At 43.6% G+C, this 102,630-nt stretch overlaps 1 protein-coding gene across 1 annotated transcript; it reads left to right on the top strand.

Annotated features, from left to right (window-relative positions):
- Positions 1-50,490: 50,490 nt before the first annotated feature.
- LOC141015066 (heparan sulfate glucosamine 3-O-sulfotransferase 3A1-like) lies at positions 50,491-85,798 on the top strand. The gene is made up of 2 exons (XM_073488969.1): positions 50,491-51,256; positions 83,445-85,798. Exons 1-2 carry the CDS (start codon positions 50,703-50,705, stop codon positions 84,064-84,066), a joined length of 1,176 nt encoding a protein of 391 aa, XP_073345070.1. The 5' UTR covers positions 50,491-50,702; the 3' UTR covers positions 84,067-85,798.
- The last annotated feature ends 16,832 nt before the right edge of the window (positions 85,799-102,630 follow it).

Genomic DNA, 102,630 nt, shown 5'->3' with positions numbered 1-102,630 from the left:
GACAGGAAGAAAATCAAGCGTAGCCTGAATGATATTTATAACAGCTGAAATCCATTCAGCTCCTCCATTTTCAGGACTGTGGTATTATATCTGCTGGCTCATTGACCCACTGTGTATAAAACAGTAATAAAATGCAGTCATCCTTGATTATACTGTGTGTTTGTTAGGTTATTGTCAGTATTTTATTTTATTTCACCTTTATTTTATCAGGAAGTCCCATTAAGATCAAGATCACTTTTACAAGAGAGACCTGCAGATAGCAGCTGCATCAAAGTCACAACATTATAAAATACAACATAAAAAACATATATGGTAATGTTATGAGTAATACCTGTACCTTTCCAACTGTGACAACTCAAAATATCTGTTGTGAATAAGAACTATCGCTTGTTAAACATATAACATTTGCTGTTAGAAATACTGTTTCTGCTCTTTTCACTGCTGGTTAACATTTAATTTTGTAAAAGTTTAATAATTTATCATGTATTATCCACAGTACAGGCACTGTGAGCCACTGAAACAGCAAAAGAAACCCTGCTTTTCCTCAATCCAAAACTGCTGCATGTTATTGTAATGATTTGATAATATAGTTACAAGAGGAAGCGAATGTCTTTTCCAGCAAAGCTCCTTTTAATGACTTTTTAACACCTGGGGGAACTTCAATCACTTATGCTGAATTTAAAATGTGTTTACTTGTAACAAACACCAGTTGGAGTTTTATTTTCCAGAAGTCGGGCTGCCAGAAGACCTCTGTCGCTGACCAATAAATCTGAGTAGAAGATGGGATTCATTTAATTCGAAATTGCCGTCTAATTCAATGTCTGGCCTTTTGCCTCCTGCCCTTGTGCGTCCTCTGACTAGCCCAGCTGTTTGGCCGGTTATTTATGTGTACGATCATCTTGTTGGCCCCGGCTGCCAGGGCCAACAGGATGGAAACCTTCTGATTAATACTCTCTCCACTGCTTTCACTCTGCAGCCTTTGCTTTATTGAAACAAAGATAATAAAACTGTATGATTGTCTGTTTCGGTGCGGTGTCTCATTTCCTCGTACAATAAACATTTGACCGAGCCAGGAGGGTGATTATTATGCCCCTCTGATTGTAGAGATCATTTTCAATATATATAAACAAACAATCCTCGTTGTTTATTTCCTAATTAAAATCAGGTAATCCAATTTTGCGGCTGTCGCGTACCATACAAGTGCGGTTCGTTCAGTTTTTAATATGAACAGAATCAAACGTTTTATGAATGCTCGTGAGGCAGATATCCTTTACAATCACAGGTGTTGTCAAACCACGGCGCAATCCGACCCGAGCATCCAATTCTCCTGATTCATCTCATTCATTCCAGTCTACTGCCGGCTCCTCCTTCCCCCCGCTAAGATTACATGGTGTAATCTTCACGCACCATCAAGATGCAGCGGCTGATGAATGCCAGCAATACACACAAGGCCATCCAGATCCAGCGCAAGAGCACCTTTATTACAGGAGATAACCGTTATGTGCTGTTCTACAAGATTTCATTCCGCAATGACCCGGTCAACCTCTTTGGGGTCTGGTTGTAATGCGAGTGCTGAAAAGGAGTTTTATTGCTCGGTTTTACACTGTATTATTTCATTCTCGGGCACTGCTGCTGCTACTGTTATTATTTATTTCCAGGGTACTGTTACTGAAGTTTTGGATGTTCTGCGTTTGCTTCATTGAGCTCCTCTGGTGCTGCAGAAAATACAGTTTTCCTGAGGGTAGGATCAAACCTGCCAAGTTTATGGCTGTGCAGGGCACTGTGTCAAACCATAATCTTTTGTATAGCAATCTGTAGGCGACCACTACAGATGATTGACATCCTTAACAGAATGTCAGGGCCTCACATTAACAGACAGGCTCATTCATGAGTACGCAGCCTCCCCCCTCGTCCTCCTCTGGACTGGAATGGAATAATATTTGTTTATTGCATCAAGGACTAGTTTATCCCCTGCCAATGTGTGTGAGTTGTGTAATAGCTTGGGGGAATCAATTCCAAGGAACCAGCCATCCTTTTTTCCTGCTGCCTGACCAGTCGTCTGGCAGCTTGGACTAATGCATTTCTGCTGTGTAATTTGGTGTGTTTTATTCCTTCGTTTATTAATTTGAAGGCGGAAAAATACAAGTTGTAATTGAAGGTTTGTGATGAAATACCATCGGAGATATATTAGACGTCTTTGCATCCAAATGTATCGCCAAATTTTTAAATGAATTTCAAGAAAAAGTGCAAAAGAAAATACAAATGAATGCTTAGATCAACGATTATTTGGAGTTGGTTCATTGTGAGAGGCATTTCTCCAGTTTCTCCTGACGGAAAACCATTCAACTATCGCAGAAGATGAGGACACAACAAGATGACGCATTTGAAAGAGCATCAGTTGAACCAGGCTCGATTTTTCACATAAAAACAAAGGATGACTCGCAGTACAGTGGAAGCACATCTGCCATCACGCAACCACAACAGGAAGAGGCATTGTTTTCCCCGGTAGCTCTCTGCAGGTAAGGTGGAACAACAACAACAACAACAACAACAACAAGGTAAAACAAGACAGGCTGTCACTCAGTGGAGACCGGCAGTGTTGTGTTGCAGTCTGTTCCCCCGCTGATATGTTTCCCCTGACGAGCAGGACTTCAAATTGTGACTCTTATGGTTGTTTTTTGCTTCGGACAGCAGCCAGGCTGTCAGCGGTAGCCATGTTGCTAACACTGTCTTTATGACAGTGGAAACAGGGAAACACTAGGATGGGGAAAGTTGACCCACTTCAAAGTGCAATGAAAACACAATTATGTAAATACACTAACACTACTTCTTATCATTGAGTTTGTGAGTCATTCTCCTAAAGTCAGGAAGCTCCACTTGTCTGGATAATTTGCAAGCTGCACACCAGCGAGTAAAGACAAAGCCAACCTTGCTTTTAATGCCTTCTGTCCATAAGGTGGACCAAAAGCCAGGACCTGAAGAACAGATGGACTAAAAGGAGTGGAATGGCTCCGTAACAATAGGAGGAGTTTTGTGAGGTCTATTCAACCCAGAGGGGGTCTTTGAAAGGATCTTTACAGTTGTTTCTAGCTCTGGTGGTGGTCTCAGTGTGAGGGGAGCCTTTTATCACGCTGCTTTCACTGCATCTTGAAAAAAAAAAAAATGAAATGGCTGTAAACATCCTCTCCAGAGAGAAACAAAGACACAAAAGGAGTCGAGGCTTGTATTGTGAGAGGGTGACGACATATAGTTTATCAGAGTAAAAAGCAGGCTGATGTCAGCGGGGAATGCGAGCCCTGTGGTGGCGTGGATGAGTCTGGAATTTTTGACTTAGAGGAAAACAATAGCCGACTTAACTTAAAGTATGTTTAGGCTGGGAATATCTCTAATAAATGAGCTTGAGAACATTTACTTAAGATTTTAAAAAATGGAGTGAAGACAGGAGTTTTACTTACACTAGATACGGGTCTGTTTTGTCCTCACAAAAATAACTAATGATCACTTAAAACACTTTGTTATCTCAACCGAACGGTTTCAAAAACAGCATATTTTACTTTCAAAGCGGGCGAAGACAAATAATTCTGAAGTGGAGAGCAGACGTCGGTAAGATTGATGGGCCAGCGCGGTGTTAGGGTCTCTGGCTGGTCTGGTTTACTGTGAAGCTGATGTGGCGAGAGGAAAGCAGGTCTCTTTAGCAATTTCAAGGGTCCAGGAATTTACCCAGTTTGCTGTTTAAAACCCAGCTTCTTGGCACTTAGTGGTGAAAAGGTGACATGTTGAATCAATTGAAGGGTACTTCGGGCCCCAGGTTGTGTAAGCAAAGTGCTGAAGGGTCATTAATAGCATTAATAAGAAAGGCCCTGTTACCCCATGAACACAGTCTGCTGCCCACATATGGCCCTCGCAAAAATGGCCAAATCATTTTTTACTCTAGTTTTACACGTCTCACACTGGGGGAACGCACTAAGCGCCTATAATGAGACAACCCCCCCTCCGAGGAAGCCCCAATAAATGGCGTGGTCAAGTAACGGAGGCCTCCCAGACCTGTCATCGCCCCAGTTCATCTGCTCTGATTTACAAGCACTGTCCCGGAGGCTTTAGTGCCATCACTAATCCCACAGGGACGACCATCTGAATGGCAGTGGAGTCAGACCTTCTAAAAAAAACACAGAAAGAGGCAGACAGCGCCGCATAACTCCGAGCAGAAACAGATGCAGAGACGCTCTCCTGTTTATAATTGATTTTCAAGGGCAGCATCTTGTTGTCATAGTTTGTCTAATGAGTCCCTGACTGGCGCCCTGGTGCTCGTCAACCACAGGGCGTCAGATGGAGCAGCCGTCCGCCACCCGACGGCACCACGCTGGAATACTGACATCACCCTGTGGAATTTCCATGTGGGACAGACTTTTAAAATCCTACACGACTTCTTTTTAAAAGGTATTATGAGTCAGCGAAGCATCCCAAACCTCCAGAGGAGGAGCCGTTGTCCTCCACAGCTGCCGGTTCAAGCTGGACAACAGGTATCTTCAGACCCCTATGGCCGCCAATGTTTATGTCTGAGATCACGGGTGTCTTTGTGGGCCTCCAAGGCTAAGCCTCTAATTGGCCATGGCTCATCAATCACAGAGAGCAAGCCCTTTCACCCAAAGTCTCATCCAAACAGCTAAGAGGAATGGGACCCGTGGAATGGACTCGATGCCTCCCAACGGCCTAAAAGTAGGTTTGGGAGGGGCGAGTGGTTTGTGAGAAAACCACACTTATTCCAAGTTGATGTCAAGCAATGTATGCGCCTGTCGTTTGTCTCTCCTGACGTGCCAAGACGACTTCCCCTTCACGTTAAACGAAGAAAATAAATAATACACGTGTCAGCCCAGTTTATGAACGTGGCGTGCTTCTTTAATAATGCATGAGATGCTCAGACGGGCACACATGCTGTGTTGACAGAATGCTGATCTAGATTGAATCTCATTACATCCGTTTTAATGTTAGCTTAAGGAAAACAGACAAACATCTGGCTTCACTTTGTTTCTTATTTGCCGTTTAAACTCGAGCTTGACCTCACGGTGAGAACGAGAGTGCCGCTTTCATTCTTTATTGTCTTGGTTTGGGGTGGCAGCGCCAGGCACGTAGGCGGAGAGCCATTTCATTTGGCGTCGGACAAGGTGACACTCTGCACTTCGTCTAAGACCCATAATCCAGAAGCAATGCTCCAGACGGGGTCAGAAGGGTCATAACAACTCCTCAAGCCATTGTGCAGCCATTATTTGGTTTGGCTGAACTCTCGAGGTCCAGGTTTTGGCCACAGCGTACCGCCGAGCCCACAAATTTGTCAAGAGGAGTTAGGAAAAGCACATGCGGCTTTTGGGGTCAGAGCAGATTCTCCACATTTCTTCACATCCAGAGACGGCATGCGCAACACTCAATGTGCTTTTCCCATTAGTCTGGGTGTGCTATTTATTTATTTATTCTTTCATTCCTTCATTCAATAGTTGATTTTCTCACACGTCAGGTAGCCTGTTTTTGTTTGTCCATGGGGAAACTTTGGCCGACGGAGGTCATGGAGGTTTTGATGAAGAACAAATCAAACAAAACTGGGTTACTGTGCTTCCATCTGCCGTATCATAAACACAAACACACGCACTCAACCTCCCTGAAGCCGGTCCATGTCCAATTCTCCTCAGTAACCGAGAGTAATCAGCTGTGTCATCCTCGTCATAAATCTCCAAGTACGGCGGTGGCTCCCAGCCCAGATGGGAATAGGCCTTGTTCAGTCGCACTTGCCTCCGAGTCGTAAATCCACGGCCGTCCTCGCAGGATCGGTTTCCTGCTTTTGTGCGTGTCTCCCAACAGAGGAGTACATGGGGGAGGCGAGGATATTGCGAGACCGCAGTCTCCTGAAGGAGTCAATTTGTAAAATGGACTGTCTCTTCCTCCCTGCTGAAATAATGTCAGGTTTGGAGGCATTTTTTTTAACCAATGGTTGCAGTTTTGGTGCCTGTAGCTGGAGGTTTGCGAATGAATGAATGGGAAAAACATGGACACGGACATTTCTGAATTAATAGTCTTCAAAAATGCTTTTAATTCCAGTTATGATCGTCTCCTCTGAGCCTTTGAGCCCTTCTGCTGAACTGAATTGCAGACATATGGTGAATCTATACGGATACAAAAACAGACAATACTTTTAAAACGTCGTTTGTATTGAAGAGCCGTCCCTACACTGTCTGACATTTATTGGTATGAGTGGGAAATCATTTCTGGTTGACCTAATCATAACAGTAACCTAATCCTGCTCTATACGGCTGCATTCACTGTAAATCCAGCTTACATTCCTGGGATTTGAGGTCTACGTTCATCACAAAACAAAATACAACCGGCTGTTAAACATAAGAAACAAAGCAAAGTTAATCCTGCTCTTAAATCATTTTCAAATATTTGACTCTGTGTGTCTTGGTAAGATCATTTTCTTCATTCTTCATCAAGTGTACATCCTCCATCCCACTTTCTCTTTTTAGATCCATGAGACAGCCTCCCTGCCGTACAAATTGGCTTGAGCCTACAATATATTTAACTTTTTATATCCCTGTCACACTGTCTCCGTAATGAATGTGAACCATCCCCCTTTTTTCTCTGAGAAAATGTTCTATTCTCAGTGGAAAAACCAGTTAGTTTTACACGCCGTGTGATAGCCTCAAGGCCAGAGGAGGACCTTCCAGACTGCAGGTCAGTGTGCATGGCTGGTTGGATGACAGAGTCTTGGCAGCTGTGGACTAAAGGGTCTTGCAAGGCGGAGAAATATGGAAAACATTCCTGGATGCCGCTCTTATCTGTGGGGACAAAGCTGTTCCACATTTTACCATAACAGTCTGGGCTGCTTGTACTGCGGTGGTGGTCTGCTCGTCATCTCTCTAACCCCCACCCAGCAGAACACGGGACGTTACACAGAGAGCGACAATCTGATGTGATAAGATTAAACTCTCCAATTACAGCCACCGTAATCCAGTTCAGGATGATAATAGCATTATTCAAATTATGACTATCACCTCATTAGATGCATCAGAATGAGGTTTTATTCAAACGATCAATTTTTGCTCGACCCAATCTGCAGAAAAGTATGTTTCTGCAAAACCACAGATAAGTTAAAGCTGATTGTTTCTTTCTGTTGCAACTTTACTTTTATTTTGGTTGAATTTTCTCGTTCTATCTTGTCACAACGATGTGCCAATGCTCTGGTTAGGTTTACGCACAAAAAAACACATGTAAAGGTGAGGAAAAAATCATGGTTTGTTAGCCACGATCAGAGATAGAGATGGCCTGACTTCCTGTGAAAAAAATGGTTTTGTCGCCACAAAAACAGCTGGAAATGTCTCCAGGTGTCCTAAACATCCAGTGGTGTGACTCACACTGCAGTCGGCCTTTTGGCAGTCTTGTTGGCCTGTAATAACGCCACCATCATCCCCTCCACCCAAAAATGAGTCTGAAAATGTCCGTGGATCGTATATTTCTGCTTGTGATTTAAAGCATGAGCTCAAACAGTTTTAAAGAAATTACATTTTGAAAGTAAACAAGAAAGAATAAAGAAGGAAAGATAAAAATATGACCGAGAAGCTCGCTCCATAACTGTAAGCCCTCCGACGCTGAATCCCCCCTCCCTTTTTTGGAAAGTGCCAGAATGACAAAGTGCACGAGAAAACCGCGGTGACAGAAAACGAGGGAATCCTATCAGTGCATGAATTTAATTACCACTCAGATGGCTCCACATAATGAGGAAAAGGTGGATGGTGTTAGAGACTTGCATAATTCATTTTGCTTTTCTCATTTAAAGCCGCTGCAGCCTCCTCACCGCCGCTCTGTATTTTCCTGCCCGGTGGTGCCACATTTCTCTGATCTATGATCAATAATTTCTTTTCAACCAAAAACATTTGCATAGCGGGGAAATTATCTGTGCAGTGTGCGCCGCTGAGAGGAGAAACTCGCAGAGCTATACAGGTGGTTGAATCAGCTTTCATGTTGTGCTCTCGTCCTCTCGCCTCCTAATTTTTCTTCTCCTGGCTGTAATAAATGGAGGAGCAGCGCCGCAGCCTGCCCACCACGGACGAGTCTGGAAGATCACTTATACCAGGTGCTTTTACGACGGCCCTGGGTGGGCAATAAATGAGACAAGGGGTCCCATTTCGTAATTAGGGAGTGATGTCATCCTGGTGAACCGAAACAATGACCAACAGCAACACATTTATGGAAGATGTGTAAAATAAATTAACTCAGGATTGAATTCATAAAGATGATGATGCAGCTCCGTGAAGCTTTAAGCTGCTGTTCTGTATGCTTTGACTCCCAACGGCTCCCATCAACGTCCCCACGGGAGGTAATTTCCAGTAAACAAACTCACATAAGCGAAGGATGTTACAAGACTTTGAACATGTTGCTCGTCTTCTCCGGTTTACAAGCATCAGCGATTCCATTAACCAGCATCACAACCATCTCTGCTCAGCTGTCCTTGACTGCTAAGACCAGCAATGCCCATAAACATTCAGCTCAGACGTCGGCTGACTGCATCTTTAGGCCGGCAGTGTGGGTAAAGGCGGACAACGCTGTTTTGCTAGCTCATTCTGACTGTCATAGAAAGGATTCATGATCTGCCACTTGAAAAGGTTAAGTTTGGGAAAAGTTACAAGAAGCCACTGTTGAATGTTGGCACCAGTGTAATAACGCTGTGCCTTTTTTTCATTTCAGTCCCGTTCCCAGTGCGTGGGAGACATGCTTCACATAGAAAAAGCTTTTGTAAGTGGCGATGTGCTGATCTCTATCCGAAGTGGGGAAACTTAAGCATGTGTGCTGCTGCCAAACCAAGCAATTATCTCTCATCCCTGAAGTCTTCTCTCTTGTAAAATCAAATCATGGTGAAAAGACTTCAGATAAAGAACACATTTCTTTCTGCTGCTCATCCATAGATGTACAGTGGAAGTAGACAGCAGACCCAAACATGCTGCCTGTTCAGTCCAATTGCTCGTTTGGCGCTAAAAAAGTTTCTAGCTTCCGTCTTTACTTCCTGCATATGAAGCAGTGTTTCTTCTGCAAGCTCCTGCACAGCCAAAAAACTTTACATTGTGACGACATGAAAGATTTAAATCACTCTTCTTAGCGAGGGGAAAGTTTTACAATTATAAAACTCTCACAGATCACAAATTAATAATAAAAAGAGTCAATCGATCTCGTTTGCAGCTCGAGGCGTTCTGTCAGAAGTTTTATAGATGACTCTTTTATGATGGTGGATCATCGGGAAAATGTCTTTTTGGACAAACACCGAACACCACTTGTGGGCTCTCTGCTCCCAGATTACAAACCGGACCAAAATGGAGGCTCGTTTGGAAACTTTTGGTGTTTCTGAGAACATCTTAGGCAAGAAATACGCCTGTAGTTGCTGAATCTGTCTGCATTTTAACTTGACAATGGTTAGTTTTGAGGTGTGAGCAATGTCCCATCTCTCAACAGTCATCTAAGTAAGTTCTCTCAACTCATCCTGGTGTGCTGAGCCAAACATCTACAACCACAGTGGACCATAAACAGCAGCAGTAAGACCATCCCACACACCATACCACACTTTATACAACTCATCAATCTTATCTAAAAATATCTCTCAGATGGGTTTTTAAGTCTTTGATCGAATAAACCGATGTTGTTGCTGTTTTTCTTCTGCAGGCCGACGTGAACAAACTTAGATTTCACAGTCAAATTTTAGAGAACAATCTCTCCGGCATCCAAAACATCCATGTTGTAAAACTATTGAGATAAATCACCAGCGAGCAGCGAACAGTGTTCACACATCAACAGAAGTTTAAATCAGTTTTTATAGCGATGTCTTTAACCAATTAGCACTAAAGAAAAGTTTCCAATTTCCAAACACCGCCGTGTGTAACCCTCCATGTGCTGTAACGTGTAAAGACTGTAGCACTGAAGCTGTGCGGCGGTCCATCTCCCTGAAGGTCTTTGTCTTTCAAAAGACCTCTGTGTTCATTTCACCTCAGTTACAGAGCGTTAAAGCTTTCATTAGGCTGGATTCCTGAGTTTTTTACAATAAACTACCGATCGCCAGGCGTTATGAGGCATGTGTCGCCACACTAAACATTTTACACGTGGTTTTCAGTGGCGTGTTTTGTGTGTAAATGTGCATGTTTGTGCATCTAAGGCGTAATGCGCACACCAGAAGAGAGAGAGTGTGTGTGTGTGTGTGTGTGTGTGTGTGTGTAGGATTGGTTGTTTGAAACTTGACCCCGAGGGGCCAGTTGGATTCATGAAGGGCCTCTTTCATGTCCCCTTTCCCATCCGGTGTCAGACTTGAATCGTCCTGCTCTGAATCAAGTGCTTCCTTATGCCAAATATTTACTCGGCTACTTAAGAATATTAAACAGGCGGCTCTGTGGAGGGGGGAGAAAACAACTGGCGATGTGTAGCGTTTATGTGTTACGGTGTCAATCAAACGCCTGCGACTCTCAACAGAAAAATAGACACTCTGTCATCTTGTTTTTCCTCATTCCCTTCGCAAATCTCCCCCCACCTGACCAGTCAGAGACGTCAAGTCGAAAACTCAGGAGGAAATCCATATGAAATCGCTTTAATACGTGCATACGCTATATCAGCCTCAGCATAACGAATCGCACTGATTTATTCCGACTTGATTCTGTTTCTTTTGAGGACATTTGTGCCAGGTGGGATAGTCATTATCCGGCATTTCGCAGGACAGTTACTCGGGCGGGGAGGAAGACGAGCGGGATAGATGGACATTCCAGGAATCCCCGGGATACTTTATAGGACTTGAGGAGCTGTTGTGACTGTTAAATATAAGTTTAACCGCCAGCATTCCTGCAAAAAACAACACACAGAAATAGATGCTGTGAATTAAGTAAAGCGGGAGGAGAGGGATGTCTGCAAATCCAGATGCCGAGAGGGGGAAGACATTTATTCTGGGTTTTTCCGAAGTTCAATATGTCAACGAGTCGCAGGAAGAACGTCGGACAACGTACGCAACGCACCGTGCTGTATGTTTTATCGTGCGTGTGCGTCTGTTTGTGTGTGTTCCTGACAGCATGTGCAACCTTCAGTGTGGACCCCCCCGTGCCTGTGATTACACATTTCTGTTGTCAGGTGTGCACACTTTGAAGGGCCCGTAAATACTGTAGCACTAATTTGATTTAAGCTAAAATGGAAAACATGTTTTGACCCCTCGATGAAAAACAGCTGTGTGCGAGATGTGGTAGCCAGGTTGAGAAGCCATCTTTTCAGTGTGTGTGTGTGTGTGTGTGTGTGTGTTTTGGGCACATTGTCTCCAGCTGGATACCTTTCAGCACAACGCAGACACGTGTGATAAGTCTGAGGCTTCTGTTACTCTTAGCGCTGATCATCCAGGCTAAGCTTTAAAGGATTGCCGACAGGTTGAGAAACACCTGCGCTTCACACCGGCTGGCTGCTCCCAACTTAATGAAGGAAAATGGAGCTGTGATTTATGAAGGATTCCTCTCATCTGCATTGCTGTGATACGTTTCGTATCCTTGAACTGGATAAAGACAAGTTTTTGCTTTAACTCATCATAACGGAGTAAATGTTGATTAGACGGCGTCGGTGTTAAACCTCACTTTCTGACACTACCTCAGATCGAAAGCCCAGATTCGAGTTATTTAACTAAACAGATCAGATTTGTTCATTACAGAGTGTATTTAAACCAACGCGCCGTGTGGGGGATTTTGCTGGCCTGTCCACAACCTCTCTGGGGAAGAATGACTCATATTTTTGTTAAGATGTGTTTTGACCTCTGCAGTTAAGTGTGAGGAACGTCAGTCGACACATGAAGTATTTTATTCCCTCACGACAAGTGTTTCTAATTACACCCAGAACCATCGCTGCTCTTCAGCTGCAGACGTACGAGAGCACGTTGATTTGTTTTCCCCCGAGGACTGTGTTTTTTTCTTTGGGATGGAAACAGAAGGTGATGCTTTTATTAACCTGTGTCATCATCGCTACATCTTTTCTTCTTCCTCGTTGCTTAAAAAGTAGTCGGGTGTCCGTGAACTGTATCTTATTTTTCAGCCGTTTTTTTGCAACATCTCCTGACATGAAGCGGTTGCCATTGCCAGATTCTTCCAGGAGGCTTTTTCCATAAACAAAGTGTTTACGGGCAGCTTTTCTTTGCTGAAAAGGAAAAACCCAAATCCAGAGGTCACGCGTGTCACGGCTTCGACAACAAAGCGGGGAACAGATTACATGTGGTATCTCAGAGAAGGCAAGTGAAACAAAACAGCTGCACATAATGGCACAAGGATCAAATTATAATATCCTTCTTTGGACGTTTTGTACAAACTAACAGTTTGTTTAGGAGCAATAAGGGATGGAGAAAGTGGATGGATGGGGTTCAACCGAGGGCAAACTTCTTCATGAATTGGTATCGTTGGAGTCTTTTTAATTAGGAAGTGCACTCTCTGACTGCAGCTGGAATTCGAGGCCAGTTTCCGGACACACTCCCATCATTAGGTGTTGGAGGAACCTCTGCCAGTGGTTTGGATCGCGTTCAAATGGAGGACTGGAGAGGTTTAGACAAGGAACCAAGAGGGTTTGGGGAGGCAGTTATGTTAAAGGCAGGAATGAGAGTGTGCTGAGGATGCTGACCATCCCTCCCACGCTGGTACCTTCTAGCACAAAGTATAATTGCCTTTAGGGAGGAAATCCAATTTAAAGGATAATATTGACAAGCGTAGAGAGGTTTTTTGGAGCTTGTGCCTATTTTTCTTCTTTTAAAGTACATCATAATTACTGGAGTCTGGACCAGGACTTATTTTCTAATACTAAAAACAAGTAGACGCAACTTTTATGACAATGAAAGTGATTTCTAAAGCCTTGAAAGTGTGTTCTTCAGTTTGTTTTTCCTTTAAAGCTGTTTTATATGAACAAATCATCTCCTTTGTGATGACACAGGGGAGCGTTTTAGTGTCGTTCAGCTCATTGTTTTGGTCGTGTGGCCTGCAACTTTGCTGCTTCGGTCTCACTGCTCTTATTGTTTTGAAAAAAAGATAAGATAAACCCACCTGCCTAACACAAAACTGCAGGCCGACACATTTAGCAGGTAGCTGACGAGCATGGTGCAACATTTATTAGCTAATGAGGCAGATATTTCCCTCAGGAGGTGGTGGAGTGATAAACAGAGCTGCTCGTCCCTTGGCCACAAACCAGACTTCAAAATGATGCTAATGTTGACTTGTGTGTCAGCAGAGAGTGTACACGCTAACGGGTTAGCCATAACAACTTTATATGTGAAAATATGCAGTGGTAAATATATGTATAATCTACTTTTACTTGTACTTTTGATGCTTAAGTACATTTAATATCAGATACTTCGAGACTTTTACTCAAGTACTCTTTGTCTGGGCGACTTTCCCTTTAACCAAAGTCATATTTTAACACAATATCTTTACTTTTACTCAAGTATGACTTCTGGGTACTTTTTACAACACTGAAAACATGCCAGTGTTGTGTTTTCAGCTTGTTCTGCGGCTGGCAAGTGGTAAAAAACACAAAAAACAACGGATTTAAAGGTCTTAAAGTGAGATTTTCTGTCTGTTTTGATTATAAAGCAGGTCTATGTGCTGCATAAATACTGTTAAAACATCAAAACGCTTACTCCCGAGCTTGTATCCAGAAACTGTGCCTTTAAACGCGCTGTCAGGACTTCTGTGAGGTTGTGATGTCACAACTATACAGTCAGCGCCCTCAGTTTGGCCGTGGTTGCAGAACTTATGCAAAAACACGTGGGGCGATGTCTGTTCAGGCCTTTGAGAGCTGACCAATCAGAACAGACTTCGCTTTACAGGAAAAAGAGACAGGCACAGAGGGTGAATAGAGGTGCTGCAGCAATGGAGACTACATTTTCCTGTAGACACCCAAAATAAAAGCATGAACCCGAAAATGAGCATAATATGAGATTATCAAGTTTTTTCCTCCTGTCCTTTCCTCCTGTCCTCATGCTCGGGATTCGTGCATCTGCCGTTTGAGCTGACTGTGTCAGATAACGATTATGCTCCACGGACGCCGCATGCATGCTAAACGCTCAGCGCATCCTCACGCCGGTGAGTCTCCACCACCCCGGTTATTCCATCCAGCTCATGAATAACTCAGCCACTTTTTCTCATGTTTAATTCAGTCTCAGAAAAGCTGTTGACACATGCTTTATGCCAACTGCCCATTGCGTTTATTACACTTTTATCACCACTTTGAGAGGAAATGAAGTGTTGCAGCGTGTTCAAGGTGTGATCGTTACAAAACAACTCTGTCAGCAATGGGAATTCCTACCTGCTCTTTCTGCTGGCTTATTGGAATCATGCTATATTAGATCTAATTGGCTCGTGTGAAAACTGCTTGTGTGTGTTTCCAGACACATGAGCTTGTAAAAATTGCCTCTCCCTCTTGTGTCTCCTACCTGCTGTAAAAATGTCCCACGGAAGATGGAAAGCTGAGCGAAATCCTGTTTTAAAAAAACGAAGCATTTTTTAAGATTAAATGATAGCGTCGGCACTTGTCTTCACGTGTGCACGGGTGTGCTTAGCTGCAGCCGTGGAGACGCAGCTAACGTATAGATATTGTTCTGCCTGGGTGGGCAGAGGACCTGGAGGTAATCTCTGTCACGCAGCTGCCACCGGCGGCGGATAAACTAGCGCCGGTTAAACGATGGTTGAACCCGAGTGTAGGGGATTTGTCTGTGACACAGGTGTCATATTTAATACCCTCATATATCAATAATTGGCTGGAGGAGAGCAGGAAGGAGCCATATGTGCAGGAAGGGCTCAGACAGATCCCTGAAGATAATCTTGTGTACATTTAAAAGCCCATGTGCCATTAGTCGGTTGGCTCTCAATGGGGGCAACAATGAAATAACTCCACACCACATGGAGCCAGCACTTACTCTCATGAGGCCAATAAGATTGTTTATCGCTGTGTGACCTTTCACCTCACAGGCAAATAGCAATGAGTGAAAATAATGGGAGTTATAATGAAGACAAGATCCCCCTAGATGCTATTCTTTTTTCTATATCCCCCATACCGCCTTTATGATAATGAAACGCACATTTTATCTAACGTGTGTCGACTCGATTCACTTACAGATATGGAAAAAAAATGAAAGTGTGAAGTAAAAAAACACACAGAGCTGTAAATCTCTCTCAGCGATGCATCAGTAATGACCTCAAAAAGTCCGCTGGAGTCGGGATGACGGCGTAAGGTCGACTACGCAGGGAGGAAATCGGCTCCTTTCACGCGGTTGTCTTTAGATCTGATATCACAAACATTTAATAGCATGTAACGGTGGTATCTTCCTGAAACGTACACTGTATTTGCCATATTCTTGGACAACACTTTGTTATCACTCAGAGACTAATTACACTTTCGATTCCCCCTCCTCCTTTCTCGCAGCTCTCTCCTTTCCAAACCACACATCCATCTCCTATTTCATGGACAGTTATACACACACACACGCACACACACACACACACACACACACACACACACAGTGTTAAACGCCCCTTATTTTTCCTTATCTGTCTTCTGAGCCGAAGCCGCTGCACCTCCCCAGCCACACTGCAGTCAGATGTCTGGCTGCCTCCGACGCTCCTGCCATTTCTCTCACTAATTTAAAGCTACTGTATGGATTCCTTCAATGTCCCCGGGCAGATTTCCCTCTTCTCACTCTCCCCCAAATCAATCAATCATGCTTAATTGCTCAATTACTCCAGTGAAAAGCTAAAGGAAGGGGAGAAGGAGAGGACATTTTGTCAGCTTGGACTGCTCAGTCTCCTTTGGTAAACAGACGCAGGCTGGAGTGATAAAGTATGTCCTCCTAGAGGACGTCAGGGGATGAGCGCCACTAATTAATCCAAACATTAGGCAAGCGGGAGCTTTTCACATGCATCAGACTGTCTCTCAGACCTGCTGAACAACAGGCTCAATACAGCACACTGTAGGACCACAATGTCCTGAAGTTATGAAGACAGGATTAAAGGAAAAGTTGGCACATTTTTGGAGATGAGAAGATCAACACTACTTGTTTTTATGTGCAGAGCTGGAGGCAGGAGGTGAATAGCTTAGCTGAGCATAAAGACTGAAAGCAGGCAAAGTTTAAAAAAGAGAAACCTCAAGGTTGTCGGCCAATCAGCGGAGACTCCAGGACGTCACTGCACCTGGCTGCTGTTTGCACACAAATATATACAGCAACTTTCTCCACATAAAAGCACGACTTTTAATAAAAAAACAAGATTCATTGTTTTAATTTGTAAAATTTAGAGTCTCCAGGCCAGTTGTTTCCTCCTGCATCCAGGCTTTATGCTCAGCTAAGGCAATCACCTCCTGGCTCTAGGTTCGTCCTGATCATACTCACACTCCTTGTCAAATTTGTGGTTGAGATTTCAAAATGCTGCAACATCTCTAAAAAGAATACAGAGAGGGCACAAAACATGAGCAGTCAGACAACAGGAAGGATATTAAAGAAGTTTTTTTAAAGCAAAGTTAACTTGTAATTGAATTAGTGAACTACACTATTATAATTTATAACCATTCCTACTTCAACATTAACTTTCTCTGTTTGCTTGACAAGAATCAGGAGTGATTTGATTTTAAGTTATGTTAATTAAAATACATAAATTACGTAAGCTGTGAGACAGAACTAGTTATTTTAGCCCAAAGTATGATATTTTCCGAAACCTAACCAAACCATGACCACAAATATCAGGCCAAAAGTCAAAGTATGTCATTATTTTTTAACTGTTTGTAGGCAAGCTTTATTTTGCATAAAGTATGATTGCTAACTTGAATACTTAACGCTCCTGATAAAGCTGCCGTATTTGACTAGTTGGGAGTAAGAACGTGTTGTGAAAACTGACAGAAATGATGTAAGAAACTACAAACATTGAACCAAAGTTGTAAAAAATGAGAATTATCTTTTAATGTCAGTGCTGGAGTTTCACCAGACACCACTTGAAACATCCAAAAACAACTTTTTTTTAATCATTTATTACCAGGAAATGATCCCAGAGTCCAGACAATAAAACATCAATGAGCTCATGTTGCGCACACAAATGTTGGAGCAGACCAAACTCTTCTTTCTTGTTCTTGTCTTCTGGGAGACAAATATTTTGAAACTCAAACTTAGCAGTGTTGCATGAAGTTTCGTGATTGTTCACTCAAACTGTCATCAGACACAAATGTTGTCACGGAGGAGATTGCATCAAGGAACAGCTGCGAAAGCTAAGCAGCTGGGCCTCCGCCTGAGTGCAGACGTTATTGCGGGCGTCGGGCCGCCGTGTCGGGCCCGAGTCCTCCCGCGGTTTGATGAGCCCGTTAGTTCTTGTGCATGGCTGCCCCTCGCTCTGCCGAGCTGGCACCCCCGGGCCGCGAGTCTAATGAGACGCTGGCACTTGCTGTTATTAATGACCACATCCCCTCAGTCATAAAAGTGACACTTCCAAGATAAGCATCCTCCATGGCAACGAGGTCATTCAACTCATCAGTGATACTGGGTGGCTGTGTGTGTGTGTGTGTGTGTGTGTGTTTGTCTTTCTGTTCTGCTAAGTGTTACGATGCTGCGTACTGCAGTGAATTACACACTGCTCTGCTTTGCTTATTTAATCCTTAATTTGCATACAGCATACGCTCATTTGTCATATTCCCATTAAAATCAGAAAACACAAGCTTTTCCCAACAGAACCTCCTCAGCGAGTAAATCGACGGGAATGCGCATGTCCTTGTCTGTTGCTCTCATCTAGACAGACCCATATTAATCCTTTGGGTGATATGATTTATCCCCCGTCTGTCCTTCGCTCCACACTAAGTGGAAGATACATTGGACTCGGGGTAGGATTTTAAGCTGCCTTTCTCTAAAAACGCCCTTTCCTCTTAGTCCCTCGGTTCAGCATCTGTTCTCCAGGGTGAAACAAAACAAGGAGAGGAGGAGCGGAGAGGATCGGAGAGATGACAGAAGAGCGAGAGTATGAGGCATTAGAGGAATTGTCAAGAGCTGGATGGGGAAAATGAGCATTTATTCATCGGGGTGGGAGGGTCATGAAAACAGTTTTTGTACCCTGAAACTCGTCTATTCAATACATGACACAGGGAAGAAGAGAAAACATCACACTGGACTACAAGCGGAGTATAATTCTTGTCCGTTCAGGAACAAATTAAGTGTCTTGGATGGCGTCCAGGAGTCCTCCTGCACTCTGCGATTGCAGCGCTTGTTAATTGATTTTCAGCCAGGCACGACGTCAAGAAAAAATTACGCAACAGGATTAGGGCCAACAAGGGGCCTGGGGGCGCTCGCGGTTGTAGGTGGAGAGACCTCCAATTAAATCTCTTCTCGGCAGAGTGGAGTTTGAGTTTGGTTGGTGCTGTTAATAATATAGTGTCTTTTATTTTTGTCCAGTTTGTATGCATCATAGATGAGGAGGAGAATAAGCAGCCCAGTCGCTGAAATGTTGGTATTTTTACATTTCTGCAAATCACAGATACGTTAAACTTATTCATACCACATTAACATGTTCTTGTAATGTCAAAGCTGAAGGACCTGGGGGAGAAAAAAACAGAAACATGGGCACAAACACATGTTTGATGTTGTGAAAGGAGATTTTATTTTATTTTTTTAACCAAACAATGTTTTCCTTAACCTGTCAAAGTATTTTTGGTACTTAAAGCAAGCATTTCTGGCACCTAAACCTAGACAGTGACAAAAAACTGTCTAGATACAGAAAAAATAAAGAACTGTGTGTGTAAATAATAAGGGAACAGTATTGGTGACAAAATCAGGTGTTTTAAGCCAAAACATGATTATTTTCCTAAACCTAACCAAGTGGGTTTTGTGCCCCAACGTAACGTACATTGCCATACTGCTTATTTTCAGAAGAGAAACACCCTCCAGGCTCAGCAGTGTTTGCTCCTCACACGTTAGATCCATGGACATGTTAGGAGCTAGGATGGAGGGAGAAAAAAGAGGCGAGGAGAGGAGGAAAGTGAAATTGAGAAGAGGATGAGCTATGAGATGTCTTTAGTCTGGCTGCTATTATCATCATCTGTTCAGTGGTCATTACCACCTTGGGAGTCTGCTGTCTGGACCAAAACCACTGATGGAGGGGGCCAACGGAGCAGCTGCAGACAGAGCTCATCCCACCTCTGCAGGCTGCCACTTACCAACGGGCGGAGGAAGAGGAGGAGATGGAAGAACAGTCGAAGTGGAGCCGAAAAAGGAGAAGAAAAATGCGAGGACGAGGAGAGGGAAGGTGTAAAAGAGAACAGGTTCACCGGATTTGAACTAATCACACCTACACTAGCTGTCAGCAAATAACGGGAGGAGGAGGACAAGGAGGAGGAAGGTGAAATTAAAGAGTCATAACGGAGCAGCGGGGAGGGAGAACATATAGGAGGGGAGGTGAGAACGAAGAAGGAGGAAGAATCACGAGGAAGAAAATTACATTAGGGGATGGCTCCATTGTGTTTGAACGCATCACGCCTACGCAAGCTTTTAGCAATCAACAAGAGGAAGAGCTAAATGGTTGGAGCGGAGGAGGAGATAAAATGGAACGAGGAGAAAAGAGGCCGAGTAGGAAAAACTGTCCAGTGTTTTTGTGCTTAGTTGAATATTCCTGACTTTTACAGACACCGGATCACTGTGACTTTCTCGTCCGCTGATGATAGCATGAGAACGGATGGTCTGTGAAATACAAATTATACTGAAACACTGTGATCAACATCGTCCTGTTTCTGCCAAATTGCCCTGTCTGAACTGCAGCAGGTCGGCGAAGTGTAAGCTAAAACTGTCCTGTTCATCTGTCTTCATGAGTGTAATGAAAATGTCAGGGCGTCATAATGCTTTTGGGTTGGACCGAGTACTAAGAGGATGTAATTAAGGTTAAAAAAGAGAGATGACGTGATTTGCATGACATTTTGTTCAAGTACAGCAGCATGTAGCCTCACAGTCCAGCCTGATGAACTCAAGTACCGATTCATCAACTCCACCACCTACGTATGTGTTCATTTGAATTCAATTAAACCGAATTTTATCAAACTATCATATAAAAGTGGGTATAAAAGTGGATGTTACATGTTGTGAACTCAACCCAGTCGCAAAACACAAGTTTGATGAAACACAGAAAAGAAAGGTACTTGGTTGAGGTTGGGCAACACAACTACTTTCAAGAAAAATACTTGGTGTTAAATTTACAACAAAGCAGCTTGCTTTGGCCTTGAGTCTCTACATTACTTCTGTAACTTCTGATACTGTTCATACAAGTCACATGTCGTGTTGTATTTCCCCTCACCTCCTACAGCTGTAACGACTCCAACAAAACGTAATATTGGTCTTCTCTGCTTTGCTTTTCACCCTATAAGGTTGTTTTCCTTGGGAGAACGGACTGCACATGTGATGTGAACTTGACATGAGGCGTTTTATAGAAATGTCACGAATATATGTGAATGTGTTTGTTGAATAGTATCCAGGCGACTGATCCAGAGTGTTGAACAGTCAATGTTGAGCTCTGTTTGGTCAAGTTGTCATTCGTACTACAACCACAGGAAGTGGCAAAAGCTGGACCTTCCAAACAATTGTCCATTTCTTTTAATGATGTTTGAATGAACAGCAGAAGTAGTTTGGAAACACTGAAGTAAAGAAACTCAAAGAACAACAATTCGACCGTAGAGTCTAATTTGCCAACTAGTACATGAAAAGCTATATACTCGTGTGTACGTGCTGCACAATAAGGAGGCAGATATCACAGCTTTACAAATCGTCTGGTATCAATTCTCTCTGCTTGGAAGTTAGACGGAGGGTTCGTGGCAGCAAACGAGCGTGATTTCATTTGCCCCGGCTGGTTTCTCTTCTCTTATTAGTAAATTTAGGGAACAGACGGAGACAGTTGTTTCAAAGTGCAGCGCCTGGAACTCCGCAGGCGCCACAGCAACTCAACAAGTTCGCCGACTTTTATGTATCTCCAAGACATACAGTTGTGAGTTGTTTCCTCAATACAAGCTGGAGGAAAAATCGAAGAAAAATAGCTCGGATTGGACAATAAAATAGAGTGCTGATGTTGGCAGTCTTCCCTCATGGGGCACTCTGCCTCTGGTTTTCTCCCTCGCTCCCGTCTGCTGTTTCCTTCTCTCGACCAATCTTGTTCAGTGCCTAATATGTTCGCTGTCTTCCAGGTTAGGTTTCAGTGTAAGACGATCGCTTCGCCACGTTGTTCTTCTGGTGTAACTACTTAGTCAGAAGTGAGGAGCACCATTTATCTCCTCACCATGTACAGGGACCATCTCCCTCCCTCCATCTTACTCATATTACAATTCTTTAATTTAAAGGCACCCTAAGGAGTTTTCTTGTTCATTCAGTTTCTATTACCAAAATGCATTGTGGGTATACTGGAGGCCGAACAAATGTGTTGAAGGCTTTTCTTTCCCCTTTAACACCAAGTCACAGAATATATTTTGAACCGTCTTTGTTTATATCCTTGATTGTTAGTGAGGAGTCGTCTTCTTCACCTGTTTAGTTTCTGTTCACGTTACCGTCACGATAGTGGATTAATCGATCAATCAATCCAAAGAAAATTTAATTCTGAATGATTAATCGTTTCAGTCATTATTCACGCGAAAATAATCAAACATTTGCTGGTTCCAGCTTCTTAAATTTGATGATTTGCTGCTTTTCTTTGTCATTTATGACAGTAAATGAAGAGTATTTGGGTTACGGACTGTTGGTTGTGTTGGAAGACGTCACTTAGAAATGATGATGAGCATTTTTTAAATGTATTTTTACTATTTTATAAACTAAATTATTGATAGATGAATCATTAAAATAAGTCAAGCAAACAAATGATAAGATGTCTCAAAGTTACAGCTACAGTAAGATGTCCTAAAAACACTTGTAGTAGTACTTCATACACTCATAGTAACTATAGCATGATTTAGGGTTTTCATTAACTTAAGGTACACAGAGTGCTCAAAGTCAAAGTCAAGGTTGGAGAAATATTGTGGTGCTGAATCAGGTGACTTAAAGCAAGACACAGACAAGTTAACTTTAATAATATTTAGCCAAAATCATCATCTTTCCTGATCCTTAACTGACTGATCTTAATCTTTTTTCCAACCCAATCACCAGAATAAATGTCAGCAAACCACAGATACACTGGTTAGATACAGGCACAAAAAACATTTGGTTTTGGTTCAGGAAAGATAATATTTGTCTTATTTGGCTCTGTGAACACAAACACAACGAGAAAATGTCCCAATATCTTGTTAAAAGTATGTTGAACCGCTAACATGAACAGTGGTGTCCGGTAAGTCAGCTCAGAAACATGCAATGTGAACAAGATATGACGTGTTTGGAAGAAATGTTGTTTCAAGTAAGTTGAATGTCTCCCAAAATCTGCCCTGACCATCAGTGTCTCTTGAGTCCAGTCCAAAAGCCAGCACTTCCATCACTAAAAAAAAGAAAACTTAATTAAATTGATCCTGGATGATGATTATGATGAAATGTATTTGGCAGAGGAAATGAGATGTATATAAATGTAATCTTGAGGAGAGAGGGTTAGACCTCGTACTTGTTTTAAGATTTGCATCTAGATCACATCTGCATCAGAACCTCCAGTACAACACAAAATACAAATTGGTTGTCTTACTCACCAAAACATTGCTGTTTTAATAGTTCAAAACTCAAATAAATGTGAAGAATTCAGGTAAATGAACCACGACAGGCAGGTAATGTGGTGTCCTGACGCTGTGTGTTTCCTCCAGTCGCCGTCTCCATCATGTTCCCGGGTTGTGCATCAAGGAAACAACAATACAGCACTTTTCTGGAAGAACCTTGAAATATGAGAAAAATTGCTAAAACACCTCGGTGGCAATTCAACGTCAATTCCACGGGAGTAATGCATTGCAGGGTCTGTGTGGCAGCAATCCACCATCACACTCAGTTTATTGTCACTGCCTCTGTGGATATTTTGTTATTTCCTGGTAAATTAAAGTATTTGTGAGGCGGTGATGCAAGGCGATGCTGTTTCTGAGTCACCAGCTGACACAGCGACTTGAAAAAAAAAGGGCTCTCTGCTTTATGTTCAAACGTCTTCATAAACAGCAGGGAATGTTTTCTGCATGAATCATCGCCGAGGTCATTTTTTTATTCCCGAGATGAGCTGTTAACCGGAGAGAATTGTTGACTTACAAAACTTTTCGTCAGTCGTTGTGGTTTCTTAAGCGGAAAACAGCTCTTATCTGGTGCTACAAGCTGTTCTAAACAAATGCTTGAAAATGTTTTGTTTTTTTCGCCAGAGTTTGGAGCCCATATGGTTCCCCCCGCTGCACTTGCATCCCACCAAATCGAGGAGCTTCCCCTTCCCATCTCAATTCACTAGATGGCATCAGCTGGTGTGTTGCATAAAAGCCGACGGACATGAGCACAATGTTGGTACGACGCCGCGGTCCTCAGGCAAAACAGCAGTGGCACCGAGCCTAATAGAGACATCGCCGAGGCCTATTAGCACAGATGGTTGTCATATGTATGCAAATAAGGAGCAAAGTGAATCACGTAGCCCCATCAGCACCACCTGTCTGCCTCACACAGCTTCACCAAAATCCCCCTTCAGCATCCACACACACACACACTTATGTACACACCACCTACCCTCCAAATCCCTTTGGAGGGACGAGTTTGTTCTCTCCAACCTACAGCTGTGTATAAAGAAGAGCAGAGGCATTAACATGACATTAATCATCATTTTGTCCCTTTTTCAAGAGCAGACACGAGGAGGCGGGACTGGCAGACGAGGTTGATGGACAGAAACAAGCGAGATGGCGAGGAAGAGGGCAGATCGCTTGTTCTTTGTCTTTGTGGAGGACGTGTTGAGGGTGTGCTCGCCGGGGTGACGTGTTAAATGTGGGTTTTGTGGTCAAGGAGCATCACGCCCGAGGGAGTTGGCGCGCTGCCCGTTTCTTCTGTGTGTGTTTTAGGAGGGAGTGCATGCGATTATACCTTCCTATAGGTTTTTGCAAGTGTGAGACAAGTGAAGGAGTTCCTCAGTGGCCCCCTGTGGCTTTAATGCTCACTTTCTACAGCTGCCAGCCAGTATTTCCTTTACATGACAAAGGATAAAAAGAAACAGTCCCTTAATGGCATCACAGCTAAGGACGAGTTAACATTTGGTGAATGTGTTTGGTCCTGGTTGGAATGAAACCTCGAAACCAAGAAGCGTTAAGAAGGGGATGGGAAATAAACCAAGACGGAGAGTCTACAGCCATGCTAGCAGCTCTGTGAGGTGGTGTTTTATTGACTTGTGTGTGTCCGTGAGTTGAAACAACATGGCCGCTACAAAGAAGATGCATTGTACTACAAAGTGATGTTAGCCCAGACTTGTTGCTGCAACAGTACGTTCCCTAAAACCACAAAAATATTGCTTATTATCAGGATTAATGCTAATAAATAACCTTTCAAACTAGTCTAGGTCACTAACATGGACAGTAAGAAACAGTTAGGACCTAATGTGTGAAAAAATGTGCACGCAATACTTACTTTCATCCTCCGTGTTTCTGCATATATGACGTCAAAGTCTGCAGGTCACGCACCACAATGTTTGCCGACTTTCTGAGTTGTTTTCCGACGATCATGTGAATTTTCCCGGTCGGGAAATCTTTATTCCGATTATTCTGACACAACAGATGCGCTATAGTCAGGGCTTTGAGTTAAATGCTAACGTTGGCATGCTACCAGGCACACAAAAATGCTAACATGCTGATGTTAAACAGGTAGAGAGTTTACCACGATCACCTTCTTGGTGTTGGCTTGCTAGCATTTGATATTCTTACAAATTGTTCCATTAAATTATGTTTCAGCCTGAGGAGGAAGTGAATTTGTGTAGCAAATGTAACAGCAATCCATCTGATCGTTGTTCAGACATTCACTAAAAGCCAAAGATGTAAAACTGAAGAGATCATCACAGTCAGTAGGATTCATCCTCTGGGGAACATGAACACGGACCAGCTGACAGACAGACTCATACTGCACGGCTGAATCTGCTGCTGAAGTCAAACTGTTCAGGTTTGCATGTGAGAAATCTTCTTTTTCTTTACCCTTCTCGCTGTGGAGGATTAGTAACGACTGGGCATAATCCCACGGGACCACTGTTTTGATAACACCGTTTTGCTGGTATTCCTGAAGGAGTGCCAGCGAAGCATTGCCAGCAGATGGCTTGGCGTCGTATTTAGACTGTGGTTTCCCACATTCCACTGTAGTAAGTAGTATGTGAGTTGACATTTTGCAGCACATTTTTATTTTGGATGAGCCTGTGTTAGGTTTTTTTTATTTTTTCTACTTCTTCCCCATTCCTGCTGTAAGACTTTGAACAGAGAGAGAAAATTCCCAGAGGAGAATAATTACAGTATTTTGTGCTTTTCTGTATTTTTGAAACAGTCGTGTTCAGTCGCAGAGATATCACAGGAGGATATCTTTTGAGGATAAAGAGTGAAGGATCAAAAACAGCTGCTTCTTTGAAACCTCGGCTATTTCAGCATCCTGACAAGAAAATAAGTGGACAAAAATAGAACAGGTATAATAAAAAAAGAAACGTTTTTATTCCCTCTGCTATCTGCTTTTTAAACTTATTTAACAATGAATCTGTGACTCAATTCAATCTTTAAGATAAGACAAAAAGCAATGTCCAGTGTTGCTTATCACCAGGAATTAAAGCAAAGTAAACTTTGTAATCCTGAGGGGTTTAGCAGCTTCACACTCACATTAATCCCATGTTGAACCAACAAAGTACTTGTTCTCCTAAAACCTCCACAGGCACAAACCGAGAGAGGATTAGAGCCGAGAAAGATGGGGATTTAAATGCTGTTAATACATGGCTTAGAATTTTTTAAGTTGTGTACTCAACGCTAACACTTAGGTGCTAAGTGTGATACATTCACTTTGAGTGAGAGCCGTGTTTGATGAGCCCCCAGTGGTCCACATCAAACCCACCCACGGACCTTTTTTACAGCCGCTGTCGCGTCACAAAACCATTTTCTCCCAGGAGATTTATTTAAAGCGGCCATTCGAAAGACATTTTAGTGCCACCGATGGCGTAAACCACCTATAATATAATGACGGCCTGCCACTGATGAGTCACCACCTCCATATGCTGCATGGAGGTCCCACCGTCACTGGGCAGGTACAGCTGGAGACGGCATCAAGGGGGATGTTAGGAAAATATATATAATAATAATATATTCGCCATATGTTTTCAGTACGAGCCAATACCACAGCGCTTTGACTTATTTATTGCTGCTCACTCCCTGTTTCAAACTCACCATTTAGGTTTTGAGGTTTGTTACTGAATTAAAACCACTAACTCATCGATGTGTCCTGGATTCCAGAGTCGGTGGGCCACGTCTGTCCAACGCGTCGTTGCAATCATTACTTCCAATCACAAGCAGCGTTTACTGTAATGTTTTCAACTCCAGCCGCCTGGAAATCTTTGCTGAAAGGGAATAAATGAGGAAGCTGGTAACTCGGGCCAAACTCGACTGATTTGTCTCAGTTATTAGGCCTCGCTCTTGTCCTTTTTTAGTATTGTTTTGTCTTTTTGGCTTTTGATGCTTCCTTATTGGACAGGTCTCCTTTGCAGCAGAGGTCTCTGGCCTCAGTGGGCCTTTCTTGGTAAATAAGGCTCCTTTCACACTGGACAAAAAGTGGGAAAGGCTACAATCAGCATTCATTCCCGGGTCAACTCTGCAGAAGTCACGGGTATTACTGGCTCTGGCTCCCGTGGGCAGTGATGGAAACATGACAACCTCATGGACACGCAGATTTTTGACACTTTTCCCGTGTGATGCTATTCCAGGCGTCGGTGTGTCAACAGTTTGCTGTTCCTCTACGTTAAAGCATCACTTAATTAACCACTGAGGCATTGTCACCAGGCCTGCAACGGTATGAGATTTTCATGATTTCACAGTTGAATTGACATTGAATGTGACTCACCAGAAAAAAACAAATATGCAAACTCATCTACTAGAAATGAGAAAGAAGTCAATTGCTTATTTTTATTAGGTTTACTCACATAAAAAGTGTATATACGTGTAAAAAATAAAGTCTACCGCCATGTTAGCCACCTTGTCAGACTGTATTTAGACACAGAGGTGCTTTGACCAAATGCAAATCATTAGCGTGCTAACAAGCTTACAACAATACTGATGTCTAGCCGGTAATGTTTAGCATGTTCCCCATCTTAGTTTAGTGTGTTTGCAGCTAAGACTTGCTAAAGCTAATTAGCACTAAGCTGTACACTGTCATTAGTTTTACAGATATGTGGTAAAGATCTATGACCCTTACATGAAGACGGTGCAGCCATGTTTGATTTGTGCGCATGAGCACCTCATTTACTATTTCCTCAATACAGTCGTTAGCTTGTTTGTCCTCACTGATAAGCTCCTGGTGTTTATTTTATCCAATTTCAAAAACGTCAAGCTCACATCTGACAAGTTCCTTCCAGTGGACCGGTGAAGTCAAAGGCAGCAGGAAAAGAGAAACGTGCAGATCAAAAAGCAGCTCGATAGAATATTTACAGCAGTAACAGTTGTTATCACGATCCACAACAGTGATGCAACCTTCAGAAATCTGGACTGCAAATATATAAGAATTTCTAAAAAGGATCATTGTTGGTGCTCATGTCTCTGCACAGCTGCGATGGAGTTAATCACAGAGTGTAAAACTTTTTATAAAAGCGGAACGGTCACACTCTCACTCTCACAGGTGGGATTCCTCAACACCTAAAGTTTACTTTGTGGGAATATTTCGAGGCCGCAGCTGAAAAAACACATCAAACACGTGATGAATTGAGTGACTCGTGGCTGTTTGACAGCGCTGGATTTGCAAAGCACACAAAATATCCTTTGACTGGCTTGTCATCGAGTATTGAACAGTGTAGATTTTTGGGGGGATCAGCTGCCTTTGACGGACATCCATCATTTTAAAATCGTGACCTTATTTTGACTTCGCGTTCATATCGCCTCTCCTTCACGGAGACAAAGCAGCACATTGTTGAGATACCTGTGTAATCATGAGAGTCTCTGGGTGCCTCTTGCCTTTTGACCCCTGGTTGTATTATCCACTCCACTCCCTCTCTGTCTTATCCAACGTGTGGGCTGAGGAGGACTGGCAACCCGGGCTGATGGTAGAAAGCCACTGCGGGGCTCGCTATGACATAACGACCGTGTTAAACTGACCTTGGCGGGGGGATTCCTTTCTTAACACGCAACACCTACGCTACACAGCGAGACACATCATTTAGCATTTGAGTTAAGGAGTAGCAAAAAACCCTGTGATGCACGGCAGACCATATGTGCTCGTTCTAGTTTCGCTGATTGCCATTTTATAATTCTTTGACCCAAACAAAGCAATAACACAGATACAGCGCAAATTCCACCCGAGCACTTTTCAAGGCCGCGTCCTGTATTTGTCAGAGAGTCGTGGCAGTTGTTTGGCAAAAGGAGCCGGAGTGTGATTAGTCTCATACCTTTCTCTCTCTCGCTGTAACGCCTCCAACTTTACAGCGGGAGCTCCACGGAGTTAATAAAAGGAGCCCCCGAGCCTTCATGTAAAGCAGCTCTGTGGATGAACGACGTCTCAAACTCGAGCATAATGGTTCCCTTTGTGAGGCAGTGGCAGTAATATGGAACTTCATCGCTCTGACGTGTCTGCCGGGGCCAAATTAACTTTGTCATCCAAGTCTTTGTAAGGTGCTCGCTACATTTATCACTTAGCGGGGCGTCGGGCTCACGCGCCAAAAAATACTGTTTGCATATGGGTGTTTCAGTGTGAGCTTATTATTAATATGGCTTTGATTGTGTGTGTGTTTTTCTTTTGCCCTAGAAGCTGAGCTACTGATGTAATGAGCAGAATCACATTCGTTTATTCAGCTCATCTAAAAAAAAAAAAAAACCACATGGAGAATTCCCCCGATGGTTTCCTCCTGTCTGCTGAGTTTTCCAATCAGCCCCTCGGAGCAAACAGTTTACAAATGGGCTCACGTCGCCAGACGATGTTTAACAATGAGTCAGAAGATAAGTTAATCAGCACTGATTCCTCGCTACTTCATCGTATCTGGTTCCCCTTTTTGAATTGTATTTTACTGAAAGGTAAATAAGCCCAGAATTAAAATTCCCCTGGATTCTTTCGCTGCACGTCACGGCGACTGGTTATTGATACGTCATTAACACACATTTCTCCAGTAGAGCTGACAGGCTGTCGTAACCTGTTGTCTTTGTAATGAAAAATGACAATCGTGCACATCCCTTTGATTGATTAGCGTACGCAATTACTGTCTGAGCCATAGAGCTGCATGAAAAACAGCTCCGCCGCGGCTCCTATCCGCTCCTCAGTGTGACATTTTAATCTACCGGCAGATTAATGGGACGCTGGTAGAGTGGAGAATATTCTGCTATTGATTTTTTTCTGATGAATCAAATGCCTCCGTTTTAGTGACAGGTTTACCATATATCTAGTCAGGTTTGCCTGTGTGTGTGTGTGTGTGTGAGAGAGAGAGATGTAAATAAAAGAGGAGAGACAGTAGCTAGAGTGCGAATGAATGATCGTGCGACCGAGTTTGTGAGTGTGCGTCGGCATTCCTCACCGAGATAGGACACCCACGGCGGCGTCTCTGCTCTGTAAACAGACTCATCAAGACGTCTCCTGTTCGCCGCCTGATTTCTATTAAACCCGGACCTGTTCGCATATTTGTTTGCGGCGTCGAGGGAGTCCTAAATCCAGTCAGAGGTGGAGAAAGAGAAAGAAAAGAGTAAAGAAGAAGAAGAAGAAGAAGAAGGGGTTCCTCGGCCCCACGCTGATTTACAACTCGACTTTAATTGAGTTGTAAAAATCAAATCCAGAGTTGTTTCAGGAATGCCAAAATGTGATTCCCCCCCCTCCCCGCCCGGGTTGTTTACAGGAGGAGCCCGGCAAGTCAAGGACACGGAGAGATAGTGAGTGAGAGAAAGTAAGATAGTGGAGGAGGAGGAGGAGGAGTGATGGTGGGAAAGCAGGGGAAGATAAAGGGCTTGTTAAAAGAGAGTGAGCAGGCAAAAGAATGGAGACAGATGGAGGAGAAGGGAGAGGAGAGGAGGAAGCTGAACTAAGTTTGGCCCATCATTTACAGGCCTGGGCCTGCGCCGCTTTACTCTGATTAAAACCGCCTGTGATTTATATCAACCGATCGGGCCTCGCCATGACACAAGCAGCCGGTTCTGATGTGTGAGCGGGAGGAAAAAAAGGGGAGGCCCCCACGCAGGAAAACCCAGTTCAGCATGCAGCCGCTGTACAAACTCAGCACAGTCGGACGACAAGGGCCGGTGTTGAACTTGGAGCCGAGAGCCGAGAGCTGAACGTTGCGGGCCCTTTAACACATCCACAAACACAAACACTGCATATTTTCCTCTGGAGCAGTGAAAATAAATGATGATGATGATGATGATGGGGCAGAGTTTTCCAGCGGCGCTCTCGCTCAAAACCCCCGTGTCGCGGCGATTCAAGCCGAGGGGATTTGAGGATTTTATCGGCGACGAGGGGCTAATTTGCACTTGATTAAGAAAACACACAGTGTAAAGTCTCTCAGCGACACGAGGGATCCAGAGGGGGGGAGGCCGGGGGCGACTGGCGGAGGCCGACACTGGAAATAAACGTGGAGACAAGAAACCTGCTCTGAAAGGACTTGAAGTGAAGTACCTTAAAGCAGCTATTATACGTCCATTACGGGTGATTACTCTGATGGAGACGCTCCCAACAGTTCTTAGGACTTTGCGTCTGATTTCTGTTAAGACGGAGAAGGTAAATATTTATCTCCATCCAATCCCAGAATCATTAAAACGTCATTAGACAAGAATACAATATTAAAAAATCAATAGGAAAGCCATCGTTCATCTGGAACGGCGGTTGCAGTTCGAGCACACGGACATTTTTATTTTCTAATGCTCCCGCTGAACTCCTGAACCCTCATTATCCATTTTCCACTCGGTCCAAAATATCATTCTCCGCTCCGATCATTTACATATGCATCAGACTGTTATTATTTCTATTATGATTATGAGACCCCTGCCTCACATCCGTTCCAAAGAGCACTTAGGGGTAATTAGGTGTAAAGCTTTGCAGAGACAAACGCCTTATATGCAGCGATACCCGGCCGACTCCTCAGTGTTACACATGGTTGCGTATTACTGCGGTTTTCTCTCTCCACCCTTTCCCATCACTTTTCTGCGTCGCGTCTCGCCCTTCCCCTCGTTATTCCTCAGTCGTTGGGAAAGAACAATGCGTCTCATCGCGTATGCTGATTTAACCTGCCTCCAGTGACTACTTGTGTTTTAATACCCAGATCCAATGTATACAGGCTCTGAGATACGAGAGGAGAGGAGGAGCAGAGTGAGTGATGGAGACGGAGGCAAAGAAGGAGCAAAGAGAAATAGTCACTACAGGTTTGTAAACGACCACACATCAAACGAGAGACCGCTGGTCGAGGCGGCATTTCAACAATAATGAGCGTGAAACCACTAGATAGTGTTGGGAGGCATTGGGATAATTTAAGAGAATGTGTAAGTATTTCCATCATTGTCAGCATGAAACCACTGGATATTTCAAGTTAACAAACAACCGCACATCGAACGAGAGACCGCTGGTTGAGGCGGCATCTACCCGTCTTTTCCCCAACACGGGTCATTTTTCCAGCTGTGTTTTGTGGCGACCAATGGAGCCTCTGTTTGAGGTGGCGCTTCAACAACTGTAAGCGTGAAACCACTGGTTATTTTTAACGAGACATTGGGACAATTTCCAACTGTGTTTGTAGAGCCCGAGAGACCGCTGTTAGAGGAGGTGTATCCATAATTGTAACATGAAACCACTGGATATTTTTAACGAGACATCAGGAGATTTTCCAGCCATGTTAGTCGCAACGATGAGATATTTCTGATGTGATGTATGGACAACTTCCAGCCGTGTTTGCAGCATCCAAGAGACCACTGTTTGAGGCAGCATTTCAACAATATTGAGCATGAAACCACTGTGTATGTTCAACGAGTTGTCAGGGCCTTTTCCAGCTGTGTACGTCGCAAACAAAACCAGATATTTATGACAAGATGTTTGGACATTTCCAGCCGTGTTTGCGGCGTCCAAGAGACCGCTGTTTGAGGTGGTTCTTCAACAATCGTAAGCATGAAACCACTGAATATTTTTAACAAGACGTCAGGACATTTTCCAGCCGAGTGAGTCACAAAAAACCTGGAGATGGAGACAAAGAAGTAGGAAAAAGTAAGAGACAGCAAAGAAAGATGTTCACTACAAGTTTAAATACAACTGAACGTCTATGCAGTGCCCGTCCCAGATGTCTCCTAATCCCCCTCTGTAGCTAGATGGAGAGTAAAATACCCTAAACTACTGTACACCACTAATCTCTACACTATGCAACAAGCTAGGAGAATAGCAGTACACAAGCTAACTAAAGCCATAAAGGACAACAACGTCCCTTTGCTGTAAAAGTAAAAGTAGGCCAGCCATAAGTCCTAATGTCTCCACACTTATACGTCTCCCACCAGAGGCAGCCTGAGCTGACACTGAGGCTCGGAGACGCGCTACAAAATAGTTTACATTAGAAACATGGTGTTTCATTTAGCCAGATAAGCTCGGTTCAGAGGTCTTCGCGCAGGGGCTCAGCCTCCCTCTGCTGTCAGTACAAAGCCGAGCTCAAAGGAGGAGGCGAGGAAGGCAGGAAAAAATGGTGAGACAGCCTCTAATTAGCTATGCAAATCCCATGCACTGGTGGATTGAGTTTTGAAATGAAATTGGTCCTTTGGATCTTCTCAGCTTCTTCCTTTTTTTTTTAAATCTCTGCCAGTGTGACCAGTTAAGCAGGAGTGGCTTGAAACGGTGAACAGAGAGGATGGAGTGGTTTCTTATTAGAATCAGTCCTTTCCCCAGTCTGACTGTAAGACCCAAGTGAGCAGTTATCCTCACACATCCAACAACTACCCTCTTTACACAACATACGCCTAAACACTGGGCTGTCAGGACGGGAGGTTTCATCAGTTTTCTGTCCATTACAGCCCAGTGTTCCCGCGGGGCTCCTAAGCAGAAGTCTGAAGCTGTTGCTGCTTGCTTCTGCAGAAAAACACTAAGACGCTGGGGTGTGTGTATGTGTGTGTGTCGCACAGACTTATATAGGTACGGTCTGTTGAAACAAGCCAAGCACACCAACACGCCCAGTCGCCAGAATAAATATTGGCATTTTAATATGCAATATGGACTAATGACCAAGTGTGACGGAAATAGTAATAAAGCATTTAACTAATTGTACAATAAATATAGGCGTTAATAAATTAGTTTTCAAGTTAATGCATTAATCTAAATTACAAAGTCATTCATTATTTATATATTTTAATGGGCAGATTTCTGCCGACCGAGCCGGCTAACTTCCGGTTTAACGCCCTGCTAACTTGAATGGGGATAAAGTAATTTAATCGTGCGGCTCTTCTTCTTTCCAAATGTTATTGGACCACATGGTGCCAGTTATGACAGTGAAACGAGTCATTTTGCAACGTTAGCTTCCGGGAACAAGTCTTTTTGGGGCCACAGTGCATCACATGACGATGTAATTACACCGTTAATGCCAGGCTTTGAAGCCACTTTTCATTTTCCAGCCATGTTTGTGCCAAAACGTGATCTTTTATAAATCCTAGCCAAGGGGTTTTTGTGCCTAAACCTAACCAGACCATAAGCACGGACTTGTCACATCATAATACTGAAAACTGAACCAGGAGAAACGTAAAGTTGAATAACAACTATAAAAAAAGTGTGAAGCGTCTCATATTTTTGTGGTTTGCAGAAACGCAGCACATTGCCAACATTTACTCTGGCGATTGTGTTGCAATAACTCAGACATGAGCATCTGATATTCCAGCTTCCACGTGCTAATAACAGATTTTTTAAATGCTGGACTGCATCACATGACCGAGCCTCAAAATGATCCTCAAGCTGACCAAACGTGTAATCTCAGTTATTCTACGACACAATGCATAATTCCACGACGCAGGCCGTATCTAACAACTTAATTTCACAGTCAAAACTGTTCTCGTTTGTGCCAAGAAGTCATTAACCTCGAACAGCGTGGCTGAAATCCTAGCAGTGGCTGTGGTGGGTTTTTTAAGGGTCCTCAAGGGCCAGGGGTTAGAATTAAACCATGTAACAAGCCAAAATGTGGCTGTACATTAATAAAAAACTGGCCAACTCAATTTTCCCCCCCTCGCGCCTAATCCTTAATACTTTAGGGTACTGTCTGAGAAACAAGCCGAGCTTTGTAATAAAAAAAAAAGGCTTAAATCCCGGCGGTTTTGAAAGAGCACGTTGTTGCCCTCTCATAAAAGCTTGAATGTAATTGGACCAGTGCGTGTCCTAACCCCAACAGATCAAAGGTTAGCAAAGCAGGTACTCATTTAGCGTGTCAGGGATTAGCTGGCTCAATACGCCGGTTCTGGCACGGGATATGTGTCCGGATCAAAGTTATGTCCTCGTACGTGACTTGTAATTAGGTTTTCGAGAGGAGAGGAGAGGAGAGGAGAAGGAGAGGAGAGGAGAGAGGAGAGGTATTCTGGGGGTTGACATTGATGGGTTAGAGCTGTGCATGACACAAGGCAGCCCCAGTGGAAAGCCTTCAGGTTTGTTTAGGGAGAACTGACATCCCTCCAAGTTGCCACATCGCAGCATTTGGAGATGTTCCATCTGTCTGCGCCACTGCACACTCGTGCAAGTAATAAAGATTGATTTAAGTGTAATATAAACTGTTATACGGCTCGGGCACAATGTAAACCTCAGCTAAAAAAGAAAATACAACCACAGCGTACACAGCCTATCTTACTCATAACACATGAAATGTTCACTTAAACACGTCCTTTGCCTTTATCCAAGACGTCCCCTCCCCCCCGACATGTTTGTTTTAACCATATGAAGTAAGAACGGCCTCTAATTCTATTATGTGTAACTATTAAACAATTTAAATGGTGGCAGTTTGTGCTCCACATAGTTAAAATGATTGGGTGTGAACTCATAACATTAGTTTTTAAAGCAAACATTGAGTGTATGAGAAATATTGAGCTCATTATTGAAATGAAGATTGCAGGTTTATTACAATCAGGCTCTTATTTGTATAGTTACAGACATTATTTCTATTGGTAATAAAAACATTATTCACCAAATTATTTGGCAACGCTGCTAAATAGAAGTCCGAGGGGAGAAAACGAAGGCGAGCTGTAAAATTATTTCCCAAACTGCTCATTGATTTAGTTCAACTTGACCCGACCTGCTGTACTTAACATAATTGTGCGTGCTCACAGTTTTCAGGGATTGTTATCAGCACTTACATCCAGATAAAGTGTTTTAGATACCGCTAATCTGTTGAAACTGTATTTTTTTCACCTAATAAGAAGTTATAAGGTAATATGTTCACTATGTTCAGCATCCTAGTTTAGCATGTCGGCACTGAACACAAAGTACAGCTGCTTGCAGGTGTTTCGTCATAAACCAAACTGGAATAAATACATTTTTGACCTGATGGTGGCGCTTGATTCAGAGTCAGGGGATCATAAACGTTATTAAAATGTATCATGCATGCTGCAAATATTATAACAATTCATCCAGGAGCCGAGCTGACGAGACATTGTAGCTAAAAAGGCTAATATAGCAAAACATTTAACATTTAAGGGTGCAGCATGTAGGAAGTCTTAGAACCGCTAACTGTAGCTGCTGTTGGCTAGTTAGCTTGGGACGGGTGTGTTGGACCAGAACCGGCTGGGGCTAGCCTGTTAGCATGCTAACTGCTAACTGAAATACTCAGCCTTGGACAGCTGTGGGACCAAGGAGGCTATTTAACATTAAAAAACATCTCACTATTACTGTATGTGTTGCAGAATATTGTGTTTTGATACGAAACAGGTTATAATCAAAGCTAAGAGCGTCTCTTTAGTGGCACAATTTCACATCTGCAAAATAAAGTCAGAATGAAAATAATATGTGCTACTTTTTCTCCTACAGCAGCTGAGTAAACAGTAGAAATAGCACACCCTCACAAGAGAATATAGCCTGAAGCAAGGAGATGTTGCAGAGCATCACCAGCATGGTCAAGTTATTTCTACAATCAGAGGTGATACACGACCATCCTCGAAAAAATAAAAAATAAAAAAGCCTTACCCTTCCTTTGCCCTGCGCAGTAAGTACATGGCAGCGCACATTTTCAAAGGCAAGACGGTAAATCAGCTGCGAAGGCCGTGACAGCTGAGGATGTTGAGTGTATGTGTGTGCGTGCGTGTCCCTGTATGTATGCAAAGGTTCCCTTGTGTGTGTGTTTGTGCGTCCCGGGCCCGGACTGGGTGTGGTGTCTAAGTCCTGTAGACGAGACAGGGGATTCATCCTGTCTGACTGCAGCTTATCACCGGACTGGCTGTCACCTAATGAGATATCTGCAAACCCTGCATTTAAAAATGTGGAGGACAGAAAAGACGTGCATAGACAGAAGAATGGCTGCCGACTAACTATGGTTTGTCTAGACGGGTTCAAAGTCTCTCTGTAACAATGTCTGAGTTCTGACCGTCCCTCTGAAGCTGCATTAAACAGTAAAAACACAAAGACGGGAGTGTTTGCGATGTTATTTTGTTCTTTACCACTTCAGATTTAGCAGTTATTGTCACTTCCTGCATCGAGAAACAGCCGAGATCTGTCATGTTTGTCATTACAAAGACGAGGAAGCAGGACTACAAACGTTCAGAGTCCAGTGAGCCTCGATGTCCTCGCGCTGATCCTTCTAATGCCCAAACCACAGTGACAATGAGCGACAGTCCAGATTCAAAAGGATCCCCATTAGCCCTCATTGTGCCTGGATCCATCTCCGCATTCCTCCGTAGGCCGGGGGTGTCAAGGGGTGATAGGCTACGCTAAATGTGATGCATTAGGTGCCGGGCGGGTAAACAGAGGCTACCAAAAAAATGTTATTGGTGGCCTCTACAACAGGATCTAATGGAGATCCAAATAAAGACTAAGGCTACAGCGTGTCTGCTGCAGTTTTTGGGATTACTGGCGTTGAAGGACATTCTTTCCAAAGACGTGGAGACTAAAAAGAGGGACGCCGCCAACTGCAGTGAGATCCCAGTTGATGCAAAAACGCCCTAAAGAGTGAGGAGACCTAATCGGCGTCGCTTAAAGGATGGAAAAATGTGTGTGTGTGTGTGTGTGTTTGTGAAGCTGATGTTTTTCCAGCCCATCTGGAGCCGTCATAGTCCTGTCTGTTGACCTCTGCCGTGAAGCGGGTGGCTGTCTGCGACCGTGACGCAGTGACAGCAGACATTACTTTTGACTGACAAGGTGGAGTGGAAGAAAAAATAACAAAGTCCTCGACTTTCGGATCAGACTATCCAGGTCTCTGTGAGATAAATACATAAATAGTCCGACAATTCAGAATATGACACATTTCAGGGGCATTTCGGGGGAAATATGTGAATGTAGAAATTAGCACAACCTTTGTTGTCATTCACGACAAATCAGGCTCAGACACTAAAAAATCCATATGCCCACACATTTCCAGCTAACGCTAAGCCGTCCCGAACGCGCCCATGAAAAGCCTCATCCAAAACGGCCTCTGACATAAACTCACAGGATCTCCCAGGTGTTTGGGGAGCCATGACATCACATCGAACACAATGAGGACTTTGAGAGGTGCCGGGTGAGAACAGTCAGCAAAACAAGCTCGGCACCATACATCAACACACACAAAAAAAAGGCCCCTTATAAATAATATGGAAAGTGGAGATGAGAGCCAAAGCAGTTCACAGGCAGCTGAATCCAGTTAACGCCTGGAAAAAATTATAGAAACATTTGACGGGGTGGGGAGACGAGGGGAACACACCAATGTCTGACAATTTGGAGGGGTGTGTGTGTGTGATGACAGCTGAGGGGGGTATGCATATTCAGAGAAACAACATTCCTTCTCACAGCGTGACTCGATGTAGACATGAACTCCTAGCTCGTCTATTTTTTGATTCTGGGACTCTGGAAAACAACTGGGTGTTTGTGTGCGGGGCCCTAAGCTGTCAGCTTTACCTTATTAAAATGTCATTGACTCTTAAACTGCATATTTATGCAGTGTTAACCAGCGCCTGATGGCACAGCTCGCATATAGTTTCGTTCTGGCTGGCAGGCTGAGTCAGACAGACTGTGTCGCCCAGAGATAAGCTTTATTACACAATGTATGCACAGGGGCCTGTTTGATTGATGCTTCTCCATTATTATTATGTTCTGGCAAGGTAATGTATTCCCGGCCTCCATAAAAAGACCAGTTCTAAATTAGTTGTGTCAAATTGTGGCGGCAGAAGTGTGTTGGCCCTATCTCGGCGATCTGTGCCTCGAAATGAGGTTGCGCTGACATTGTGGTGGTGGAGGTGGAGGTGGTGGAGGTGGTGTTGCATCAGCAGGAAAAGCTCAGCAACACTGGATTTCTTTCCCCATTAAATGATAGCCTTTTTTTTCAGTCTCTATGTAAAATAGACTCCTCACAGTTGCAGGGTATCAATTAGAAAAGAGCAGGGAAACAACTCATGGCCTCTGTTTGTTGTGTTCCTCAATGCCAACGAAGGCTAATATAAAAATATCCTTAAAATTCATTTCTTATTCCTTTTATTTTGGCTCTTCCTCACCAGAAGACCGACTTTACAGGTCGTCCATACAAACAGCTCAGTAGAAGTCATATTTACATTTCCTTTAATGGCGTGTTCCCACAGAAAAACAATGTTTTCAAGCAGCAAAGTCAACACAAAGACGCAAATAGAGGCCGTTGCATCAGCAGCTAAGAGCCAGCAACCTGTGGAGAAGAGAGTCGGGTGCAGAGCCAGACCGTCTGAAGGAACAAACACCCAACGACCCATCGGATTCTGTTCTGATGCAGAGCTGGTTACTGGCTCGTCCTGGGCTTGAGCTGGGGTGGATGGACGGGCCAACAAACACAGGACTTTGACCCAAATGACCAAAGTCATTCGTGAGTTATTTTAACTTAAATGTAACGTAGTTAACTTGCGTCAAGTTGTTTTAAACCAAAGCATGATCTTTTCCTAAACCTAACCAAGTAGTTTTGCCGCCTAAACCAAACCAAACAGTGATCGTTTTACAACTTTAAGCAACGTGACGACAAAGGTTTAGTGCACCTCATGCTGCTGGTACTCTCAAATCTATGTCATTTTCGATGTTATTGACGGTCTATTCAGCTGTTTAGGTATAAGGATGTGTCGTTTATCTCGGTGCTGAGTGTCTAAATCAATAATGGTTTTCAAAGCGACGGGACTGATTCCTCTCATGCATCTGCGTTCCCCATCCTCTCTACGTGTGAAGGGGAGTTGACGCAACCTTGGCCAGACTTTCATTTTATCACTCTGTCGTCCTCCGAGTGGTAAAAGCGATATGAAGGGTTGTGTTACGACACCACCTTTTATTCTCATTTCCTGTCCTTTGGCAGCTCATCAGCGGGACAAGGGGTCTCTTCTTCTTTGTCTTCTTCTTTGGTCGGACTTTATGGAAAAGGTGTGCGTGTGGAATGTGACACATCGAAGACGATCGATAAAGCACAGCACCTGCACGCACACACACACACACACACACACAACACACTGGTGCTGCTGTGTCTTCAGGCCTGTGTGGGTGGAGGGAGCAATATGTTTGGGGTATAGAGGGGAGAGCTCCTGGGAAACGTCCACATACCTAACCGTTAGCCCAGATGTGGCTCTGTTACGATTGTCAGAGCAGTCACATCTGTCTGGGCTCTGCGATCAGCGTGCGTGGGTGTCTCCGTGAGTATAGCTGTGTATAAATATGTCCGTGTGTGTCAGTTTCCCAGCATATGTGGCCGTCTGTCTGTGTGTGTGCACTATTTGTCTGCATCCTCGCTGGTGCTGATGGATCTCAGTTAATGTTCTGCAGCAGAGGGACTCTCATCCCTTAATAGCTTTAGCAGTTTCACCCTGTGAAGGGTCCACCTTTACTTCAGCAAAGGCCCGGCGGTAGTTACGATTCTAACAGTTGAGCAACATTTATGGCTTCGATGGCTGTAGTTACTCCGCAGTGATTAACTTTAAGTGACTTTGTTGTAAAGATAGACGTTTAAGACACAGTCGGACGGTTGAAGGCTGAGCGAGCGCAACATAAAAAGACTGATTACGGCTTCGATTGATCCGTGCATTTAAAGTTTCACACCGGCCACAGTGAGCAATGAGGACACATTTACACAGAATCCTGTTATCTTCTCTTTTTTTATTGTTACTTTGCTGCAAGCAACTTGTTGTTGACTGAAATATAGCAGCATCTGTCCACTAGTGTGACTCAGCGGATGTAGACTGTGGGTATAAGCTTGCCACCAGCAGACGATTTCAGTCGGCATTCTCCTCCTTTCTGCTCGTTAGGGTTTAGTGTGCAAGCCTACACGCTGAAAATGTCAGGATACCCCAACCTACGGTACGACAAGCTAGCAGCTGTTATCTTTCCCTCTGCAGGGATTTAGAGACACTACTTTGCAGGGGAACCGCTGCTGCATCCTGGGCTTTTACACCACCCAAGATGATTGCGATTGGTTTAAAGCAATACAAACAAGCCAGAGCCGTTTTTTCCTCTATAGCTGAATGATAATGGGCGCAGCTCTAGCACTGACACTGCACTGTGGAGATCAGTCGGGCTCTTCACTGACCCTCCTCATAAGAGATGGCTGTCAACTCGTTTACTCTGATGGATGACGCGTCTTTTCACTGTGAGAGGAACACAACAGCAGTTAATGTCTGCTGAGGGTCTGCAGGAGCTTCAGGTCTGAAACAAAAATGACATCATGAGGGTTATTTCAGCTCGGTTTGTCAGCATGAAACTTTTTTGGAGCTCGACCCGTACTTGGGTCTAATAGTCGCCTCTATTGTTTCGATGTGTCTCAGTTTATCTCTTGTCTTCAGGGGCTCTATTTTAAGACTTTACAAAGTCTGTAGTTATATGTGTGAGTATGCAAATGTGTAATTTCTTGTGAATTTTAAGAACTGCACTCGTCTGCAGGAATGTAAATGACAATTCTGCATCAGGTGGCTTCCTGAGTCTCTTGTTCTAACCTGCACCCGAAGTCTGAGGCAGCTAATTGGCTCAACCGCACTCAAAAATACTGAATCAAACCTTCACCTCAGACCTGTTCTTAGGTGAATCAGTAGTCTTGGTGAAATTACAGCGTTTTCATATCCATCATAACTAAAGGCCTGATACGTTAGGAGCTACTTTGATCTGCAATACTTTAATAGCACTCCGACAGACAATTGCTATATTTTCCAAGCCGAAAACAATCATTTTGATGGCAAAGAGGTTAGAAAAAGAAACAACAGCGGCAGCTGCATGCGCCGCACGTCACCTTTTGATGATGTGCCACAGCTAACAGGGTATCATCCACACCTCAGCTGTTATTAACGAGTCATCCAAGGCAGAAATTTAATTAGACTTCTGAGGTGCCTGAAAGAAAAAAAAAGGAGTCGGTAAATGGGCGAGGGTTTATTTCAGGAAGCACCACCCTGCCAGGCGCTGACACTAACAAATAGTCTTCATTAGATATTTTTGCACGTGACCGGGCGAGATCTTCTCTGATGTAAATATTGCCACGGTGGGGGCGAGAGGTTAGCTCCTCACCTCACGCATGAAAGATGAAAGTCTTATCGGCGGCGGGGAGATGTTGAGCTCATTGTCCGAATGACAAAGAAGAATCACCTCAGAACATCATTTCCTCCTCATCAGCCCCGTGCGGCGATGTAATTTAAAATGGGAGTTTGTGGTTAGATGAAATATTTGGACACACTTCCCTCCCTGAAGTGATGTAATCAGATCTGATGTGGCGTAATGATCAACTAGTTGCCTTTGAGTTACTGTTCTCATCATTAACTTCTTAGCGCCGAGGGGAATCGTTGCCTGTTGCTCGCAGTTATCAGCGTCGCTAACAAATTGCTCGGTGTGTTCGTCTTCCTCGCGTCCCCCTCGGGATGTCCGATGCTGACATCAGATGTAACGTGATCCCTTTTTTAAACATCAGCCCGAGACACGCTCTCTCTGCCAGTCATCCCCAGTTCTCATGACCTCTCCGACAGAGGAGGACAAACCTCAGGTGTTTTCAGAGTGTGTGGTTTCCAGCCCAAATGCACCTGAGAACAAAAAAATCTGACAGCCGTAAAAGGTTTGAGTTAATATCACGGCACACCTCGCAGACGGTCGAGGGGAAAAGATGGAATGTCTGTGGGGTAAAAATGCGAGGAGATCAATCTTTTTCTCGTCATTTCCAACCATCCATTTGTCATTAGTGACGGAGCCTTCTCAAGAGGTAAGGCAATATCCGCCACATCCAGCACCGCAGTCTTTCTGTATCGCTGCATCTCTGCTCATATACCCTTTAGGGAGTTCATTAATGGGAAGGAGGGTGGGCTAGGATCTCCCAAAAAAACAGCCTCTCTCCATACATCATGCCGCACGCCGTCAGCTCAGCTCCGGCTCTGACAGCAGCTGCCCCCGTCATCCTCGGCTTTGCTTTCACTGGGAATTATTCTAACTATGCACAATAAGCACACAAACTGAGGGTCCTTGTTTGTCTTGGACGACGTTCCTCGACTCTCGCACGTCCATCAATGTAGACGCTGAAGGCTGAGGACCACACAGAGCTCATTTGTTGGACGGGAGGGTGTCACGCCCGGGATTGATATTGCTTTGAAAGAAAACAGGTGAGAGGGGAAAACGTGATTTTGCAGCATCACAGTCTGAAAAAGCTGCCTGAAAGTGGGTGTGATTGCTATGATATCATCAAAGAAGTGATTTAAAATCCCAGTTGTGGTTGTGCAACATGCCTTAAAACCACAGCATCACATATTCAGCACTGTAGCTAATATAATTTCCATATGTGTCTGGTGATACTGTATTTTGTCAGTTATTTGACATGAAACACGCTCATTTTGCCAAAGTAAAGACTGTAGCTGTACTGAACTACATCAGTGGAGCACAAACCACCACAGAAAACGTCACACTGTTTTTCCAGCCAGGCAGAAAAACACCTGATCCAACAAATGATTGCTTTAATCGATGCTGCTCAGGCTCCATCATCGCATTACGACAGCAAACAGCGTGAAGATATCCCGGCCAGATTGCGGCCCCTAACCCCTCAGTCCCGCACAATTTCAGGCTCAGTTAGCAACACGGGTTAATTCGAACTCACAGTTGGAGGATCTCTGCTTTGCGATTAGCCTCACCCTGCGGTGGCTGAAACAACCCGCAGCCTGGCTGTCGTCTTCGGGATGTATGAGCAGATACTTATCTGCAGGAAATGGCAGATCAGACTTCCACATATTGCTTTTTAATGAACACAGCGCGCCGCTGTCCAACAGGGCTCTAATTGGCTCGCACGTGACGCATCATCTGCGCCGGTCATTTGGACGCCAGTATCAGTCCCGTATCGCCCGACACCACCTCCTGGTTTTGGCCTCGTCCCAGCACAAAGAAAGGTTGAAAGGTCAACATGGGGCGTGTTTGTTTCATGACTTTGTGGCTCTTTGTGTAATGATGCTATCATCTCTTCCTGCAGCCTGGTTACAGAGGGCAACACTGAGGGCTGAGAAAGGACAGGACAGGAAAGCATTTATTGATTTCTTTGGTATGGAAATATTGAATAAACCATGTTAAAAGCCCCTGAAACATCCTGTCTGAATACTCTGTTTCTGCCAAAGTACAACAGTGTTGGTTCTTTTTTACATGAGCGATTTCTGGATTTGTGTTTCTGTCCTTTGTTCATCTACAACAGTGATCACACAGCTCCTGCTGATCCAGCATGCGGCTGCCAGGGTCTGATCCTGGCTGGACTCGGGGGTTTCCTCCGAGCTTTGCAGGAGCTGCTTGGGAACCAGGGAGGGCTGGGGACTCCAGGCTGTCGTGGGCATTCACCTGGACTCGGGCATGGTGGGGGACTGCTGGGGCCAGACTTTTTCTGTGGCATCATGTGAATCTTCTTGGGGTTTTGTGCTGATTTGTGCATGCTGTTGTTGTTACATTGCTGTATTAAAACGGCTGTACATATGTGGAACAAAGTGCCAGAAGAGCTAAGACTTGAGACAATGCATGAAATGTGTGTATGTAAATTACCGTCCGGTATCGGCCTATCTCAGATATATCGGTTTTATGTATCTTTTTTGGTTTTACAGTGCAGAAATCGATGCGTCGATGCAGAAATCTTGACATTTCTTATTTGTTTGTTTGATAACCACATTTGAGGGATGATCGCAAAAAATGTCCACCGATATATTGATATCTGAGAAACTGCATATCGGTCGGGCTCTACTGTCTTCAAATCAAAGCTAGAGACCATTTTTGCCTGTTTGCTTTCCTTGTTTTAAATCTATCTGCATTTCTGTCCTTGCTTTTGTCATTTCTTGTGCTTTTGTCTGTGTGATCTGTAAAGCCCTTTGTGCTGCCTTTAGGTACGACATGTGCCGTATAAATAAAATTGCCTCTCCTTGGTTTGAAGTCGACACGGCTCAGCTGGGAAAAAAACAAACCTTGTGTCAGTTGATGAGGTTGTTGTGAGGGCACTGCCAATCTCACAATCCTAATGAAGCAGATTTTAATTTCTGAGTGTCAAACTCTTCATGAATAAAACCTCGGGATGTTCTTTCCTGCGCTTTAACTTTGATTGTAGCATGTTTTGTAACAAATACACCTTTCAGGGGCTGCAAGCATTGAATATTTATCCTTTTAGCTCCCTGGTAAACTCCTCAAAGTCACCATGACATTATTTTCCCTCGTGCCGAGTGCGTTTGGTGATTAATCTGGACAATTGTTCTCCTGCTTGCCATACAACATTTCCAGCCATATGCGCTATTAACCTTTGTGTACCCACACCAGCTTGTCTTTAAACCTGATTACTGGCCTGTAGAGATGGACATAGAGCCACACAACCTTCTAACTCGAGCAGCGCCTCCCTCCCTCCCTCCCTCCCCGTCCTGCCTGCCTGCCTGCCTCTCTCACAATCAGCTGCATCCTGCTGCCTCTCGCAGGAAGGAATGCGATACAAAATGCAACACACCAACACACAAGCTGCTGCGAGACTCATCTCAGATACAGCAGCGCGTTCTTCGACGTCACGCTTACACGTACGAGAAGGTTTCATCTTGATCTTGTTGATTCATCCAGCTTTATGTTCCCACAAATTAATTAAAGGCTTTTGTTTTAAAGTTATCAGATTTTCAGCACATATCACAACATGTACAGGCTTTATAAACATCTCAAAGAAGACAGAAAACGTCTTATTTTTCGTGCCAGCTCCTCCCGTGCCGGCGGTAAACATAAGCAAACAGAAAATCTCAGGATAAAGCTGACAAATGGAGCGTAATTGCTCGTGTGCTTAATGCAAATTGGCTTGTATGTGGACAATTTGAGACTATTTAGAGAAACAGCCCACTTCAGATGAGCATTAATCTGATTAAGAGCACAATTTATTTGGGTTTTCCGTGCTCAATAGAAAAGGGCTTCCTGCTCAGCGCGCGGGCCTGCCAATGAAGCAGAAGAACCCAAACTGGATGAATGGCCAACAGCTGTGTATATAGAACGAGTACATTTCCTCTCTCGCTGTAAAAAAACACCCCGTTTCAGTAAAACACTGAGTCATCGCTCACACATCGAACACATGTGTGCGAGCGGCAGTGTTTGAAATTGTGCATCGCGTATCGAGACGGTCACTTCATCTTCCTCTCTGTAATTTTTCTTGCTGAATATAGAAGGTTTGAATTAGATTACGGACATCTGGGTTGAAGGTATTGCAACCGTGTATTTTTAGTTTTCATAAGTTCTTACCTAATTTAGCTCATAAGTGGGCACTGCCATTTCAATTTCGCTCAGAATAAGGACGGGTTTTAAGAGATGAACTTCTGGAGCCAAGGAGCCGCTCCGCTTGGAAATTTGTGACGCTGATCTGAGTTCAGTGCACGGAACAAGTCGTAAATTACATCCATACAATTTCCACGTGTAAGCATCTGTTTCTAACCGTGTATGCCACATGGAGCATTGTACCTTTTTTTCTGGCAATATTTCAATAAGCCGGCATAAATTTTTAGCAACGTCTTAAATTTATGGCATTAAAACAGGCTGCTTGTCCGAAGCTGAAGATGAACATTGTTTCGAGGAGGGGGAATTTTTATCGTCACGGATTTCAGGTCGAGAAACGTAAAGCCATAATATTGGCAGTAAAGATGTCTCCTCCAAACTGACAGCTCCCAAACCTCAGTTCATAAACCTGTCTAGAGATTATGTGCATGGCTGAGACACACAGTCTAACTACTTGGCCAGCTCAGCAATGGAAACAGTTCCTGCATGACTATATTCTCAGTGTTGATGGTGCATTTGAGAGCGCTAACGCACAAGTGTATGTATGTGTGGTTTATACATTTTCTTACCAAAGCAACAATCAGACTTGGGATAATTCAGCCGTTCCCATATTTGGGTCTGTGCGAGTGTTTGCTTTCCCATGGCATGGCCCTGAGACTTTTTATTCAATATGCAAAGTAAACGCATGATTTTTTTTATTCAAAGGATAATAAACAGTTTGTGTTTGTACTCACTTTAAACTTAAAACCCCAAAACTCTGCATCCAAGATTCCAAGAAGGCTGCGTCAGTGTAACCATAGCGCTGCAATTTGGATAAACGGTGAAGATGAAAGCCCGAGTACGTTTTTACATGCCTTCTAGACTGCTTGCACATTTCTCTAAAAGCACCGATGTCTGGGTGTGTAATTACACACTGAATGCTGTTTTTTTTTTTTAAAGGAAGTATGTGTCGCTGCACAAACATTAAAACCATGACTGAAAATGGCTGCACTGCAGTGGCGTCTGAGCACCTACTCAGACGCCACTGATGACAACAGTGCCATTAGACTAATCAGCGGTCTTTATCAGCCGCCCCCTCGTCGCAAATGTAATACGGGTCATGATATAAGTTTGAGAGACTTCAAGGGCTGCAATCAGTGGTGGAAAGTGGCTAAATACATTTACTCAAGTACTGTATTTAAGTACACGTTTGAGGGACTTTACTCCTACGACATACAGTACTTCTACTCCACTACATCTCAGAGGGAAATACTCCACTACAATTATTTCACAACTGTCGTTACTTTGCAGACTGAACTTTTCATTATGATCATTTAAGGAAATATAATACATTGCTTGAAGATTAAAGGGGCACTAAGTCATTTTTGGAGAAGAAGAAGAAGAAGAAATTCAAACTCAAAAATGAATTCAATACGAATGAGGTAATAACACAAACTTTGAAATATCTTTAGAATAAACAAGCTGTTCTCAGAGGAAAATAAGCTCCCAGAACACTGTTTGAAACTAGAAAGGTGGCAGGGTCCGCCACATATAAACAAAGTGAAACAGTATCAGGTCAGTTTGTTTATTCAGTCATGAAAACAAAGAGAGTTTGTTTATTTAGTTTGTTTAGGAAGAAAAAATATTTTTCTCATTTCATTAAAATTTCTTCCCCAAATGTGCACCTTTAAACTACCTGACTGTATAAAGTATTTTAAAGTACTGATACGACATTAAAATACTGTGTGCACATTAATAATTTAATAAATAATCATGTGACACTCAGATTTTTCAAAGGTTCACACATTCGTTCCTCCAGTAGAAGTTCAGATATTATGGTAAAAGTAGAAGTACTGATTCAACTTTTTTACTCAATTTAAAAGTTTTTTAAAAGTTTCCCTCTGAAGGACTTTTCTCTGGACATTTCTGTCTGAACCTGAGCGTTTGTCACTAACACGCCTTTTCTCCACATTCCAGTCTCCCTCTCTGCCTGCTTTCGTCTTTTTTACGTCTTTTACGTTGTGTCATCTTGCAGCAAATAAAATAAAGATTGTCGATAATTCACCTCGAATGCATTAAAGCTAAAGTAATGAGCCTATTTTGAAAATGTAAAGAGGAGGAAGTTCAGATATTTGGGTTAAAGTGTAGGGAGTCAGAAAGCAAAGAATGGTAACAAAGTATTTATACTCTTTATTTCAAATTGTCAGTTTGTGTCGTTATCTTGAATTTGTTTGGCCACTTCTTCTGAAGGAAAGGATCTGAATATTCCCTCCAATGTGTCCGATAATATAAATGTTTAATATTATAACTCTCCGTTCTGCATGATGAGAACTTTGACTGAGATTTTTCGGGACTTTTACTTATTTTACACTTCGGTTTTACAACTTTTGCTTCAGTTAAAGGATCCGAGCACTTCTTCCACCGCAGATCTTTTCTCCTCGTGGTTTTTAGGATTCTCTTCTTTCACATTAATCATGTTTGATTCAGCTCGTGACCTCTTCAGGGAGCCGAGACAACAGGATGAGAATCTGTGAAGTTACAGCATTGCTGTGAGGTTTCATTACAGTGTAAATACATAATTTAAAATAATCTCTCAGCATTCATGGAAAGAAAGAGAGCATTATTATTATTTTGGTCTGTGATAAGTATGAAGACATCCGTCCTCTGTGAGGGAATGCTGGATGCCATCATGGGGGTCGAGCATCTCTCCAGTGTCACGAAGACAGAGGAAAGACACGGGGTGTGATTTGTTAAATGCGGGACGACCCCCTTTGTATTGTTTCGACAACATGGGGGGACATCTGGCGCCGGCGGTGCAGCCCAGTGTTGAGGTCTCCATCCTCTTTCTGGAGCAGTGAGCTGTGCAGCATTGAAGCACTGCCTGCACATTCTCATGCTAATGCAGAAAAAAGCCGGAGCAGATGTGAAACATTTGGTTCTCTTCTTGTTCACTTGTAAAGAAATAATGTGCCCCGTTATCATTATTTCGCTGTTTTTGTTCTTCTGTGTCATAAAAAAGGAGTTGGCGGCGGAGGCCATCTTCTTTGGTGGCCCTCGACTTCAGCTGCATGTGGCAGCGACGTCAGTGACGGAGAAACGGCCTCTCAAGTGTTTCGAGATCATTCAAAACGTGTTGGAGTGGAAAAATTGGGGGCGATGCCTGAAACAAACATTGCCCCTGTAAGACAGCAGCCTCCGTCTGATGGTGTGTGTGTGTTTGATTCTTTACATGCTTGAAGCTGCTGACTGAGGTCGTCTCAGCTGTGGAGCTACAGATGGTTACAACAGCATCTTCTTTTAAATCACTTTTAAAGCTTCTCCTATAAAAGGTGTCTGTTCGATTATACTGAACTTTATTCTTGACGTCTTGCACGGCTCTATTTGAACGTCACGTTGCTTTCTATCTTTTGATCTGTGGTGTTTTTATGGTTTTAATTGTTTTATTTCACTTTTATGCCCGTGTAGTTTATTGTGTGTTTGTCATGAAGCACTTGTAATGCTGGTTTTGATATGTGCTACGCAAATAAAATTAACTTATTATTATTGTTTGCTTACGCTGCATGTTCATTCTTCTGCACAGGAGATGTTGAATACCATTTAAATAAAGGACTAAATAAATAAAATAAATGTATTGACATATGTATTTGTGTGTATTAAAGTGTGTATTTGCAGCATTTTTTCCACTTTACAGATCATTATAACTTCAGTGGTGGAAGAAGTTATAGATCTTTAAGTAAAAGTAATAACAGCACAGAGTAAAAATACCTCTGCAAGTAAAAGTATGTATTATCAGCTAAATGTACTAAAAGTATCAAAAGTAAAAGTATCTGATATATTATTATGTGTAACAATGTTAGTAGAGCTGTAACTATTTTTCGTGTAGCACCTCACTGTTGTATACGAGTATATTCAAAACAGTTACGTAGTGAAAACAGTTTATAGTAACGCTGTCAGTGTTTCTCGGGGGTCAAGTCTCTTCAATAGATCACAAAATAAATCTGAGCAGTCGTGAGATGATTAACGGGGTTTGACTTCGCCAAATAAAATGTCAAACACTCTGTTAGTCGAGCGGCACTGAGACGAGGCACTCGAGGACGTTCTTTGGACTGTCGCGGAAAATCCGACCCGAGTCCTTCACAGAGAAATCCACAGTCCAGCAGCTTTAAACAACTTCAACAAGACTTGTATAGACGAGAAATAAAAAAACACACACTGCCCCTTTAATAATGTGTTTTATAAGCTCATCTATATGATTTTTGTGGCAAATGAAGCCAATTAAAATGCATTAAATTGAAATACTCAAGTACCTGAGGACTGTACTTTAGTAAAGTACTCAGTTACTTTCCATCTTTGTTATTTGGGACGTGAAAATTAGCTCCAATTTGGCTCAGCTGTTCTGTGCGTCATCGCCCCGCCCACCTGGACTATCATTGGCTTCCTGTCTGCTCCCCTCTTCATCTGATTGGTCGGGGAGGTGTCCGTCAGGCAACCTTGACGTGCGGGACAAGTTTACAACTGTATCCACGTGCGGCTGGTGCGTCAGGGCATCCTGCACTCAGACAGAGAGGACGAGGACCGAGCTTCATCACCTGAGAGCGGCCGTCCCGACGCACCTGTGAGCGGCCTCACCTGTGCGGGCGGCAGGTATCACCCCGACCTCCCCTCTCCCGGAGGAGACAGCGGTGGTACCCACAGTGAAGCCCGCTGTGGATGAACACTCACTTCTCGGTTTTCTTCATGGCGAGGAGACCCGATAATGTTCGCCCAGCATGGCTGTGGCTCCTGCACCGACCACCCGGGGACCGGTATGGCTTTTAGCCGCGTCGGTAGACTGGACCCGGCGGCCAGAGGCGTCTTCAGGAGGGCGGCGGTCATGCTGTGCTCCCTCCTCACCTCCCTCTTCCTCCTGCACTGCCTCACCGAGCGCTGCGGCACCACCTCCCCGGTCAGAGCGTCCTCCAGCCGGGGGCTCCTGCAGGACTTGAGGGCGCAGAGGACTAAGAGGCTGGTGTACGAATGGACGGAACCGGTGGTGGGCTACGGCGGGACCGGGCGGGTTGTTAATGAGCCGCCCGAGGAGTCTCCGGATTTAGTCGCGTCATCCAGGAAGGTGTCGCCGAGGTTCGCAGGTAAACTCAGCCCGCTCGGGGAGGGGAGCAAGAAGCTGCCCCAGGCGCTCATCATCGGGGTGAAGAAAGGAGGCACCCGGGCTCTGCTGGAGTTCCTGCGGGTTCACCCCGACATCAGAGCCGTGGGAGCGGAACCGCACTTCTTCGACCGCAACTATGAGAACGGACTGGACTGGTACAGGTGAGTCACTTTATTAAAAGTCAGGTCCCCCGTGTGCTGCTCCTCCTTCATCATAGACTGTGTTTGTCTGATAAAGATCATTCTGCTCTGCTCATGAATAAATCTTTGTTTAACATCTCAGTGGCCCTAATTGCTGCTGGATGGAGGAGCCCTGTGTGGACAGCCTGTTGATTTATTACGCCACATTAGGTCGCTGCTTTCATTAGATCTTATCTGGCTGCTCGTTTTGTTGCCCATTTTTAGGGTTGACTGGCCTTCAAGTCCAGTCGGAGCCCAAACCGGGTTCAGAACAGCTTGATGAGGCTGGGAACGGAGACAGGGACAGATTATAAAAGTTGTTGTTTGCATGTTTTCTTCTGAAGCTTTAACGCCTTTCACAGCTACGTGTGCCTGCGAGGCTCAGAACTCATTTAAAGTAACTTCAGAGAACAACTTTAAAGTCTGTGATAAGTGTTTGCTCACTTAAAGGTGCATTATGTAGTTTGAGATTGACTGATTTTGTTTTTTTTATGTCTAAACAAACTCTAAACTTTGTTTTTATGTGGCGGACCCTGCCACCCTTCTAGCTTCAAACACTGTTCTGGGAGCTTATTTTCCTCTGAGAACAGCTTATCGAAGAAATAAACATTTCTGAGTTTGTGATATTGTAAATATTAAAAATTCTCTGTTTGAATTTCTACGCAGTGCCCCTTTAACAGATACTCTCACTTTTTACAAACTTTTTAAAAGATTAATTGTCTTTAACCTTTTTTTTTTATGCAAGAAAAAGTTTGAATGCAGCCTGAAATCTAAATTGTAAAACAGGGTTTTCTTTTCTGAAAAAAACAAACTGAATGCTTTGATAAATGCTGATTATTGAAAGTTCAGAAGACTTAATTAACAAAACTAAAAATGAGAATGTTTTACTGCAGATAAATTACAAAAGCATCAGTTTTTGATAATGTTTTCATTAATTTAGTCCTTCAAACTAAGATATCAGATTTTCTCTACATGATTAGCCTATGTATTTACGATAGCGATGTAATCGCAATATGTAAATAAATAAATAAAAAACAAAAAATTCTAGCAGTTGAATCCATCTTTAAATTAGTTTACTGGGTGTTTTTGGTGAATAAATTACCCTCAAAAAGTGCAGGGAGCTGGAGGAGTCTGTTAGCATAACTTTTTAAAAAAAGAATAATTACCAGTGAAAAGTCAACCAGATGAACTCATAAACAGAAGCTGCACATCACTGCTGGATGATTCACACGTGTGTATTATTAACAGGATATCAATATCTCAATATTTATCTGCGACACCCCTCAAACTCTTGTCTGTGTGGTGAAAAACAAGTTTACGCTCTCGTCTCGGTCTTTTATTCGAGCAGCCTCAGACAGAAGAGAAACTTTGGTGAAACTCTGCTCCCACATTATCACACATTTACTCTTCCCCTCACTGTCTCCGTCTCCTTACGGTTGGAGTGAGTGCGCTGCTGTTTTTTTTCCTCCAAGTCGGAGTTTGTGATTGATTTCATCTGTCACTGCGAGTGTGTGTGAGTGAGTGCTGTGTGTTCACATTTCCACCGGCCCCCGTGGGGAATAATGGCTCTCTCCCTCTCAGTGCTTCTCTGTCTAATGGGGCATTGCCGACATCGCAGCTCTGTTATTAAGAAGGATTAGGGCCATAATGAAAGGTTACCTGAGTGTCCCGGGAGGTATAATTCACCTTTTGATTGAGTTAACACTACACACAGCACCCTCTAAAAGCCTGGAGACAAAACTTTTACTCTCTCCCCTCACCGACAACTTCCCTCCCGGCCCTCCTCGCCTCCTCCTCCCCTCCTCCTCCAAACACCCTGGCTCTCTCCCATCTCCCACTCACACACCTCCCTCTTTGTGCCTCTCTGAGAGTGAACATTCTCTTTTCGCCATCACTCTTTCACACCCTTCTGTTTACCTATTCATCCATTGTGGGGTTTTTATATCCATGAGGGTCCCATCTATCCCGAGGAGTTGCCAAGATTCTCTGGAATTTGGACCGTGCCTCCGAGGACGGACCTTAGTGCCGGTTTCCCTCTTAATGCCGTCCATTTAAAAAAACAAAAACAGGAGGACCTCTTGAATCGAGAAGAGGGAATAAATAACTGTTACAACAACGTGGCCCCCCCTCTGCTCTGCAGGAGTTCATCTCGTCAGGCGCTCCTCTACAGCGAGTCTTCGCGTTCGATGGGAAGCTTTTGATTGAGTCGCCCTTCGTTTGAAGCTCGAGGTCACGCGGAGATGTTTTTTTTTTTTTGTGTGGCGTCGCAAAAACAGGAAATCGGTCTGATTGCATCGCTCGTGAAAATCACCACAAAATCCTGCTGCCTCGGAGTTAATGATGGTTTTTAAGATTTCAAGGCTGCAAGAATGTTTTGAACCTCCTCTGACAGGTTGAGGAACAAACTCGCTGAGAAGTATTTTAAAATGAAAAAACGATCTGTTGGTGTTTGTGCAAAAACAAGGCCAGATCTTCTGTGACTAATCACCGCGTCCAATTTGCTTGAATTATGTGATTCCTTTCATTAGCGACAGTGAATACTTTAAACGTGGAGGCTTCCGTCTCAGGAGACTCTTTGTTTATTGTCGAGGCCTCGGCATGAATCACTCGTCTCTGTCCCCGATGGGAATGTGTGTGTGTGTGTGTGTGGGACACACTTTCTAACACCTCTAAGCTCTTAATGTGACGTGGCAACATCTCCAGCCTCCCTGTTTTATTTTTTTTTTTCCTTTTCCAGCTTTTTCTCAGAATTAAACTTGCCTGGCTCGTTCTGGGAATTTCCATCAAGCGCTCTAAAACGTCAGTCGCAAACACCCCAAAAGCCATGATGCAAAAAATGTGTAATTTATTGAGAAGGATAAAAAGTGCGGCTGTCACAGCATGAAACATTAGTAGCTTTAAACTTCCACTTTTATGTGTCCAAAGATTGAAAATAGTTGGGTAAAATTCTGACTCACCATCTGCATTTATTCAAATCTTGGTGCTGACTTTATATATTACATTTTTTTAACATTTCAGCAACTTTTACTTTTGAATTTATCCTTCTTTATTTGATTGTCGTGCACTTTTCCGTCCGCAGACTTTCTGCAAAAATTCAGGCCCTTTTGTCAAACAGGAAACCGACACCCGGCCCGGCCCGGTCGCCCAGTCGGTCCGTCAGTGTTACATTTCACTGCACATTTCTCAGCGGTGTATCCGTATAATCGCATACAACCTGTTAGGCTTTTGTTGTGGAAAATGGACACTTGGAGCGAACAAGGAGGTCAAGCACAAACGCTGTGAACTAAAAGCAGAGGTCCACGTTATAGAGTGCTCAGTATTGTGTTTTGGGCCTACTTGGGTTACTGAACGCCCAGCTTTCACCTGTCTAGACCCAGCCGCGGGCTCCCGTTTGAAGTCTGGTCGGATTAGCCTGCACCAGATCTCTTAATCGGTTAATTATCCTTCCTGAAAACATGTTTGACCCGTTAAACACAAAGGGCACCGACTCCGCCACACGCGTATTTATCTCGAGTGCAAACAAACACGACCACGTACGGCACCAGAATATTCCTCGACCACTCAGTCTTGAGAGTCCTTGTAAAGTTGATGAGAGTTGGTGTTGGTGTCTGCCCCTTCAGCTTCCCCTTCAGTGTTTTCCTTCATGCATGCAATACATGAAACCGCGAGAAAGCAAATGAAAAGAATATGGCTCGGCTAGCTGAAAAAAATCACATTAAATTAGGGGTTTCCCTCTTCATAAAACTGGCTGTATTTGAAAGCACGTTCTGTAATGGTCATAAAAAAAAAAAAAAGAAAAAGGGTCTTAATCATCAGAGCAGTGACCCAGAGGGGATATGTGTTAGAAAAGCAGCGGTGCTGATCCGATCTGTATTTTTCGGGGGCCGTACAGTCGTGTGTGTGACAGCGTCAGATGTGAAGATATACACAGAACTATTGAAATACAAATCTGGATCCAGATGTAAATGTGCAGAATAACAGCGTGTCTGTGTTTAAATTCCATGAATGCCAGTTTACTTCCTGATTCGTGATAAACATTTTCAGCTGCCCGCTGGGGTTTATTGACACAACTCCATTAAAGAAGAGAAAGAAACGTAAAGAAAATAAAGTTGTCGAGCACTGACGACGCAGAAAAGCCGTTGAATTCCCAGCGTTTTGAAACGAGGCCGGCGTCCAAGTTTCTCATGCTTTGGCCGTGTTTGGACTGGGTGTCCATTAATTGTGTGGCAGAGTTTTAAACTCTGGGCCTTGTTCGCTGCTGCCTGACATTTCACATGTCACTCTGGAGTGCGGAGAGGTTCTGGTGGACTTGTGGAAAGCATGACTGCAACTTCCAAAATGGGAGAGGCTGGATGTCAGCAGTGAGGATATGACTGAAGAGCTGTGTGTCTTCCAGTGAAGTTGTTGTTGCAGCAGCCGGTCCTGTACGCTGCTGAAGCTCTGAGCTCCTGGAAATCGGCCATAAACTGTACAACATAAAAAAAGCAGGTTACAGCATGCATGTGTATATTGTTTATTATGCACCATGTTGTCATGACAAAACCGCGACGCCAGCTGGAACGAGAGTCCAGATTTAACAGAGACCTCTGTGTGTATGCGTCCATATTTATGTGAGCGTGCGAACTGTAAGCACCTCCGGTGTACTTTTGGCGCTCCCCGCTGCCCTTGGATGTAACCCCGGCGGCCGTGAATAAAGGAATGACATGTTCCTCTGAGTTTAAAACACGGAGATTGAGTTGATAACAGTTTGGTTTCTTTGCTCCGCGCAGTATTAGAGCGGCAACGATGAATCATTTCAGTCATTTGCTGGTTCCAGCTTCTTTAAATGTGAGTGTTTGCTGCTCGTCTTTTGAATTTATGACAGTAAATGAAGAGTCTTTGAGTTTTTGAAGGTTGGTTGGACAAAAGAAGCAATTTGAAGATGTCACAGGGAGATTGTGATGAGCAATTTGTGCAATTTACTGACATTTTTACAGACGGATAAATGTTCTGCAGATTCATCGATGATGAGAATAATCATTGGCTGCAGGCTCTAAAGTACTTCGCTTCCCTGTCTGTGTTTGTTTGACCGTATCGTCCAAAAATATGAGGTGCGTGTTTTATTTTTTTGCCGGTGTTATGTGTCCGCAGACTCTGCAGACGCATCTCTGCGGTCTCTTTAGTGAGGCTTTGAGAGGAGCCATTTGTTTGAGCTTTCCTCCGAGGCACAGTCGAGATATTTAAAACAGATTTCCTCTAATTGATCTCTTGATTGATTCTCGCCTCCTCTGACACCATATTGGAAAAACAGTGAGCAGAAGTGAAATATTCTGAAAAGGTCCCTAGAAATGACTCTGGATGGTAATTTTTCGTGCTTCGTCATGAAACAGGAAGTTGGAATGAGACTTTTTTTCAGCAGAGAGAGGTTTTTATACACTGGGAGGAGAGTCCTGGTATATAAAAGCTGCACAGCTACATTCGAGTTTTAAATAAAGTCCTTTCCAAAATAAACTCGTCTCTGGCGGCCAGCCTTAACATCTCTGTAATGTTCAGCGCTTCACAAGAGAAGGGTGGAATTTCACAATAAAAGTCAAGTGAAATAGTACACCGAGTAGAGCAGCGACGATTAATCAGTTAGTCGTCAGCTCTTAATTTAATTTCCAACGTCCGAATTCTCTGATTCAGATTGTTAAATAGTGACATATCTGGTTTCTTTCCTCCTCTGACAGCAAACTAAATATCCAAGATGTTTGTGGACGTCATCTCGGGAACACTGATTGGCATTTTTCCCCATTTTACAGACCAAACAACGAATCAGTTAATCTAGAAAATAATCAACTGATCCATCGACGATGAAAATAATCATTAGCTGCAGCCCTAACACCAAGTGTATACCAACTGTATCTGCTAACATATGAGCAGGTTTGCGGATGGCAGGTGGAGCGGCGGGGTCACGGTCGGGGTTGTAGAGGGCAAACACACACAGCGGACGTAACGTGATCACCAGAGACCTCCTGAGCATGAGCTCCGAGCTGCCTTTGGATTGTGAAAGTGATTATCGGGGAGTATAATTGTAAAACCAGGACGCTCACCTCCTGCTGAAGGCATGCAACCCACCCATAACTTTATTCCCCCCTTCCTTGCCAACTCCTTGACCTCCGCCGCCCCCTCTGACATCTTTGCATGCCCTTAGCAGCTGACCCTAGGAGGCCCCATGTAGGGGAGGTAGATAGAAGTATCCAAAGTAGTGCCTGTCAGCAGCTGCCCTCAGGCATCCTGGGAATCTGCCCCCCGATGGGTGAGTGAGGACAGGCAGCAGGTGCAGGGGCGCTCTTGCAGACACCACCTGGATCTCCACCAGACGCTCACACCTGACGCATTCACCTGACACACCTAAAATAAGAGCTGTTTGTTGACTTCGAGACGAGGGAGGCTAACTGAGGTACTTTCATGCAAATATTTCAGGCCCTCAGGGGTTCAGGAACTCCCGGAGCTTTGATGAACATGTGCAGAAAGGGGAGTGTGATTGATCTGCCACCCTCAGAGTTCACAATGCCAGCAGATGGTACTGTAACATTAAGATCAGGTTACATTGTTCTTAGGATTCTGTTGTTTGTTCACTTTTGGGTTTCTGTGTACACTAGTCGGCAACCGGTTTGACCCCCGACGTATCTCAGGCCCATTCAGCTTAGCAGCTGTCGGTCTTTTTTATGAGGTATTAGTCCATACATTATAAAAGCATTTATTCTGGGATTCATATTTCAAAAGGAGAGCTTGAGGTCACTTTTTTTTATTGTTCCCGAGTGAACAGAAATACACTGTAAAGCTGCGATGCACTACAATCTTTTATTGTTTCTGACTTAAAGTCTGGAGCTCGGTTCTCTTTTTTTTTTTCAGGTGATGTACCTGAAGCCCCTCGACCAGTTTAGTGGTTTTCAGGAAACACCCGTGAATGTCAGCGCTGTTTATTTTCCATGAAAAAACCTGCCAGGTAATGTTTTCTAGCATCGCAGCAGTTCTGCCTTCAGGCGCTTAACAAGTGGTGTGACTGAAATGAAAAAAGACAGAATCATGTTTGCAATTTTCTTCCTGTACTGTATTTCTGTTCTTCTGTGTTTTCATTTTTTCATTCTTCTTCTTCTTCTTCTTCTTGGCAGTTCAAGGTTGATGGAAGTTAAGTGTTATCCTTCCACAAACAAAGAAAGACTGTAACCCTATCATTTGGCAGCCGGAGAGTCAGGGGGGGCTCTAGACTACAACCGTTTCAACTCTCTTCGTAGAAGCGAACCAAACAAACCGCAAAACAACCTCCAGAATTCATGCATATCGAGACTTTTCAGAGGATTTGCCAGAGTGCTTTAGGATTTCAGAAAAACGTGCAGCCAAACCCATGTTATTTGGGCACAGAAGGGGCCTCGGTAAATGATGTATGGATGGAGCATGTACGCGTTACAGCCCTCAGCGGTGCGGATTGGCAGGGTGAACCAACGCCTCAGTGTGATGGATCTCTCTTTCCCATCTCGCAGGCAACAGCTTTATCACAGGATAGGGAGCCCTCCATATTTTTCCACCAGAGAGAAAAGAGACAGAGGCAGACAGAAAAGAGAGTGAGAAGCAGAGCGATGGAAAGCCTGGGAACCAATAAAAAGAAGGAAGCCCTCTCCTCTTGGGTCCTCCATTTTCCGTTCCAACCGTGGTGTTTTCTTTAAAATACTTTAGCCACATAATCATTTGTTTTTTTGGCACACGTCTCCATCCTGTATTTCAATTCCCTGTAATTTTTGAAAAACATGTAAGTGTTTACTACTCATGAAGCTCGAGGTTCATCTTTCAGCCCTTTTACTTCCGTTCACTCAGCAGGAAAGTCTTTAACTCTTTTCGAGGGTCTTTTTTCCAGGCTTGTTTCTCGCTGCCTCGGTGCTTAAAGGCATGGACTCTCTTACCATGTGTGCTATCTGCAGCTGCCTGTGTGGTGATAGGATGGCACCAAACATCCTTTTTTTTCCTTGCTCCATCGGGGCATGGCCAGTGCCAGTCGCCTTGGCAGAATCCAAACTACAGACATGGGAAGAGGCCATGCCAGACGGCACCTCAGGCACAACCTCTATTTGACTGCCCAACCTCTGTCTCCATGCAAAAAAATTATACTGTCGCTAAGCCAGAGGCGCAAGTGTGTGTGTGTGGCTCTTGGAGTCCAGCTGAAATGAAGGGATTGGCGTTTTTCTGGCACGCTCGACAAAGAGGCCAACACATTATTTCCTTCAGATGTGATTCCCGAGCTTTTCAGCACTTCCACGTCCAGCGTATTTTGTATATTCCTGCTAGATGACGAACAAAGAGTCGCACGGCTGCGATGAGGGGGAAATAAAACATGCTGAAGATTAGGGTTTGGCAGCGCTGCAGACCGTGACCAGAAATCCTGCACAATTTTTTAAAATAGCTAATAATGGAGGTGGTGAACGGAGAGAGAATGACAGAGCGGCATTTAATCTGCCTTGAGAGCTACTTTATTCAAACAGAAGCGCCTGCAGACCCATTGCATGTGCAGCTACCTGGATCCACAAGTAGAAATCCAGCTGTTCAAACAAACGCTTTGACACAAAGTCTATTGTGTCTTGAAATTTTGAAAGGGAAGCACAGCACAAAAGAGCCATTCACAGAGCTCAATAGCTGGATTTTTCTTTTGGAAATGATCAATAAAAATGTATCACTAATATTTCATGAGCTCAAACAGAGGGAGCAGGTTCACCCTCGTTCATCAGTCGACTCAAACAAGAGTCGTTAGGATCCCGGCTGCTCTATTTTTAATTTTCTCGAACATTTAATTCATTTGGAGAGAAGACGGTGGACAGCTTTCTTACTAACTACCCCCCCCAGAATGCCAGGCTGCTTGATTAAAGAGAGGAATGTGTTAGAAAATTAGTTTGCCAGCCCCGGACCAGTTTATTGATAGATGGAGTGCAACAGCACAGTCTGCGTCTTTTTACATAAAGATGGAAGAGGGTGATAAAGGGTCCGTGTAGCGCACTGGCCGTGATTGATATGCCCACCGAGGAGTGCAAGGAAGCCACCCAGTAATTCAATTAATCTTAACCTGAACACTAGTAATTGCTACTGTAACTAGGTCTGACTGTACATTAGACAGGAGGGAGATTGCTGTCAGAGGAACATGCCCGGCTAATAGAAAGCAGGAAGGAACATCCTCCAGTTGCTCTGGAGTTGCACAAAAGGGGGCTTCCTTTTTTTTTTTTTTTTTTTTTCTTTCCACCACTATTATCCTTCTTCCTCCTAAAGATGAGGATTTGCATGTTAATGAGAAGGAGCAGGGAACAGATTTCCTTCAGTTATGGACCACTGTGAGAGGAAGTGAGACACCAACCACAGCAGGAAAAAATTATGGATGCAAAATCTCAGAGAAGCTTTTTCAAAAAGACACATTCTCGCTATAAAGTTATGTAATCGTCCGTGATGAAAACGTCAATTCATAGGAAGAGTCCTCCATTTTGTGAATTATGCTTCTTCCCTTTCTTACCACGAATAAGATAAGAAGCCTTAGATACCTTCTTATATGAGTCTGTTAAATATGAGGCCATCAGCTGGTAGCGAGGAGACGATATAAGATTTTATCGCAGATCTTAATAAAAAACACTCACAGTGAGCCGATCAGGGTGAATTTTCATTATTGGGATAATCGTAAATCGAGATAATTTAAAAAGCTTGCTAACGTACAGTCATATAGTGGTTTACTGATTTATTTTGAATTGCCAAAGCAGGTCACCATGGACGAAGGCACAAAAAAGGGTTAAATTGTTTTTGGACATGAGGTGAACAATAGTTTTTATCCTTTATTATATATATTATCGGCCGATGTTGGCCTATCACAGAAAGAACGGTATTGAAATATATGTTGCCCGATATGAAAAATCTTCTCTTTTTTTTCAGTATATTTACTAAACTCACAGTAAATTTACGGTTTAAGTTCACTGATGTCATTTTAGACCATAACATTTATTGTTAAACTGTAAAATATCCTGCCTCCATTACATATCTTTGTCACAAGTGTTTGATAATCATTGCAAAATATCTGATTTTTTAATTCCTAATATCGGCATCAGCCCTAAAAACCAGGTGTCAGTCTGGCTCCGACGTAAAGTGATTCCAGTATGGCTTATTGCCATTTTAAGACCATTTTAAACCTATTTTGATGATTATCGGGGTAATATCGTGAATTGGGATAAATCAGGATAAAAGTGACTTGACAGCAGCTGGTTATCGTAGACTGGAAACAAGGAGAAACAGCTAGCTAGCAATCTGTCACTACTCACTACTTAACACACACACCGCCCAAATCCCAAAAATGTCTTGTTCCATTTGTTTTTGTACGAATTATAAAACAAGATGTAAATCAGTGAGCGTTAAAGGTGCTGGGAAGCAGGTTTTGTTACCTTCGGCCGGAGCGAGGCTCGCTGTTTCGGGTCTTAATGCTAAGCTAGGCTAACTCTAATATTAACATACAGACATAAGAGTGATATCTATAGTCTCATCTAACTCTTGGCATGAACTACGTAGTGATACATGTTTTGTGCTCAAAGCCACATTTCTAAATCCTCAGCTTCACTCTGCTTCTCATCAAACACAGGTGTCGTCTATACCGGCTTCCATAATCACACCAGCCCATTGTCTTTCAGCTCTTTTGTGTCTACTGAACTCCGTAAAACAAATGATTTGGGATTGTCAGAAATCCTATGAACACACCCTGAGATATTGATCCTATTGTCTCATGTAAGAGGACAACAGTGGTCTGAAGGTGTTGACCCGAGGAGACAGGAAGACAGGACTGTGTTTATGGGCCGGTTTTTATGCGTCCTCTGGAAACTGGACACCTCGAGAGCAGCGGATAAATCAAGTTTACAGTAAAATCTATTTTTCTTACCCTCCTATGTCCCATTCTTCTGCCACACCTATTTCTTCTTATCAGCTTGTGTCCTGCCCCCGTCTGAAAAAACATTCGTTCCTGTCAGTGAGTTTGAGCCGGATCACCAAGCTCCAGTAAAAAAAACCTGACCCTGTTGCATCGATACCTTGTGTTTCACTTCTGCATTATTGCAGTGGGTTTTATTGACGCAGCTGGCTCGTTCTGGGTCAGTTTGGACGGAGGGTGTAACAACATTGTGGAGCCGGTGGGACCTGACATGAGCCCGAGTCATTTTAACCGTCAAACATGTGGCGGGGCCGGGGGCTCATTATGTCATTATGTTGTCAGGGCGATTGTTTATTCTGACATCTTCGTCTCAGTCGTGGCATCAATGGGAGGAGGAGGAAGCTGGACGGACAGATGTGCAACATATAGCGTTCAACATCTTCTCTAACAAGGCGGCTGTATGTTCTTCATCCACCCACAGCTCCTGCTGCCGCCGCCGCCGCCGCCGCCCCCTCGAACACGCCCACATCAATTATTAATCCAGCCAATTAGCAAGGCTGCATTATTCACCAGGAAGCTGTGATCACATCCATTAACGGCGCTGCCTCGCCTCATTGTGGCTCTCCCAGGCGGCACTCGCTACAGCCCACAGTCCCCCAACACACTGCACATATTGGACCACCGAATCCGAAGCATATTCATGAAGAGCTTCATGCTCATTTCCTTTTCTTTTTTTAACTTTTCTCCCCGACAAAGAAACTCTGGTAATACCAGCTGTAATACTATCATCAAAGGGAGCCATTCAAATAAAGAAATAACTCCCTCGAATGTTCGCTGTGCCTAAGTTGGCCCCACGACAAGAATTATTGGTTGACAACCTTCTTTTTCCAAGAAGAATACTTAATTAAACCTTTGAAAGGGAAAACTGTGGTGAACATGAACGGCAGCATCTGATGTTTGAGTCCAGCCAAGCACCTTCATTCCTTATCATGTTTCTACTCTCTGTAATAAAGACAGTAGCTTTAAAAGATAAACTGACAAATGCACACGGATTTATTACCATTTTGAAAAAAAGGGTTCTGGTATTAAGAGTATCGTCTCCCACCCAAAAATATCTTCCTAATCCTGCTCTAGTTGTTTGCCAAGACAAGTTTTACAGCGTCACTGTTGTTGTAGCTGCTCGTCTTACCCAAAATACAGATAGTGAATTGTGATTTAGTCAACAAGTGGGTGGATACGACTGCTCAGTGATCAAACTGCTCTGCACAAGTAGATGCAATAACGCCAAGTGAGCAACAGTGAGTGACTTGCTCGGTCCAACAGCCAGAGCTGGTGAACGGCAACTTTATTTACGAGGGAGAGTCTTTTAACGCAGGGAATGACATGGACACAAGGCGAGTTTCTATTGTCGTATTTTTACGTGCATCTTGTACATGAACTGCGCTGGGTTCGATTCGGATGTGAAAAACAGAAGGCCTCTATCGTTCGGGTCAGGCTGGGCTGCTGCTCTCTCGGACTCGGCCCTGTTCGGACAGGAGGATGCCGATGCGTTTGAATTTCTTTTGCTAATGTCGATACGGTCAGCTATTTTGTGCTTGTGTGAACCGGCACAGCCGAACATTGCTGTAGTCAAGAATAAATGTGTTATCATGGTGAATATTAACATCACAGATTGCGAACTGTGACCTCAGAGTGCTTAAAAGACATTAAAATTAAAAAGTCTTTCACTAAATTACACTAAAGATTATGAACAAAACTCAACAACAATATAAAAATGATCCCCGTCTCCTCACTAAAGAACCACAATAGAAAATGATGATGCCATCTGTCTTCAGCTCCTGAAGAGGAAGTAATGTTTTCTCTGTCCTCCCACTGGTTCCCAGGGCTCCTGCGAGCAGAGTGCTGATCCTGATTACTTGTCATTTGGATTTATGGACCCTCAAATCTCTGAACAAAATCACTTCCTGTTTTTCCTGTGTTTACCGGACACACGGGCGGGCGGCCGCACGTTTTGATAAAAAGTGATTTATTTTCATTTGCTTATCTGCTTAATTGATGTCCCCCTGGCCTCCCTGACGGCCATAATTTCATTATACAAACAATTTAGCAGAAGTTTGATTAACACAAACGAGAGTTCAGGGCCTCCGTGTTGCTCCTACATGACTGGAGTCACGCTTTTTCTTCACATTGACTCTCTGTCCAGCTCAGCTCCTTGTACCTCAGTCATTAATAACCACTCCCTTCTCTCAAGAGACAGTAGCAAGAAAACATTTTAATTATTGCTGTATTCGTCACAATGAAATATTGTTGATTGCGAGACTGCCTCTCGTTAGAATTACATATTAAAAACGTCAGAACGCCGGCTTTGTTCTCATCATCAAACTGTGATTTAACATGCGTTTCACACCCGTCTGACGACGAGGCCAATATGTGGCTGATTTAAAATCCCTGCCTTCAACCAGATTCTCATTATGGCCATTGAGACGCAACTGTATTGATTTTGTTGTTTGGGATCCACCACGAGCATTGATTTATGGCCCATCTGAGACAACTGTGTGTAATTAGGCTCATATAGTCAATGGTTCACCCCGCTAGCGCCTCAGCTGTAGCGCTCCTCATTGACGATTCTGCGCTTTGTTTGCTCTACCAATGTTATGCGAGCGCTAATGGAGACACGCACACGCGCTGGTATGCGTGTATGCATGCACTCACACATGTAAGCGCAGACTGAGTGGCTGTGGTGGGCAGGTCTGGTTCTGACATACCATTTATTACATCATATTATTTTCCACTCAGCCCAGCAGCAGCAGCAGCAGCAGCAGCAGTATTCACTCTCACCGCCCTGTTTTTTTTTTGCTCTTATGTTTCTTCTCCCTTTTCTTGTATCCAACTGGCTTTTAAAACCGGGTCGGCTCTGGCAGGGCGTAAATCCAGCGGGAGGGATTTCCCCCCTCACCCACAAAGCTTTTACTTCTGGCAAATCGAGTGCCAGCGTGCGTTTTGAGCTCTCCCTGATGAACTCTTGGATGCACATTATAGCAAAAAATGGCCCTTCAGAGGAGCTCTTTGAGTCTCTAGGTGAACGTGCAAACACGCACAGTCACTCAAGAGGACATACCGTTACAAACATATAGCATGTTTGCACTCAACACAGACAAACATGCGCACACTGTACATGTTGATACAGGTTTTATATGCACACATGTAGAAGCTCAGCTGTGACTGCACACTTTTGTACCAGCTCTGGTTGCAGGAGTAAACTTCCCATTCTTTCATTCACTTTCTGGAAATTTGAATATAAAGAGTTTGCAGCCTGAAACCAAGCCGACCAACCGCAAGATGAATCAGGACTATAAAACATTTGATTCATAGAAAGAAAATAGGTACAAGACTGTGTGGATGATTATTTAAAGAGTCTGACTTGTAGTGATTTTCACCACTTTCACTCGTAACGTAAACAATTCGATGGTGCGAGCAGTAACTCGCTCGCCAACATGATTTTTGCGGGTGTGGTAAACATTTCCATCTTCACAGCGAGCTCTACCAGTCACAGAAGTTGCTGTTACACTTCAGGATTGTGGGTTGTGTAGTACTTTCAGTAGTAGCATATACCAGCGTTTTACAGACTCATAGCTCTTGGTAAAGTCTGTCTTGGATGGTTTTGACAAGACATGGGACTCAAGTCAATCGGTCAGAGTCTCAATCTAGTCCCAAGTCTCAAGTCGAGTCACTTTTTCCCGACCCAAGAAACTTCAGTTTTACCTGCAGTATCCGCTCTTCATAAAGAGAAAAGACAAGGTATTAGTACCTGTCAAATAATGATATTATTAGCAAAAAGTATTGCTTCCCCATTATTTTGAGTGAAATACTGACAGCCAGGCTAAAAGAAAACTTAGCTTAAATCATGAAATGAACGCAGACAAGTGTGGATATAATGACGACAGTCTGGTATGACACTCATCACGATACATGATATCCAAAACCTCAGACGATATATCGTCTCTTATCACGATAACGATGTAACATCGATACATTTCGCAGCCCTACACACATGTACAGGTGTTCACGCTCATAAACTACTGTATGAAACTCATCGCAACACATCTTACTTTTGCTTCAAACCATTTATTCTATAGGTTTACTACATTACAGGCCCCGTAATGTAAATGCAAATGTGATTGAAAAGTGGTTCATAATGGCCTCCATTCAACTGTCATGAATATGAATGGCACTAATATGCATTTCGTTTTGCTTTGCTTCTTTTCTCCGCAAATGTGTCCTGTTGAATGATCGTGCACGCCCAGCCCCTCCTCCTCATTGTCTTTTACACTCTATTTATTTATTTATTTATTTTCTAATTGTGATTTGGACGGTAGTGTATTTATTCACACACGCAGCCTCTCTCTGTATGTGCGGCACATCCGTCATTCAAGCCTGGCAGAGTTTGACTCAATAACAGCGCAAATATCCAGCCATTATCTCTCGGCGGAGTACTCCCTCAATGTTAATGTGTTTTTAGGACGATTACATCAACGTGAAATATTGAAAAATATCCCTCTGATTGATGAGCGTGAATCATCGGGCCCGTGTCCCCCTCCCCCCCTCGAACAACCCATTTACCCTCTCTGTGATGCTGGGGAGCTGCTGCCTTACATGCAATCACCTGCTCACATGAGATCCGGGGTGTGGTGCTGGTTTAGTAATCAGACTTAGAACATCGGTTATTGGACTGATACGGGGCGACGAGCTGCGAGGGCCATGCCTCTGTAATGCCGTACATAAATACGCCGCGGACCTGCTCGTAAAAAGAAAGAAGTGCAACATCCCTCATGGAGATAACTGTTAATCTATAGCTGTGCGAGTGCCAGAGCCTTTCAGTCAGTCTTTCCAGCTCAGCTCCGAGGCTTAACTGTGTGAACACGGGAGGTACAGCATCAGAATGAGGCGCTGGTTCTTCGATTCATCTGGATATCACAGAAGTGGAAAAAAAATCTCACTGGCTTAAAACTGTGTGTCGTATTTTCTCTCTCTTTCCTTCGTCACTACAGATGGTGTGGTTGAAATCCTTGTCACGGTATTAACAAGGATATCAAGATGTGGTTAATGTATGCAAAATCATATTAAATAATCACACTGAGGTTGAAGGAACTGTGTTGAAACTGGTCATATGTGTCGGTAGTTGTTTAAGAACATGTAATCGCGATGTTTCCGGTTCGTTTCTGGTCGGGAACCTTTGTCTCGTGTCACGAATCGTTCTCCCTCGCTGTGTTTTCTGTCTCTACAGTGTCGTCCTACCAGAGAAGGTGAAAAATCATTTAAAAAAGTAATAATGTAGGTTTTTTTTCATATCGGCAAAAGTAGAACAAGAACACGGTAAGATAAGACGACCATGCCACGATGAAGTTACAGTTTCAAGAGCAGCGGTGGGTTGACTCGAGTCGTATGACTTCACTCGAGTCAGACGCAACGACTTGCAAATTTAAGGACTTGAGACTTTCTTGGCCAACGCTGATCAAACACTCAACTTCGACTTGGTTTTCATGACTTGAGATTAACTAAGACTTGAGAAAGATGACCCAAAAGGACTTTCTTTGATTAAATATTTGCATTTTCCAGATAATTAGAAGTTACATGTTGATGGCAGTTCTCAGTCATCCAGGTGATGGTAAGTCCAGTTCTGAAGAACTGAAGAAGCCTCTCGGATGAGGGGTGAAACGTCTTCAAGAAACTGAAGAGAGTCCAGTTGCCTACAATACAATAGCACTTAGAGTTAGAAGTTACGTTTCGTTTTTGAAGCATGATTTTTGATGCAATGTGTGCAAACATGGGAGCCTGGACGCAGCAGACCAGCGCACGAGACAGTAATTATGTTGCTGATGACAGTATAGACAGCAGTATAAAATCCACTATGGGGGCAGAAGCATTAATTGAGAAAACAACTGATGGATAATCAAAGTAATCATTAGTTGCAGCCTAAAACGTTTTTTTCATTGTTGCTCAGGTAAAGACACTAAACTATCGTGTCATGATACTTTCTAACTTTGATACCATACCTTAAAAAATACCGATATTCGATACCATGATCGACATTAAGGGCATCAAAATTCTTGATTCCTATTAAAAGATAAACACAACAAAGCTCGTGTACTGTGAGTTAAGCCCAAAAGCATCAAAGTTAATGTACTGTTAGTAGTTCTGTGGGTTTGGCAGCAATGCGTCTGTCAACTCGCTGCCAGAGAGGAGAGCGAAAAAGCACAGCCGGTACTGGAGTATCGATACTCTGGAATAATGAGGATTGACAGCACTACTATACTATCAAAATAAAGCAGATTGGGGCCGGAGCTCAGGGAAGTCGGGGAGGAATCAGAACCATGTTGCACCAGTAACTCCTCCAGGTTGGTCGGGGTGAAGTGACCAGAACACGCAGTACAAGAAAACCGTCCTTCCCCAGAAATCCTTCCAAAAACAAAATGAAAAGATGATTTAAATACAGTGACTGAAGCAGATCAGTTTCTACATATACAGACGCATCATTTGCGTTGGTGGTTCGTGTCAGTTCTCGTCTCTGTGCTCAAACTTCACTCTCCAGCTCCAGCAGAGCGCCTGTTTTTAGCAGGAAGGGAAAAAAAGAAAAACCTCCACTACACTATACGCATTGTCCTAACCCCGACAATGAGGTTCTGCCCTGTAATTACATTCTATTTCTAAAACCATCCGTCTTTGCTCACACAGAGCTGACAGGCTAAAACATTAGCACGTTGTCAGCGGCTCCTCAGACGCCGCAGTTCTCCGTTACACTCCATATTATCTCGCGCCCGCAATCCGGCTTCCCAGATGGGGTTACCTCTCTGCCGTCTGGGGAGGAAGAGGAGGTGTTTTCCTGTTGCACGGCCAGTTTAGCTTCAGCCGTGATGGGGCCTCCTGGTTTTTCTCACTGGGGGTCTGTTGGATTCTGGGTCACAGCCCGGCCCCAGGCAACCGCTGGCTCCGCTCGAGCCATCCTGTGTCGTTTTTAGCCCCTGTGACATTTTCTGCGGCGGGTCATTTTTCACCTTTTCTTTCAAGCGACAACCTGTTCTCCATCTCGCCCCACCTCGCTGGCACCGCTTACAATCACCAGTGAGCTCATGCAACCGGTGCTGATAGCGTGACGATCTCACACGCCTCGACATCACCTGTTCGTTATGCACGGCGCTGCTGCCTCGACAGAAAACGAGCCGCACAAACTTTCCATTTTCCCCGGGCTATTTATTTAATGGATAATGCAAGGGACGCAAAAATGGAAATCACGCATTCGACCATGTCTTTAACCCCAACACCTCCTCCGAACTGCATTCAGTCTCCTTCCCCGGTGAGCGTAATTCATTTTTGGTAACTTGTTATTGCCAAGCTCATTATTTATTCTCCAGGATGTTTTAAAAAATAAATAAATTATGAAATATTTAATGCTCCTCGATGCGACTACAGGAACATAATCTTCACCGTCCTCTGTCTGTGTCTTTCTGGCACTACAAAAAAAGAAACCCCGGAGAGATTGAGCGAACCTGTTTGTAATGAGTTTATGTCAAAAGGCGCGATAAGAGGGGAGCATTCATACATGCTAATCTCTGATTCTTGTGCGGTGGCAGGGCGGCGAGGAGGATGCGAGCTCGCCTGTGTGTGCTCTGTTGTGGCTTTGGCACAAAGATGAGGAAAAGCGATGTGATGGTGCCAGGCGCTTTGTATTCTGAGCCTGGGAGTAAGAAGGATGGAGGGAGGAGGAGGAGGGAGAAAATGAAATGTGTGTGGGGGGGGGGGGAGGCAGCAGACAGAGAGGAAGAGAGCACGGAGACAGTGTAATCACTTCTACACTCCCCGATACTGCTGCTGTCCGCCTGATGCTTGACTCTTATCCCCCCCACCAGCCTTCTCTACACTCCCCTCGCTCAGGATCTCACACCGTCTATCTGCCTTTAGCTTGAGCAGAAACTTGAGCTCTCAGGTTTTGTACGTGCAGCGCTGGTTTGCTTAGACTCCTGAAAACTGGTTAAAGTCAACTGTCAAATATGTGGCTCTCATTATGTCACAGCTATCGAGTTTCATATGAAAACGGTGTTTTACTGCCTGTGAGTCCTGAGACAAAGTACTGTAAAGAAAAAGTAATGCAATTCAGCGCGATGGCATGAAACCGACACCGGCGCTGTGCTGCTGCTGCGAGGCTGGTCCACAGTGTCTGAGAGTTAAATACAATGATGTTCTGAGTTCACAGGGAGAAGATCTGCCAGCGCTGTTGGCTCAGACGCTACCTGACTAATTTTGGCTCCTCTCTATATATGCTTTGCATTTTGAACAGGACAATGACTCCTTTTCAGAAGTTTGTTCTATTTAAAAAAAAAAAAAAAAAAGATCCCTGGCGGTTTACAGTCAGAGCGCTCAGAAGTGTGCCAGCAGACTTTCAACCTGTCAAGTTCTGACTTTAATTGCGTGTGTTGTACGAGCGCAGGGTGGATTTTGAGTGCAGTTGTGCCTCGTTGTTGTATTATCAGGATGTGGATGTGTTTTACCTGCTGCTGCGAGATGGAAGTGATTTTTAAGATTAAAGCAGATATTCTGGTTCGGGATGCACGTGACATCAACTCCACGAGGATGATTTATAATGAAGTAGCAGCCACACACACACACACACACACACACACACACACACACACACACAGACATTACAGTCATGCCACCACACCCAGCTCCTCCTCATTGGCTCCTTCTTCAAGTCCAGCTTCTTTGTCAGCCTGATATATCTTATTCCTCTGTGATACAGAGCTCCATTGTTTGTTGTATTAAAAACCACATCTGTGAGCCAACACTGTTACATCTGGTGTCACGTTCCTTCATTTAAATAAACACAGGGGTCGTCCTGCTGCCATAAACAATCACTAAGTGCACCAAGTGGGTATTAATCCACGACTGGAAATAGTCCCTAGCATGCACCTGGTCTGAAGAAGTCGGGGGCATGAACTTCACTGTTAGTCGAGGTTGTAAATAACGTCTCATCAGTTTCGGGGCTTCAGGAGACTTAGATGAAGCTGGAGGAGCTGCTTCACCAGCTACTTCAGTTGTTTAGGAGAACGCTGCAACTCTGTTTTACTGAGTAGATAATGACTGAACCTTAAATTTTAGAGTGACCTTTTCCTTTAACTGACTCACTGAAGATTTACATCGTCAACTAATGAGCTTGGGGGGAACTCAGGAAGTATTGAGAGATGAACTAACATGTTTTTAGTTTTGGTCTTTTCATGGGGCGTCCTGACAAAAGAAAACAGAATATTTATCTTTACCATTAACTTCTTAAATGGCTCCTCCCTTCAGGTAACCATGACAATAACTCAGTCATTTTTAACAGGAGCTTCCCGGCTGGATGCTCGTCTCCCGTTCTGGTGAAACACAAACCATAGCGAGTCCTTCTCTGCCTCGCCTCTTACAGTCTAATGGAAAACAGATGCAGAGAAGCAAGAAAACTGCTTTAAAAAGTGTCTCAGGATTGTTGATTGTCGAGTTTGAAATAAGCTGTAATTTATCATCGCCAACACCGTCTCTGGGTGTTTATATCAGGAGAGTTTAATGGAGCAGAGCTTGATAAGGACACGAGCTGCACTGACACAAAGAGTTATACCGGTTTAAATGCAAGACGATAACAGACACGCGTGTTGCTGCGTGAGTGATACTGTACTGTAACATACTTTTTAAACACACTTTCAGATCGTCCCAAGAGTTTAATGACCAAACGCTTTTTAAGCTTGAATCTGCTCACATTTCATTGAAAGCTTAATCACTGATTTTACAACACTGAGCCTCCTGGAATACAAATTAGATCATAAAGGAAAATGGCAGAACAGACAGGCTTTTTCTGCTCTGCCATCGGGGGGATAGAAGAGAAATCTCTAAAGAAACACCATCGTGTCCTCGTGGAGCCGTTCCTTCATTGAAGATCCCAAAAAAAAAATCTTTAAAGGAGGAAAATATGAAAGTGCAGCACACACAAAAGGCTGAACATTTGGGAGTGTTCACCCCAATAAAAAAGAGAAAATGTCAAACGGTTTTAAATGTTTGCTGGTGAAATCAATATGAGCGCGCTGAGCTGAGGAGAAATGTTCAGGCATGCTGGTTCCAGCGTCTCTCAGTCTACAAAGAGGAGGAGGCAGAAGGGATTGTCTTTTTTTTTGCCAGCCCATCAGTTTGTGTTTGTTGACGGATCTGAAACTGGGCTTTAGTTATCAGACTTATTTTTTTTTTTAAATCACAAGCTTTTATGTCTTCTGAGCTCTGATATTTGAGTTGCTTCTTCTTCTCTCAGCAGCAGCAGTCAGGATCTGTGCCAGCAGAGATGTGGCTCATAACACTGACAGTCTATGTGGCATATTCAGCAGACTGAAATGTTTATATTGAATGTTTCAGCAGCTTGAAAATCACCATGGTAATGGTCCCAAAGACAAAAGCCCTAGCCTTTTGTCATGGGTAATTATCGCAGAGCAGTGCCCTCAAAGCTTTCCATTTGGCTCCGAACAAATTTTAATTTTTGCTCTCATGCATTTGACACAGGGCTTTTTTTTTTTTCTTTCCATTTTTTGTATTCAAATCAGGCTTAAATGTAGAATTTAAATACCCATTGAAACGGTTTCCGTTTGAATCAAGTGCTGCAGATTATTTCACTACTAGAAACTATAGAGAGAGAAAAAAGGATAAGGAGGGCTGCAGAGAAAGACCACTTAAAATGTGTTAATGAGGCCACCTTCAGTGTTCAAGCGAACATTCAGGAAAACACTATACCTTGAAAATGAGCTTTGGTATTAAACCCGAGTTTAAGTGTCTTATCTCGCACGAGCTGTTGAGACCCTAAAAAACTGACTTGGCAGAAAAGAAAAATAGCATTGAAGCCGTTCGCAAAGCCGATCCCACTGAAGTGTCATCTCCACATGCTCTGTCTCAAACTGTAACTCTGAACAAGTGGGTCAAGAGAAGATATGAAAAAGTAATGCGAGCGCTGCGTCTAAGAATCCACTCCACGACACGTACACCCCCATGTGATGGTATAAGATACAATGCAGAGCTGCAGTTCGGGTTATATTTAGGTGTTCGGTTCATAATGTGGTTAAATGGAACATTAATCACTAAATGCAGAACGTAGCCTCTCATCTCTGTTGGCTTGTTTTCAGTTCGTGTGGGGTTTTTCAGACTCTCCAGGCCATAATCAGACTCGGTTCAGCATCTCAGCTAATTCGGACACAGGCTTACTCTCAAAACCCATCACTGAAATGCATCTCGAGTGATCATGTGTCACATGAAAATCGAGGTGTAAATGTACCGAAGCGGCATCGCGTACAGATAAAAATTCAATTGCTCAAACCACCCGGGGAGGTGTGAACGAGAACTATCTCCTCGTAGCCACATATGTATTTTTATTGTTCACCTAAATCACTGTAAAGCCAACAATGTTAGAGATAAGTAGGGCTTAGTTTTCTCTTGATCTGAGCAGGACTGAGAGAAAACAAACAGCTTTGGGCTACAGGAGAAACATGTAGACTCAGAGCCAGAGTAAATCTGCAAATATGTACAATACCGGTATATTAGAGTTAGCTAACAGACAGGAAAATACACAGCCTGGCCAAAAGAAAAGGTCACCACCTGGATTTAACCAAGCAAATAGGTAAAAGCCTTCCACTGGATAATTACTGCAGTGATTAATCAAAGTTACTGAACCCTAACTCATGCATTTCTTACACAACCATGTGGGAAGACATATCCTCTGCTCGTGGAAAAGATGTTACTCCGTTTCAGATATTATTGGCCTGCATCAAGCAAAGAAAACAACTAAGACGATTGCTGAACCTACTAAGAACTGTCCAACACATTATTCAAACCTGGAAGGATGGTGGTGAACCATCGTCTTCCAGGAAGAAATGTGGTCGGAAAGAAAATCTTGAGTGATCGTGATCGGAGATCACTTAAACGTTTGGTTAAATCAAATCGTAAACAAATCACCAGTAGAAGTCTCGGCTGTGTTTAATGGTGAAAGTAAGAGCATTTCCACACCACAATGTGAAGAGAAATGAAGGGATTGGGACTAAACAGCTGTGCAGCCTTAAGAAAACCACTTATCACTGAGGCCAATTGGCGAAAAAAGGCTTGATTTTGCTGGGGAGCATAAAGATTGGACTCTGGAGTCGATGGAAAAGGGTCATGTGGTCTGATGAGTCCAAGAGGCCGATGAAGTGATGGACCCATCATGCCTAGTGCCTACCGTATGAGCCTGTGGGGGCAGTGTTATGGTCTGGGGTTGATTCAGTTGGTCAGGTTACGTTATGGGCACAAAAAAATGAGGTCAGCTGACGACCTGAATGTACTGAACGACCAGGTTTTTCCATTAATAGATTTTTTTCTTCGCTGATGACATGGGCATATTATAAGATGACAATGCCACGATTCATCAACAGTATTGTCTCAACCTGTACGTCATTTAAAATATATCACTAAGATGAGATAATCCTTAAAAATATACCATAAAAAGTCGATATACTGGCACGATCATCTGAGCACTTATGGTTCTTGTCAGAATGATCTTATACAAACTACTTTGGGATAAAGTTATATAATCATATACAGCAAAATGCCAGTCGTAAAAAAAATGGGATATTTCTGTCTGTGTCTGTTTTTCCTCATCTTTCTTTTTTTGGAGCTCTCATCACTCTCACCCATCTCACCCTCCTCCTCCCCACACCTCCCCCTCCTCCTCCCCCTCTATCCTCTCTGCTGATACGCAGCCTGGATGTGATGTGGAAGTCAGCGGTCTCTGCTAGTTGATGTGTAAAAAGAAAGGCTTCAGATGGAGCCTCTCTGCCTCCCTCTCAGTCTTCCACCACAGTTAGAGAGGGTGAATAATTCACAAGCAAGTTGCTATAAAGATAAAGCTTATTTTTTTTCAGCCTTACGCAATAAACCGGGGACTTACTTACACTCAAAAAGAAGGATTCTGTTAAAAAACGCTGCTGATAAATTTATAAGAACATACCGCAAAGCTAACTCTATAAATTTTTTAACTAAATCGCATAGCTGTTGTTGTATGGAAAGAAAATAAAGAGAGAGGGAAAAAGTCAGAGCTTAGTGGTGAGGCGAGTGTCCAGCAGGGAGATTTATTTATACAGGACTTGTTTTTACTACAGCGTACGATACAGTATTATTCCTGAGCTCCATTTATAATCAACTTCACCGAGTAACAAATCGAATAGGTCTGATTATTTTTTCTTTTCCCAGACATTATTTATGAGCTCTCTAATATTTGAGTGTGCATGAAACTTTCTGAGTGTAGCCAAACATTTCAACTGAGATAAATTGCGATGGCAACAAGCCAGCGGTATTTTTTTTTTTTTTTCAAGCCCTGTGTTTGAGGCTAGAAGAGTCTGAATGAATGAATGCTTTCACCAGCTAATACCCAAATGTGACTGAATCTTAAGACAAATGAGAACAGACAACACAACTTATGGGGCTTTGTACCATTTCCAGTGTTCGCTCTCCCCCCACAGTCGACTCTCGTGTTGTTGATTAACTTTCCTTTTATTGCTTTTTCCACCATCTAAGCCCGAGGGAGCACAGCGGCTTTATCCTCCACTTGTCTTTGTCGACTACTATCACCGGGGATGTTTTTTTTACTTTTAAGTTTTTTAATATCACTGGAAAGTTGTTTTATTAATGACGCTGACGTTAAACACTTTTCCATTTTTCAGTCTTAATTTCCTGCTCTCCTCCTCCCAGACACAAGCTTTTAGAAAACCTCTTTCACATCCCTCCTTCGTCTAATCTGAAACACAACTAATCATCAATCTGACAATGAGTTTCCTGTTATTTAAAAAAGCTGACATTTTCGAAAGTTTTTCATCCACACGGACATTGTTATCTTATGTGTCCCCAGTGTCGTGCAGGTTTTCTTTCCCTTTCCTACTTATTCTCTATCAAAACCATGCCATTTCCCAGAGGAAAACAGTCGACCCTGTCCTCCCATGTTGTTTTCCAGGAATAGACCGCTCTTATCTTGTAATTGTATGTCTCTCAAAATTGCTTCCGACCCCCTACAGTTCCCATGTACCGCTCTGATTTCACTCTTTAATTCCAAGAGCCCACCTCGGATAATTTCTTCCCTGACTCAGGATGAGAATATGCTTTTGTTTTGTTAGAAAAACTAGTTTTTTTCCCCCGCAGTGTCCCCATCTTCATCGTTTTCAAATGATGCTGATCAACATCTTATTGGTTGCTTCACTATAAAGCTCAAGTACTAATAAATTGTGGGAAGAAAAACCTTAAAATGGTGGCCAAGGTTGCATCAAAACTGAGAAACAGAAGATGGTTTTCAGATGTGAGGTCTGACTCTAATAATTTAACTTTTTTTGCGGGGGAGGTTGAACAAATTAGCCACATACGAAGCAAAGTGAAGTCAGAACCGGGTCAGAATAGATCAAGTTTTCTTCTCTCTACTTACTTACCAAAGAGTAGTCTGACCTTTAGACTGACAACCTCCGAGCTAGAAACCTACACGCTATAGTGGGAAGTTACACGATCCCTTACCTGGATGCAAGCAGCTCTTAACCTTCTCTTTTGCAGAGATTTAGCTTCCCCACAAGCAAAACGACTTCCAACGGCACAAGACAAACAAGCCACGGCATGTTTCCCCTGTATCTGAACGAGACTTTCCTGTCAAAGACTAACCGAGGGGAGCTAAGATTACAATCAAGGGCAACAACAAGTGATTTCACAATTGACACACCTTTAACCGAGGAACCTAAAGAAGAAGGAAGGGTCCCAGACTGAGGTGACACCTGTATTGAAGTCTATGGGAGATGCACGGAGAAACACACTTAAACCCAACATGCCAAGTCGTATGGTAAATAAATGCCTCAACAAAATGAAAGAACACACTTCGGAGAGTAGGTTAACAAATTGTTTTGGAAAGGCTCCTGTTCTCAGTGTGATTGGAGTCTCATGAGCGATATTTGGTCATAACGGCCCTGTTTGGTCACAATATTTTCAGCCCTGTCGATCATTTAGAAAAAAAAAGGAAGATATCACCAGATAAAGCCTCTGCTGAGTGTGAAATTCTGCACATTTCTTGCCCGAGCAACAGAAAACTGAAGGCACTCGATTCGGTCGTGGAAGCTGTGCGATTCGATCGGCAGTAATCCGATAATAACTTAACTGTCCAGGAGGAGGGGGAGGATTTACAGCTGTAAAGCGCAGGTGTACAGCCAAAGGTGACAGTGCATGTGGGGAAAAAAAGGTCACGCGGGCTGATCTACACAGACTGAGACTGTCAGGGTCGTAAAACAGACGATTATCCCGATGTGCTGCTGGGACGCTCACACCTGTAATCCCTGAATTATATGTAGCTGGATCTGCTGCCATCCAGCCTCAGCTGCGCCACTCGCTGCCCACCTCTGAAGTATGTGATTAACACGAAGGGAGGTGAATGAGAGTTGATAGCAAACATGTCATTTTGTCGATCATTAGTGTTTCCATGGGGTTCCCAGAGTAATTTGCAGAAGCCGTTACAGGCTGACACCCCACGTCATATGTGTGCCATTGTAGCTTTTATGTGCGGCAGCGCTGCCGGCGATTTGCAGCCCGCAGGGCAGGTTAAGAGCTGTGTTGTTGCACAAGGTTGGCAGAGCAGCAAAGCTCCGAGGCTCAGAGCTGTGGGCTTTCCCCTCACCGCACAGCAGCCATTACTCTAAATCACCCTCTCCCTCCTTCCTCCCCCTCTTTTTCTCTCTGACCTCCGCTAGCTATCCACTGACCTGGAAAATATCTTGGTGAGTCCAAGCCACCAAGAGCGGCGCTGGCCTTTGCTTTGCCTGCAAACAGCAGAAATATTGAGCCAATTACAAGATTATTATCTGGTGGTAGTGGCAGGGGAACACTGTGGGAGTGTAGTAATGTCTGCCAGGGCTCCCTGCTAGATGAGGAAAAATGAATCAAAGGCTTTTGGGGGGGGAAAGTGGACAGCGATCATGCCCACTTGCCTGTACGTCTTTACAACTCCCGATGTTCAAGTCCCTTTTCTAGGAAGTCCAGGATAGCACCAGGAAAACGCCCATTCAGCGCTGATCGCTTGTTAGTTTTTACTCCTCCCTAATTCACATGTCAAGTTGTCATATTTCTGCATGCGCCTGCTTTACAGTAAATAAGACCTTATGGCACAGTCGGACTTTTCTGGCATTCATATAACAGGCAGACATGAGTCACTGCCTGTATCTGAGGGCAGAGTTGAGTTAGTTTTGCGAGTGAAATTCTGTTCAGTAGGGAAACGAAAAGCAGCGATGCGTCAGGCCCTTTATTCCAAAGTGGTTACTTTATAGACGAGCCTACAAAGGACGCATTGAGTGATGTACTGCACGTTACTGTGTACATTGGATTTGGTTTTTTTAATAGGGAATAGAAGCCTGAATGAGCTCCTGGCATCCTTTTCCCAGCTAGTTGGTTCCATATGAGAGGAATGACGTACAGTTACAACATGTGTTATGTTCTGTCATGTACACAAGCTGTTTGCTCCGCTCTAAATATCTTACATCCTACATGTTTTCTGCTTGTTTCTCCCCCCAGAACTTAAACGCGTGCCAGAGCAGTGAATTTGATTTAAAGGCAGGGCCAGGGTTCATGCGCTCCGTGTTTCTTATTTCGGTTTTTGGGTCTGTGTCTCGTTTCATGAGTCGATCCGGCTGCCTGTGTTTCATGCATCACTGTGCTGAGGGAGTCGTATTTTAGCAGCACGATGAAGACATCAAAGCGTAATCTGGAACTGCAGTAAATTTTCAAGCACTTGGATGGTTTGTCATCTGTTACATCACCTACCCTGCCAATAAAGTTTCATTAGAAAAAGAGCTGCGTGCTTCTGCTGTAGCATGGAAAGACATACCCCAGTGGAGCGCACGTACTGTAAAACCAAGTGTTCCTTACTCCTTCGCCCAACTTGAACTTAAAAAGTTGAGAATTGAAGCTCTCTACTTGAACTCGTCACTTGATTGACAGAAAATGAATAAAAGATTATCATATTTCTGGTTCCATCTCCTCAAATTTGACACTTCGTATTAGAGGTCTTCATGAGTCCAGAACCTTTCTAAAACTTATCCAAGTGTGACATGCAAAAATGTCTTTTTTGAATAATGAGACCGGATCTGAAAGAGACCCAGGAACCGTCAGAACAGTTCTAAATAAATCCAAGGATAATTACATCCAAGCTGAAATGTGGTGGAACCAAACAAACCAAAATAGAGAGAGGGAGAGCCAACATGTTGACACACAAACACAGAACCTCGAGGCGAGACAGTGGGACACTATCAAAACGGACTGACTCGGGTGACGGGTCAGGTTTCGGTTATTAGCGACCAAGCAGACCTCTAATTTGTGTCTTTCCTCGTTTTCAACTGCAGGTAATGATTTCAAGACACCGCCATGAAAAAAGACTTTGCATAAAGACTTTTGTGGCTCCAGAGGGAGGTGCGAAAATTGTTTCAACTGACGTAACTTGAGGCAAACGTGGGTTCGGACTGGAAACTTTATGTTTGGAAATTATAAAGTCCGCGAATGTGGCGTGGACTCCTCATCTCTGCTCGAGGCTAGAGGCTACATTAGCCGCTACGAGCATAACACGCCCAAATTTCTGAAACAAACCATCAGCAAGTTGAGTTGCACGTAGGGGCCAATGATGTCACTTTTTCATCCGTGGAGAGGATTACTCACAATCATATAATCATAGTCATCAATAATTAGTTGCAGGCCGAAGTTTGTTTAAATTGTATTTGCCAAAAAAGAAAAGAAAATGTCATGTAACAAGCATCCGTTTCATGTGACCATTCTCCCAATAACTCTAACATTTACATCAACCTGAATACACTGGGGCTTTATGACCTCCATACTTGGACTTCAAAACACGAGTGCCTTCACGTTGCACACCGTACCACATACCTCACTGACCCTGAAAACCCCTCCAGAGTGCCCCCACCACCGCTGTGAGTGCATCGACCACAGAACAGGCTCGACGCACTCCATCAAATATAGATGCTTCCTTTAGTACGGGCTCATTTCTTTTTCATAAAACAATAATGTTCTCTTTTGCATCATAAAGTCGTGGCTCTACTGTAAAGGCTGTCCGAGGAGTGTAGTGGCTCCCACATCAGCATGTCGCCAGTACAGGCAGGAAAGACGCACGTGATGACTTCCTAAGCGTGCAAGCGTCTGGGATCCCCCCCCCCTTTTATCAATATTTAGTCTCCGTGTTCTTTATTATTGACTTGTCAGCTTAGTAGCCATTGCAGTCCCGGGTGGCACCGAGGTTGTTTTAAAGCACCATTATACAGCCTCGCTCTGGACTCTTGGGGCGATGGGGCAGAGCTAATGTGGGAGGAAAGGAGCCTTGTCCACGTCCGTCTTTACACAGCTGTGGGAGAGGCCGCAGATACTGAGAGGACTCTGGAGGTCAGGTGACGGTCAGTGTCGCAGGCGGATGTCGAGACATCGTTGCACCTGTGTTGCCGCTCTTGCTCTTATCGACCACTTCCTGCGTGTCCCCTCAGTGCTGACCTCATGTTTTGTTCCTCGCAGAGAACATCCACTGAGAAACACTCAGCCACAAAGCGTAGAGTATGTTGTGACATTGACCTGAAGGTATTGACTTATTGCTTTTAGATCAGTTTCACTTCATATGCTGAGTGCAACCGGCAGCTGTGAGAAAAGCCTCGAATGACCATAAGGAAAGGTGGCAAAGATGCACTTGTGCTGTCACCTCAGTAACTGAAAATGTCCTCTCCCAAGATCTGTTATGTAGGACTAAATGTTAATATCCCTTTCTTGTGTACGCTGCTGTTTTGACTCTCCTTCCTCAATGTTTTGCTGAAGGGCCCACGACATCTCCAGAGGTTTCAGCAGTGAGTCCCAGCGTCCACTCCGTTTGTTTTTCCGTCACGTTTGCAGTCATGACTGAGGAAAAGAAAATGTCCTTTCCCAAGAAAAATAACAGCATCACTTGTTTCAGCAAATCCCCAGAAACAGTCCGAGTGACAAATATGTTTCGGAGCCATAGGAATGATCTTACAGTCTTGAAGGAAAGGAGTGAGGAAGAAATGATTTGACATTGTTACTTCTGTAACACTGATTTTCAGGATGTAGTCCTGCTGATAGGGACTCGAGTTGGGTGATGTCTGCCGAATTGGCATATGACGATGTACGAAAGGCATCTTCGTCTCCACGCCACATGTCCGTTACATAGCTGTGTTCGTCCTCAGAAGCTCGAAACAAAGTTAGCAGACTAACCTAGCTATACTGAGGAAGTGAAGCTAAGAAAACTCATAATAAACGGGACATGAAGACGTAACGTTGGTGCACTGAGCAGCCACAAACATCTTTTCCTTTCCTCTGCAAAATGTCTCACAATTTTATGATTTTCAGGGCTCAGTAGTCGATGGCTGTCAACCATCAGTGATGGATGATGGCATCGTTCATCAGCCTAATAGGGACGTCAGATCAGAAATGGCTTATATGTGTCATCTCGAGGGGCAATTACAAACTATGCAATTTGTCTCTTAATTCAGAGGACTCGTTGGGGGGGAGCCCTCAGTGAAACCAGCCATCACACTCATCACGACTGCTGGTGTCTTTTAGAAATGCATGCTGTTTTTCTAAAGGCTTCGTCCTGAGCGAAGATCTCAGTGCCCTCTGTCTCATCCCATTCTGTGTATGTTAAACGGAGCATGATTGTTTACCAGCCTCTTCCAGCAGGGCAGAAAATCGGTGCCCGTCACATGACATCAGAAAAAGACACTCTGCAGTACTTGCGCCCACACATGCCAGTTCCTTGCCGCTGTTCGTACGAGGCCTAGAAACAACAGATTAAAGTGTTGAGCACTCTTAAGAAATTGGAAGAGGACCTCCCCTCCTTCAGGGTCTCAGTAGTTCTGTCACGGGCGGCAAACGGCGTCTACCCTGGGAGCAGCCTGGGCCACTTTGTCAGCGCCAGTCCTCGCTTTAAGCAGCAGCAGCCAAGCAGATGAATAATTGACGCCTGCATTCTGTACTTTGGTGAATTTTAAAGCTGTATTCTGCAGAGGCTCTAAATGGCAGAGGGAGGGAGCGTTAATCATTCATGGGGCTGCTTTTACCTCGCTTTGCTTAAGGTCACTGTCCCGAAGGCAGCTGGGCAGAAGGAAAAAGCGGAGAAAGAGGAGTGGGAGAAGAGGGGTGGCATGGCCAAATGGATTAGCTTGTTTCCCATCCCTTTTGTGAGCCCGTGGCAGAAAAGGGCTCCAGCACATTTAGGGGAAATCTTTCCCAAATAAATAAATGTTACAGGGCAGGTTATGCCGAGTTGAACTCTGCCGGTGTAAATATTTAAAGGCAGGACTTATGAGTAAACTTCCCATCAGTAGGATTTAATTTCATAGGAGGTGAACACAGTTTGAATACCAATTGATGAATATATTTACTCTGTGTGTTCAGATTGCTCAAGTGGAAACTGTTCATAACACCTACAAACAAGAGCAACTCTCCGAAATTATGTTTCCAAATTAATACAGTGTTAAACCACAGGAACACTGCTGTGAGGAGGCAAACACTCATTTCTCACAATCCACCAGAGGGTGATATTAAAAATGATGAAAAACTGCATGTTTTCTGATGTTTTTCCACCAAAAGTGAAAGACAGGAAGGTGATCAATTATGCTGGGACGGCCTTTCAGCTCAAATATCAATATTTTATAACCGGCACTACCATAGTATGGGTATAGAGATGGACGTTTTTCTTTCCGCGCCCTGTCAGAGTGAAGAATACCCTCTTTCAAATGGACCCGAGGGAGTACCCCTTCTTGATTTCACAAGCCCTCAGGCTACATTAAGGAACACATGAGGTAGCATCTGCATACTATCACCGCAAGAATGTTCTTTACATCCAGAACGTGGTGCTGCGCCGCTAAAACTGCATGTAATTATTTGGTCACACCTCTTGGTAGCTAATTGAGCTCGAAGAAAAAAAGACACCTGACAGAGATCAAATAAATAAACGACTAAAAACAAACCGTTCCCAGTTGTTATTCTTGATTGATTGGATTCAGCGTTTTTTGATGACATAGCCTGAGTTCATCCAGTTTTAATGTTTATTGTAACAAGAGCGGTTGTACAACTGTGACAGTTGCTCAGTGTGATTCAGTCGGGAGTTCAAGTCAAACAAATATCTCACTTCCCCTTTTTCTATTTTTCTACTCGCAGGGAGCTGATGCCCAAAACCCTGGAGGGCCAGATCACCATGGAGAAAACCCCCAGCTACTTTGTGACCAGAGAGGCTCCAGCCAGGATATCCGCCATGTCCCGGGACACCAAGCTGATCGTGGTAGTGAGGGACCCGGTCACCAGGGCTATCTCGGACTACACGCAGACTCTGTCCAAGAAGCCCGACATTCCCTCTTTCGAGAGCCTCACCTTCAAAAACAGGACTACCGGGCTCATCGACACCTCGTGGAGCGCCATCCAGATCGGCATCTACGCCAAGCACCTGGACAACTGGCTGCAGTACTTCCCCATGGGCCAGATCCTGTTCGTGAGCGGCGAGCGTTTGATCACCGACCCGGCCGGAGAGCTGGGCCGCGTGCAGGACTTCCTGGGGCTCAAGAGGATCATCACAGACAAACACTTTTACTTCAACCAGACCAAGGGTTTCCCGTGCCTCAAGAAGGCAGAGGGCAGCAGCAAGCCCCACTGCCTGGGCAAAACCAAAGGGCGGACCCATCCGAACATTGACCCGGAGGTGGTGCAGAGGCTACGGGACTTCTACAGGCCCTTCAACATGAAGTTCTACCAGATGACGGGACGTTTCTTTGGCTGGGAAGACTGAATGTGTTTTTGTCTGTGACACTGAGGACTGTGAGAATACTGCAAGGGAGTATAAAGAGTACTGTAGGGGGGAAATATGACTTTTGAGAGTCAGGTTGGAATATTTCAAGAAAAGTTGAACGTTACAGCGGAAAATTCACAAAAATTAAGTGAAATACGTTGTGAATAACGTAATACTCCAGGTCGTAATCTTAATTTTAACATTTTGTTTGTTATATCCTCAAATCATAACCTTTCCACATGAAAATGTCTTTATTCTCATAATATTATGTTTTCTCACAAATGTACGACTTCATATTCATCATGCCATGACTTTTCTTCTTGTATCATTAATATTTTATTTATATTATCGTGAAATTTAATTTAATTGTGTTGTTTTTATATCGATGTTATGATTTATTCTAAATATTTAAAAAATGTATGTCAGGTTTTTAGATTATTACATTTTGAGAATATAACAGCCAAAGTGTGACAGTAAAAGTAACAGGTTATTCTCAATTTTCATCCCTAAAATATCTGAAATTTATATTTGATTCTTGAAATATTTCAACTTTTTCCTGAAGATGTTATTTTTCCCCGAACAGTGTTCCTTGTACTCCGTCCTCAGCACTGACCCGAAGCAATATGTGGCTGTTACCGGAGAGGAAGAGGCCCGATCTCCCCTCAGTGGCACCCCAGATATGCAATATTTTCATGGTTACATTTTTCACCATCAGCGCTGCCTCGAATCCACAATCATGGAGATGTTTTCTTCTGGAAAAACTTGTTGAGTTGTCGAAGGATTTGCGTCATATCTCCCTGCACTATTTGATGAACTGTTATTGTTTTCTTTTAGTTTGAAGTCTGTGACACAAATGTTGTATATGCAGTTGCTTCTTTAAGAAGATTGGGTGAAATCATTTTGTGTCTGGAGGCGTTACTGAGTGATTTAAGGCCATATTTTAAAAAAACATACATAGCTGCTTTCAAATTTTAACATTTTTCTAGGAAAAAAAGGATATTAAAAAGATAAAAATATATGTATTTTTGAAAAGTATTTATTCAAGAAGTAAATAAGCAGTATGTATGTTGAATAACTCCTCAGTGAATATTTGCTTTCTTCTTATTATTATTATTATTATTATACGCCCCATGCCTTTAGAGCTTTGTTTTGTTTTATACCGAACACTAAAAACATTTTATCCTTTATTTTAAATTCAGGTCGTCCATTTTAATTTGTATTTACGATACGCGGACGATCACTTAGTCTTCATTGCAGAGTTTAGGAGTCGTCACCTGCAGTTAATGAAGTCACAGGCACTCGCTGTTATTCAAGCAACAGCGACTCTGGTGGAGGGAAAAAAAAGACCCTCCGTCCCAAAATGTGACTCAGATTTCCTCAACATGCCTCCTCGTGAATTGAATACACTTGATGTCACTGGCCTTCCTTTGCCTCGAGGCGATGTGTGCGTGGAAGTCTCTTTAAAAACCCAGGGAGCATGAGAACAATGGCGGAGTTGTGTTCCTAATTTCTGTCTACTTGTATTGTGAGCCACTTTCTGAAAGCAGATGTGCCTCGAAAGACACAAAATCAACAGTGTGAGCATCAGAGAATAAACCTAATATACTGTAGATTTCGGGGGGGTATTACGTTACCAATCTAACTGTGTTGTACCGACAGTTGTTTTCTTAAAGTTGTTGGGGTTTTTAAAAGGCACTCCTTGAATAAAAGTTGTTACATGTAAATATGTTAATCACGCTGGCCTTTTTTCTATTTGTCATGGCAGTGATTTCCCCCTCAAAAAATGTATGCACACAGTGTAACAGGAAACCGTTTCCACAACGTTAAGGGGAACATTAAAGTCATTACAGTGCTGCTCACGCATCTGACGAGCTCGGCTTCCTGCAGAATCGTAAGAGCGCTCCCCTGCTTCTCTGCTATCTCCACCGTTACACCTTCACATATTGTCTCTGCTTATCTCGGTCCAGCCTCCAGGGCAGAGTGTCAAAAGAGGCAGTGGGGATTTTTTTAAAAGATGCTTGCAAGCTGGAAGCCTTATTCTGGGTCTCTTGGCAGCTCCTTGGCAGCTTGAGGACTCAGAGGTACGAGCTTTTTTTGGGAGAAAAATGTCAAGAAAGCTGGAGTAGCACTCCTGGGTGCATTGACTTTGACGTGCACTTACTCCCAGCTCGCATGTGTAATTTAGAAGATCATTTATGCACAAACTACAACACTTTGCTGCTTAAATAAACAACTATTAACTTGACATTCTACTATAGTATTTAAAACTACTACAATTATAGTATTTCTTAACGCCTGCTGAGGGTCCGTGCAGACTGGAAGAGCCTGTGTTTACATTTTTCAAGGCAAAGTTACTGTTAACAAGAAGCAGGAGGAGGTTTTTCTTCACATAATTTTAGTTTTGGCTTTACAGTTTGTGGTTTAGACAGTGAAAACACCACCGCTTTTTGTCCACAGGGGCCTCCAAAAACAACAAAATCACAGAGTTCCTTGTAGTAGCTTTAAAACTAAAAAAGGTTTTAATAATCTTCACTGCATGACCAAACGTAGTCCTGCTCACTCTGTATCTTTCAATCGACAGATCACCACATGGCTGCTTGCACAGAAACACAGAGCGTCTGCTCGACAGTCTGACATAGTTTTATTCAAATAACACGCAGGTTTGCTCAAACTGTTGACAAAAAGGGAAACGCAGCAACGGAGAGTAAGAAGACACAAGAATATGGAGCGGGACAGTTGTCTGAAAGGTTGCCACAGTTAGCCACAGTTTTGCGGAGCAGAGAGACGAGGAAAATCCGACCAGAGTCCTTCACAAAGAAATCCACAGTCCAGCAGCGTTAAACAACTGGAGCAAACCGTCCACAGGCTTGTGTAGACAACCGAGAGTGATGAGGAAAGTCTTATTTTTCACATGACGCTATAATCCGCTCACATATTGGCAATTAAAAAAGTGATTGATACGTGTAAATCAAGCGTCCTTTGAGCTGCATTTGGGGAATCAGATCATGAAGCTACCCATTCAAGAGTCTGATGCGCCAGACATTCATCTGATTGTCCAACAGCCACATCGTTGATTGTTCGGGTTAATCAGGCATCGTTAACCCGCCTCAAACTGTATGTCAGACGGCAACCGATCTGGCAGAAATCCTCTTCAAATAGTAGCTGAGAAGTTTCTCAAGAACTGAAGTGATGTGCTGCTGTTTGATTGATGCTCTTGAGCAATTAGCAGGCACATATCACCTCCACTTCCTGATGAGGGTTTCATACTCTGAACATGCTTCTGTCACTGCACAGACTGTCTGACTGTAACAGCGGATATCAATCACGCTTGTGCCTGAAGGGAGAAGCTGTCCGTCTCTCGATGCCCTTTTTCAGTCTCTACTCCCCAAACACTCTCGTCCTTTCCTTCCCCATCTCCATCTCTTCCTCCCTCCTCCACTGCACCTGTATGTTTTTTCTTCGCTGAAGGTATCTCTCGGCCTTCCCCTCCCGCAGTCTGCCTGACTGATTTGAAAAACTGCACTGACAGGCACTTAGCAGATGAACCGCGATGAGAGGAGGAAGCCTGTTGACAGTCCGCGAATTTCTGAAGCTTATTCATGCCGATCGTCGGCGTGCTGAGATGATGTTGTGACTGTATCAACCTGCACGGAGGAGCAGGAGGGAAAAGGGGAGGCTCACGACCATTTGTTGACTTGTTCAATTTGCTTGTTATTCCTCCCTGAGTGGGTCAGCGGGGCCTCTTCAGCGATGGTTCCTCACAGTAATAAACAGAGACAGTTTTTCATCCTCCCACTCGAGTCTCTGAAGGGCAGCTAACTATGAAAGAGAAAATGGAACGGCAACATCTGCTGCGGGACGGCGTAAAAGACCACCACTGTCAGAGAGCATTCGGCTCAATATCGGTGGCACGGACCTGAGGGAGGACTTGAAGTCTGCGTATTGAAAAACAGCTGACCGCGATGTGGGTGGAGGCGAGCTTCTGCAGAAATCCAGGCCTTTCTGGTCGTCTGGAGAATCTCTTTGATCCGCTTTTTCTTTCTTCTTATATTTCTTTAACTCATTCCATCAGCATCGCACCTGTGTGGAGTCACCTGTGCACAATTAGCTCGCAGCCCACCTCGCTTTAACTCACCTTAAGCCACCCAAAACCCTCCACTCATTCGGACCCCCCCCGTCTGCAGACACGCAAACACTGAGCCTTGTTTTTGCTCATGCAGACGCTACAGAAGCGCGGCGAAAAGATTGGGTGGGCTCTGCGATAACAACCGCCAGCGCTTTAAGAAAAACACGGTTCAGAGCGTGTGTGTGTGTGTGTGTGTGTGAAGAGCCCTAAGCAACGTATAGGCCATGTAAAATGATGAAGCGAAGGGATCAGAGAGAGATCGCTTTGAAGAAGAAGGCATTTGCTCAGCACTCAGAAACATTTGTGCATCTTTCCCCAGTCGCACATACGTACATGCAGACATGGCTGCGTCGCATACATTGGGAAAATCGTCAGCACACACACACACACACTCTGACCCACCACCACACGAACACACAGCCGCCGCCGCCACCCGTTTGTGCCCCCGCGGCGGGACATGGAGGGGATCAGACCTCTGTTTTCTCTGGATCCCAGAAGAGAAGCCCTTAATCCCCGGCCAAGTCTGAGCAAATATCTCCGGCAGGCACGCTCCACACACAGCCTTCATCAAAAAACAGCCGAGGGGGGGAGGCGGTGACTGAGTCGCACTTTCAATTTCAAGTTTGCTTTATCTGTCATGGACTCTGTATCTTAAAGAGAGATCTTCAAACTTCAAAAGAAAGTGTGTCTGGTGCACTATAGGGCCAGATGTGAGCGAGATACCTGTTTCATCCAAACATTTACATTAAAACACACATTCTCCATCAAAAAATAGAGTTTGATGAGGAATGAAAGACTGTATTATTCCCTCCTTGGTGATTCATATTCTGAGTTTTCGTGTCTTTATTTTATTTTTTTGAACCGCCCTCCAGATTTTCCGCATTATGACAGAACAGGGAGGTTGTGGCTTTTGCGAAAAAATGCACCAAGAGAAATGTTTAGCTATACTGCTGAAGTTTAAAGACGTTCTCACGAAAATGACCGATTGTTTGTCCGTGATTAAAAAGCATTTCATGGGGTTTTTGCATGCCAGTATTAAAGCGAAGGAGCTGCTCTTTGAACTGTCACTTTCTGTGCCCGGAGTTCAGCAGACGACACACAAAATTAACAATTAAGATTGTCTGGGCTGCAGGACTCTTTCCAGACGTGCGTGTTTTGACTTTTGAAAAAAGTTTTCACGCATCTCTCTCCCTTCAAGACAGCCTCCTTCAAAAAAAGAGCTGCTGCTGCTTTTCAGAGGGAGTGATAATTGATCCTGACACATGATTAAAGATGTGTTCATGTTAAGCTCAAATTTTCCTTCTCCGGGATGAAAACCAGGGTGACAGGACTCTAAACAAGGCAGCCAGATTGTCTGAAGGGTCGAGCCCCGACAGCGTCCTCGAGGGAGGAGAAAGTTTGCCCTGTTAGTGGACGGCTCTGTCAGCAATGCCACTCAGCGCTGGAACCTTTTAGTCACACAGCAAAGTTTTTCAGCTTCCTCTGTTTTGTGTCATTGTCAAATTAAATGTTGGACAGTTTTTAAAAAAATACACTTATTCCTGTTCTTGCCATGAGTCAGATATGAATGTTTCGTACCACTCATATATGTGGGAGTTAAGTGTGGCGCTAGAGCTGGGAAGAAAGGGAGGAGGCTAGCTGTACATACTTCCAAAATCCACCTAATTAAATTAATAGTTTTGGGACATAGAGTTATTTATTTTCTTGTTGAGCTTTAGACGAGAAGTTACGTAAAACTCAACAGAAAGACGTGAATTAGCTTACCTTAGCATAAAGGCTGGAATAAAGGCTGGAAAAGGGGGAAACAGCTAGCCAGGCTCTGTCTCGAGTCCAAAAATCCACCTAATTTAATTTACAGTTTTGAGAAAGTTATGTATTTCATTGTTGGTGCCTCATTAGACGAGACATTAGCTAAAACTGTTGTTTATAAATGTATGAAGCTACAGAAAGAAGTGAATCAGCTCAACTTGTCTTCGTATAAAGACCACGAGGCTCTGTCCAATATTCAAAACTAATTAAATTAATAGTTCTGAGTAATAAAGTTGTTTGTTTTCCTCTTGAGCAAAAGAAAATAAAACTATTGTGTCTGTGTGCTACAGAATTAGCTTGTTTTAGCATAAAGGCTGAGAAGGAGGAAACATCTCACCAGGCTCTGTCCAAAGTTCATAAATACACCTACCAACAGCTCTAAAGCTCGTAAACATGATATATGTTAGTTCGTCTGTACACAAACGGGGGTTTTATTAAGAGTTACAAGCTGTGACTGTTTCTTAAACACCAGCCAGTTGCAATGACTTCCCCCGAGTCTTTTCATCACGGTGAGGTTTCCATGAAATTCAGCTGAGACGCTGCACAGAAGCAAAACATAACTCCCCTGAAACCACCAATTGTCATTTTAGGAGCAATTTGTGGGTTTGGGGAGAATAAGCATGCAATGATGCGTTTCCACAAATGACTATTTCTTCCATTTGGACTTTTTTAGGGGTTTATGGGGGATTGATGCAGCATTTTCACTTTTTTCTTCACATTTTTACAAACTGAAGATTGGTGTGCAGGTTTGACCTCAACTTGCGGCCTTAGCAGTTGTTAAAACAACAAAATAATAATAAATATTGGAAGAATGATTCATGTAAATCAGATTCAAAGCATATATTTAATTAATTAAAATCCAGCGGAGGATGATCTGACACTCCTCAACTGCTGAGGTAATCAGTAGCCTCATTAATGATACAGTAACGTATATAAACAACCAGGTGATTCTGTGTTGCAGGTGAACATATCCTGAATTATAAGGCTCATAAAAGGAAGAATGACTTATTTTTGCTTCACACTGGGTCATTTCTTAACAATTATTCCTCAGTAGTGTGTACATTAGCATTAAAATAAGGCAGCAGGGCAGAGTGAGATGGTACAAATATCTGTTTGTTATTCTAGAGTAGTAAATAAAAACGAGGAGCACATCCGGAGACACGGTGGGACAGAGTTGCATAAAGATTACTAGTTGTTTTAGAGGGAAATTAGCCTGCGTGGCCTGAAACAAATAGCTGTAAATAAATCATCACACACTTATTCCCATTCACTGCACAGTCTCTGTTTGCCTTATGAATAAAAGAGAGCTCGCCCCCTGTTTACCTCCCCCTCATTACAGACATCGGCCCATCACGCACGAGGCTGAGAAACTCACCAACCTCCTCTACACCTCGACTCACTTTGAGCCCCAGAAAACAACGCAAAGTCCCAAACAACAACAGAGCGAGCGCACACACTGAGGCACAAAAAAAAAGCAGCTTGTTAATAATTGACGCCGTCGGAGTGCCACAGTGCCGAGCGAAGGGACAGCGTGCAAACGCCACAGAAGAAAAGTCAAGGCTGCGACGAGTAATTATTTATCACCCAAGGCTGTAGCTGTGGAGGCAAAAGTGTTGCTGGAGGGGGGCCGACATGATGAACTAGCCTGGAGCTTGAGGCCTTTATGAGGTGTTACAGACAGTTTCACTATAACCTCTCAGACTGTATGTTTAGGTGGAGCGGGTCACGGCACACTCGGGATTGATGTAAAGATAGAGAGATCGGAGCTGTTGAAGTGAAACTTGTCCCTTTGGTCACCTAAATTAGATTTAGTCAGTTGCTTTTCAACCTGTTTTGGGAGTTGGGGTTGTTAATACTAAGCAGCCTATGACATATAACACTGTGTGTGTTTATCTAGCGTCACTCCCCATTCTGTCACTCCGCCCGACTTGGGGGGTTTTTCACTCCACTCCCTGACTTTTTGCCTTTTTAGTTAAGCTTTGTCTCGCTCTGACAAATGAGAGTGCCACAGGGGTCAATGTGTGAAGTATGTACAAGCTCTGGCTGCTACAAACAGAGGCCCTCGCACTCGTAAATATGACAGGTACGTCAGTTTGTTTTTCTTTTTCTTTGCAAAGGACCGCGTCGCTGCAGAACCTTTCGGGTGTAATCGGGTGATGGATTTGTTTCTGGGGATGCCACAGTAATCAGCGAGGTTGTACGAGGATCATTTACACGTGCTGTCAAGTGTTTCGCCACACTCTGACTGCCGTAAGGTATGTTTGAGTGTGATGTATAGCTGCAAATAACGCTGCCTGGCCTTTAAAAAACAAGTCATAAAGTTGAAACTGTGGACGTTTCTTAACACGGTTCCTCGTTTCTCAGCATGTTTCGTGGTCATGCTGGTACCAAGGTGTTTAACCTTCATTTAACAAGACAAACCTCAAGATTAGAAAAGTGTCTTTCAAGAAAAGTAGAGAAATCTGTTTCTGTCTGCTCTGATGCCCTGTTCAGACTCAAAAGCTCAGCTTCTCGTGTATAAAAATACCCAAATCTTCCATGTTGTGGGACCCATAAAGTGTGCACACTAGAGACTTCTGCCCACCGAGCCGGCTACCTTACAGTTTAGCACCTGGCTAACTTGAATAGAGATCATATGATTTAATCTTGAGGCTCTTCTAGACTTTGCAAATTTTATTGGACAGGAATGGCTGAAATTACAGGGTTGTGAAATTCAAAAAAATTTATCCACCATTTTAGAGACGTTTCTTTCACAATGTAAGCATATGAGAAAAAGTATTTTTGGGCCCCAGTGCATCATGTGGCAATGTGCTGATTGGCTGTTGAAACAGACGACATGCCTCACCTGATAAAACCAGCCACTTGTGGGCTTGCTAAGCTAAGTCGCAGGCAACAGCATCAGTCAGCTTCAAGTTCAACTTTCTCTCTGCGATGTCCTAAAACGGTTTCATCTCGTCACCAATCTTTGGTCCGAACTGGGCTTAACAGAGACACCAGGATAGAGGATGGCGCATTATTCCAAGACCAAAACGGTCAGAAAAATGTCCCATTGGACCGAAAGCCCATTTGTCCGACTATCCCGAAAACAAATCGCACGTTGCTCCATAGTGACTGTTGGCCCGTCCATGGTGCTGAATCAGCTGGGGTTTGCTTCTTTCTGGCCTTCCTCCAAATGACTAACCTGAAAACCCAACTGGACACTAAGATTAGGGGCTAGAAACTCCAGGGAGAGTGTGTATTTTCTGAACAGCAGCAGTGGGCTTTGTTCTCAAGCTGTTGGACAAATGGGCTTTCGGTCCAAGGGGACATTTTTGGGGCTGTTGGGGTTTTGGAATAATGGGCTGTCAGAACAATAGGCAGCCTCCACACCTCCGTGGCCTTAGGATCTCCCGGTGAAGCTCGTACATGGCAGGTAAAAGGAAGTGGACAACACCATGCATCATGGACGTATGGCACTACATTACTACAATGTACAGTCAGAGGAAGGAAAGGATACCGTTGGCATTTGCATCTGTATGTGTGCGTGTGTGTGTATGCAGCAGAGTCTATATGTGTGTCAGGTAAGTGATCCAGGTGGATGGCAGCAGAGGGGCTCAGGTGTCCTGTTTCAGGCAGCAGCTGGTGAGCGAAGCCCGGCCGAGGTCACCCTCAGGGACCCTGCCCCCTCGTCACCTACTCCCGCTGGCTGCGCTCCACGCTCGCCCTGTCGTCGTCATCCGATCTCGGCTTCGCATGCATCGGAACAGCAGCTCCGCCGCACGACAATGGACCTCTTTTAATTATCAGGGACGGTGTCCTCGCTCAAGTGATGACGGCTAAAATGTATTCGGCCCAGTCACGAGACGAGCAGTTCAGGCACTCGGGCACGCAAAGCCTTCGAGGCACGGTGATAATTGATCACATTGTAGAGGCGTGTACTTTGATACAAAGGCCACGCAGGTGAGCTGTGTTACTTTTAGCCCAGAGTACCAGCCTGTCAAAGCTTCACACAGTGGGAACATTTATAATAACTATAGTTAAAACTATAGACTAAGACTTTAACACTAATCTATACAGGTAGACGGATGAAGCTAAAACTGTGGGACTGTCTAATGAAAGACAAATAGATATATCATGCTTATTAGTCGGTGTTAGAGGTGTTCACAGGTTAAGTTGTTTTCACTTCGGACAAAGCCAGGCTAGCTGTTTCCCTCTGTTTCCAGTGTTTATGCTAAGCTAGGCTACAAACGTCTTGACTTAAGCTTAATACTAATACATCAATTTTCTTATCTGCCTCGAGAAAGAAAGAAAGAAAGAAAGAAAGAAAGAAAGAAAGAAATAGTGAATTTCATGCTTGCTCATCACGTATGCTGGTCCTAGTGCTAGTACTAGTGCTAGCCAGCTACAGTAGCTGACCGGAAAAACAGCTAGTCGGGAAGAACGGGGTAAGATGAGCCACTTTTTTACGTTTGAATATTTTCCTGCAAAATAAAAGTGTATTTGTTTTAAATAATAGTGACTATAATACCTCAGGTTGTTTTGTTCCCATGAAAATTAAAACAAGTAATTTTGATCTTGATTAATGTCACCAATTTAACAAAGACAAAAAGTTACTGGCTATATTTTATTCAAGAGATTTATTCAACTTCTGTCTCATGACTGGCTACAAACACACTTTTCTAAGGCACTTTATACGCTGACAGGAGAGTTTATATTGTCTCAAAGTGGCTAATGTGGTAGCTCCCAGTGTTTCGAACTGTTTGGTGCTTTGTTCCCTTAAAAGTCAGTGTGGTCACAAGCAGCTCGCTAATCTGCCTGTCAAACAACACTTCAGTTAACTTTGTTACTTAACAGGCATGAGTAAATCCACTCATTGTGATGAATCCATTGAAATCCAATGGATTTAGTGTGATAGTATTATGTTTGACATCGGCTTTGTTAGTTGTTTTTATTCTTTTTTTGAAATTCCCTCTTCTGACTTGCCTGATTTAACCTTACGTTGCAGATTAGGGCACTTAAAACGTGCAAAATATTAAAAACCGTACAAAGACAATAATATTTTTCCTCGTCAACTTTATGTAAAACCATCGTTGTAAGTTTGTTTGCAGATGATTACATCCTGTTTCTCAACTCTTTCTGGGATCAGGGTCGTACCATAAAACACAGCATGAGTGGGAACTGTTAAGTGCTGTCACATAAAACAAAACATGGGAATATATTATGGTTTCTAAGAATAAGAAAGAGGTTAATTTGTTTGGCCTCATTTCCCTTTCTGACAAATTTTTCCACATTGAGATAACAACATACAGACAGGATGACACGGAGGCGTGACAGAGTACACAGTGTGTCATTATTATCGCTACAAAGAGGTCAAGACTCGGAGAAAAATAGCTCGGACAGACATTCCTCTGCTGCCGGTTTCCTTCAGCTCACTCAGGCAGGACTTTTGTGTGTCCATACCAGAGTGAGAGGTTCAGGGAGGATACTGTATGTGGGACAAATTAAACAGGCTTTATGCTTCGGGTTTTAAAGCATGGCCTCTTCAGCTCACCAAGGAAATTGAGTTTGTGACCAAAAAAATGCACTTTCCTCTTAACCCCCTGACCAGCCGTCACAGACACACAAACTTTCTCTTTGAAGGCTAAACGGGCAGAAACGAGGGAGGATTGGCTGTTCTGGGGAGTTATGGAAGCCCTGATCCTATTACCCGCCCCCCTGAAAAATGTGTCTGCAGGCCCCAGGAGCTTTTAACCTTTCGCTGCTCTACGCTTTGATTCATGGGGGCGGCGGTGCTCTCATGTGAGTGTTGCTTTTTTTGTCAATACTGGGCTGGGCCGCTGGAAAATGTGGAACCGGTGCATTTTTAGCCAGGAGGTATGTCTGACAGTGTCGTCTCTGTACGTGCAGGGATTCCCTCCGTCCAGAGAAAAGTCAAGTAAATTAATAAATTAAAGGGCAGAGTTGTGTATGTCAACAACGGAAACACGAGGAGGAGGTTTGCGTTAAGGCATGTTGTGGTTTACAAAAGATTTATTCAAGTAAACAAAGCAGATGGGACACTCAGACGGAGTAACTCATCAACACTGCAGGCAGCAATGTGTGTACTGATTCGTTTCAGCCTCGTGCACCTGCAAAACTTAAGCTAATCATGGATAGATAACACAAGTTAAAGGTTCATAAACATGCAGGTAAATGACTGTGAGACTGAGACAGAGAGTTTCAGACAGAAACAACAGGAAGTCTTAATTCAGACGTCCAACAGGGATCCTGTAATGTCTTATAAATTTATGAGACACACACACACACACACTCTAGTGTACAATGGCTGCAGACGGTGACAAACTCACAAACATGTTTATTTGATAAGATTTCAAAATGGTTCATTTCACTCGGGGTGTCTCAGGACTTGGGAGAGTCGGAGAGTGTTTCCAAACAAAGACGTCTCATCAGTCAGTAAGACGGCACAGAGACGGGACAGCGTCGATGGAAATGAGGCGTATTTGTCAAAGGACATAAGGTTCGTCTGTGTTTAATTCATCAAGCGTTTTACATGCACAGCTTTCAATTCACAAGAAAATGAAGGAAGAGGGATGTGAGAAGCTGTATTTGTTATCAAAGAACAAATAGACTGATTGCCCTTTCTTTGGATGTAGAATTACTGATGAAAACATTTCTGCAAACCACTGATATGTTCACATTTGTTCGTGTCATAGGCTACGTACCATATTGACAATTTCCACAATGTCGAGGTTTTGGATGAGACCTCGGGACACCTCCAGCCGTGCTTTTGTCGTGACCAAAACAGGTATTTTAAGCCAAAAATGATGTTTTTCTGACTCTAACCAAGTGGTTTTTGTGCCAAAACCTAACCAGACCATAAGCACAGCGTTGATTTAACATAAAATTGAAAATTGCGCTTAAAGAAATGTAAAGTTGCAACATAAAGAAGCGTACATTTCAAGTATTTACTGGGTTTTATACCTGCAAGCTCCCTTACAGTATTTATTGGTCTCAGTTGGGACGTTTCACTGTAACTCTAACATCCACATGATTGAAAGCGAAGCGCCGTAACATTAAGAAGAGCTGACAGAAAAACCCTCGAAGGCCAGCTGCTTTGTTGCCCAGCGACAAAGAAAGGCCTTTTAGCATTCAGCCAAATATTTCACGACAATCATGCATCCGTTGGCCTCTGCGATATATCTACTTGTGTGGCACTTCTTAACTCGCCGTGCACCTCGGCTAACGTGTTGGCTCAAATACCACAGAGAAGCTCTGAAAACAGGCATTAAAGCAGCCTAAATCCCCCAAGTAGCTGTGTGCTTAGCGTGGTCTCTGAAAGGTATCCAACCGTTTATGTGAAACCTAAGCACTTCTTGATCAAAGGCTTTCACGAGACTGCGAGGTGAATGAGGAGCCTTGTAGAAATCTCAGCTGATTATTTTTTTTCAGTCGGCGCAGGAGAGAGAGTGTGTGTGTGTGTGTGTGTGTGTGTGTGTGTGTTTAGTGTCTCGAAAGACAGGAATCTTTCACCAGGGAGAGCGGATTAACACATCAAATCCAGCCCCTTCAATCAATAGGGAGGTAATGGAGCGATAGAAAATATCTGCACACCGCCAGATTTAAGCAGCTTTCTCTTTTCCGCACAACCCCAATTTACACACCGCAACACAATCTCACTATACAAGAGGAGCAAAGACGCACAACAGCTTTTATTCAAGGATAGGAGAGTCGAGCTCGATGATGATGTTCAGTGATAATGAAGAAGAGGATGAAGGTTAGAGGGGATATGATGACAGAAAAGAGAGCAAATGTGATTATTTTGCTGTGCTGTTAAATTTTGTTAAAGGAAAAAAGCACTTTCCTTTTAACCTCCTGACCACCCGTCACAGACACACAAACTTTGTATTAAAATGTAATTAGCCTTAAGCTAAGTCTAGTTCAATACATCAAATGTTAGCATTTATGTTTAGCATTTTATGTGCTATTATGCGCTTTTTGGTGATGATTAAAATGAATTTTAAAGGGAAAAAAGAAAAGAAAATCAAGTAAATGTGGTGAGTCCGCAGCTATGCTAGTGGCTCTGTGAGGCTGAGGCACAGAGGGACTTTGAGTTAAATGCTATAACTGCTATACAAATGCAGTCCATTTACCATTTATCTGCACAAATGAAGCTTCACCACCACCTTGGTTTAACATGTTAGCATGCTAATGTTTGCTGATTACCCAGCAGTAAACCAGTAGTAAATAACATTAAATGTCAACATGTATGTTGTACATGATCTCATAAAAATCAAATCAAATAATATATTGACCCATGCTCATAAAGTTTATATATCTTTGTTGAAGCTGTAGGACTGTGAAGCTACAACACTTCAGTCAAAGTGCCTTTTCCTGCCCTCCTGCTGTCAGTAGCTGCAACACGGTGAGCTTGTGTTTGCACAAACTTGACCCCTGACCTCCTCCTGCGGGCTCCTGACCCGTCTCACTGACCCATCAACAAACTAATTTGTCAACAGCGACCTTTCAGGTCTGAAGCAGTCACTTTGACTTCACTGCTCCGGCCTCTGCAGCCGGCACTCTGCTCACAATCAATAACACAACTTTGTAAATACTCAGACAAGAGATAAAGAGCAGAGCCTTTAGTGCTGACTCATAAATATTAATGCACACCGCCGCCTCTGTTTTATACATGTTTGGTCCCAAAAGCTAATGTGGTGTTTAACATTAAGCTTGTGCTACACTCAGCACTTTCCTTTTTACCGCTGTAATCACAAGCAATGTGGAAGATATCGCTGCTGTTCCCTCTTTCTCTGCTTTCATGAAGTGGATCATAAAGCTGATTCTGCAGGCTGGTGAACAGTTTCTGCCTATATGAATATTTTATAAACACCGTTTCCCTTCCTTTTTCACTTGTGACGATTTATATATATATATATATATATATATATATATATATATATATATATATATATATATATATAATACTGGTAACAATTGTAACCCACCTTATTTAGCATTTATAAGCAGTATATAAACTGTAAATATATGGTTACAGCACACAATAACACACCTTAAAGTCTGTGAATGCTTGACAAAGTATATAAAAAACGTATCAATCAAGTATTTGTGTATCCATGAACACTTTGTCCTCACTCACCTTCAAGAACCACACTTTAAACCCAGTTTAAAGCTTATATATATATATATATATATATATATATATATATATATATATATATATATATATAAGCTTTAAACCCAGTTTAAAGCTTATATATATATATATATATATATATATATATATATATATATATATATATATATATATATATATATATATAAAATATGTTTATGATATGTTAAAGACAACATATTCTGCACATTTTCAGGTGTGTTATATTTATTTTGGGTCACTACTAGAACAGGCTTACATGCTTTAATACTCAAAAAACATCAGTTTTCTCATTCTGTCCACTGCTGCAGCTCTGAAACACTCCTGTCTCTTTAAGGCCCCTCCTCCTGCATACCCAGTCTCCTCTGATTGGTCAGCAAACACACGCCTGAGCCAGCAACAGAACAGCTGGGCTAAATCAATTATATCGTGCAGAACTAGCCGTTAGGCATAAATTATGACATGGTGACATGTTTTCTGTGGGAGAGAGGAGCTTCTTTTAACTTTCATGACCTTTTACATGCACAAGAACAAATATAAAACACTTCTGTGATTGATATTGATTGATTTTATAATATGAAGTGTGGGTACCATACAAAAGCTGGGGATAAGACACATACTAGATACGGGCTCCTTCTCAGGTCCATGATTGGCACAGAGGAAGCAGCGAGGCGTATGATTGGCACACGTAGTTAATGACTGATGCTGGATCCTGCGGTGTGGCCACACTCCACCTCGTCGAGCCCCAGCGTGAGTCCAGCTGTGGAAACACTTTGCTCCACAGTTTTTTCCGTGTCTCCTATGACATAAGATATTAAAGAGCACCGGTCTTTATGAACCTGTGTCATGCATGAAAGCAAAGAAGTCCTGTCGAGGTCGGACGAGAAGACCGGTGGTGATTTAATGCTACTTTTCCTCGCTCTCTCTTCATCATCCTCACTGCTGTTCTCTCTCTTCTCTAAACTTTATTTTTCCAGGTAAAGGTGGATGTGATCATACTGAGTAGAGCACAAGCACATCTATACGCTGTAGCGCTCAGTGTTGTGGGTTACGTGCCCAGCACCTCCTTGGCATGCAGCGCAGCTCTCAGCAGCAGATGGAGAGCGCCTGCATTAACGCTGATGGTACCGCGATTCTCTGAGGCCTCGTTCCTCTCATTCTCTCTTTTCAAGCACTTCGAACAAAAGCAGCATTTCAAAATTGTCAAGGCAGCAGAGGGGACTGTGTGAAAATGTGATAAGACAAAAAAACGAGCGCACTGAGCACCCGGGCGCAGAGGAGAAGCTGGAAGGTAAGAGCGACAGAGCTCTGTGGGCTGAACTCGTGACAGATTGTGTTTGTGAGGTGTGTCAGGGAACTGAGCTGGACACAAATGCAAAGCAGAAGATGTGATTTAAAAATGCTAGTTGTTGAACCTTTTTTTCCCCCCTCTTCTCTCAAATCAACCCTGATTTCATGCTGAATATGTTAGCATTGTGATCGTTTAGCTTCACCCATCCGTAAGAACATGTTGGGTAGTGCCAATCATGAAATAAATCGTAATGTAAAAACGTAAATAAAAGCAGAATGCGATCATTTGCAAATGAACCGTGTTCCTGAGCACATGTAGTAATATCCTTTATACAATCACGTGTTTCAGTGTCGCACCTCGCCCAGTCCTTGCTTGTGAACGACCCTTTCATACCCAACACGATACCATCACCTGTCACCAATGAACCAAACAGGTGGTTTCAGTTCATCCCGGTCTTTTGTCGCCCCGTCACAACTCGTTTGAAAGGTGTCGCTGGCATTAAATTCAACAATAAGCAGATATTTAACCAAAATCAATGCAGCTGATGAAATACATTGACTATCTTGTCTCTGTACTGTGGTTCGGGTTTGGTTAATCAGGTTTAGGTACAGAAATGACTTGGTTAGGTTCAGGAAAACATTGTGGTTCGGGTTAAAGTGATTACTTTGTTAAGCTTAGGAGAGCTTTAGCATCATGTTACAATAAAAAATATGTGGTTAAAGTTATGGAGCGATTGTGGTCATGACAGGAAACAAACGTCAGTCAACCTTGTTGAAGTCCAGTGTTTTGTTTACCCATCTATTATGAACCTGACTTCCTCCTTTGCTCACAACAGACAGGAGTTATAATTCCTACAGATGCTTTGTTACCTCGACCAATTTAGAGCACTGATGCTGTTGTTCTTCTTGAGGACAGTCTTTTATAAAAGCAGTACCAGTATTATCAATATAAAAAAGGTATTTAAATTAATTTGTGTTTGAGCTTTTTTCAAACTGGAGGCATCACTTCTGAACAACACTTCCTGAGGCCGATCGCCAAATAACTTCTAAATATCTCCAAAAGTTGTCAAAGTGAACATATGGACGCGGAGGTCAAGCGAAGGCAAGAAGAACATTAAGAGGCATTAAAAGGTGCAGTTCTGAATGTGTAGCTGGACGGAGGAGAGTCGGAGCAGGCTGAGAGGCAGGGCCCTGGCACCGGCACACAATCCATTTGTTCATGGCACAGGCGTTAATGGCTGAGCAGCTCCGAGCCAAAAAACATAAGGGAGTGCTTTTAATCAAAACTTGCATGCATTACCTCCGCGGATCGAGGCAAGACGTTTGCACAGGGTGGCCGAGAGGTGAGCGAAAAAAAAAGCCCAGTTTGGTCTCTCGGGCGAGGGCATGACGGAGGGCGTGACTCTTAAAATAAAACAAGCCGGGCCCCTGTGAGTGGACCACATGTCGGGGGAAATGAGGAACGTGTGCAGTATCAGGATGGTGGCAGGCGATGGAGGTTTGAACACGGAGGTAGGATTAGTGGCTGTCAATAGAGCAGTGTGGCTGATCCTGTCAGAGCTGCACCGGGGGTTAAAGACCAGGAAATCAGCCTCACACACACGCACACACAGACGACTTAATGCCATGTGGCTCTCTCTGCAGACCTTCCTCTGGTGGCTGATGAGGTGTCTTAGCTGATTAATGCCACGCAGAACTTTGGAGGTCATTTCCAGGACTTTAATTAGGCCGGGCACTAACTAAATCACACTTACACAATTGAGTTCTCAGTTGAGTATCTTCAATTAGGCTGGGCCGAGGGCCGGGGAAACCTGATTACTGTGTTTGCTTGGAGGAGCGGTCCCAAATTTTAAAAAGGTCAAGGAGGGGAATGATGGAGTATCGGTTACCTACTGTAGATACAGGAGATTCAGACCAAACGAGGAGTTATGCGGGCTCTTTACAGTAGTCGTGATAAGTGCAGAGGTTGTTCGGGAGACTCGTGCTTAAGGCCAGACACACCCAAATCAGATTAACGAGGCCGAATGCAAGTAATTTGACCGACTCTATGGAGAGGTTGATCCCATTACAGCAACAACAAGCCCTCCTCCCTAAAAAAAAAACCTACAGGAAGAGGCTTTTTTACGGCCCTCTAATTAATTGACCATCAAAACCTGCCCACCAGCACATCTGTGACAAGTTATCTTAT

Source organism: Pagrus major, chromosome 20 (genome assembly GCF_040436345.1).
Source record: "Pagrus major chromosome 20, Pma_NU_1.0".
NCBI classification, from domain to species: domain Eukaryota; kingdom Metazoa; phylum Chordata; class Actinopteri; order Spariformes; family Sparidae; genus Pagrus; species Pagrus major.
The sequence above is the reverse complement of the archived record's forward strand: the minus strand, read 5'-3'. Positions and strand labels throughout refer to the sequence as shown.

Coding starts and splice junctions, on each gene's coding strand:
- LOC141015066 (XM_073488969.1), top strand. CDS start 50,703: ATGTTCGCCCAGCATGGCTGTGGCTCCTGCACCGACCACCCGGGGACC. Junction 51,257..83,444: donor AACGGACTGGACTGGTACAG/GTGAGTCACTTT, acceptor TTCTACTCGCAG/GGAGCTGATGCCCAAAACCC.